This window comes from Eriocheir sinensis, chromosome 16, assembly GCF_024679095.1.
Source record: "Eriocheir sinensis breed Jianghai 21 chromosome 16, ASM2467909v1, whole genome shotgun sequence".
Taxonomy (NCBI): domain Eukaryota; kingdom Metazoa; phylum Arthropoda; class Malacostraca; order Decapoda; family Varunidae; genus Eriocheir; species Eriocheir sinensis.
The window spans coordinates 5,549,500-5,693,678 of record NC_066524.1 but is presented as its reverse complement, the minus strand read 5'-3'; the positions used below and the strand labels follow the sequence as shown (position 1 = coordinate 5,693,678).

Here is a 144,179-nt window from a genome sequence, read left to right as displayed (position 1 = left end):
ATGTTTAAGCAAAAGCACTTTCTTGCGAACTTCATTCAGGATAACATAGAAGCCCGCAAAAGTGCTACTTGCCCTATCAAGAAAACTGCAATCAAGTGTATTTCAAACAGCATTTTTGGTCGATACCTGATGAACGCGGCCAAATATAGTGAAGACATAGATATTGTCACCAACCGCGAAAAGTTTTTGAAGCTGGCCCGAAGTCCTTACTTTAAACGCGTTGTACCCTCAATGATGGTCATGTAGTAGTTCGCCATAAGAAATATTCACAGGCGAATCATCCAAACTACATTGGCTACTACGTCCTAGAGCTGTCCAAGCTGCGACTATATGATTTCTTTACAGTATCATGAAGGCTCATTACGGGATCGCGAAACTAGTGTATTGTGACACTGATTCCTTAATAACAGAAACTGAAACTCCTGATCTATTAACAGAGTACTCGCAGGAACCCTTTAAAAGCTATATAGACACAAGTAACTTTAGCTCCTCACATTCCTTGTACAACACAGACAACAAAGGCAAGCTCGATTTCTCAAGTCTGAAGTGAGGAAAGAACCATCTCAGAATTTGTAGGTGTAAGAACAAAGTGCTACTCCATCCCCATGGCAGACAGTGACCGGTTGAGTTCAGCTAAGAGCGTTCCAAAGCTCATAAAGAAAAAAATTGCTCATCAGCGATACAAAGACGTCCTATTCCAGAAGCAAACATTTACCTTTGGCTATCAGGGATTCACAGTGCGTCATGGACGAATGAGTACAGTAAAATATCCCAAGAGATCTGTAGTTCAGGACAAAAGACACTGCTTTAGCACCTTGGAGTTACGACCTTACGGTCATCCCGATAATTCTACAGGGTAGAGGAGGAGGAGGAAGAGAAGGAAGCTGTAATCATAATTTGACCAAATTCCAATAAATATTGAGTTTGTTTGACTTGTTTATATGTCCTTTATCAAAAATGAATGAAAAAACCATAATTGTCTTAAAATTTAATCTATTTGAGGTAACATGTAGACACAACGAGTCTATGTTTCTATCTGGCTCTTATAAAAAAAATCATAAAAGACTCGCGAAATGTGCTCGGCTGCGGCAGCAGCGTGTCCTGCGGCGACATCATGCGACGACAGGATGCGACAGGATTGCGCAGCACTGGGGCTAGTGGTGGTGACGAGTGAGGTCCTGTATGGAGCCAGACCACTGATTTAAGCGTGTTATACAAACCACGATAAAGGAACTAGAAAATTATTTATGCTGAGAATAGCTTCATGGAATGTAATACACTTCAATATGAAAAATCAATAAAGTCAATACTTACTTTTTATGAACACGTGTTAAATGTTTGATGTCATACGGGCATTATAAACTTGCTGTAAGCGAATCTCATCACGTGTTCATCATTCCTCGAATATTCGGTCTTGGAAAACTCCATACAATTTTTTTCAAGAGTTTCTCTTACACCCAAGTGTGAAACATTGTAGGCAAAGTACACGACATAAGCCCCGCACACATCGCTTCGCGTGCTTTGAAGTCGAAATGCATTTTTATATATCCTGAGCCCAGGGTAAGCAATATATTTAAAATAATCAGAGTATAATTTGAGGTCGAGAGCATAACTATCTAAGAACACTATCATGTCCGGTTCATAGTAGAGACAAATCCAGTGTCTCATTTCTCTTTTAGAATAACTTGGTAGCGTGCTGCCGCCCCGCCCCGCCCCGCCCCGAGCCCACGCAATCCGGTCGCATCCTGTCGTCGCATGATGTCGCCGCAGGGCCCGCTGCTGCCGCCGCCGCGCACATTTCGCGAGTCTTTTTTTTTTTTTTTTTATATATGAGCCAGATCGAAACATAGACGCGTTTTGTCTACATGTTTCCACAAATCGAATAAATTTTAAGACAATTATTGTTTTTTTCATTCATTTTTTGATAAAGGACATATAAACAAGTCAAACAAACTCAATATTTATTGGAATTTGGTCAAATTATGATTACAGCTTCCTTCTCTTCCTCCTCCTCCTCTACCCCTGTAGAATTATCGGGATGACCGTAAGGTCGTAACTCCAAGGTGCTAAAGCAGTGTCTTTTGTCCTGAACGACAGATATCCCTCTCTTGGGATATTTTACTGTACTCATTCGTCCATTACGCACTGTGAATCCCTGATAGCCAAAGGTAAATGTTTGCTTCTGGAATAGGACGTCTTTGTATCGCTGATGAGCAATTTTTTTTTTCTTTATGAGCTTTGGAACGCTCTTAGCTGAACTCAACCGGTCACTGTCTGCCATGGGGATGGAGTAGCACTTTGTTCTTACACCTACAAATTCTGAGATGGTTCTTTCCCTCACTTCAGACTTGAGAAACTGAGCTTGCCTTTGTTGTCTGTGTTGTACAAGGAATGTGAGGAGCTAAAGTTACTTGTGTCTATATAGCTTTTAAAGGGTTCCTGCGAGTACTCTGTTAATAGATCAGAGTTTCAGTTTCTGTTATTAAGGAATCAGTGTCACAATACACTAGTTTCGCCTGATCCCCGTAATGAGCCTTCATGATACTGTAAAAGAAATCATATAGTCGCAGCTTGGACAGCTCTAGGACGTAGTAGCCAATGTAGTTTGGATGATTCGCCTGTGAATATTTCTTATGGCGAACTACAACTACATGACCATCATTGAGGGGTACAACGCATTTAAAGTAAGGACTTCGGGCCAGCTTCAAAAACTTTTCGCGGTTGGTGACAATATCTATGTCTTCACTATATTTGGCCGCGTTCATCAGGTATCGACCAAAATGCTGTTTGAAATACACTTGATTGCAGTTTTCTTGATAGGGCAAGTAGCACTTTTGCGGGCTTCTATGTTATCCTGAATGAAGTCCGCAAGAAAGTGCTTTGCTTAAACATATAAATAGCATGCACTTTTTAACAACCCGGCCTAGTTGAATAGCAGTTTAAGGAGGGACAGAGCAAACAGTATTTTCTCCTGAGCAACATGTGTTCCAATCTGTTTTATGTTCTTACACGGTACTGGACGGTTTTCTTCTTCATACCATTCGTGTGCGGCTGACGATATATCTCTATTGATGATATTGTGTCTTCTGATGGTCAGTGGGAGGTCATCCGTTTTCTCAATGACTTCACGTGAGACAGCCTCAGTATTGCACAGAATGAGGTATCCAAAATCGCCATCGGTTGCTTGATTGACCTAGCCCCTCCCGCTCAAAACCAGTGCATTTCTGTCTCATCTAGTTTTCTCATATCTCCACATGGTAACTTCTCTTGCATTACAGTGGGATAAAGACTGTTGAAGTCAAGATATGAAAGGAAAGTGTTTCTATCATGTTTTGGATTAAACTGTGGGTTCGTGTAGATGTTATTGGTGCGTACAAAACGACGCACAACACTTGTGTAGCCCCCACGCACATTTGTTTGAATGCAATGATATATGTGTGTGGGCTACTAAGCATCTCTAATTCCTGCTGTGTTTTTAACAGAAAAGAGTCATAGGCAAATCCTGGCAGGCTAACATAATTTACAATATCCAACCTCCACTGGGTTTTCAAAATACCTCTCCACTCTAGGAAGACATCACATAGAAGGCCAACATCCACTTTTACATAAAGCAACAAATAGTCCATCAGGCTCTGACATCCAGCTACTTTCCAAACATTCTGAGCATGTTTATAATCACTTTCGGAAAGTTCTGCTTCTTGAAGCGAATTGAAAAAAATCTTCGCGGGATGGAAGACGTGTCTCAGAAAGTCGTTCCATCGAGTCCATATTATAGTCATAACAAAAAACCTGCTTTCCCTTGATCAATAATGGTAACGCAGGTGCTGGCACATCTTTCAACATCTGTTGTGTGCACATGGGCTCGTTCCCAGTGCTGATGAATTGGTTCGCTAAAGCCGCGAGTGAACCAGACATAAAGACATACGTGTCAATAAATCTCAAGTCATTTATGATGACTTCATGGTATTTCTGAACTGAATGTTTTGGTCTTAGTTTGATTTTCAAAGCCAGGTAGCGTTAATTCACGCGGGATTAACGTCATGTCGTAATCCGCATAATGTGCAATGAGAGTGCGCTGCAATTTGTGATTTTTTTCATTTGCAGGTTGCATCTATTACAATAAGCTTCAATGTAATTGTTTCCTGATTTTTCATGGTCATTATGTTTTACTCCTTTACCTTTTAAAACCCGTATTTACAGAGAAGACAGTGAGTTTGTTCATTGTGACGTGCCGTATCTTCATCGGTCATATTGATTTTATTGTAGCCTTTAGAAAATTTTAGCTTCTTCCAGGAGTGTGGGTTCAGCTAATGTAAGTTCGTTCTATATTCAAAACAGTGTGAGATCAGCTAATGTAAGTTCGTTCTATATTCAAAACAGTGTGAGTTCAGCTAATGTAAGTTCGTTCTATAATCAAAACAGTGTGAGTTCAGCTAATGTAAGTTCGTTCTATATACAAAACAGTGCGAACGAGGGAAGAAAATATTTTGGATTTGTTGTTAACTAATAAAGAGGACATAATAAGCAACATTGAGGTTGGGGGTTCATTAGGTAACAGTGATCATAAGGAAATTAAATTTAATATTAAATGGGAGGATAGAGTCAGCAGAAACAACACTTAATACCTGACTTCAGGAAGGCGGGCTTCGATGGTTTAAGAAAGTAACTGCAAAGGCTTAAGAGAGTAAGATCAGAAGTAGCTGAGAGCTTAAACCATAGGGTTCGTTATGTTGGGAGTATAGAACGTGTAAGAGTTCCTTTTTCCTGGAGTTCACCATTGGAATACGCGTTCATCTGGGAGACTCTCCAACAATGTTTGAGCGAAACTGTAGGGATTCAGGAGTATTTATACCCTAATCAACAAGAAGATATCCATAAGGACGTGAATATACGGCATATTTATATATATCTACAAACTGGTTTGCCTTCTCTTCCGAATATTTGTCTGCCCAGACAGTGAATTTGAGATAAATCTGACTTATTTAACCCTCGCGCACGATGACGCATTTCATGTCATCAAGGGTAAAAGGTTCTGGCGGACGATGACGCGAAACGCGCCATAAAAGTAAATAAAAAATTATTAAAAATTAAGTTTTCGATGAAAGTGCGTCAAATTTGCAGTTGTTGGGATAAGTTTCTTAATAGTAACATATGGCAATCTTTCTAAGGAACGTAGATGAGGAGCTCTGAGTGATTTTTATTTGTTAGGATACTCTGACGAGAGAATAACATTCAGTTTTCTCGGTGTAACTCGGGAACTAATAGACGTATGAGGAATTTGAAGATACCATAAGAATCCTCACTAAATTCCGCTTCGGAACATATATTCGGCTAAAAAAGTTGGCCCACAAAATTTTGAGCAAGCAGCAGATTTCTCAAGAATCAGAGGGGAATGGAACACACACACACACACACACACACACACACACACACACACACACACACACGATCCCTTTTTCACGGAAAAAAGTAAACTCGATGCGGCAACGTCTAAGGCCATATGACACCGAAGAGCAGGCAGAAAATATAAAGAAATGCAAGTTGAGAAAAGAAATAAGAAGAAATAAGTTAAGAAATGAAATATAAGACATTAATTAATGAGTGATTTTTATTTGTTATGCTACTCTGACGAGAGAAAAAAAAAATCAGTTTTCTCGGTGTAACTCGGGAACTAATAGACGTATGAGGAATTTGAAGATACCATAAGAATCCTCACTAAATTCCGCTTCGGAGCATATAATAGGCTAGAAAAGATGGCCCACAAAATTTCGAGCTAGCCGCAGATTTCTCAAGAATCGGAGGGGAATGGAACACACACACACACACACACGCACACACACACACATGATCCCTTTTTCACGGAAAAAGGTAAACTCGATGCGGCAACGTCTAAGGTCATATGACAACGAAGAGCAGGCAGAAAATATAAAGAAATGCAAGTTGAGAAAAGAAATAAGAAGAAATAAGTTAAGAAATGAAATATAAGACATTAATTAATGAGTGATTTTTATTTGTTATGCTACTCTGACGAGAGAAAAAAAAATTCAGTTTTCTCGGTGTAACTCGGGAACTAATAGACGTATGAGGAATTTGAAGATACCATAAGAATCCTCACTAAATTCCGCTTCGGAGCATATAATCGGCTAAAAAAGATGGCCCACAAAATTTCGAGCTAGCCGCAGATTTCTCAAGAATCGGAGGGGAATGGAACACACACACACACACACACACATGATCCCTTTTTCACGGAAAAAGGTAAACTCGATGCGGCAACGTCTAAGGTCATATGACACCGAAGAGCAGGCAGAAAATATAAAGAAATGCAAGTTGAGAAAAGAAATAAGAAGAAATAAGTTAAGAAATGAGATATAAGACATTAATTAATGAGTGTTTTTTATTGTTAGGCTACTCTGACGAGAGAAAAAAATTCAGTTTTCTCGGTGTAACTCGGGAACTAATAGACGTATGAGGAATTTGAAGATACCATAAGAATCCTCACTAAATTCCGCTTCGGAGCATATAATCGGCTAAAAAAGACGGCCCACAAAATTTCGAGCTAGCCGCAGATTTCTCAAGAATCGGAGGGGAATGGAACACACACACACACACACACACACACACACACACACACACATTACGATCCCTTTTCACGGAAAATGGTAAACTCGATGCGGCAACGTCTAAGGTCATATGACACCGAAGAGCAGGCAGAAAATATAAAGAAATGCAAGTTGAGAAAAGAAATAAGAAGAAATAAGTTAAGAAATGAGATATAAGACATTAATTAATGAGTGTTTTTTATTTGTTAAGCTACTCTGACGAGAGAAAAAAAAATCAGTTTTCTCGGTGTAACTCGGGAACTAATAGACGTATGAGGAATTTGAAGATACCATAAATCCTCACTAAATTCCGCTTCGGAGCATATAATCGGCTAAAAAAGATGGCCCACAAAATTTCGAGCTAGCCGCAGATTTCTCAAGAATCGGAGGGGAATGGAACACACACACACACACACACACACACACACACACACACATGATCCCTTTTTCACGGAAAAAGGTAAATTCGATCAGAAAAAAAAAAAAAGACTTGGTGCTGCAGTGTTTAGGGTTAGATGGCACCAAATAACCGGAGTAAAAAAAAATATATATAAGTTGAGGAAAGAAATAAGAAGAAACAAGTTGAGAAATGAGAAATAAGAAGATAATGATACAATACATCCAGCAAAAACTTAAATAATTTATCGAGTCTTACGTTCAATGGCGATTTTTTATTTTATTTTCGGACTTGCATTAGAGAGTAAATTCATATTTCAGCCTGGTCATTAACCTAATGTCCTTAACCTTTTCCGTGATTATAATCTCGTGGTCATTCGAGGGTCAAAGAAAGATCTTATCTTAACCCTTCAAGTATCCCTTCTCCCGTCACCCCCCCCCCCCTCCCTCCCTGCTGGGCACCCCTACTCCCGTCACCTTCTCGCTTCCGTACGCTAGTCCGAGAGGGGGTGAGGGGGGGGGTGAAAAGGTAAAAGAGATGGGTGTGGGGGGTGGGGGGGGGGCTTCGGGGGGGGTCCAGATACCCCCTCTTCCGTAACCCCCCCGCTGACCCCCCCAACCCCCACTTCCAGTCCCCCCCGCTGAGGCAACCCCCACTTCCGTACATTTGTTACTACTGAAATATAAGATAAAGAAGTTCAAGTATATTATTTTTAATTTATGAAAAAAGTGTACCCTTTTTTTTAAATATATTACAAAATATAAAAAACTAAAAAAACTCAAATTCTGGGATAAAAACATTATTAAAAATAGGTTGAATTTAAAGCTAAGTAAAGTGGAACTGCCTTTTGTTCCGATCTGAGAAGTAGATAGCTTATACGTAAGTATGTGGTTCAGTGGAGTGAGACTCTTACCTTATGGTACGGCAAGGATAAGTGAAAGGTCCAGGAGGCTGAAAAGTAGATCCTTGTTGCTCAGTCAGGTACAGGAAGTGAATAGAAAGAGCGCGCCCTTCAGGTCAGGCGGCTAGCTGGACGCGTACGCTGGGTTGGAGGGCGTCGTTGCATATCCTAACATATTACATCATGAGTATTACAGGGATACATACTTCCCACGATACAGAGAGGGAGGTCCTGGAGGAGTGAGTGCGTTTTTTGGGATGATACTTGACACGACGTAGGTGGGAGAAGCCTAAACCCGGTTTTATGAAAGAGCAGGAAGCAACTCTTATTAGTTCACAGTTGACAAGATATGGGGATATAGCACTTGGTTACTAACAAGGAGGAGAGGGGTAGAATTACTATTAATATTCGAAAGAAGGGGGGGGGGGTGAGAACGAAAGTGAAGCACGCCTTACCTTATACAGGATCAGAAAGTGACTGGCTCCAGTGGCTCGTCAGGGGCTGGTGGGAATTAACGACTAAAAAGACGCGTCTGAAAGCGCGATTGGGAGGGAGGGAGGAATGTTAAATTTTAAAGTCTTAAACAGCCGTTATGTAACAATGACTGGGGAGAGGGGGGGCTAGCAATTCAATGTATAACTTAATTGGTGACTAAAATTTTGATTAATATAAAATTGATTTACTCAAGTCAAAGGAGCAACGAGAGCGTAACAGTCTTCCCACGCTCGTACTCAACGGTTTGGAGGGGCAGAGAGGGGGGGGGGGTTACATTACTGATACGTATTTGTTTCTCTCGGGTTGCTCCTCCCTGATGTTAAAATATATGTTTTACTTTAATACAACTGACCTAATTTACTTGCATCACACAATGCCATAATCAGAATAATGCCATGATCAAAGGATCAGGCGGTGCGGTTGGACTAACCCGAAGACCCGGAGCTCTAAGGCGATGGGTGGTCGCCGGCCAAGAAATTTCCAGATTGATCGACGAATTTACCAACAATCATGAGCTTAAAAGATCATCAAGACACTGCTCATCATGATTAGAAACCTGGTGTGCAAGATACGTTCAGAAAGGAGGTCAGTGCCATGACGACAGTGCAGAGGAGGATGACTAAGATGATTCAGGGGTTGAAAAACTTGCCATACGAGGAAAGACTCAAACAGTTAAACTTGCAATCTCTAGAAAGGTGAAGTGTGCGTGGAGACATGATCGAGGTTTATAAATAGATGAAGGGCTTTAATAAGGGTTCCAGATTGATCGACGAATTTACCAACAATCATCAGCTCAAAAGATCATCAAGACACTGCTCATCATGATTAGAAACCTGGTGTGTAAGATACGTTCAGAAAGGAGGTCAGTGCCATGACGACAGTGCAGAGGAGGATGACTAAGATGATTCAGGGGTTGAAAAACTTGCCATACGAGGAAAGACTCAAACAGTTAAACTTGCACTCTCTAGAAAGGTGAAGTGTGCGTGGAGACATGATCGAGGTTTATAAATGGATGAAGGACTTTAATAAGGTTTTGTTGGTAAGAGAACCGGGTAGAACACGTAGTCATGGGTTTAAACTGAATAAATTCAGATTCAACAAGGACGTAGGCAAAAATTGGTTTACTAACAGAGTGGTGGATGAGTGGAATAGGCTTAGCAGTCATGTGGTGAATACCAATACAATTGTCACATTAAAAAATAGATTAGATAAATTCATGGACAGCTATATTAGGTGGGGTTAGATACACGGGAGCTTAGGTTCAAAGGAGCTGCCTTGTACAGGCCTACCGGCCTCTTGCAGACTCCTACGTTCTTTTGTTCTTATGTTCTTATGTAGGAATCTCTTCCTAGAAGATGTCATTGGGCTTTTGATCATCGATATGAAGGGGAACATGGATGCTGCTTTTGCACAAAGAGTAATGAATAATACAACTATTGGCGAAAGGCAGTAAAACACATTTGTAAAGAAATAGCATGAAAGTTCTAAAAATACCCAATACAGAACCAATACATAAAAAATTGCCCTTATTTATTTACCCTCCACCAAAAAACAAGTGCAAGCAAAAAACTGACATTGCTACTCTGAAAAATGACTATGATCTATTTTCTCATTTCTACATTATATGACAGACTTAAGATAGGGATCCAATTCAGTATTTCGCGCACAAGGACCAGGCAGCTGCACCCTCTTTGTTGTTCGCTTGAACAATCAGATTTTGCAACTAAGCAGACTTGTTGACATGATTAGAATCCGGCCATACAAATACCACACCAGAAGTTAGACTACTTGATGGAGGTGTAATTGCCAATGTTTTGAACCCCGGTACATGGAAAATATTCCAAGAATATGCATCTGCCATATTTCAATACTCAGTTTGCAAGTAGACAAACTTGATCTCGGATGGAATTTCTATCCTCCCCGTAGTCCCAAAGCAGCAATAAGACTGAAAAGGGGGAACAGGAACGAGAAAGAAAGTGATAGCCTCACCCTAAATGCCCAAGCAATGAAATACCTTCTCCCCTAACGAATACAAGGAAACTGAATTTTGGGGATTTTTCACCATTGCAGCTGTTGATGGTACCTTCGAAGTTGACAATGAACTGTATCCAATCATTGGATGCGATGTCAAGTGCATTTCGTTAGCCTGTGATATCACCAGTCTAGCCGCATGTACTTGGGAGGAAGCAGATACGCACCTTTCCCTACATGCTGCAAATGCGGCTCAAAAAGGCCAAAAATGTATTGCAGTGAGTACTGTAGATATCGATGCTGTCGTCATTGCCGCAGCCTGTTTTGAACATATCAGTGATGACGGAGTGGGTATTCTTACGGAAACGTGCGTAAGCCACTCCAACGATGTATATGAGGGAGGCGAGGGGTTGCTGCAAACCTATCAAAAAGACCCTTCACGTGTCCTTACTTTCCGTTTCCTTGCTGTCTTATCAACACCAGCATGCTCTCTAAAGCAAAATTATCTCACTTTCCACATCACACTACATACAGGCTATATACACATCACTTCGCAAAAGTGTTATAAAAAATCCATTATACCTGAAAAACGCACTGCCTCGGAGTCTTCGTCTAGGGAGGGGGACCACAAAGGCCCCAGATCGGACTTTGTTTTTGGTTTCAGGCATGAGAAGTGTCCTGATAGATCTTCGAACTGTTTCTTTATCAACTTCTGCAACATTCGTTAATTCAGTCAGTGCCAATAGTAGCATTAAAGTCACCCAAGATATTCAGTTTACCCGAAGAGGGCAATGATCTTACAGAGTCGAGTATATCGTAGAACACCTCTTTCTCACAGTTTCATACACCACAGTAGGAGCGTACACTCCTGTGCCTTAACCTTACCTCCTCGTATAGAGTATGCATCTCATGTGTGTGGGGACTCAACACCCACAGCTCTGCTACACAAAGTGGAGTCAAAGCTCTTCGCCTCATTAACTCCCCTCCTCTTACTAGCAGTCTTTTACGTCTTAAATTCCGCCGCCTTACCGCCTTGTTGCATCTATTTATATCTTCTACCGATACTTTCAAGCTGACTTCTTTTCTGAACCTGCCAACTGCATACTTCTCACCCCCCCCTAACCTCCTGCACACGACTTTCTGTTTTTAATCATCCCTATTCTATCAAAATATATCCCTTATGCAAGAGGAAGATCCGATTCTCGTCTAGCGTGCCTTTTTGTTGGTGTTTTTTTTTTTTTTTGCCTTGAGCTGCCCTAATAGCAGTAGAAAAAATACTACTACTACTACTACTACTACTACTACTACTACTACTACTACAAGTACTACTACTACAATAACAACAACAACTAATTCTGCTACTACTACAACTACTACAGCTACTACTGCTATTTATACTAATAATAATAATAATAAATATAATAATAATAATGATAATAATAATAATAATAATAATAATAATAATAATAATAATAATAATAATGATAATACCAAGACGCATAGCATTCGGAGTGCACACCTCCGCCAAAGATCGTCCTGAAAACCGGTATGGGCATCAACTGTGATCCTATACATCATTTTGTTTCGGAATTTGATGAAATTCTATTTTTTTAGAAACTTTGACCTTGGGCAAACTTTTCGAGGTCAAGGTCAAAGGTCAAGGTCAAGGCCATGCAAGGTGCATCATATGGAGTAATTTGTTTCGAAATTTGACGAAATTTTATATTTTTGGAAACTTTGACCTTGGGCGACCTTTTCGAGGTTAAGGTCAAAGGTCAAGGTCAAGGCCATGCAAGGTGCATCATATGGAAGCATTTGCTTCGAAATTTGCTGAACTTCTATTTTATTGGAATTTTTGACCTTGGGCGAACTTTTCGAGGTCAAGGTCAAAGGTCAAGGTCAAGGCCATCCAAGGTGCGTCTTTCCATGAGCTAAAATATTAACCAAGTCTGAAATCTCTACGTTGACGAGAACCGAAGTTATGGCCAAAACAGTGGCAACGAGGTCAGGCGCCACTAGATCGCAGCCAGACGCGGCAACACCGCTTCATCCCAACCCCGCTTCCCACCACGTCAGCATGGGTCAGGCAGCCCCCACCCCTAGACCCCCCGGCCCTCCCAGAGGAGACCTTGATGCACCCCAGGCATAGCGACGAGGATGCCACCCACGCCTCCACTTCCGACCTACCCGCCCGCCAGCCCCGGCCTCAAAAGAAGAAAAAAAAGGGTAACAGGTAGCACCGCCGCGAGTCACCCCAGGTCGACATGGAGCGGCCCACGGCTCAGCCACGAGCGCCACCGCCGGTGTCTCAGCCTGCGCCATTGAGCCCTGAGACGGCTCTGGATGGTACGCTCAGCGCGCTGCACCAGGAAACACTCTTCACTGACGACCCGGGTCTCGGCGAGGAGACGAACGCCTTGGTGCGCTGCATCATCGCCAGGATGGTGAAGGTCGTGAGGAGGCTCCTCAGCCGACCTGAACAAGCCCCAGCCTCTCAGGAGAACCTGGACGAGCTCCTCCTGGAGGAGGCGGTTGCCGCTGTCGCAGGCGACGGTCTGCGAACACACTCGGCACCCGGGGAGCGCCAGCACCGCCTCCCTCACCTAGCAGAACAGCCTGGTCAAGATGGAGAGCCCTTGTGAGACTGCCGCACCGACAACAGCTGCAGCGGCGCCCAGGCTCAGGGTGCTGCAGTGGAATGTGCAGGGCCTGCGCCCCAAACGCCATCAGGTGCTGCAGGCCATCGTTGAAGAGAGGCTTGACATCGTCCTCCTCCAGGAAACCCTAACGCCAGCTGACTTCCAGTGGAGGGTGGCGGGCTTCACGCTCCACTCCCTACCGGCCACAGCGGAAGGCTCCCGGGGCTGCCTGGCGCTGGTGAGGAGCGGGATACCACACCGCCGCATCCTTAACCCAGTGCAGTGCGGGGATGGAGTGGAGGTCCTGGCCCTGGAGTTGCATGTGGGAGGTCTTTTGGTCCACGCCTACAACACCTACAGGAGTCAGAGACACGAGCTTGAAGCCGGGGAGCTGCTCGGCCTGGCAGCGCATATAAGTCTCCTGGTGGCGGGGGACTTCAACGCCCACCATCCCGCGCTGCAGTCTGTGTCCTCCACCAACGCGACGGGTCGCCATCTGGCAGCAGTGCTGGAAGAGGTTCCGGAGGTCAGGCTGCTCAACACCGGCGAATCCACTCACGTCCGGGGAGGGCGGCTCGACCTCACCCTGGTGTCCAGCGACCTGGCGGCTGGCGCTACCTGACAGACGCACCCCACCCTCACCAGCGACCACTACGCTACACTCACCACCCTCGCTGTGGCCCCGCCTGTCCCGCCACGTCCCCAACCTAGGTGGAACACCAGAAGAGCGGAATGGGGCAGGTTTCAGAGGACACTCGACAGCTGGTGGGCCGAGTATGAGCCGCAGGGCGACCTACACCAGCAGGAACAGGACCTGACGGCAGCCATCCAGCAAGCAGCGGACGCAGCCATCCCCAGAACCAACCCGGGCCGCCGCCGCCGCCCGGACTGGTGGTTCTACACCGGGGAGGTGAGGGAACACAACCATAGAGTTAACTTACACCGAAAGCTGTAAAAGAAGAGACCGACCCCCTCCAACCTGAGGCTCCTGCAGGACGTGGTGAGTCGCGCGCGGGAGGTGTCTCAGCGGGCCATGGAGGACAAGTGGCTGGAGTGGTGCGCTACTTTCAGCCAGCACACCTCCCTGAGCCAGCTGTGGAGGACCGTCCGCACAGTTTCCGGTGCCGCCCCGTCGCGCTCTGCCGCCCACCCTCAACCAATCCAAGAAGCTGAGAGGCTGGTCGACGATTTCACTTCCCGTGGCGCCAGCACCCAGCTCCCTCCTCGCACACACCGCCTCCAGCAGCGGCTCAGGCCGTATTGCGAGGTGACGAGGGAGGCGTGCGAAACCGCCGACTTGACCGACCAGCCCTTCTCTCCCCAGGAGCTGGACAGGGCACAGAAAAGAGGGCGTGACACAGCGGCGGGGGCGGACGGCGTGGTGTACTCGATGCTGGCTCATGCCGGGCCAGCTGGGAGCGCCGCGCTACTGTCCTTGCTCAACGCATCCTGGCTGGCGGGGCGCCTCCCTCCCGCGTGGAAGGAGGCCGACATACAGCCCATCCCAAAGCCTAGGGAGCCCGGGAAGCTGAGACCCATCTCCCTCACCAGCTGCACCGCCAAGACCGCCGAGAGAATGGTGCTGTCTCGCCTGCAGTGGCGCGTGGGGAACCTCCATCCTCACGTGTTTGGCTACACGCGCAGGATGAGCACAGCAGACAGCATCATCACCCTCCTGACGCAGGCTAACCATCGCCCCACACTGGTAGTCTTCCTCGACCTGGAGAAGGCTTTTGAGCTGGCCAGCCCCGACGCCATCCTCATCGCCCTCGTGGAGAAGGGGGTGCGGGGAAGACTGCTCGCCTGGCTCCGGGACTACCTCCACCGCCACCGGGCTCGGGTCAGGTTCCAGGGCCACAAGTCCAGCTTCAGGGAGCTTGAGAACGGGACTCCACAGGGCGGCATCCTCAGCCCGTTCCTGTTCAACATCCTCATGGAGCAGCTGGTGGCACTGCCGTTCCGTGAGGGCACCGTGCTGCTGAGCTACGCTGACGACCTTGCTCTTGTTGTCACGGGACGGGGCAACAGGATGGACAAAGCTCAGCAGGCCCTGGACCTTATCACCGAGAAGTGCGAGGCACTCGGCCTCAAGATCTCGGCACAAAAGTCCCGGGCCATGGCAATCAGGGCAGCCACTCCAGCCGGTCAACTGCAGGCCCAGGGCATAGGGTTGGAGTGGGTCGACAGGTACCTGTACCTCGGAGTGTGGCTGGACTCACGACTGTCCTTCACCACCCAAGCCAGCTACGTGGGTGAGAGACTCCGCGCCAGGCTCAACGTCATGAGGGCGATGACGAGGCCTGGTGCGGGAGCCACATTCTCCGTCCTGCGCCTCTTTTATGTGCAGGCAGTACGGCCCCTGGTGGACTATTGCCCCCCTGTCCTCGTCTCCCTCTCCCACAGCCAGCAAAAGAAACTCGAGGTCGCGCAGAATTCCGCCCTGAGGGTCATGCTGGGGGCGCCGAGATGGTGCAGCGCGTGCGTGATGCAGAGCGAAGCCGGACTGGTGCCCCTCGCCTCCAGGGTGGAGTACGTCGTCGCCTGCAGCGTGGGCAGGAGACTAGGAGGGCGTGGCGCAGCGGAGACTGCGGACGGCCATGGCACAAGGCAGGGAGGTGCTCGGAAACAACCCGTGGCTCATCCACACCACCTCAGCCGTCCACGGACTCACCCGCACACTCGGCTGGTGGCGGGAGGCCGATGTCCCCGCTCCCTCCTTCCACCCCCCGCCCCCGTGGAAACCGTCCATCGGTCCCTTCACCGCCACGCCGATGCCAGCAAGCAAGGCCCTCTGCATCACCCAGGAGCTGCGGCAGCGCGCCCTTATATCCATGGCGCAGGTCACCGAGCCAGGCAGCGCCGTCTACTACACGGACGGCTCGGTAGACCCAGTGAGCGGCAGAACGGGCGCTGCTGCCATTACCGGAGAGACGAGGTTCTTGTGCAGGACGGCAGACCACTGCTCTACCCTCCAGACGGAGCTGGCCGCCCTCCTCCTCGCCCTGGAGCACGCCCAGGCCCGCCCGGAGTTGACCGCCGTCGTCATACACACAGACTCTCGGGCGGGGCTGGAAGCCCTGCAGCGTCCGCTCGTCACCGACAACGTGGGCCTCGTCACTTCCGTGCTTGGCAGCCTGCAGAGCCTCGCCGCGCAGGGGAAGTGCGTCAGGCTCCACTGGATCCCCAGCCACGTGGGGGTACGCGGGAACGAGGCTGCGGACGAGGCCGCCAAGAGGGCCGCTGCGGGCCCCACCATCACCAGGCGAGTGCCGCTCAGCCTGCAGCAGACCAAGGCTGAGGCGAGGCACGCTGCATCCTGGCAGGCGCATCAGAGCCACCGGGAGCTAGAGGGCTGGAAGAAGCAGGCGGCGTGGTACTCCATCGCCACCGGCTACCACCCCCTGGATGACGCCCAGCAGCATCCCAGGGCAGACGGGGTTCTGCTGCAGCGTGTCAGGCTGGGCTACAGCACCAGGGAGCAGCTCCAGGACGGTTTCCAGGGGCAGGAGTGTGCCCACTGCGGCAGACACAGCCGCCGCCCGCTGGTGCACTACCTGCTGTCGTGCCCGGCCACCGCGCGACTCAGGTCAGCCCCAGAGCCCGCCACCCAGCCTGCACCCGGCGGCCTGCTGAGCAGCCGGGAGGTCAAGGCTGCCCTCCTTGTCCAGCGCTCGCCAGTCGCCACCAGACCTGCTGCTCGAGGTGCTCAGGGCGGTACCTCCACCCCGATGAACCGTCACCCCTTCCTCGCACCCATAATGACGGGGCACACAGATGCGTCACCGCCACCACACCCACATGAGGCGCACCTGACCAAGCAAACACCGGCGGGCTGATGCCCGCTTTGTACACTTTTTATAACAAATATATATATATATATATATATATATATATATATATATATATATATATATATATATATATATATATATATATGTATTTGTGTATCTTTTGTACAATAAACCTTTAAACGAAAAAACGAAATCAACAGAGACACGCCAGTCCTCGTCGACGGACCGACTCGGTCGGCTAGATTTCGATCGCCGATAGAGTCGGTCTGTCGGCACCCTGCTACGGGCCGCCATTAGGCTAAGCCCGTGCTCCCCCGCGCAGGGAGGGAGCATTTTTACCCTCTTAACGGGCCGTCTTCGGACAAGGGCCCGTTCCCCTAGTGATACTTTAACAACAACAACAACAACAACAATGAAATCAACCTTGTCGGGTAAGGTTTTTTTTTTCTTTGCCTGTGACCAATTAGCAATTGAACACGACATTTTGGTCACTCGTGGTCGCGGCGGGAAGAAATATGCGGTATCAATACTTTACGCTGATGAAACATTGATACTTAGGAAGCTAGTTGACGTTGCATATCGTAGATGAAAGACTCGAGTAAACATTGACACGTTTCATATTTGTACAGCTTCAGTAGTTTCCGTGTAATTTGAAGTGATATATGAGACAACCTGCACCACTTGTATGTTGGTAAATGTGATAAATGAGATAACCTGCACCCCTTGTATGTCGGTAAACGAGATAACCTGCACCCCTTGTATGTCGGTAAATGTGATAAATGAGATAACCTGCACCCCTTGTATGTCGGTAAATGTGATAAATGAGATAACCTGCACCCCTTGTATGTCGGTAAATGTGATAAATGAGATAACCTGCACCCCTTGTATGTCGGTAAATGTGATAAATGAGATAACCTGCACCCCTTGTATGTCGGTAAATTTGATAAATGAGATAAATTACACCCCATGTATGTCAGTAAAATTGTGATAAATGAGATAATCTGCACCCCTTGTATGTCGGTAAATGTGATAAATGAGATAACCTACATCCCTTGTGTGTCGGTAAATGTAATAAATGAGATAACCTGCACCTCTTATATATCGGTAAATGTGATAAATGAGATAACCTGCACCCCTTGTATATTGGTAAATGTGATAAATGAGATAACCTCCACTCTCTTCCCATTGATGGTCATGTTTATCGGATTATATACTCTCCATTTAATAGTATCTGAATTATGGGGTCCATGTCATCCTTGAATTTGGCCCTTTTCCCATAAAAAAATGCCATGCTGTCTTGCCGCCATCTTGCCTGAACAAACTACAATATCAACACTGTTTGTAAGCATCTGGTTCCGCGCATGTGCATATCAGGATGGAATGTCTCACGATACGTGGATGGCAGACGACACCACACCGGGTGTAGAGGCAGAAGGGTTGGGGATTGATTGAACGGTACTTGGTGTTACGGGGGGTGGTGGGAGTCTGGGTGGAGGCATTTGTGCTCGTAGGGGATGGTTGAACGTTGTTTGCAGATCTCACAGCGTCTGTCTCACCACGTGCTGTCCCTGAGCCGTGTTGAGGGGTATTGGTGGCTGGTGAGAGTAGAGGGCGAGGCTTCTGTGAGACCCACCAGGCAATTGTCCCTTGATGTATGACGATGTGTAGTGCCACTCACGACCAGTGCTTATAACTTTGACAATGGCAGCAATAGACTTTGTGCTTAGATCCGCTGTATTGAATTTAATCGCTGTGAAGCTATCGAGGAAGTGGAGAATTGACACAACTTCTAATTAAGGTGTTAGCTCGGAGAAGTTTAGAATACTATTATCTGTTTTAGTTCTTTGCTCAGCCGTTTTCTCATTTTCATCAGTTCTCGTTGCCCAAGGCTCAGTAGGTCAGCGTCTCGCTTGGCGTCCTCGTCGCTGGAATGATGTGTGTGGGAAAAGGGGGAGGAGGTGGGTGGAAGCCTGGCTTCGATATGTAATGTGTATATTATAATGTACATGTGTATGTATGACTGTACGTGTGGCGACACCCGGTCGGTGTCGCACAACAGGATGTCTAACAACACGTCGTGCTTTTGGCCGTGGGAAGCTGTGATGAACTGACACTAGGATCAGCAAATGATGACTTTCATCAACAGTCATCAACCGGAACCCACACCCTTCCGGACGAACTACAAGCAAATAAAACGGGCGAACAACGCGGAGGAGGAAGTCAAGACGGGTGACGGGCAGGCCAGCGGTGCTCTGCCGCCCCGCGCCCTGCAGCGGTGTGGCTGTCTCTGATTTCGTGCGTCTCGCTCACGTAAACTGTAAACCTTATGTAGTACAACTGTTAATATAGTTAAAATACATTTGGTATTTGTATTAACCTGAGAGAGAGAACTAAAGTGAACTAAAGTGAACTTATAACGGCTACCACTCGGCCACACATCACTTAACTAAAAAGGCTATTGTGTTATCTCACCTTACTACAATCAACTTGTGAAAGCAGGCAACGGTATACCGGACCTCACGTGAGATAACAGTTCGCGCCTTAAACATTAAATATACAACTTAAAAAGTAAACACTTAAAAATCGCTAACAAAAATGGTGAACAGCGGTTTACGGACCTCTCCGAAGTGTTCTATAGGTGTTATCTCTAATATAACATAACATAAAATGCATGGTGGCTGGTGGCCGCCTCGTCGTTAACCACGTTAAAAAAAAGTAACGCTCAAAAGTTATTAACATAAATGATGTGCAGCGTGGTTACGAACTACTCCGAATTGTTATATCTCTCTCTCAAACGTAGCTTCAGTGACAGTGTGTGGGGGCAGTGAACGGTATCGGACACAGCAAGCATACGCTGACATCAGCGCGCGGCTTTCCCTGCCCCAGTGAGTCGAGTCAGCACACAGCCACACCCGAGCACACCCCGCCCCGTCCCGCACCTCCACACAGCCCGCGCGCCCCGCCTCTCACCTCCACACAACCAAGTTTCCTTGGAGGTGTCCAGGCATTTGTTTCTTCCAACGACACAACTCATCGTAGGTGCGCACTTATCTTCGCCAGGCAACTCGGACCTTTGAGGGTGACTGGTGGGCGTATATTGTCTGCCCGCCGCCTCTCCCATCACCGCTAGTACCAGACGGGGGACGGCAGACCCTGCCACCCCTGCAGCCCTGCCCTTGCCACCGGCGAGGCGAAGGACGCGAGCGTGCTGAGTAGTGGGGCATCAAGTTGCTGTCTTCGAGGTTTTTAACACATTATAGCTGACACTCATTGATACGGTTTCAGTAATTACACCACTTGTAACATTATTTCAAGTGAATTACTATTATTATGTTCACGTGTTTAGGCGTGTGGGGCCGTATCTAATCTATTAGATTTTTCAGCTGTTGATTTTTCTGGCGTGTGGATGTTTAATATTTTTCTTGAGTAACATGGTTACGCATTTTATGTATAATCATTCATTTTCTTTTCTCCTTTCTTTTGTGTGTTTTATTGCACAGTGGAGAAGTTATGTCTTGCTAAGCCTCACTCATTATTCTTTTTCCTCTTTTATTATGCATTTTAAAAGCATCGGGGAGGAGTGAGCACATACTTAGCGGTGAATGATTATTACTTTACTTATTTTTGCAGCAATATTTTTTTTTTCCATTTTACTCCTCATTTTACTAGTAACTCTTTTTAATGGCAGAGAAACCTGACCAGAGGACTATGAGGGGTGGGTAGAGATAAAGAACAGTGCCGTCAAGGATAACGGTAACTGTTCTCATGTAAGGAGTGTAGCAGTCTTCAAAGGGTGCTTGCTCCTCCTACGCTGCATGTGCAACCAAGAGGTATTTACTTACCTTACTAATCCCACAATGGCTTCTGCCTCTAATCACCCACTAACAGCAACAGCAGTTAGGCCTTTCGCAGGGTAGCAAGGGAGGCAGATTATTCGGCCAGGGACTTCTTGTTTCAAAGTGAGATTGTCATGGACATTTCATTCGTGTCAAATCCGGGAGATTAAACATCTCTCAGCCGCTCGAAGGTCAATCCCGGGAACGGGCGCAGGGCCCTCATAAACAGGAGCGCGTTCACTGGACGGAAGGATTATTTTTTTTTTTTTTACAGCAAAGGAGACAGCTCAAGGGCACAAAAAAGTAAACATTAATAAAAAAAAAGCCCGCTACTCGCTGCTCCTAAAAAGAATCCAAAGAGGTGGCCGAAAGATAAGTCAGTTTCGGGAGGAGAGGTGTCCTGATACCCTCCTCTTGAAAGAGTTCAAGTCGTAGGCAGGAGGAAACACAGATGAAGGAAGATTGTTCCAGAGTTTACCAGCGTGAGGGATGAAAGAGTGAAGAAGCTGGTTAACTCTTGCATAAGGGGTTTGGACAGTATAGGGATGAGCATGAGTAGAAAGTCGAGTGCAGCGGGGCCGCGGGAGGGGGGGAGGCATGCAGTTAGCAAGTTCAGAAGAGCAGTCAGCGTGGAAATATCGATAGAAGATAGAAAGAGAGGCAACATTGCGGCGGAATTTAAGAGGTAGAAGACTATCAGTATGAGGAGGAGAGCTGATGAGACGAAGAGCCTTTGCCTCCACTCTGTCCAGAAGAGCTGTGAGTGGAGCCCCCCCACACATGAGATGCATACTCCATACGAGGGCGGACAAGGCCCCTGTATATGGACAGCAACTGTGCAGGGGAGAAGAACTGGCGGAGACGGTACAGAACGCCCAGCCTCGAGGAAGCTGATTTAGTAAGAGATGAGATATGAAGTTTCCAGTTGAGATTTTGAGTTAAGGATAGACCGAGGATGTTTAGTGTTGAGGAAGGTGATAGCTGGGTGTTGTCAAAGAATAGGGGATAGTTGTTTGGAAGATTGTGTCGAGTGGATAGGTGGAGAAACTGTGTTTTTGAGGCGTTGAAGGACACCAGGTTCTTCTTGCCCCAATCGGAAATAATAGTAAGGTCTGAGGCTAAGCGTTCTGCAGCCTCCAGCCTTGAGTCGTTAAGTTCCTGAAGGGTGGGTCTTCTATTAAAAGAAGTTGAATAATGCAGAGTGGAATCATCGGCGTAGGAATGGATAGGACAGTTCGTTTTGGAAAGAAGATCATCAATGAACAACAGAAAAAGAGTGGGAGATAGGACAGAACCCTGTGGGACACCACTGTTAATAGATTTAGGGGAAGAACAGTGACCGTCTACCACGGCAGAAATAGAACGGTCAGAAAGGAAACTGGAGATAAAGGTACAGAGAGAAGGATAGAAACCGTAGGAGGGTAGTTTAGAAAGCAAAGATTTGTGCCAGACCCTATCAAAAGCTTTTGATATGTCCAGCGCAATAGCAAAAGTTTCACCGAAACGGCTAAGAGAGGATGCGTTTCGGTCACTTTTTCTTGAAACATTTGGGGAAGATGGGCAACACAGCCTCGTAAAGGGTATAAATTTTGCTGTGGACACTGTGCAAACCAGGCCTTTTTAATAGGCCAGTGGACGCCTATAGGCTATCTACTGATTTGATCTCGTGTTTTAAACAGGGAAACTAGACAGATGGAGAAACCATTTCTGTAGCTAATGCTAGATTATTACTAGAGTTCCTTGTGTACATGATTGTCCTTAAAGTTCCTCTTCGAAGGAGTGCAGTATCCCTTGACTACAGCCCCACTGGCAACCTACACGGTTTTATCAGCCAACTTTTATGGCATTTAAAATAATTTTGAGTCCTTTTTGAAGCTTCGTTTCCCGTCGACACGTTCGTCGGGGAGGGGGGCCTTCGCGACCCTCTGACCTAAACCTTTTTGGGTGTCACCAGCGGTAATCAAAAATTCCTTGGTGTGTTCTTTTACCCGTGGTTTAGGCAGAAATAGTCAGATAAATAGGTGGTTGGAAATTTGAGCTTTACGATTTTTTTTTCGCACAGAATGGTGCATAGTTATCGTCTCCAAAGACTAACGCCGGCTTGAGGTTCAGCCTGACGCTGCTTTGTGTATCTTTCCACCACACGACTATAACCTGCATCCTCGCATCTACTAATTTATGTTTGGTTCCTAAGCTTTTGCCTGCATCTTTTTCATGCGAGGGGGGAGTGCTTGAGTAATACTTTTCACTCTAACCCACTATTTTCTTTTATTGCTGAGTTGATGCAAGGCAGTCAGTCTTCTTAATTTAATTGGAGCCGTTATAACCGAGGGTGTAGACTAACATTGGGATAGGTACAATTTATCCTTGAACCTCATGTGCTTCTGCTTAAAACAGACTTTTTCTCTGCAATGACAGACTTAACTAAAGTTGAGCAGATGCTGTCCCTAACTTTTATTGTAACCAGCATGTGAATATCTGTAAGCTTTGGAAGTAAGCAGACAAGTCTTACTTACCCTTACTTGACATACCACTGTTACCCGTTACGGGAATTATTATTGGCGTCACAGATGTCAGTCATCCACGTTCGTTACGAGCGGAGGATAGGTGGTGGTTGTCTTTTTAATTTGATGTTTATTAATGCTGGAATTACTTTAATCAATTATGCTGGAATTGTATATTTCAGTGAGATTTGTTACAACAGTGATTTCACAACTTAGTGACAGGATTTTCTTTTATAGTACTGTAGACCTGAAAAACGGAGTATTAGGAGTTAGTGGTGCTGACTGCCGATGGTTCTAAGGTTCTCCAGACTTGTCCTTGTTATCACAATGTAACTATTGGGAGACTCTACGGATAACATTACCTCTTTTCTCACAACCTTATCTATTAAACATTAAATATACAACTTAAAAAGTAAACACTTAAAAATCGCTAACAGATACCATGGAATATATTATGAAATCGAACAATTAATTATTAAGGATTAAACATATAAATGGATCAGAAACTTGCCGAGCAACAGACAACAAAGAGTTGCGATTTTTTTTTAAGTTACCTCAGTCACTAGTCATTAGGAGTGTGCCTCAAGGATCAAATCATGGGCCAGTAATGTTTGTATTTTATATCAATGACATCGACATTGGGTTGAATAATTTCACCGTATACATAGATAATTGATCCATTGATAACTCAGTCCTCTCACATCAAGCCGGTGTAGAATTTCAGCTTGGTCTGATAGATGGGAAATTTGACTTTTATTTGATTTAGATAAGTGGCTGATTATTCAAGTTCAAATAAAAAAAAACAGATTCGATTATGAAATGCATCGTATTAAAATCAGTAGCGTACACAATGTTCAGAAAATGGGTATCATCGTCACGTCAAACCGTCTAGCAATGCATTGATGAATCGAATAAAGCACACACAATGTTGGGCTTCATTAAGGTGCACTTTTCACCTCACGTGGAATATGCGGTACAGTTCTGGTGTCCAACCATACGACGGACGTTTCTAAAAGTGTTCAACCCCAACCCCTTCTTCAACACTAAATATCCTCGGTCTATCCTTAACTCAAAATCTCAACTGGAAACTTCATATCTCCTCTCTTGCTAAATCAGCTTCCTCGAGGTTGGGCGTTCTGTATCGTCTCCGCCAGTTCTTCTCCCTTGCACAGTTGCTATCCATACAGGGGCCTTGTCCGCCCTCGTATGGGGTATGCATCTCACGTGTGGGGGGGCTCCACTCACACAGCTCTTCTGGACAGAGTGAAGCCTCAGGCTCTTCGTCTCATCAGCTCTCCTCCTCCTACTGATAGTCTTCTACCTCTTAAATTCCGTCGCGATGTTGCCTCTCTTTCTATCTTCTATCGCTATTTTCACGCTGACTGCTATTCTGAACTTGCTAACTGCATGCCTCCTCCCCTCCCGCGGCCCCGCTGCACACGACTTTCTAATCATGCTCATCCCTATACTGTCCATACCCCTTGTGCAAGAGTTAATCAGCATCATCACTCTTTCATCCCTCACGCTGGTTAACTCGGGAACAATCTTCCTTCATCTGTATTTCCTCCTGCCTACGACTTGAATTCTTTCAAGAGGAGGGTATCAGGACACCTCTCCTCCCGAAATTGACCTCTCTTTCGGCCACCTCTTTTGATTATTTTTATTCTTTTTAGGATCAGCGAGTAGCGGGCTTTTTTTTATTATTGTTTCCTTTTTTTGTGCCCTTGAGCTGTCTCCTTTGTTGTAAAAAAAAAAGTAAGGTTGACCGACGGGCGGCCCAAAATTCGTTCCATTCCGCGCATCCTCCCCTACCTCCTCGTGACGTAACACAGGGTATAAAAACAGTAGGGCTAGCCGGCAACTTCATCAGTCACACTCACACCATGATGTTCTCTCTCTCTCTCTCTCTCTCTCTCTCTCTCTGTGTGTACACACACACACACACACACACACACACACACCCACACATCACACAGAGAGAGAGAGAGAGAGAGAGAGAGAGAGAGAGAGAGAGAGAGAGAGAGAGAGACTTCCTCCTTTGAAAATAACCTAGTTACCGCTGAACTGTGAAAGAGAATGGGAGAGGAACCGCGCCTGAAAGAGAATGAGAGATCCCTTCTCGTAACGTCATCGACGGGCTGCACGTCGGTCGACCTTACTTATTTCGGTTTTGCTCAATCCATGGCAACCAATATGATATCTTCCTTGCGCAACGGTAATTAATGGCACAAAACTAGTATAATTGAATAAATTCTGACCACCAAACTTTTCTTTACCACGAGAATAAAATAAATTCCTACCTTAACTGATCCATTGCAAAATGATTAACCAACATTAAAAAAACTTCGATCACCACTTCATCTTAAACATATTATATTATCCTAATGCATCTTAATAATTGTCCTTAACAAGAAATAGCCATTTCATGTAGTTTCACTTCTGTTCATGGCCATATCACATAATCTGATTTCTCCTCCGCCGTGCATAGTCTGTGAATCATTAAATCTATTAATCAGGAAATATATAAAGGTAAACGAAAATTCGGAGGATATGCCATACCTGCGCGTAGCGGCGGTAGCCTACTGATCTCCGTCTCATTGGTTCTAAGCTTGTGGTGGAAGAGAACCCTTAACCCGACCCTAGGCCAGTGTAATCTCCAGGCTACCACACTTTACCTCCCAAAAGAAACGATGAACAGCTGGGTGGGCTGCACGCCGGGATTCGAACCCAGGCCCACCGATTCGTAGTTAGGGATGCTAACCACTGCCCCACGGAGGAGAATAACTGATGAAATACATGAATCTATGTTAATATATGCTCTCTCTCTCTCTCTCTCTCTCTCTCTCTCTCTCTCAAACACAAGTTAAAATTGTATTCGTCAGCTTGCAATTATTTTACCTCTGCACTGTCATGACTGTCGTTTATGGATATATTGCAACATAGTGTTGGTAATGTGCCATGGTTCTAATCATAAACTTAATGTATTAATGCCAGGAGCGAGTGGTGCTGCACATTGGTGGTGGTGGTTACTATAGTGGCTCTTGGTTGCAGTGAAGGCAGCCCCGCCACCGCCATCAAGTCTGATGTAGCTACCCGATCAACGCCTCGACTTATGCTTAATTTTTTTACTCAACTGAGGAAGGTGTACTTTCCTTTCTGCACCCTTATTTTCCTGCATGACGAGAGAGACAATCAGTATGAGATGGCGGAGTTGGTTGGTCTCATCCTGGAGCAGGTTGGCTTTACCTCTCACCTTGTCTTCACTCTGGACGAGAGCTTCCCGGATGTATTGCATCATGTGGATCTCAACACCATCACGCTGTGTCCCGTCTACATTAGCGTGTTGTGGGACGTTGATAAGCTCCTGCTTGTCCTGCGAGAACCTCTCTGGGACTGGGACAAATACCTCGCCTCCAGAATACACGTTGTCTTCAGTCTGGGCCCAAAGCGTCTCACGGCAGACACTTCGAAGGCAAGAGCCCATGTATAATCGTTATGAGAAAATGGGGAAATATGCTTGCAGACCAGGAACATAATTCAACAATTATTTTATGATTGTCTAAACATTTGTATGAGATCGATTATAACTGGACGATAATTATTCGGCATGGCATATGTTTATTGAGTATATGTAATTTATTGGATGCCAGTGGCTATTCTCGCCTTTCCTGACAGGAGGATGAACTCAGCATCTTCACTAACCTCCTGCTGGTACGAGCGGCTGGCGACACATCCCTCTCTGTCATGACCACCACACCATACCGGCCCCAACGTATGCGAGCGGTGCTAACCTGGCATGGTGGGGATTTAACTGAAGCTCCTAACCTCTTTCCGGATAAGCTGGCTGACTTTCGCGGCTACCAAATGCGGGTGGTCACCTTCCACTTCCCTCCGAGGATCTTCATGAAGGAAGGGGAGAAGGGATCAAAACCTATGTTGTACGGCGTGGATATTGAGGTGTGTATTATTATTGTTGTTGTTACTATTATTATTATTATTATTATTATTATTATTATTATTATTATTATTATTATTGTTCTTGTTGTTGTTGTTATTATCATTTTTATTTTAATCTTTGTGTGTGTGTGTGTGTGTGTGTGTGTGTGTGTGTGTGTGTGTGTGTAATTCACCACGGCCTGATCACGAGTTGGACTCGCTTTCGCCAGCAGGTACCCTCCTGACGAGAGCAAGTGCTCATTATCGTCGATCTCTGGGTACTGCCAAGACCTCACACACCACACACCCCATCCCCCTTGCTCAGTCAAGGGGGGACAGTAACCACTCATGGTCAACCGAAAGTATCCGCCGGAGCGGGGGTCGAACCGCCGCCTGTTTGGCCGTTAAGCCTCACGGCACAGCGCTCTACCGATTGAGCCACCGGTGTGTGTGTGTGTGTGTGTGTGTGTGTGTGTGTGTGTGTGTGTGTCATACGCGCAACATTCATGCCAAGTCTTTCTTTCCTCCAAACCTTTTTATGGCACGACATGGAACAGCCTTCGTTCACTGAATTTCCTTCCTCAAAGATACCTCAAGAACTAAATCTTATCATTTTTTTTTTTTTGACAATCTGTGCTTTGTGGGAATATTTTCTAGTTTTCTTTTTGTGTTGATTGGTCTCTTGTTCTGTAAAATAAAATATCTTATGAGCTGACCGGCCAAATTTTCGAGGATTTATATTTCATCTGCCTCATATCCATACCTTCAATTTATTATATCCAGCATCTGATATGTCTTGAGAATATCAATGGCTGCTGCTTTAAATGTTTAAGACCCAGGTCATATGACCGCGTGGATATACATTCAATTGAACTGCCATTTTTCTGATTTTTTTTTTAAAGCAAAAGATACGGCTCAAGGCAACAAAAAGAGTGCAGAGAAAAAAAAACCGCTACTCACCGCTCCCATAATAGACAAAAGTATAGAGTGGACAAAAAAAGAGGTCAATTTCGGGTGGAGAGATGTCTTGATACACTCTTCTTGAAGGCGGTCAAGTCATAGGCAGGAGGAAATGCGAACGAAGGAAGGCTGTTCCAAAGTTTACCAGTGTAAGTGATGAAATAGTGAAAATGCTGGTTAACTCTTGCATAAGGGGTTTGGACAGTATAGGGATGAGCTAGAGTAGAAAGTCGAGTGCAGCGGGGCCGTGGGAGGGGGGGGGGAGGCATGCAGTTAGCAAGTTCAGAAGAGCAGTCAGCATGAAAATGTCGAAAGAAGAAAGAGAGGCAACATGGCGGCGGAGTTTAAGAGGTAGAAGACTGTCAGTATGAGGAGGGGAGTTGATGAAACGAAGAGCCTTTGACTCTACTCTGTACAAGAGAGCTGTGTGAGTAGAGCAACCCCCCCCCCACACATGTGATGCATGCTCCATACGAGAGGGGACAAGGCCCCTGTATATTGACAGCATCCATCTGTGCGGGGAAGAAAAACTGGCGGAGACGATACATAACGCCCAACCTCGAGGAAGCTGATTTAGTGAGAGAGGAGATATGGAGTTTCCAGTTGAGATATTGAGTTAAGGATAGACCGAGGATGTTTAGTGTAGGAAAAGGTGACAGCTGAATGTTATTGAAGAATAGGGGATAGCTGTTTGGAAGATTGTGTCGAGTTGGTAGGTGAAAAAATTGAGTTTTTGAGGCGTTGAAGGACACCAGATTCTTTTTACACTAATCGGAAATGATAGTAAGGTCTGAGGCTAAGCGTTCTGCAGCCTCCAGCCTGGATCGTCTAACCTGTTGAGTTGGCCTGTTGAGTTTTATATGCAAAACGTTTACATGACGACTTTCGTCATCTTTATACATCCCATCGGCTCTGCCCACACTCTTGAGTGCGGACCGAGTTTCGGGGCACAGATCCCGATAAGGTAGAGGACAGTGAGGGAGGATGAGAAGCAGCGGCCCGCGCCACCTATTTGGCTTCATCGCCACGTACAGAGACGTGGGCAGGGACCCAACTAAAAGTCACCTTATGGCCACGCCTTTTGGCCAGAACAATCCAGCTAAAAATATCTAAAATAACAGGGTGGGTGCTTGTAAAAAAAAAATGTAAAGCTGTAACTGCAGCCTGTGAGCCTGAAAAAAATGGTAAAATGACACATGGGCATGTTAAAAATTACACTTCTTCTTTCTAAAAGAATAACAGAGCTCTGCCGTAAAAATAGATGCCGGGACAGGAAGGTTCCCAAACCGGGAAAACTCTGGATAGACAGTCCCAAATCCGACGTAAGCACTGGACTTAGAGTCGTCCGCAAATATTGGTATAGACGTGGCGTGACTAGAAAAATGAGAAAGAAATATCTGCCGAGCAGTTGTCTCTGACACAGCTGCCTTACTAAGAGGGAAGGACCGACAAAAATGTGTCGGAAAACTCCCATGGTGCGGTAGGAGGCAGATGAACTATAGCTGTTGGAAATTATGGCAATGAAAGGTTGTTGATGATGTCACGAGCACGTAATCCAGAGGGGAGAGGGCATGTTATTGTATAAGATGTCATATCTGAGGTCTGTGACAACTATAAAGGCGGGATTCTTGGGTTGGCGTTGTAGTCTTTACCAGTATTTTACTAGCAATCCTTCTTGATGCAAATCCAGTGGTGGTACTCCAGCATGTAGCAAAATGCTTGGAATCGGAGCCGATCTGAAGGCACCCATTGCCAGCCGTATCCTAGCATAATTGAATGCATCGAATGTGCGGGGGCGAGCATGTGTGGGGGATGAATATAATTCATAACCATATGACAGTCCTGACCCATTACGTGATTGGTAGAGGCGCAAAAGTATTGTACGGTCTGCGCCCCATGACGTGCATATATAAGTGGACACGAAAGAGATTTAGTGATGAACCTGACCCTACCACAATATTTTTTTTACAACAAAGGAGACAGCTCAAGGGCAAACAAAAAAGGAAACTATAATAAAAAAAAGCCCGCTACTCGCTGCTCCTAAAAAGAATTCAAAGAGGTGGCCGAAAGTTGGGTCAATTTCGGGAGGAGAGGTGTCCTGATACCCTCCCCTTGAAAGAGTTCAAGTCGTAGGCAGGAGGAAATACAGATGAAGGAAGATTGTTCAAGAGTTTGCCAGCGTGAGGGATGTAAGAGTGAAGATGCTGGTTAACTCTTGCATAAGAGATTTGGATAGCATAGGGATGAGCATGAGTAGAATATCGTGTGCAGCGTGGCCGCGGGAGGGGGGGAGTTATGCAGTTAGCAAGTTCAGAAGAGCAGTCAGCGTGAAAATAACGATAGAAGATAGAAAGAGAGGCAACATGGCGGCGGAATTTAAGAGGTAGAAGACTATCAGTAAGAGGAGGAGAGCTGATGAGACGAAGAGCCTTAGACTCCACTCCGTCCAGGAGCTGTGTGAGTGGAGCCCCCCCACACGTGAGAGGCATACTCCATACGAGGGCGGACAAGGCCCCAGTATATGGATAGCAACTGTGCGGGGGAGAAAAACTGGCGGAGACAAAACAGAACACCCAACCTCGAGGAAGCTGCTTTAGTGAGAGAGATATGAAGTTTCCAGTTAAGATTTTGAGTTAAGGATAGACCGAGAATGTTTAATGTTGAAGATGGTGACAGCTGAGTGTTGTCGAAGAATAGGGGATGGGTGTTTGGAAGATTGTGTCGAGTTGATAGGTGGAGAAATTGGGTTTTTGAGGCATTGAAGGACACAAGGTTCCTTTTACCCCAATCGGAAATGATAGTAAGGTCCGAGGTTAAGCGTTCTGTGTTGAAAGGGTCTTCTGTTGAAAGAAGTTGAATAATGCAGAATGGAATCATCAGCGTACGAGTGGATAGGACAGTTTGTTATGGAAGGAAGATCACTGATGAATAACAGGAAGAAAATGGGTGATAGAACAGAGCCATGTGGAACACCACTGTTGATAGGTTTAGGTGAAGAACAGTGTCCATCTACCACAGCAGAGATAGAACGGCTGGAAAGGAAACTGGAGATAAAGGAACATAAAGAGGGATAGAATCCGAAAGAGGGCAGTTTAGAAAGTAAAGACTTGTGCCAGACCCTATCGAAGGTTTTCGATATGTCTAGCGCAACTGAGAAAGTTTCACCGAAACGGCTAAGAGATGATGACCAAGAATCAGTTAAGAGAGCAAGAAGATCGCCAGTAGAACGCCCCTTGCGGAACCCATACTGGCGATCTGATAGAAGGTTGGAAGTGGAAAGGTGCTTTTGAATCTTCCGGTTAAGGATTGATTCAAAAGCTTTAGATAGACAGGAAAGTAAGGCTATAGGGGGGTGGTTTGAGGGATTGGAACGGGCACCCCTCTTAGGCACTGGCTATACGAAGGCGTACTTCTAGCAGGAAGGAAAGGTAGATGTTGATAGGCAGAGAAGGAAAAGTTTGACCAGGCAGGGTGTCAGAACGGAAGCACAGTTTTTAAGGACAAGAGGAGGCACTCCATCAGGTCCATAAGCCTTCTGAGAGTTGAAGCCAGAGAGGGCATAGAAAACATCACTCTTAAGATTCTTAATAACAGGCATGAAGGAGTCAGAGGGGGGATGAGTAGGAAGATACGTATATTCCGTATAAATACTTTATTAACAGACAGCTATTACTTGTTACATGTATTTATATGCTTATAAAAATGTAAATACAATGCATGTTATTCTTTCAATGTATTCTTCTGTCTTTAGCATTGTTGTATATCACTTACCTATTTTCTGAAGGGAATGCACGGATTTCGTGAATTCTGGAGAGGCGTGCCGATCACCAATTGCACTTTTGAGATGAAATGGACTACACGGTCAAAATACAAATCGAACCCGATGATCTTCAAGTACCTATTCGGTTCGTATCAGGTGCAAACCGATGCCTGCTATTATGATTCTTAAGAATGATGTTCTCTTTGACCTCTCCTCAGAAGGCTTATGGACCTGATGGAGTGCTTCCCATTGTCCTTAAAAACTGTGCTTCCGTTCTGACACCCTGCCTTGTCAAATTCCCTCGTCTCTGCCTTTCAACATTTACCTTTCCTTGCTGCTGGAAGTACGCCTTCATACAGCCTGTGCCTAAGAAGGGTGACCGCTCCAATGCCTCAAACTACCGTCCTATAGCTTTACTTTCCTGTCATTCTAAAGCTTTTGAATCAATCCTTATCCGGACGATTCCCAATCATCTATCCACTTCTGACCTTCTATCTGATCCCCAGTACGGGTTCCGCAAAGGGCGTTCTACTGATGATCTTGCTTTCTTAACTGACTCCCGGTCATCCTCTCTTAGCCGTTTTGGTGAAACTTTTGTTGTTGCCATTAACATTTCAAAAGACTTTAATAGAGTCTGGCTCACCCTCAGCTCTCGTGAACGTGAGACAGAACCCCATTGAATTGGACGTGGGCAGATGCCAAATTTTGTTGTTGCTTGTATACCTACCGGAAAAGAGACGATTAAGAAGAATACAGACAATATGTTGGTGAAAACATGGATAAGAAAAGGTAATCTGGGTATGTTCGATGCCATCCTGTAGGAATTAATGCCTCAGGACCCGGCAGGCTTCAAAAAACTAATCAGCATGGAAAGGGAAATGTTCCAGGGGTTATTGAGCCGAGTCGCACCACGTATCTTTTGCTATCCAAACTACCCTCCTACGGATTCTATCCCTCTCTCTCTGTACTCTCATCTCCAGTTTCCTATCCTGCCGTTCTATCTCTGCTGTGATAGACAGTCACTGTTCTTCCCCTAAACCTATCAACATTGGTGTCCCGCAGGGCTTTGTCCTATCCCCCACTCTCTTTCTGTTATTCACAGATGAATTTATTTCTAAAACATCTGTCCTATCCACTCGTACGCTGATAACTCTACTCGGCACTACTCAACATCTTTTGATAGAAGGCCCTCCCAACAGGAACTATATGATTCCTGATTGAAGGCCGCAGAGTGAATAACCTCAAACCTCACCATCATTTCTGATTTGGGCAGGAAGAATCGGTGCCCTACAACGCCTCAAAAAGTCAATTTCTCCACCTATCAACTCGGCACAATCTTCCAATCACCTGTCCCCTATTCCTCGATAACACTCAGCTGTCACCTTCTACAATAAACATCCTTGGCCTACACTGAACTCAAAATCTAAATTGGAAACTTCATATCTCTCTTATTGAATCATCTCCCGTGAGGTTAGGCATTTCGTATCGTTTTCACTATTTCTTCTTTCCCGCACAGATGCTTTCCATATACAGAAGCCTTGTCCGCCCTCGTATGGAGTATTTTTTTTTTTTTACAACAAAGGAGGCAGCTCAAGGGCACACAAAAAAAGAAAACAATAATAAAAAAAAAGCCCGCTACTCGCTGCTCCTAAAAAAGAAACAAAAGAGGTGGCCGAAAACAAGATCAAATACGGGAGGAGAGATGTCCTGATACCCTCCTCTTGAAAGAGTTCAAGTCGTAGGCAGGAGGAAATACAGATGAAGGATGATTGTTCCAGAGTTTAACAGCATGAGGGATGAAAGAGTGAAGATGTTGGTTAACTCTTGCATAATGGGTTTGGACAGTATAGGGATGAGCATGAGTAGAAAGTCGAGTGTAGCGGGGCCGCGGGAGGGGGGGAGGCATGCAGTTAGCAAGTTCAGAAGAGCAATCAGCGTGGAAATATCGATAGAAGACAGAAAGAGAGGCAACATTGCGGCGGAATTTAAGAGGTAGAAGACTATCAGTATGAGGAGGAGAGCTGATGAGACGAAGAGCCTTAGCCTCCACTCTGTCCAGAAGAGCTGTGTGAGTGGAGCCCCCCCCACACATGAGATGCATACTCCATACGAGGGCGGACAAGGCCCCTGTATATGGACAGCAACTATGCAGGGGAGAAGAACTGGCGGAGACGGTACAGAACGCCCAGCCTCGAGGAAGCTGATTTAGTAAGAGATGAGATATGAAGTTTCCAGTTGAGATTTTGAGTTAAGGATAGACCAAGGATGTTTAGTGTTGAGGAAGGTGATAGCTGGGTGTTGTCAAAGAATAGGGGATAGTTGTTTGGAAGATTGTGTCGAGTGGATAGGTGGAGAAACTGTGTTTTTGAGGCGTTGAAGGACACCAGGTTCCTCTTGCCCCAATCGGAAATAATAGTAAGGTTTGAGGCTAAGCGTTCTGCAGCCTCCAGCCTTGAGTCGTTAAGTTCCTGTAGGGTGGGTCTTCTATTAAAAGAAGTTGAGTAATGCAGAGTGGAATCATCGGCGTAGGAATGGATAGGACAGTTCGTTTTGGAAAGAAGATCATCAATGAACAACAGAAAAAGAGTGGGAGATAGGACAGAACCCTGTGGGACACCACTGTTATTAGATTTAGGGGAAGAACAGTGACCGTCTACCACGGCAGAAATAGAACGGTCACAAAGGAAACTGGAGATAAAGGTACAGAGAGAAGGATAGAAACCGTAGGAGGGTAGTTTGGAAAGCAAAGATTTGTGCCAGACCCTATCAAAAGCTTTTGATATGTCCAGCGCAATAGCAAAGGTTTCACCGAAACGGCTAAGAGAGGATGACCAAGAGTCAGTTAAGAAGGCTAGGAGATCACCAGTAGAATGCCCCTTGCGGAACCCATACTGGCGATCAGATAGAAGGTCAGAAGTGGAAAGGTGCTTTTGAATCTTCCGGTTAAGGATTGATTCAAAAGCTTTAGATAGACAAAAAAGTAAAGCTATAGGACGGTAGTTTGAGGGATTGGAGCGGTCACCCTTCTTAGGCACAGGCTGTATGAAGGCATACTTCCAACAAGAAGGAAAGGTAGATGTTGACAGGCAGAGGCGAAAGAGTTTGATCAGGCAGGGTGACAGCACGGAGGCACAGTTTTTAAGGACAATAGGAGGCACTCCATCAGGTCCATAAGCCTTCTGAGGATTGAGGCCAGAGAGGGCATAGAAAACATCATTTTGAAGAATCTTTATAACAGGCATAAAGGAGTCAGGGGGGGGATGAGTAGGAGGAATATGCCCAGAATCGTCCAGAGTGGAGTTTTTAGAAAAAGTTTGAGAGAAGAGTTCAGCCTTAGAGATAGATGTGACGGCAGTGTTGCCGTCAGGACTGAGGAGTGGAGGGAAAGATGAAGAAGTGAAGTTGGAGGAGATGTTTTTGGCTAGATGCCAGAAGTCACGGGAAGAGTTAGAGAAAGCAAGGTTTTGGCATTTTCTATTAATGAAAGAATTTTTGGTTAGTCTGAGAATAGATTTGGCACGATTTCGGGCAGAAATGTAAAGTTCATAATTAGCATTAGTTTGAAGGCTCTGGTACCTTTTGTGAGCTGCCTCTCTATCCTTGACAGCACGAGAACAAGCGTGATTAAACCAAGGCTTTTTAGCGTGAGGAGTAGAGAAAGAACGAGGAATGTATGCCTCCATTCCAGAGACAATCACCTCTGTGATGCGCTGAGCATACACAGAGGGGTCTCTATCTTGGAAGCAATAATCATTCCACGGGAAATCGGAAAAGTACATCCTCAGGTCGTCCCACCGAGCTGAAGCAAAATGCCAGAAGCATCGCCTCTTCGGTGGGTCCAGAGGGTGTACAGGAGCGATAGGACAGGATGCAGAAATAAGATTGTGATCGGAGGAGCCCAACGGAGAGAACAGTTTGACAGAATAAGCAGAAGGGTTTGAGGTAAAGAAGAGGTCTAGAATGTTGGGCCGGTCTCCAAGACGGCCGGGAATACGTGTAGGGTGTTGGACCAACTGCTCTAGGTCGTTGAGGATAGCAAAGTTGTAGGCTTGTTCACCAGGATGGTCAGTGAAAGAGGATGAAAGCCAAAGCTGGTGGTAAACATTGAAATCTCCTAGGATGGAGATTTCAGCGAAGGGAGAGTGGGTCAAGATGTGCTCCACTTTAGAATTCAAATAGTCAAAGAATTTTACATAGTTGGTAGAGTTAGGTGAGAGATAAACAGCACAGATGTATTTACTTTTTAGTAATAGAATGACAATGAAGTCTTAGCCAGATGGTAGAAAATTCAGAAGAGTCAAGGTTGTGGGCACGAGAGCAAGTGATGTCGTTGCGCACGTAGGCGCAACATCCAGCTTTGGATTGAAATTTAGGATAGAGATAGTAGGAGGGAACAGAGTAGAGATTGCTGTCAGTAGCTTCAGAAACCTGTGTTTCGGTAAGGAAGAGAAGGTGAGGTTTAGAGGAGGAGAGATGATGTTCCACAGAATGAAAATTAGAGCGAAGACCGCGAATGTTGCAGAAATTGAGAAGAAAGAGGTTCGAGGAGTTATCAAGACACCTCTCGGGTCGGCAGCCAGAAGGGGAGTCCTCCCTGGGGGAATTTGTGGTCCCCCCCCCAGGAGGGGACTCCGAGGCTTGATGTAGGTGCGCCATTTTGAAATTTTAATTTTGGGAAAAGGTGTATATGTTGTGTGAATGTAGTGTGGTGTGGATAAAGAGAGGATCTGTCCTTAGAGAGCACGCTGAACTACTCTCCGGTGTTGGTGAGACAATAGGGAAACGGTTAGTGAGGACATGGAAAGGGTCATTGGAGGGCTTCAGCTCCCTTCTCACCTCCCATATATACCTCACCGGGAGTGGCTTGCGCCCGTTCGGTAGGTGTCTTCCTACCTACTCCATGCATCTCATGTGTGGGGGGACTCCATACATACAGCTCAAAAAGAATGGAGCAAGGCACCTCTCAACCCGAAATTGACCTCTCTTTTGGCCACTCTACTTTTCTCTTACATAGGAGCAGCGATAGTGTGCTTTTTTTTTTACACTTTCTTTTTGTTGCCCTTGAGTTGCTTCCTTTACTGTAAAAAAAAAAGCTCCTCCAGATGTTTTTGATCATTCCTTTTTTTGACATCGCCATGCCTTTCCTCAGCTCTCGTGAACGAAGACTGAACCCCTTTAAATTGGACGTGAACAGATGCCAATTTTTTGTCGCTTGTATACCTCCTGGAAAAGAGACGATTAAAAAGAATACAGACGGTACGTGAGTGAGAACGTGAATGAGAAAAGGTCATCTGGGTATGTTCCATGCCCTCGTGTAGGAAGTATTGGCTCAGGACCTGGCAGGCTTCAAAAATCTTTTGCGCATGGACAGGGATATGTTCCAGGAGATATTGAACCGAGTCGCACCACGTATTGTTTTTATAAGGCCCGGCCGCCTAATCGCAGTAGCTGGACAGCCCCACTCCCCCCACTTCACAATACTCTTAGTCTGAGAATACAGACCAGTAAGCAGACCAATAAATAGTCCTTGCAGGAATCCCTCGGAATCAGAGGAGATCCCAGAGTGCCTAGCAGTGCACTGAATCAAACGCCTTCTTGAGATCGACATAGGCTGCAAGCATCCCCTGCCGATACTCACGTCGACGCTCCAGCAGTACGCTAGGATACGGTCAGTTGCTGACTTACCAGGCGTGAAACCCAGACTGTTCCGGTTTCTACATCTTCAGCAGCTGATACCGAATCTGCATCATCTGCATCAGCAATAAGTGGGCAAGCACCTTGCCTGGCACACTAAGTAGGGTAATACCACGGTTTTTGCTGCAGTCCTGACGGTCCCCTTTCCCTATCCAGATAGGGACGACCAATCCCCTCTTCCAGTCAGGAGGAATGTTACCAGATTGCAATACGGCAGACAAGACCGCATGTAACCCGCGGATCATGGCTACACCTTCACCTTTAAGTAGGTCCGCTCTGATGCTACATATACCAAGTGCCTTTCCACCCCTCAACTTTACCACAGCCTCTCTGACCTAGTCAAGATATGCAAGATCTTGCAAAATTCAGGAGGAGAGAGCTGTTGATGTTTTTAGTACAAAAACCATGGGGACCAACACATAGCTCGTAGCCAACTTTTTCAGTACCAGTAGTAACATTGAAGTCGACCAAGACAATGAGTTTGTCCCGAGGGAGGGCACTTGGCTAATACAGTTGAGTTTGGCGTAGAACATCTCCTTTTCTTCAGTTTCACACATCTCGGTATGAGCTTACACTGTAACACACTGTACACTGTACACTGTTTCACTCACCTTGGGCACACATTCACGGTCACGATTCTGATCATCCCTGATATTCTGCCGTCGGAAGAAAATTGCCGTGATAGGCGGTAAAATCGGGGATGGTCCAGGGCAAGGCGCCATGCATCACCGGTCGATTTTGATTACCACAGATACCGCCGACCACCGCCGGTCAGATTCGAAATGTTCAAAAATATAGTGCATGCTCCCGGTCAAAAAGTCTCAAAAAAAAAAAAAACTACTACTGACCGGCGATACACCTACGATTGGCGACATTCAATCACGGGCAATCCGCGGGCAGGCGGCAGAAGGCCGGCGGTGGCCTGAAGGAAAGCCGCGTTAATACTTATTTATGACCAGGAGATTAGCAATGTGTGATCTTTCCCGTGAATGCGGGAGTGAGCCGGGGTTGTGTCCTTCCTCCTTCGATTTTCAACACTTGTATGGATTGGGTACTAGGCAGAGTTGTGGACCAGTCATTGTGTAACATTTATTGGTAACACCAAGGTCACTGATCTTAGTTTTGCTGACGATGGAGTAGCCCTTGCGGATTCGCTGGAGGTTCTGGTGGTGGCTCTCGAGGCACTGCACGAGGAGGCGAAGCCCTTATGACTTCAGGTGTCCTTGCGAAAGACCGAGGTACAGGTGTTTGGAGGCTTGCTAGATGAAACGGTACAGTTTGTTCATGTGTGTAGCGAGAACTTTTAGATCTTGGAAAATTTCACATACCTTGGTACCTAGTTCATAACAACGGTTGGTCTCCCCAGAAAATCTTACGGCGAACTGGCTTGGCCCATAGTGTTAGGGAATCGCTCAGCACAAGTATATGACGTTGTCGATGCCTATATAGAAGAACAAAGATCCGGATCTCCATGTCACTTGTGCTCCCTGTCTTACTCTATGGCTGTAAGACATGGACACTAAATAGGGACTCGGAGAGGAGGACAGATGTCTTTAATAATAAGTGTCTACGCAGAATCACTGGGATATCACTGGAATGACTTTGTGTAAAACCGTCGACTACTCCGTGAGACTAATTCGACATACTTTACCCGCAGAGTCCGTCAACGCCAACTCCGGCTATACGGAAATGTGGCACGTTACCAAAGCCGATGCAGCTCATCGTTTTTTTTTCTGTAAGAGACAGTCTTGAGTGGAGGAGGCCAAGGGGACGTCCCGCCCACAGAGTTTGTAGATTAAGCAAGTAGACAGATCCTGCGAGGAGGTACTCAGAGTTGCAATACGATCGTATATATGCCCATAAGCTATTCAGATGGTACTTCCCCACATAGAGACTTGACCGAAATGATCCCCGGGTTTGGCGTCGTAGGGTGGGCCAGGCGACGCGCTCCACGGCGTATGTCCCCATTGATTGATAAATTAAATGCCTTATGAAGTTACTTCTGCTTTTTTTAGAAAATGATGACATAAAACACTTCACACACGCTTCAAAATCAGGCTAGAATGGTGTTTCTGTGGTCATACGCAACTCTTTGCCTGCGGCTGCTGCTGGGTGTTATCACGTGACACCTCAATCTCATGAGGCTACAGTTAAATGTTTATTGTAGCTTCTCTACGATCACTTTATTTTAAAGGAGCTTTCATAGTTTGATATTAATTTTAGTAATAACCAGTATTTTATCATTGTGAAGATATAGATGGAAACGTTAATGGTTCTTGTTCATAAGGAAGCGGCCTTCGGGCGAGAGAGGCCACCCAAATGATACCCCTGATCGTTCTAATAATGCTGACTGACCCTAAACTGGTCACTAATGTTGCCACCACACTATGATCTTCGTGCCCGAAGGCCTTATGGTTCGACTTGCAGTACGACCGTATATCTGACCATAAGCCATTCGGATGTCACTTCCCCGTCGAAGAGAAGTCATCTTGTCGCGGTGATTGGGCTTGAAGCGAGCTCGACGGCACCACCTACCCTGGTAATCTACCTGCATCGGTAGGGTTCGGTTTACATCGACCACGTCGACCAAGAGTTCCTCCTCCATCACCAGTAAATGAGGCGTATCGCTCAAGTCATATGCGCTAGCCCCTTTACCACCTAGGGCATGGCTAGTTCCTCCCCACGTGTATGCCGTTCGTGGTGATCCGCATAGCTGGGCACGATAACAGAAAATCTTATTCCCGATAACCGATAACTGACAATGGAAAACCTTATCGGTGATAACCGATATTCGTTAACTGGAGACACAAATATAGGCGATAACCGATAACCAATACCCGATATAAATCCACAATTTCGATACTAGCTAGCGTTAAATCCGATAGGCGAAAACGATACTATATTGATATTTCAAATTAAAAAACATAGATGAATTCAAATTTTCATTATCTGTATTTTAGAAAACTTACAAAACCTGAAAACCACACGTTGACACGTACCTTTGGACGGTAATACTAGAAACGCCTGAACCGGTGTTGTGTTATTTGGTGTCCCCACCGTCAAAAGCTGGCGCTTTTGTTTACAAACACTGGTCTCGTGAACTGCGCATGCTCAGACCAGCAAGTGTAGACCTGTACAGTCTCACAAAGCTTTTCCACCTTAATCAAGAGTTGCTGGAAGGCTAAATCAGACATACAGTACCACTACCACCATCCCCGCTGTTTCTAGAACGACACTCTGTACGAGTTGTATTTAAATGTACAGAGTGTCGTTATAGAAACAGCGAGGATGGTGGTACTATATGTCTGATTCAGCCTTCCAGCAACTACTCTTAATGTGATAAAAAGCTTTGTGGGACTGTCTAGGGTTACGCTTACTGGTCTCAACATGCGCAGGTCACGAGAGACCAGTGTTTGTAAACAAAAGCACCAGCTTTTGACGACGGGACACCAAATAACACAACACCGGGTGCCTTCAATACCATGGCATGCTCACAAACGAATATGGAATATGAAATTTGAGGCAGTAAATAATAATTTTGGGGGCAAAGGTAAATGATTTTTCTCTTTGATATATTGATTTTTGAGTGTAACATAAAAATATAACCTAGTGTTTTAATGTTGGTGATCTAAGTATGAAATCTCTTCACCGAAGATATTTCATACCCCGAAATTTTTTCATACAACACCGGGCGCCCGGGCCACGCATGCGCAGTAGGGAGGAGACAACGTTTTTTTTCTGGGAGGCGGAAAAAAGTAGCGATTATCGCTAGTTTGGTTACGAAAGTAACAAAGATACTGATATATATTTAAATATGTAGCGGATGGCCGATGACCCGATTCTGTTATCAGCGATAAAGTATCGCGATAACGCCCAGCTATGGTGATCCGCATACACCCCGCGCCCTTTCATCTGATAATTTGTCCACCGCGGGGCTAGGTAGTTCCCCTCAATGGGCAACACTTTTGGTAAGAATGTTTGGGCAATACGAGAGCTTCAGTATGGTTCCGCTGAATCAACTGGCTGGTCATATTTTAGCCAGGATCAAACGGTCACTGTCAGATGGGCAAGCGTAACGGTTCCGAGGCCACCGCTAAATGCCAGGCAGTGGCCGCGTAACTAATCTACTACGCTTGGAGGAATTGAGTGCGGTTTTGCTTCAACATTAAGGCTCCCCTCGCTGTACCCTGTGTGGGCCCCGTTCGGTGCAACTACTGTGGTGAGTCCCACCGCGCATCTTCCAAGGATTACGAGAACAAAAAAAAATCCAGAGATAAGTACATGCAGTGACATCTCAAGTAATGGACTTTTGATTTTGCGGCGCCCTTGTCATTAAGCCGCGAATTTTGGAAAATCAACCGCTTTGGTGCGAATCGCCATAACTCCCTTATTTCTGGGGCTACATAAATGTTGTTGGTATAAGTCGACGGCAAAATGAAAGGGCTATATTTTCTAATAAGCGACATGGCTCAAAAACCGACTCGTAAGGGTAAAAAATCGAATAAATTCGCAAAAAACGGCTCTGAACAAAAAATATTTATGAGATCCCATCCTTGAACCCCACTAATTTTTTTGAGAATTTAAAAAAACGTATGTAACAAATACTTTAGCCCTACCAATGGTCTTTCCAATATGATGCATAACATTTCCCTACTCCTAGTAGTTTCGTCGCGAAAGCTCGAAACGTAAACCCTTTTGAGAGCGATTTTGACGAACTCCAGACACTTTGACGTTTTTATCTAGTGTGGCATTGCTATTGCCTCTAGAAGGCTGTAAATTGGCATGTAGCCCCTCTTGGAAAGGTAGTTTGACCAGGTTGAAGGATGTTTTGATAGCTTGACTCCAAGGTTTCGTCGAGCCGTCACAAAATAGCCTGTTTTTCGGCCCTTTTGCCGCGGTTTGGACACGTCCTAGTTTTTTGCTTATAACTTTTTTTTTTTTTGTGCTTTCCATTTTTTTTTCTGATTATTAATCTGTATTAATAGAGCTTTCATTTGCTAACATGCACGCCTTCCTAGCTTCAGTAGATTTTGCTTGAGCTTGGCCAGAATTTGCGACGAAAATTCGCCGAATCTGACTCATTTCACGCGCCGCGACGAAAAACCTTCCTGACGTCACAAAAATTAATATATCTACATACAAATTAATATATGAACACTTCAATATGTTGAATATCTTGTATTAAAATAATTTTAAGATATCTATATAAAAAAATACTATTTTTATATAATCATTTCACTATATAAATCATCCTATATTAAGCGCGTTATTATACATATTATTTTTTTTGTGTGTGTTCAACTCTATTTCTTCCCATTTATGAATAATACATTTAATTTGCTTTCTTTTGATACCAAATAAATATATATATATATATATATATATATATATATATATATATATATATATATATATATATATATATATATATATATATATATATATATATATATATATATCGAATAAATTCGCAAAAAAAACACGACTGAAAAAAAAAATTGAGTTCCCAACCTTGAAACCCACTCATTTTTTTAAAAATTTCAAAAAGCCTATTTAACATATACTTTAGCCCTACAAATGTGCTTTCCAATATGATGCATAACATTTCTCTACTCCCAGTAGTTTCGTCGTAAAGCTCAAAACGTAAACCCTTTTGACAGCGATTTTGACGAACTCCAGACACTTTGTCGTTTTTGTCTAGTGTGGCATTGCCACTGCCTCTAGAAGTCTGTAATTTGGCATGTAGCCCCTCTTGGCACTACAGTTTGACCAGCTCGAAGAATGTTTTGATAGTTCGATTCCACGTTTTTCGTCGAGCCGTCACAAAATAGCCTGTTTTTCGGCCCATTTGCCGCGATTTGGATACGTCTTAGTTTTTTGCTTATAACTTTTTATTTATTTAGTGCTTTCCAATTTTTTCGGATTATTAATTTGTATTAATAGAGCTTTCATTTGCCACGAAGCACACCTTCCTAGCTTTAGTAGTTTTTGCTCGAGCTTGACCAGAATCCGCGACTAAAATTCGCCGAATCTGACTCATTTCACGCGCCGCGACGAAAAACCTTCCTGACGCCACAAAAATTAATATATCCGCATAAAAAGTCATATATGAACACTTCAATATGTTGACTATTTTATATAAAAAGTATTTTAAGATATCTATATAAAAAGTTACTATTTTTATATAATCATTTCACTATATAAATCAACCTATATTAAGCGCCTTATTATACATGTTATTTCTTATTTTATTTAGGATTCAACCCTATTTTTTCCCATTTATGAATAATACATTTTATTTCTTTTCTTTTTATACCAAATATATATATATATATATATATATATATATATATATATATATATATATATATATATATATATATATATATATTTTTTTTTTTACGTTGCTGCCTATTGCGCCGGTAGGCATCTTCCCGGTGGGGCCTGATGGTCGGCCCAAGGCTTCTTCCAGGTGGGGCCTGATGGTCGGCCCAGCCCGTTCTGGCGCAGGCAGTATTTATAGTATATATCTTGCATATATATATATATATATATATATATATATATATATATATATATATATATATATATATATATATATATATATATATATATGGTATCAAACGCAATCAAATTAAATGTATTATTCATAAATGGGCAGAAATAGGGTTGAAGACTAATTAAAATAAAAAATAAAATGTATAGTAAGGCGCTTAATATAGGTTGATTTATATAGTGAAATGATTATATAAAAATAGTAACTTTTCATATAGATATCTTAAAATGCTTTTAGTACAAAATAGTCAACATATTGAAGTGTTCATATATGACTTTATGCAAATATATTAATTTTGTGGCGTCAGGAAGGTTTTCGTCGCGGCGCGTGAAATGAGTCAGATCCGGCGAATTTCGTAAATATATATATATATATATATATATATATATATATATATATATATATATATATATATATATATATATATATATCTATATATATATATAAGGACTGCTTTGGTGGGAATCGCCATACCTCCCTTATTTATGCGGCTACAGAAATGTTGTTGGTATCAATCGGCGGAAAAATGAAAGGGCTATAATGTTTAATAAGCGCCTGGGATAAAAAAACGACTTGAAAGGGTAAAAAATCGAATAAATTCGCAAAAAAGACGACTCTGAAAAAAAAACCTATTTTTGAGTTCCCAACCTTGAAACCCACTCATTTTTTGAGAATTTCAAAATACTTATTTAACAAATACTTTAGCACTACCAATGTGCTTTCCAATATGATGCATATAATTTATCTACTCCCAGTAGTTTTGTCGTTAAAGCTCGAAACGTAAACCCTTTTGAGAGCGATTTTGACGAACTCCAGACACTTTGTCGTTTTTGTCTAGTGTGGCATTGTCATTGCCTCTAGAAGGCTGTAATTTGGCATGTAGCCCCTCTTGGCGATGTAGTTTGACCAGCTCGAAGTATTTTTTGATAGCTCGATTTCACGTTTTTCGTCGAGCCGTCAGAAAATAGCCTGTTTTTCGGTCATATATGAACACTTCAATATGTTGACTATTTTGTATTAAAAGAATTCTAAGATATCTATATAAAAAGTTACTATTTTATATAATCATTTCACTATATAAATCAACCTATATTAAGCGCCTTATTATACATGTTATTTCTTATTTTATTTAGTATTCAACCCTATTTCTTCCCATTTATAAATAATACATTTAATTTGCTTTCTTTTGATACCATATATATATATATATATATATATATATATATATATATATATATATATATATATATATATATATATATTTTTTTTTTTTACATCGTTGCCTGTTGCGCCGGTAGGCATCTTCCTGGTTGGGCATGATGGTCGGCCCAAGGCTTCTTCCAGGTGGGGCCTGATGGTCGGCCCAGCCCGTTCTGGCGCAGGCGAGTGTTTATAGTGGCGCCATCTTGCATTGGCTCATGCTGCCCCCCGAAACTCGTTCTTGAATTCGCTTGGACGGCTTCCTCTAGAGTCCGGGTTGATGGGTGGTCTTCAGGACAGCATGTGGGTAGTTTTAAGCCACTCGGCGGTGACTGAAAAATCCGAGTGGCAGTGTGGGGATTCGAACCCGCGTCGTCCATCACGCAGTGAATGTGGGCCCAGTACGCTACCAGTTCGGCCACCGCCAAAAGGAGCTACATGCCAAATTACAGCCTTCTAGAGGCAATGGCAATGCCACACTAGACAAAAACGACAAAGTGTCCGGAGTTCGTCAAAATCGATCTCAAAAGGGTTTACGTTTCGAGCTCTAACGACGAAACTACTGGGAGTAGAGAAATGTTATGGATCATATTGGAAAGCACATTGGTAGGGCTAAAGTATTTGTTAAATACGTTTTTTAAAATTCTCAAAAAATGAGTGGGATTCAAGGTTGGAAACTCAATAATAGTTTTTTTTTTTTTTTTTTTTTTTGCAGAGTAGTTTTTTTGCGAATTTATTCGATTTTTTTACCCTTTCGAGTCGGGGTTTTTTTTATCCCAGGCGCTTATTAAACATTATAGCCCTTTCATTTTGCCGCCGATTGATACCAAAAACATTTCTGTAGCCCCAGAAATAAGGGAGTTATGGCGATTCGCACCAAAGCAGTTGATTTTCCAAAATTCGCGGTTTAATGACAAGGCTGGGGCAAGTCTCCGGTCCATAGTGTAGGATTCACCAGAACCGAGCCCTTCCAAGTTCACCGTCGGTCAGCCAATAACAAAACTGCCTCTCCCCCTTCGCCCCAAGCTGTACACGCCCCGGCGCCATCCGTTGAAGGCCTCCCTGAGCTCCATAAGTAGATATACTCGCGCAACGAGGAGGACAATTCTCTTGCAAAATTACCAACTCCTGCACCCACCTCTGGGTCACTGGAGGCAAACTGAGTGTCGACTGCATCCTTTACCCATCGGGGAGGCGGTGGCTGAGTGGTTAGCGTGCCGGCGTCGAGTCCAGGAGGACGCGGGTTTAAGTCCAGCCCACTGCCACAGCTGTGATTTTTCAGTCATTGCCGAGTGGCCTAAGACTATTCACATGTTGTTCTGAAGACCATATATCAACTCGGGGTCTAGATTCTCTCCCCAAAGAAAGGCTTAAGGATGAGCTCCGGGGGGCAGCATGAGCCAAGCAAGATGGCGCCACTATTAACATTTGCCTGCGCCATAACGTACTGGCACCACAGTAAACGCTTGCCTGCGCCATAACGGGCTGGGACCGACAATCCAGGCCCGACCATTAAAGCTTACAGGAGGCATAGGCTGAAGCGTAAAAAAAAAAAAAAAATATTAATCAGCGGCTCCGACAGGGTCAGCCGGAGGTGCCAGGGCTAGCGGTGAGGCGCTTCCACCTCCTGCGACCTCAAGCTCTCGGACATTCCGCGCCGGATGCTTCTTCTATGTCTCCCTCCTCTGTCGCTTCGTCGGGGTCGCAGAAGGTTGGGGATAGCTGGGTGAGAAAATCGCCCCCAGGAGTAGTCTAGAGAAATGCCGACCTTGCCCGACTGGCTGCCCAGTTATCTCTAGCTACGCCATTGTCCTCTTCTCTTAGGTCATGTCTATAGTGCCGGTAGGCTTTCCTGAGGTCGTTAGTGGCCCAGGCGAATTTTGTCTATAGCGGCAGCCATGATGTTTGACTCTTCCTTAGCCAATACTGCAACTCGGTGATAGATAAAAATGGTCACCTTGCATCGGTGGGACTCAAAGGTAGGTCACCGGGTTCGCCTTCGCACGCTGACCACTCGGCCACCGTCTCCCAGAAGAAGAACCCAGCAGCACAACAACTTACCAAACGAATGCTGTTGGTGCAGGGAGGTCCCTATGCAGGGCGCATATATCCAAAGTGTTGTTAGTGATTTTAACATGGGCTCCTCACTCCTTCCTGATTCACCGGCTGGTTTTCATGCTCCTCCCACCTGCATGACGTCATCGGCCTCTCTCGCTTTCGCTTTCTCTCCTCTTTTCTCTCTCTCTCTCTCTCTCTCTCTCTCTCTCTCTCTCTCTCTCTCTCTCTCTCTCTCTCTCGGAAAATAAAGACAATTTCATAAACAGTGTGTGTGTGTGTGTGTGTGTGTGTGTGTGTGTGTGTGTGTGTGCAGGTCTAAAGTGAAGTGCGTTAGATATATAGGTTGTATATTTGAATTACTGAGGTTTTAATTCTGAGGCTTTTGTTGTAGATTAAGGTTTTCATCTACTTATATTATCTCGAGAATTTATGTATCTTATTTGATCTAGTTAACTATTCATTTTCATTTACCTATTTTATTTGTCTATTGAAGGTTTTATTTATTTATGTATATTTATATATTTATTTATTTACTTATTTAGAGAGAGAGAGAGAGAGAGAGAGAGAGAGAGAGAGAGAGAGAGAGAGGAGAGGAGAGAACTGAAGAGAAGAGGAGAAAGGAAGGAGAGGTACTGAGAAGAGCAAAGGTAAGGGCATAGGAAGGGAAGGGAGAGATAAGCGGGTAATAGGAAAGAGAATAAAGGAGATAAGGAGAAAGGGAAGGAAAATAGAAGTATTGAAGGGTGGATAGACACTGGTGAAGAGAAAACGAAGAAGGAAAAGAAGATAAAGAAGAGTAGAAAATAGTGTCATGATAGAGGAGAATGTTGGAACAAAAGAGAAGAGAGAGAGAGAGAGAGAGAGAGAGAGAGAGAGAGAGAGAGAGAGAGAGAGAGAGAGAGAGAGAGAGAGAGAGATGACATCATAGAGGTGGAAGGAGCATGATAACCAGCTAGTGAATCAGGGAGGAGTGAGGCGCGCGTGCCAAAATCACTAACAACACCTCGGAAAACTGCTTCCTTGTCTTGAAAAACAAAGCAAACTATAAATTCAAAATAATGCAATGGAAGTGTAAGTTGTGCCATAGACTTCACAACTAGTTGACGGGAAATCTCTTCAGTCTTGGCGCGCTGGCTTCGCGTAAGGGGCCGATTGTTATGGCGACTTTCACTGCGACAACTCAAACACACTCTGCGTTCTTACTTGGAAACAGGACGAAATCTTCAAGTTTTAGTGCATACAAGCAGGCAGGAGTGTCTCTAGAGTGATTTGGTCGAGGATTCAAGGTAACTTATATAAAATAGCACCATGCGTGCACTTTGAAAACGTTGTGTAAAAAATGGCAAATTTGCGTAACTTTAGGTTGAAATCTTTACGTAAAATGAATGATAACTGTAGGATAGTGAAGTCCACAGTTTTACGTATTAGGAAACAAGAAATGTACGTTTAGTTAGTGCCTACATGGCAACTCAGCTCAGTTCCCGCGTCGCCTAACTCGCCTTAGGCACGCAGTCAGCTGGGCACTAAAGGATTATCGCTGTCCTGCCTCTGTTTACTCTCCAAGTAAAGGACCTACAGTTATTCATCGTCTCTGTACCCTTCCCCACAACTGCAACTTTCGGCAAGCGCCGCACCATGTGCGGCGCCAACTGGACGAGCGTGCAGAACTTCATGGTGAGCAACAGGTTGGCCCAGCGCCTGCATTTGCTGAAGCTCGTCGGGTTCTTCCCCGGGGACGTGCAGGCCGACCTGGACCGGGCCAAGGCAGAGGAGAAGGAGGACGACGAGGTGATCTTGGCCCAGCTTGCCAGGGAGCTGGCCGACGACCAGCCGGACCCGCCGACGGACGAGTTGCTCCTCGCCGCGGTCGGCAACTACGCCGGCTACCTGGCCAGGAAGGTCCAGGCCAACTCCTCTGTGGCCGAGTGCTGCAAGGGAGCTTGCCCAGCAGGAGGAGATGAAGATTACCGTGGAGCTCGAGAGGGCGACCCGCCCTCTGTGATGTTCGACGCCCTGGTCGAGCTGGTCGACAGGGGCGAGCTGGAGACGGGCCGGGCGGTCCTGAAGCGGCCATCTCTCCCAATGGCCCACATGGCGTCCTTCGGGATGTCGCTGTGGGACCCCTGATGTGCAGGGAGGACAAGAAGGAGCGCAGGTTGAGGTTCCTCTCCCTTGCCATGCGCCACAGGGACGGGTTCAGGCACCTCCTGGAGTTCCTGGCGGCCTCAGACCCGACCTTGCAGGGGTACAGGTGCCAGGAGGGCACAACCTGGCCAACACCATCTTGCCGCACATCAGCAGGTCCCTCTTCAACTGTTTCGGTGCTAATTTCTCCAAGGACGTGACCTCAGAAGCGAGGAAGAACAAGGCCTTGAAGCAGCCGACCGGCAGGAAGAGGAGCAGGATCGAGGAGGGCAGGAAGGAGCCGGCGAGGAACAGGGACGTGTACAAGTCCAGGAAACTGACCGGGGCCCACAAGTCATAGGCCAAAAGGCTAAAGTGATTGTTCAGGGACGAGGGCCAGATAGCCGGCAAGACGTGCTGCGGCAATAGTGACATCGGAATTCAACCAAAATAAGTTGTGATTGTATATAGAAAAATGAATATTTTGCTTTTGTTGAGTAAAATTAAGATGTTTCTGCATGCGTTCCTCAAGTATTAAGTTTCTCATGTGAAAATTAAGTGATTTATTAGATGTTAAAACTTACGTAAAAATTGCACTAAATAAAAAAAAAATAAGTAGCTATTTCGGGCAAAACTTATAAGATATGCTAAATATTGCTATTGATTCTGAAAATATAAGTGATTATCTCTGCATTTGGTGATGTTTGTATCTAGCGTAAAATCTGAGGATTTTATAGCCTTTAAGTTTTGTTATACTTATATAAAAACAATTAATCGGGATTTTATTAGGGAACGACTTTGAATTTTGATACCGCTGCTCATGGAGACTCATATATGCCTAGGGAGGTGCCTGTTTTAGTTTCAGGTCGCTAGCTGCTTTGGTTTTGAAAATATTTAAATTTTAAATTTTTGAAAATCGGCCCCCTGCGAATCGGCCCCGCGCCCCGTTTCCCGTCAAGAGATTGTGAAGTCTATGGTTGTGCGCCAACTATAAAGGCCTCCAGTTACACCTATATGACTCCAATCCTTTTTGCATATTATTATTATTATTATTATTATTATTATTATTATTATTATTATTATTATTATTATTATAAGCTACCAAAGCCTCCCTTCAAGGTGCAGATACAAGTTGAACCACACAAAATACCAAAAGGTACTGGAGAAAAGCAAAGGCAACGAATAATTAAGAAACTGACAGTCAAAACCAAAAGGAGGAAAAATAAAATTGCCGTTTCAAAAAGACATTCACGCGAGACTTAAATGTAGAAATGTCTGCAGAAAGGACAATCTCATTATGCAACTGATTCCATAAACTTGTCAACGACGGAAGAAAACATCGTGAGAATTGTGTCGTACAAAAATTCGTAAGATTAAAAGCAAGATGGTTTTGACTAAGAGCAAACCTCGTGACCCGGGCAGGAGTAAAAGGATCAGGCAAAGCATTATGTAAGGGATGCCGATTATTCTTAAAAACTTTAAATAAAATGCTATGGGCACCAACTTGATGCCGATGATCAAGATCAAGAACAAGTGCCGGAGAAATATATTTAATTGAATCGATAGCTCTGTCAAGTAATTTTTAATGGCAATAGGCAGCAGACATCCAAACAGGAGCACAATACTTAAAGTGGGGCAAGATGAATCCATAAAAAGATTTAATTACAGTTGAGTCACAAGCAAATATTTTTAAACACTTACACAGTAAGCCTGTCTTCTGTGCAATAGTGGAAGACATGGAACGAATGTGCTTCTCAAATGTCAGTTTAGAATCAAGAGTGACTCCCAACAAATGAATACTAGAAACATCCTTAAGCAGTTTACCAAAAATATGCAAACAAGGATAAGGTGGATTCAAGGTACGGGAACTACTGATTGTAATGTAATGCGTTTTATTAGCATTAAACTTCATGCCCCAAAGTTGACATCAAGCGGTGATCATTGCCAAGTTCCTATTCAGAGATGCAGCAACTTCACCTCTTTTGCTAGGAGAGTGAACAGAGGAGTATAGAGTGGTATCATCAGCATATGAAATAAGCTTATTTTCGAGGTTAATGCCCAAGTCAGAAATAAACAAATTAAAATATAAAGGTCCAAGGACACTGCCCTGAGGAACACCTGAAACAACAGGCAGAGAAGTAGAGCAGGCACCAACAACAACCACACGCTGTAATCGATTAGCTAAAAATTCTTTAAAAATTCTGAGAAGACTTCCACCAATACCAAGGAGTTGTAGTTTATAAATTACAGCCCAATGGTTCACAACATCAAAAGCAGAAATAAAATCAATAGCAACAACTCGAGACCCATGCCCACGATCTAAAGAAGACTACAGGTCATGAGACAGAGTCAAGAGAGCGTCACATGTTCACAAACCCTTACGAAATCCGAACTGAGAATCAGGGAACTAATAGAATTTATCACAGTATATGGAAAGCCGTTTAGCCAAAAGCGGTACTCAGTAGGAAAAGCTGAAGCTGAGGCTCCCTTCGGGATGGGAGTGATGTTGGCCTTACGCCAACAAGAAGGAAAACTACCAGACTTCAGCAGTGACCTAAATACTACAGCAAGTTTTGGTGCTAAAAACATAAAAAATCTTCTTAAAGAATAGAGGAAAAAAAACATCTGGGTCCGTCCCACCATATATATCAAGATCTAGAAGGTACTTTTTCAATTCACTGGATCGAAAAGCAACTGAGCTAAGTTTTGGAAAGGGGAAACAAGTCAAAGGTAGTGAATATTCATCATCACACTGTTTGTTAATACACATATCAAAGTAAATTAGCCTTTCTTAAAGGATCAAAAAACATTCAACCATCAGACTTGCGTAATGGAGGCATGCTAGAATCGACACCAAACAAGGAGGATTTAAGAGAAGCCCACCATTTGTGTGGTTGAGTAGTTCCTGCAAGAACCTCCTGTATATGAGAATTTTAAGCAGCTTCAATTGCATTATAGATTCTCTGAGCATCAGCTTAAAGAGCAGCATAATTATCCCATAGCAAATGGCATCGATTCTGTCTCCATAGGTGATAATCAGCCTGCTTATCATCATAGGCCCGCTTACAGTCATCATTAAAACAAGGTTTATCTCTCATGCCAGATTTGATTATCTTAGATGGAACTCTTCTGCGTAAAATATCTAACAGACAAGTATTAATAACAGAAACTAAATATTATCAATTTCAGAACAAACATTGTCCCAATTGACTCGAGATTTAAGATAGACCTGACGGGAAATGGTGATATTAGGCACAGTGAAGTCTAAACAGATCTTACAGTGAATGGCATTATGGTCAGAAGTACCTATGGGAGCAAGGACAGAAGCCACTACAATACCAGAAATGTCAGTTACAGCCACATCCAGGCAGTTCCCAGAACTGTGTGTACGTCCATGAGTCAGCTGCTCACAACCAGACAGATTGGAGAAATTCAGTGCAGCAAGACCATTGCTATTGGTTGGAGATACAGAACCCAACCATTCTTGGTGATGTCCATTCAAGTCTTCAACATATATAAAAGATGCTTTGACATCACCTGACTGTATTGATGCCATAGTAGTTAAAAGGCAATCATACAAGTCACTATTAGCATAGGCTGAAAATATAATAATTATTGTATTTGCTACAGACTGACAAACTGCATCTCATGGCAGTGACATACATATTTAGTTAAGTGTTGTGCACTATAACCAGATATAATATACAAACCCATGCCACGAACACAAGGAAAGGAATCCCGTCTAATTAGAACAGGTTTATTTAAATTAGGAATAAAAAGCTTTGAAATATTTATAATGTTTGAAACAAGAGCTGCACAGAAAATAATGTCATGGTTGACAGCAGCCATTGTAAGATCCTTCAAATTCTTATGAAGCCCACGAATGTTGAAGTAAAGGACACGGCAACTTTTAGCAGGTTGTCGGCGTGGGCCAAGACTACTTTCAGTATCACTGGCAAACAGAATTAATAAAAAACAAGTTAAACTGATAGAAAAATCCCGTCAACAACAACAAAGACGTAAAAAGATAACAACAATAAAAGAAAACTGATTTAAAAACAAAACAACAATAGAAACGGAGACATTCTTCGCACCCCCAACCACTTAAAGTCTGCTCCGGACTAGTGGCCATTAGTAAAAGAATCATACATAAAAATGTTGACAAGATGATGGCAGAAAACAACAGGGTCCAGTCGCCATCATACATCTCAATGCCTTGTCAGCTCAGCATGAGATAGGCAGGACCCTGGGAACAGAAAGACTGGGAAGTGCCCTAAGATGAAGACGAGCAGTGTAGTTGGGGAATGAGAGGCACTTCACTGTAGCCCAACTACAAAACTCCACTCGCTGTGAATGGGAGAAAAAAAAAACAAGAATAAAGAGGGAAGAGTACCACCACAAAAGAAGAAGTAGAGGACAGAGCTATGGGAGGTAGAGGGCACTCACACCTCACTTAGATAGAATCCACCCACCACCAAAGAATCCACCCACCACCATGTTTACAAGAAAATATGTCAGGAACCTACGTTCATCCTCCCCTACGTGACTACGTGACTACTCTGCCTGCCACTCACCCTCAGATGTTGGTGATAATGTTTGTGAATATTAATGATGATACAAGTGTAACATGCAAGGTGTGAAATTTAAAAAATAATTGGGTTTAATTTATTGGCTTTATATTCATGCTTGTGGTGAGAACATTGATGTCCAAAATGTTCACATACCTGGCTAGCGTAATGCACAACAATTTTTGGGTCTTGCTAGCAAGTCATTCGACGGACTGGCCCGGCTCAAGTTGTGATGGACTCGCTCAACACGAGTATATAGCACTGTCGATAACTATGCGGGCGGTCAAAGATCCGATTGTTTCAGTCATTTGTGCTTCTTGTCTTGCTGTATGGGGGGAAACATGGACACAACAGTAACTTGTAAAGACATGTCGACTCCTTTGGTTGAGTGGTTAGCGTGACAGGGCCTCGTCTAGGACGACGAGGGGTTCGGGCCGAACCCGGTGCCACAAGCTGAGATTGTTCAGTCGTCAGTGAATGACCAAGACTACCCACATGCTGTCAAGAAGGCCACCTATCAACCCGGACTCTTGACTCTCTCTGAAAATAAGGTCATTACTGAGCTCCGGGGTGCAGCATGATCCAAACAAGATGGCGCCGCTATAAACACTTGCCTGCGCCACAACGGGCTGAGGCCGACCATCAGGCCCCACCAAGAAATCCTACCGGTGCCAAACGCGGAAACGTAAGAAAATAAGTGCCTTCGAAGGCTTATGAGATATCGTTGGAATTGTTTGTGCCTAGCACTTAATGAACCTAAATCGAGGCCTGTTACCAGCTTAGTCCGTGAACGCAAACTCCGGTGTTATTGGAAGTTGGTACGCTTCTGGACATCGATCCTGTTATATATATATATATAAATATATATATATATATATATATATATATATATATATATATATATATATATATATATATATATATATATATATATATATATATATATATATAACAAAGGAGGCAGCTCAAAAACAACAATGAAATTCGGTAATCACTGCTCATATAAAAGGAATTATAGAGTAATGCCCAAAGAAAGATCAATTTTGGATAAGTAAGAGGAAATACAGACGAAGGAAGGCTTTTCCAGAGTCTACCAGTGAAAGAGATGAGAGAATGATTATGTTAGTTAACTCTTGCAAAATTGAATTGGACAGTATAGGGATGAACTAGAGTAGAATGTCGAGTGCAGCGTGGCCGCGGGAGGGAGGAGGCATGCAGTTAGCAAGTTCATAAGAGCAGTCAGCAAGAAAATATCGATAGAAGACAGAAAGAGATGCAACACTGCGGCGGAATTTAAGAGATAGAAGACTGTCAGTAAATGGAGACTTGATGAGGCGAAGAGCCTTAGACCCTTCTTTGTCCAAGAGAGCTGCGTGAGTGGAGCACTCCTCTCCACATGAGATATACATACTCCATACGAGGGCTGACATTTCCCTAATATTTGGATAGCATCTGGGAGGAAGAAGCTGATTTACTTAGAGAGGAGATACGAGGTTTCCCGTTCAGATTTTGAGTTAAGGATTGACCGAGGATGTTCTATGTAGAAGAAGGTGACTGCTGAGTTATATCGAAGAACAAGATATGCTTGTTTGGAAGATTGTGTCGTGTTGACAGGTGATTTTTTTTTTTTTTTTTATTTATTTATTTATTTTTTTTTTAGGCGATAAAGGGCACCAAGTTTCTTTTATCCCATTCAGAAATGATAGCTAAGTTTGAGGTCAAGCGTTCTTCACCAGCAATTTAGAGTCTTGTAATTCTCGTTGGGAGGGTCTCCAGCTGAGAGAACTTGATTAATTCAGACTAGAGTCATCGACGTACGAGCGAGTAGGATTATTGTGGAAAGATCATGAATGAACAACAGAAATACAATGAGGTATGGGACAGAACCCTCCGGGACACCATTGTTGATATATATAGGTTTAAAGGAAGAACAATGACCGTCTACCACAGCAGAGATAGATCGGTCGGAAAGGAAATTGGTGATAAAAGTACAGAGAGGGATATAATCCGTAGAAGGGTAGTTTAGGAAACAAAGATCTGTGTTAGACTGTTAAAAGCCTTTAGCTGACAGCAGATATGCCATTAGGATTAAGGAGTGACGAAAACAGATGAAAAAGTAAAATTGTTAGATATTTTTGGCTAGGTGCCAGAAGTAACTGGAAGAATTAGAGCAAGGAAGGTTGTTGAATTTTCTAGTGATGAAAGGTTGTTTTGTTAATCGAAGCCTCTCTGTCATCTATAGCACGAGAACAAGCGTGAATGAACCAAAAGTTTTTAGCATGAGAAGTAAAAAATGTGCATGGAATGTGTGCCTCCATTTCAGAAACAATCATCTCACTAATGTGCCGGCCTCACAGAGGGGATCTCTGACGTGTAAGCAGTAATCATTTTACGGGAAATCAGAAAAGTACATACTTCGGTCGACCCATCGGGTTGAAGCGTAATGCCAGAAGCACCTCCGTTTCAATGGGTCCAAAAAATGTACAGGAGCCATAGGATAGAATGCGTAAATAAGGTTGTAATCGGAGGATCCCAACGAAGAGAACAGTTTGATAGAGTAAGCTAGCTGAAGGATGAGAAGTTAGGAAGGGGTCTAAAATGCTGGGCGTATCACCAAAGCGGTCGGATATACTTGTTGGTTGCTGAACCAACTGCTCTAGATCACTGAGGTAAGCAAAGTTGTAGGCTTGTTCACCACCAAAACTGGTGGTGAACATTGAAATCTTCTAGAATTGAGATTTCAGGGAAGGGACAGTCAGTGAAAATGTGCTCCACTCTAAGAGTTCAAATAGTCAGAGAATTTTACATAGCTGATAGAGTTAGGTGATAAATAAACAGCACAGACGTATTTAGTAGTATCACTTGGTGGCAAATTAGTCTAAGCCAGTCGGTGGATTTTTTTTAAGAATCAAGGTAGTGGGCACGAGAGCAAGTGATGTCGTTGCATACGCAAACGCAGAATCAAGCTTTCAATTGAAAATTAGGTTTCAGATGATAGAAGGGAACAGAGGAAATTGATGCCAGTAGCCACATAAACTTGTGTTTCAGTGAGGAACAGAAAGTGAGGTTTAGAGGAGCAGAGATGGTGTTCCGCAGAATGGATATTAAAGTGAAAACCGCGAATGTTGCATAAGGTTTTTTTACAGCAAGGGAGGCAGCTCAAGGGCAATAAAACAAAGAAACAACAGAAAAGCCCGCTAGGCGCTGCTTCAAGAAAAAAAAAGTTGATAGAGATAGATCAAGCCACCTCTCAGGTCTAAAGCCAAAAGTGGAGTGTGTGGAAAGTAAGATAATCTGTCTTTAGGGAGCATGCTGAACTACTCTCTGGTGTTGATGAGACAATAGTGAAGCGGGAAGGGAAAATACAGGAAGGACCTTTGATAGACTTGCAGCATCCCCTAACCTTCCCAGTATACCTCACCGGAAGTGGATTACAAAAGTTTCGGTAGGTATCTTTCTACCTACTCCCGGTGTGGTGTCATCTGTCATCCGGTATCCTAAGACATCCCATCCTTAATTTCGCATCGCGTAACCCAATCTTTACTATCACAGAGTAACTAAGTGAAGCTTTTAAGTGTAAAAAAGTACCAAGGAGGTTCTAAAAACCGGTGCAAAGCGGAACAGGTCACAAGAAGAAGTGATTGTTGATATCCTAGTTATATACATACATACGTCATCATTTGCTTTCATAATAATATAAATAAATTTGGGTGGGACAGATCCCGACAAGCAGTCGACAAAAGACACGGTACCGTGTCGAAATTCATGTATGTATTCAGGATGGGATGTTTCACGATCTTGGGATGTCTCATGACGCCACACCAGAAGTGTTGTTTATGTGCGAGACGACCCTGAGTGGAGGAGACCCAGGGGACGCCCACGTAACTCATGGTTGAGGTAAGATGATAAATCCTGCTAGGAATGGCTTTGAATAATGAAGGTAACTGCGCTCGGAGAGACAGTCGGGAGTAATGGCGGCGGGTGAGTGAAACGACACGCCCTCTGGCGTGTGCTTCCCGTTAGGTTTGTTCGAGAAGTGGCTTCCTCCCTCTGACAGTGGTGGGTCTCTTTTCCTGTGTTGTGTTTTTCCATGGTGGGGCAGGAAATGGATTGCTCGCTTTCTTTCGAAGAGATTTCTTGGGGTTACAGTACGATATAAATTATAAGATGAATAACTTAAGAAAATCGAGGCACAAAAAACTTGCTTTGCATTGGAGGAGGAAACCCATGTAATGGCCCGAGACGCGGATTTGGACTCTGAAAGTCTCAGGCATTGAGGTATCGATTAGCTTGACGGCTGGGTTAAAATTTTAAGCGGATTGTTAAAAGAAAATGACCGAATAGATGAATTTCCCATGTGCTTCGAGGAGCGGCTTTTTTCTCATCGCACTCGTTGTGACACTGTGATACCTGCTTCTGCATGTCTTGTCTCTGCAGGTGGTGAGAGCGTTGGAAAAGGCGCTTAATTTCAGCGTCGAGTTCCACCGACCTTCTGATGGGGAGATGTGGGGATGGGAGCAAGAGAACGGGTCATGGACGGGGCTGATGGGGGACCTGCAGCGACGAAAGGCTGACCTTGGCGTGGCAGACCTGTACATCATGGAGCAGTACTTCACCATCATAGACATGTCGGTGGGCACTGGTTTGCAAGCTTAAGTTGTGGTAGTATATCCTTATTTCCATGTTGAACTGTTTATTATCCTCTCTTCACTCCATACTGATTCATTGATATTCCTAAGATTTTGCACCTAGGAATGGTTGATAAATAAAACTTACTTGCTCATTAAAAAAAAAAAAAAAAAAAACGATAGTAAATAAATTAAAAAGTTTTGCCAAAAATGGTTTTAGATACACAATCAGATTGTACATTTTATTTCATTGTTTGATAAGGCTGAATAAAAAAAAAATATCATAAATGGCAAATCAATGGAATTTCATAGATAAAAGAAAAATCAAGACAGCCGAATGTAAAACTGCACGCAACCAGAAAACTTGCCGCAAACAGCGAAACATAGTAAGGTACACACACACACACACACACACACATATATATATATATATATATATATATATATATATATATATATATATATATATATATATATATATATATATATATATATATATATATATATATATATATATATATATATATATATATATATATATATATATATATATATATATATATATATATATATATATATATATATATATATATATATATATATATATATATAAGAGCGATGGACTAAGTCCATCGCTCAACGACCCTCCCGTGACCTTGCTTTCCGTCTCCTCTTTGTCTCTGTTACCATTATGCATGCTCTCTATAATCTTTTCACACCATCTTTTCACAACTGAATGCTCTTGACACATACACCGTTTCTTACTTTAATTTAAAACAACAACTACATTTTGGTGTGGAACCAGCCTCGAATGGAACCAGAACTGTCCTCAGCTACACAAGTGGTGACGACCCAAACAAGTGTCTTATTAGCATTAACTTTTCAGATACACGCCTGTCCTCGCTGGCCGATCGCTTTGGTCAGCGTCAGCAGAGAAAGTCAGTCTGTCGGACGACGGAACCGACAAAGGCCAATCGTTTCTCCGCGGAGGGACAAAATCTTTAAACAACAACAACAAAAACTCTTAATTACCTTTTGCAACATTCAGTGTGATTTCCATTCTGTTGGACAGTCTCTCCTTCAATAAACCTCACCCCTTACTAACCAAAACACAGGTTACTGATATTACTGACAAATTTTATCTGTCATAAACTTCCGTCCAAATCTGATTGCCATGTCTGTGCGGGATATGAAGGTACTTGCTCACGTGCCTTCAGTCTTGATTAATCAAAATCTGGTTAAGATTTCATTGTCCTTCTACAGTAATCTATGTGCGGTTTCTTTCTCATTTCATTCACGTCGCGACCTATTGCGCCGTTAGGCTTTTTTACTGGTGGGGCCTGATGGTCGGCCCAGCCCGTTGTGGCGCAAGCGAGTGTATTTAGTGACGCAATCTTGTTTCGGGTCATACTTCCCCCCGGAGCTCATCTTTGATCCTCTCTTTGGAGAGGTAATCTAGAATCCGGGTTGATAGGTGGTCTTCAGGGCAGCATGTGGGTAGTGTTAGACTACACGGCGGTGACTGAAAAATCCCAGATGTGTGGCAGCCAGGATTCGAACCCACGTCCCTCCTGGATCTCCCGGACGTGGCGCCGGCACGTTAACCCGAGCCCGTTTTGGCGCAGGCAATTGTTTATAGTGGCGCCATCTATTCTTGGCTCATGCTGCCCTCTGGAGCACATTCTTGATTTCTTTCGAACAGTTCCTCTAGAGTCCGGGTTGATAGGCGGTCTTCAGGGCAGCAAGTGGGTAGTCTTAGGCCACTCAATGGTGACTGAAAAATCCCAGGTGGTAGCGGCGGATTCGAACCCTCGTCATCCAGGACGCGGCGGAACGCGGGGCCGACACGCTAACGACTCAGTCACAACTTCACAGCCTCCTGGCTATTGCCTTAGGACAGGGGTTTCCAACCTGGGGTACATGTACCCCCAGTGGTACATTTGCTCTTTTCAGGGGGTACATTGGGTCCGAGAGAATAACCACTACTTTACAATACATGGTGTTGTAATCTGCATTCAAATTGCACAATGTCGTGTTATTTTTTGTTTTCAATTTCCTCATTTTATTAAGCAAAGCTGTTATTTAAATAATTATATCATCAGTCTACACATACAGGTTTCATTATAAAATAATATCAAAATATTACAATTTCATCGTTTTTTAATCCTAATTTTTTAGGGGCACACGGGAACCTATAAAAATGTCCAAGGGGTACAGAGGAACAAAAAGGTTGGGAACCCCTGCCTTATAGGAAGTTGGATAGCCAATGTAATAACCTGCCTGCTTATGTATATTCCGGTTAAGGATTGACTCAAAAGCTTTAGAAAGACAGGAAAATAAAACTATAGGGCGGTAGTTTGAGGGATTGGAGCTGTTACCTTTTCCAGGCACAGGCTGCATATAGATGTACTTCCAGCAGGAAGCACAGTTTTTAAGGACAATAGAGGGCACTCCATCATGGCCCATAAGCCTTTGAAACTTTAAGTATTCTAATAAACTATACTCTTCGTTGGTCTCCTCTTATCACAAACAATTTTCTGATTCTTCCGTACGCCTCCGTTGAGCAGTGGTACTCCTTCGTGGAGAAGTTGTTATCGTGCCTAGCTACGAACCCACGAACCCTGGTTCGAATCTTGAACAGGGCAGGGCAGTCGGCCTCAATCTTCAGAGGGCTTATGGGCCTGATGGAGTACCTCCCATTGTCCTTAAACACTGTGCTTCCGTGCTGACACCCTGCCTGGTCAAACTCTTTCGTCTCTGTCTTTCAACATCTACCTTTCCTTCCTGCTGCAAGTACGCCTTCATACAGCCTGTGCCTAAGAAGGGTGACCGTTCCAAACCTTCAAACTACCGTCCTATAGATTTACTTTCCTGTCTTTCTAATGTTCTTGAATCAATCCTTATCCGGAATGTTTATAAGCAGGCAGGTTATTACATAAGCTATCCAATTTCCTAAAACAAGAGCCATTCATAATTTTCATTGTTCCCTTTCTTTAATGGTAAATTCTGGAACCACCGTTTGGAAGAGAGTATGAAGACAAATAACGAGCCCAAACTGACCTTTGCCTTTCTACTGTGTATGATTGGAGCGAGTTACGAGCATTAACTAGGTATTTGTTTTGCCCTTGACCTCCATCCCATTTAGTATAAAGTAAGGAGATTTTGGGAAGCATCCGAACGGGTGCATGCATTATTCGTACCTAACACCGACCACGCACTACATGGTCCGTTTCCTTGCAGGTGGAATATGACATCGAGTACCTGTGCTTTGTGAACCCTGTGCCCGGGCCGCTGCCGCAGTGGATAGCCCTTAGTTTACCCTTCCCCGTGGAGACTTGGGCGGCCATCATACTCACCGTGGCCGCCGGGATGATCCTTTTTGCAGGTGTAGGCAAAGTGGGCGCCTTAGTTGAGCAGGGAGTGAAACATACGACCAACGACATGGAGGAAATCGATACTACGAATCAACCCACGGAAAGTCGCAGGTAATAGTCTAACGGTCGATTTATCAAGCGATGACTTTAGTAATAAATAACATATAACCTTACGTTGGCAAAAACTAAGACATAACCCTAATGCTTATATATAATATTTCAATCGATTTTTTTTTTTTTTTTTTTTTTTTTTTTACGACGGTCGTGTTTAGTTGCTGCTCTATTAGGCAGCAGTGCTTTGTATAATCAGATTACTGCACGTGCTGACGGCATTCTCCTTTCCCTGACCAACGCTCAAACATAAACCGGTATAAAGTACCCTACAGATGTCATTGTAACTATAGTGTTAATCGAAATAATTTAACTTAACATTTTATGTTGAATATCACGACATTGGCGCCATGGGTTTAACTTTCGAGGTATATAATCTTTCACGTCATTCGCGTCATGGTGCGCCAATAATTACTACACTAAAACAAAACCAACTCATAGAAGTTCGTTAAAGACGAACATTAAAATATATAAAATATATATCTTACATATCTTACTTGCCACATTCCTCAACCATTCTTCTACTTATTCCAGATCACTAAACCAAAAACCTTCTTCACTAAAGCGAAAACATAACAATTTCATCACTAATTCATTGTTGTTGCCAGTGCTACTGTTTTAGCAGGTGTGGTAATTGTTTTCCTTTACCAGGCAGAATCGTGCTCTGTGGGATGAACAGTGGTTTGCTGCAGTGTCCAACAGCTCTTTGCTATTGTTCGGCTGTGTGATGAACACCTCCTGGTGCCGCGTACCTCGTTCCCAGCACCTGCGACTCTTCATAGCAGTGTGGAGCCTCTCATTCGTTATCCTGGCCGTGGCGTACAGGGGGTCTCTAGTGTCCCATCTCACCGTGCCCAAGGAGCAACCCCCGTTGGACACTCACCGACAGCTGTTCGCGTCGGGAAAGGACGTGGGTAGCATCGGTTACACCCTCAAGAGGGTAATGGAAAAGAACGCTGACCCTTACGTGCGCCGCCTGGCAGAACGATACATACACGTGTCCTCCACTGACCAGGGCTTACAGTGGACAGTGCAAGGTGTGTGTGTGTGTGTGTGTGTGTGTGTGTGTGTGTGTAATTCACCACGGCCTGATCACCAGTTGGACTCGCTTTCACCAGCAGGTACCCTTCCGACACGAGCAAGTGCATGCTCATTAACGCATCGATCTCTGGGTACTGCCTGGACCTCACACACCACATACCCCTTGCTCAAAGGGAGACAGTAACCGCTCCTAATCAACGGAAAGAATCCAGCCTGAGCTGGGCTCGAACCGCCGCCTGTTTGGCCGTGAAGCCTTGCAGCACGGAGCGGAGTGTTTGTGTGTGTGTGTGTGTGTGTGTGTGAGAGAGAGAGAGAGAGAGAGAGAGAGAGAGAGAGAGAGAGAGAGAGAGAGAGAGATGGACACACACACACACACACACACACACACACACACACACACAATAATGGCGCCAATATAAACAATTGCCTGCGCCATGACGGGCTCGGGCCGACCATCAGGCCCCAATGTAATAGCCTACCGGTGCTATAGGCCAGATGTAAACACACACACACACACACACACACACACACGGAGAGAGAGAGAGAGAGAGAGAGAGAGAGAGAGAGAGAGAGAGAGAGAGAGAGAGAGAGAGAGAGAAATTCAATCCACACTTTGACTTTTTATTAATATTAATTTGAAGGAAGTGTTGGTCGAGCTTGTTTTTAATTAAAGGAGTCAATTGTGTTGCACTGGGCCACTGAGGGAGGGAGCTTAATTCCATTTTCGCGCTACAACGTTGGTGAGGAAAAATTTGGTGCAGTCTGAATTTACTTGTTTACACTTGTTTCGTGTCAGTTTTTCTTCTCAAAGTGTCATTGATTATAAACAATTTTGATTTGTCCACATTCGTAAAGCCACTAAGTATTTAAAAATATTCGATCAGTTTTCCTCGAAGGTAACGTTAAGGGTTGAGAGCCTCTCATCGGAAGTTTTTTTTGCGCAAGGAAGGGATCATTTTTATGGCTCGACGTTGAACACCTTCTAATTTGGCAATGTCCTTTTCATGATGGTAAGACCAAAACTGTACCGCATATTGCAAGTGGGGTCTGACTAAACTATTGTAAAGCGTGAGTATTACATTTTTATTTTTGAATAAAAAGTTATTTTTTTTTTTAAGCCCAGCATTATATTTGCTTTATTTGCTTCGTCGATGCATTGCTGCGAGAATTTGAGGTTTGACGCGACGTTAACACCCAGGTTTTTGACGCATTGAACGCTTTTGAGTTTAACGCCACGCCTTTCGTAATCGAACCTTTTATTTCTTGTTCCAACTTGAAAAACCGTACACTTATCTATACTATAAGGCATCTCCCATCTATCAGACCAAGATGAAATTTAATGCAAATAATCTTGGAGAGTTCGTCTGTCTGTCTGTCTTCGTCAGTCGTCTGCATATTTACTAATGAGATTAATGAGTCCAACGTCCACATCGTTGATGTAAAATTGTCAACAGCAGCGGGCCAAGAACCGAATCCTGAAGGACACCACTAGTGACAGTCTGACACCACTAGTAACAGTCTGACACTCAGAGTTAAGTTCGTTGATCACCATTCTTTGTTGTCTGCTGCTCAACAAATTTGCGATCCATTGGTGTGCTTGACCGCCAATGCCTAGTTTTTTTTTTTTTTTTTATATAAAGTAATTTATGGTGTGGAACTTTATCAAATGCTTTCTGGAATTCAAGATAGACTACGTCCACTGCTTTGGTTACGTCATAAACTGAGAAGAGGTCGTTATAAATGATCAGTAGATTTGGTAGGCAGGATCTCTTTTAACTGAAGCTATGTCGCGTGAATCTTTAATTAGTGAGTGGCTTTCAAGGTAACTCACAATTTTGTCTCTAATTATGCTCTCGAGTAAGTTACCTAGTACTGAAGTTAGACTAATTGGGCTGTAATAACCTTTTTCCTATCTTCTTCCTTAAAAAAAGGTGTTTCGTTAGCCTTTTTCCAATCCGAAGGGACGATGCCTTATCGCAAGGACATAATGAATACGATTGTCAGAGAGGAGAATATTTCACTCTTTGTTTCTTTAAGATAAAAAAAATTGTTTTCTAACATAATTAATTCATTAAATGTTACAAAAATTGATAAATGTACATTGCATAGTAGACATTGATAAAGATAAGTACATGTAAATGGATATTAGGTCATCGTTGTTCAAAATTCAGGGCATTAACTTCCGTTCCTTCGAACTCTTAGAATGCTCAGCGGTAGGGATGTCTCTCTTCAGAGTCCAATAGTAATTAGCCATCATGACTGCATCCCATCGTCCCTGATACCTGGTCTCCATCTCTTTCATGTCCTGATGGAATCATTCCCCCTGCTCGTCGCTCATTGATTCCAGATTCTCAGGAAACCGACCCATATGTGAGAATAAGTAATGTATTTTGATGCTCACGTAGCATCCGAGGTTTCTGAATACAGTCAGCATATTGGCGACCAGTTACGCGTAGTTCCTGACCTTCTTGTTGCCAATAAAGTTCTTCACGACAAGAACAAAAGCTTTCCACGCTTCCAGTTGCACTTAGTTCATTGAGTTTTCAAACTCTGGATCTCTGATGAGCTGAAGGAGTTGATTACCGTCAATGATGCCAGCTTTCAACTTCTCCATGGTCAATCCTGGAAAAGCGTGTCACGAGTAAGTGAAGCTGCCACCGTCCTTGTCCAGAGCTTTGGTGAACTGTTTGGTCAAGCCGAGCTTGTGGTGGGAAGAGTATCCTGTCTGTACACCAGAGGGTTGTTTATGACATTCCTTGCTCTGCAAGACACCAATTCCTCCCGTACAGGCCAGTCCTTCTTCGTGTAATGCTGAGCTTTGCCCCTACTATCCCACATGCACAGAAAGCACGGGTACTTGGTGAACCCGGACTGATGTCCCAACAAAATAAAAAATAAAATACCAGTTAGTCGAAAATTGGGGCATGTAAACTCTTCAGAATTCGTTTATTTAAAGAAATAAGAAAGAGTTTTGCCTCATATAAATAGAAAATAGCCGTACGTGTAATAAAATATAAAAAAAAGTAAAAAATATCATGTGGCAATAGCTAAAAAAAAAGTTGACCTGATTGAGCAAAACCAATGTGATTTTTGGATTCAGCACATCAAAATTGTCCAAAATCAGCTTAAAAAAAAAACTTCGACGATAAATTTGTTGTTGGCCAATGTCTTGGTCTAGTGCGTAATTTTTTGTCGAATTTTCTCAGTAACCATTTGATTCAGGTAGTTATCCTCTAAAACTCCAAGCATTCTATGTGACTCGCATTCTGTACCCGACAGTGTCGCTCAGTCAATATGAGGGAGATTAAAGTCCCCTAATATAAGTGAGTCGTTGTTATTAAGTGACTGCCTTAAAACGCTGTACATTTCAATATCATCTTCATGTGATTGACCCGGAGGCCTGTAGGTAACGGATATATTCAGATTATTTTTTACAATATTTACTCGCACCCACAGATGTTCAACGATACTGTCTCTTGGTGTTCTGTCAGTTGGCTGCAAATAACTTTTGACATAAAGGGTAACACCACCACCTCTACCGTTGACACGATCTTTTTTTAAGATTCTGTAGCCATTTATGTTGTATTCTGAACTTAAATCAATATTTGTGGTGTCAATAAATGTTTCGGTTATACCGTTTTAGCAATTATGTCAAAATTTTCTGATGAAACAAGACATCTCAATTCTTCAAACTTGTTTCTTAGGCTACTCGCAAAGTTTCTTTTCAGCAGTTCTACTGGCATACCATCGCTTCCAGGGCTTTTTCCATTTTTCATACTTTTGATGACTAGTTTAATTTCACCTGTTGTAATAATATAATTTTGTTCTATTTTGGGGACAACTGTTTCTTGTTTATCTTCTTGTCTCGCCACTTCTCTGGATTGAAAGGCTCTGAGAAACATTCCTTCCATCTTTCATCCACTTTCCTATCATCTGCCAGCAGTTTCCCTTCCTTATTTTTAATTGAATAAACTCCACTTTCTTCATTCCGTCTGTAACTTTTAGCTATACTGTATATAAGTTTCCTAGTCCCCAACATGTCCTCTTGTAGTTCATTTCCTAATCTCTCCTATGCGTCTCTCTCTCTGCTCCTGATTTTACTCTTTCGACTTCATATCTTGCTACTTCATATTCTATTCTATTTTCCGGGTTTCTTCTCTTCATCCACTTCTTAAAAGTAACGCTCTTTTTCCTAACAGCTTATATGACTTTTGTCCACCAAACTTTTTTTTCTCCTTTTTCCTCCACTGACTTCTATTAATTCAAGGACCTCTTTTGCTATTTGGTTAATTCTTTCTTTCATGTTCTGCCATTCTTGTTCCATATCTTCGGTTTCTTGGTGATCTGCTGGTCTAGCTTCAGCAACCATCTCATTATATCGTTGTGTGACCGAGTTCTTTCAGCATTTATACTTTTATTATTTATCTTACAAGCTTTGTCTGAGGCTTCACTGTTCTTATCATTTTTGCAAGTACCAAACGATGGTCAGAGTTTAGTGTTAACAGAAGGTTTGCTCTTCACATCTCTGAAGAATCGGATCTATCATTGACTTTTCAACATAATCTCCTCTGCCAAAATTTCACCTTTCCCAGCTCCATTTGTTGGTGTCTTTGTGCTTAAAGAATGTATTCATAATAGCCAGGCAATACCTCGTGCAGAACTCTATTAGCTTTTTACCTTCACTTTTTACGTTTCCAATTCCAAAAACACCAGACACTTTTTTTTTTGCTGTCTTCGATTGCTTCCCACATGAGCATTCGGGTGTCCCGAAATGGTCTTATCTACATTCTCCGTTCTCCGTTTGGGTAGGCGGTGGCTGAAGTGGTAGCGTGCTGGGCCCACATTCACCGCGTGATAGACGACACGAGTTCGAATCCCCACGCTACCACCTCGGATTTTTCAGTCACCGCCGAGTGGCTTAAAACTACCCACATGTTGTCCTGAAGACCACTCATCGACCCGGACTCTAGAGGAAACCGTCCAAGAATCAAGAACGAGTTCCGGGGAGCAGCATGAGGCAAGAGAAGATGGCGCCACTATAAACACTTGCCTGCCCCATGACGGGCTGGGGCCGAATACCATCCAGGCCCCTCAAGCAAGCCTACCGGCGCAATAGGCGGAGACGTAAAAAAAAATAATAATAAATAAATAAATCAAAGTGTCTTGCAGCTCTTAATAAAAATATTATTTTTCTTCTTGAGGTTTCCCTGGTGGGGTGCATATACTTGCACGGCAGGTGTAGGTAGAAATACACCTACTGAAACGGACGTAAGCAGTGGCGTACCCAGAAGGGGGGAGCATATATATATATATATATATATATATATATATATATATATATATATATATATATATATATATATATATATATATATATATATATATATATATATATATATATATATAGGAAGACACCTACCGAACGGGCGCAAGCCACTCCCGGCGAGGTACGTGTACGTATATATGGGAAGCGAGGAGGGTGCTGAAACCCTCCAATGACCCTTCCCATGTCCTCACTATCCGTTTCCCTATTGTCTCACCAACACCGGAGAGTAGTTCAGCATGCTCTCTAAAGACAGATCCTCTCTCTATCCACACCACACTACATTCACACAACATATACACCTTTTCCCAAAATTCAAAATTCAAAATGGCGAACCATAACCATGCCTCGGAGTCCACTCCTGGGAAAGGACCATAAATTCCCCCAGGGAGGACTCCCCATCTGGCTGCCGACTTGAGAGGTGTCTTGATAACTCCTCCAACCTCTTTCTTATCAATTTCTGCAACATTCGCGGTTTCCGTTCTAATTTTCATTCTGTGGAACACCATCTCTTCTCCTCTAAACCTCACCTTCTCTTCCTCACCGAAACACAGATTTCTGAGGCTTCTGACAGCAATCTCTACTCTGTTCCCTCCTACAATCTCTATCCTAAATTTCAATCCAAAGCTGGATGTTGCGTCTACGTGCGCAACGACATCACTTGCTCTCGTGCCCACGACCTTGACTCTTCAGAATTTTCCACCATCTGGCTAAGACTTCATTGTCATTCTATTACTAAATACATCTACGCTGTTTATCTCTCACCTAACTCTACTAACTATGTAAAATTATTTGACTATTTGAACTCTAAAGTAGAGCACATCTTGACCCTCTCTCCGTTCGCTGAAATCTCCATCTTGAGAGATTTTAATGCTCACCACCAGCTTTGGCTTTCATCATCTTTCACTGACCAGCCTGGTGAACAAGCCTACAACTTTGCTCTCCTCAACGATCTAGAGCAGTTGGTTCAGCACCCTACACGTATTCCCGACCGTCTTGGAGACAGGCTGGGCCTACCATCAGACCCCACCTGGAAGAAGCCTTGGGCAGACCATCAGGCCCCACCGGGAAGATGCCTACCGGCGCAATAGGCGGCAACGTAAAAAAAATAAAAAAAACTCCTTTATCCATAGCAAATGTCAACACCTTGCTCTCTATAATTCTTCCAGAGACTTCTGACACTTAGCCAAAAATATCTCCTCCAATTTCACTACTTCCTCTTTCCCGCCTCTTCTTAACCCAAACGGCTGCACTGCCGTCTCATCTATCTCTAAGGCTGAACTCATCACTCCAACTTTCTGTAACAACTCCACTCTGGACGATTCTGGCCATATTCCTCCTACTCATCCCCCCTCTGACTCGTACATGCCTGTTATTAAGATTCTTAAGAGTGATGTTTTCTATGGCCTCAACTCTCAGAAGGCTTATGGACCTGATGGAGTGCCTCCTATTGTCCTTTAAAAAATGTGCTTCCGTGCTGACACCCTGCCTGGTTAAACTCTTTCGCCTCTACATATCAACATCTACCTTTCCTTCCTGCTTGAAGAACGCCTTCGTACAGCCTGTGCCTAAGTGACTGTTCCAATCCCTGAAACTACCGCCCTATAGCTTTACTTTCCTGTCTATCTAAAGCTTTTGAATCAATCCTTAACCGGAAGATTCAAAAGCACCTTTCCACTTCTAACCCTCTATCTGATCGCCAGTATGTGTTCCGCAAGGGGCATTCTACTGGCGATCTTCTTGCTCTCTTAACTGATTTTTGGTCATCCTCTCTTAGCCGTTTCGGTGAAACTTTCTCAGATGCGCTAGACATATCGAAAGCCTTCGATGGAGTCTAACACAGGTCTGCTTTCTAAACTGCCCTCTTTCGGATTCTATCCTTCTCTCTGTTCCTTTATCTCCAGTTTCCGTTCTATCTCTGCTGACGAAGACGGTCACTGTTCTTCCCCTAAACTTATCAACAGTGGTGTTCCACATGGCTCTGTTCTATCACCCACTTTCTTCCTGTTATTCATCAGTGATCTTCTTTCCATAACAAACTATCCTATCCACTCATACCCTGATGACTCCACTCTGTAGCATTCAACTTCTTTCAACAGAAGACCCTCTCAACAGGAATTACATGACTCCAGGCTGGAGGCTGCAGAACGCTTAACCTCAGACCTTACTATCATTTCCGATTGGGGTAAAAGGAACATTGTGTCCTTCAATGCCTCAAAAACCCAATTTCTCCACCTATCAACTCGACACAATCTTCCAAACACCTATCCCCTATTCTTCGACAACACTCAGCTGTCACCATATTCAACACTAAATATCCTCGGTCTATCCTTAACTCAAAATCTTAACTGGAAACTTCACATCTCCTCTCTCACTAAATCAGCTTCCTCGAGGTTGGGCGTTCTGTATCGTCTCCGACAGTTCTTCTCCCCCGCACAGTTGCTATCCATATACAGGGGCCTTGTCCGCACTCGTATGGAGTATGGCTCTCACTTGTGGGGGGGGGCTCCACTCACACAGCTCTCTTGGACAGAGTGGAGTCTAAGGCTCTTCGTCTCATCAGCTCTCCTCCTCTTACTGATAGTCTTCTACCTCTTAATTTCCGCCGCCATGTTGCCTCTCTTTCTATCTTCTATCGTTATTTTCATGCTGACTGCTCTTCTGAACTTTGCTAACTGCATGCCTCCCCCCCTTCCGCGGCCCCGCTGCACGCGACTTTCTTCTCATGCTCATCCCTATACTATCCAAATCCCTTACGCACGAGTTAACCAGCATCTTCACTCTTTCATCCCTCACGATGGTAAATTCTGGAACAATCTTCCTTCATCTGTATTTCCTCCTGCTTACGACTTGAACTCTTTCAAGAGGAGGGTGTCAGGACACCTCTCCTCTCGAAATTAACCTCTCTTTTGAATCTTTTTAGGAGCAGTGAGTAGCGGGCTTTTTTTTTATTATTGTTTCCTTTTTTCGTGCGTCCTTGAGCTGTCTCCTTTGTTGTTATATATATATATATATATATATATATATATATATATATATATATATATATATATATATATATATATATATATATATATATATATATATTCTGATTTTTTCTTCGTCCAGAATTTTTGCTGGCGCAGGGATCCCATACAGCTTGGGGATTCGGGTTAGACCGTTAGGCTAAATTTATATTTTTTTATACATAGGCCTACATGCATTGATACAAACATATACATGCATTGCACATTTTAGAAGTTTGTTGGTAGCATATAAGTACAACGTAAATCTGGGGGATATAAATATTCTGAAAAGTACTAATTGTGTTACTTGAGCGAACATTGCTTTTAATCTTGTCCATTTCTGTAATTTGCACTGCAAAAATTTACCCTCAAAACATCACTACTTACTCTAGAGCTACATGTTCAGATAAAAATATATATTCATACGACAAATTGTGTTGTCATCGTTTACACAGGCTGCTGCTGTAATACTTATTTTTACAAGATGCATGGAATTGGGTCAGGTATTTTATGAATGTAAAATAAAAAGTAACTAGATGAATTATTTACCGTTAACAACAATACATTGAAACTGGTTTACCTCAAATTTAGGCGTCTTTTCTTAGGTGCAAATTCATCAAGGACTTCATCATGATCAAGATTTGTCATTATCATTGATCAAGATTTGTGTTATTGTGTTGTGTGTTTTAAACAATTTAAGGGCACTAAAGGATCGCTCATTGGTGGAAGTGCTGACAGAGGAGGTGAAAAAATCTGCAATAAAGTAGAAAGATTTGGATAAGTGTCCAATATTTTGCCACATGCCAATGTCTCAAGAACTTGCTTTGGCCTCTCATGAAATTCACGACGCTTCCAATAACTCTGCCACCGTAGATATTCAGCTTCAAATAGATCTGCATCACCATGAAATTTTCCATAAAATTCAACTGCCTCCTTCATTCACTTAAATCAGTATCAACTGAAAGAGATGGAACAAGATATCCCACAAAAGACTCCTTTGTGTTCAGATGCAAACCTTTCCCTGAGTTGTGTTCCCTGAGCTGTGTCAGCACGGAGTCCAAAAATGGGAGAAAAATAGCTCCTCGATAGTACTCCTGCGGAGTTGCTGCTGGAGGGTTAGCCTTATGTTTCTGACGACCACTGATTGTTCGAGGCTTCTGGATGCCTACTGATTCTTCACATATATATTTTCACTCATAACAAACATTATACCGTGCCATTAACTCAACACAAAACCAAAGGGGAAATAACTCGGTCACTCGGTGCCACTGAGCTCTAAACACACACACACACACACAGACACACACACACACACACACACACACACACACATTCGTAATCGTAACACTAATATTTATATTCCTATTATTTTCGTGTAAGAAATATTTATTTATTATCACTTTTTCTTTGCAAATGGGGGGGGGGGCATGGCCCCATCGCCCTTCCCCCTTGGTACGCCACTGGGCGTAAGCCACTCCTGGTGAGGATATACGGGATACGAGGAGGGCGCTGCAAGCCCACCAAAGACCCTTCCCGTGTCCTCACTTTCCATTTCCCTATTGTCTCATCAACAGCAAGAGTAGTTCAGCATGTTCTCTAGAGACAACTTCTCCTACTTTCCACACCACACTACATAAACACTAAACACACACACCACTTCCTCAAAATTATCAAATTTCATAATGGTGAACCAAATTCCTGCCTCTGATTCCCCGTCTGGGGGGAACCACAAAAATCCCCCCAGAGCGAACTCTCATTTTCTTTTTCGTCCTGAGAGGTGTCCTGATAACTCTCCGAACTTTCTTTTTATTAACTTCTGCAACATTCCCGGTCTTCGTTCTAATTTCCCTTCTGTGAAACACCATCTTTCCTCTAAACCTCATCTTCTCTTGATCACCAAAATCCAGGTCTTGGGGGCTAATGACAGTGATCTCTACTCTCTTTTCTACTACTATCTCCATCCTAACTATCATTCCAAAGCTGAATGTTGCGTCTACGTATGCAACGCCATCACTGCGCCATCTGGCTAAGACTTTAATATCACTCTATTACTAAGTACATATGTGCTGTTTATCTCTCACCAACTACCAATTATGTAAAATTCTTTGACAACTTGAACTCCAAAGAGGAGCACATCTTGACTCAATCTCCCTTCACTGAAATCTCCATCCTTGGAGATTTAAATGCTCACAACCAGCTTTGTATTTCATCCTTTTTCACTGACCAGCCTAGTAATCAAGCCTACAACGTTGCTCTCCTAAACGATCTAGAGCAGTTTGTTCAACACCCTACACGTATTCTCGTCCGTCTTGGAGACACGCCCAACATTTTCGACCTCTTCCTAACCTCTAATCCTTCAGCTTACTCTGTCAAACTGTTCTCTCCGTTGGGCTCCTCCAATCACAACCTTATTTCTGTATTCTGTCCTATCCCTCCTGTACAGACTCTGGACCCACCGAAGATGCGGTGCTTCTGGCATTTTGCTTTAGCTCGGTGAGACGACCTGAGGATGTAGTTTTCTGATTTCAGGTGGAATGAGTACTGGTTCCAGGACAGAGACCTCTCTGTGTGGCCCAGCGCATCACAGAGGTGATTGTCTCTGGAATGGAGGCAGATTCTGGACGATTCTGGGCATATTCCTCCTACTCATCCCCCTTCTAACTCCACTATGCCTGTTGTTAAGACTCTTGAGAATGATGTTTTCTATGCCCTCTCTGGCCTTTATCCTCATAAGGCTTATGGGCCTAATGGAGTGCCTCCTATTGTCCTTAAAAATTGTACTTCCGTGTTGACATGCTGCCTGGTCAAACTCTTTCGTCTCTGGCGCTCAACATCTACCTTTCCATCCTGCTGGAAGAACGCCTTCATACAGCCTGTGCCTAAGAAAAGTAACCGTTCCAATTCCTCAAACTACCGTCCTATAGCTTCACTTTCCTGTCTTTCTAAAGCTTTTGAATCAATCCTTAACCGGAAGATTCATCTGCATCTATCCGCTTCTGACCTTCTATCTGATCTTCACCATTGGTTCCGCCAGCTGCGTTCTATTGATGATCTTTTTTTTTTTTATGTCATGGTCTATTGCGCCGGTAGGCTTCTTCCCGGTGGATCCTGATGGTCGGTCCAAGGCTTCTTCCCGGTGGGGCCTGATGGTCGGCCCAGCCCGCTCTGGCGCAGGCGAGTGTTTATAGTGGCGCCATCTTGTATTGGCTCATGCTGCCCTCACGGAGCTCATCTTTAATCCTAGAATCTAGAGTCCGGGTTGATAGGTGGTCTTCTGGACAGCATGTGGGTAGTTTTAAGCCACTCGGCGGCGGCTAAAAATCCCAGCTTGGTGGCACCGGTCGGGGATTGAACTCACGTCCTCCTGAACGCGGGGCCGTCTCGCTATCCGTTCAGCCACCGCCTCCCCTAACTGCTTTCTTAACTGACGTTTGGTCATCCTCTCTTAGCAGTTTCGGTGAAACTTTCTCAGTTGCACTAAACATATCGAAAGCTTTTGATAGAGTCTGGCACAAGTCTTTGCTTTCTAAAATACCCTCCAACGGATTCCATCTCTTCCTTTGTACTTCTATCTCCAGTTTTCTTTCCGGCCGTTCTATTTTTGCTGTGGTAGGCGGTCACTGTTTTTCCCCTAAACCTATCAACAGTGGTATCCCAAAGGGCTCTGTCCCATTTCCCACTCTCTTTCTGATATTTATCAATGATTTTTCCACAACAAACTGTCCTATCCACCCGTACGCTGATGACTCTACTTTGCATTATTCAACCTCTTTCAACAGAAGACCCTGCCAAAGGAATTACGAGACTCCAGACTGGAGGCTGCAGAACGCTTAACCTCAGACCTTTCTATCATTTAAGATTGGGGCAAGAAGGAACCTGGTGTTCTTCAACGCCTCAGAAACACATTTTCTACACCTATCAACTCGACACAATTTTCCAAACACCTGTATATACTGACAGTCTTCTACCTCTTAAATTCCGTCCCCATGTTGTCTCTCTTTTTATCTTTTATCGATATTTTCACTCTGACTTCTTTTCTGAACTTGCTAACTGCATGACTCCCCCCTTCCCGCGGCCCCGCTGCACACGACTTTCTACTCAAGCTCATCCCAATACTGTCCAGATCCCTTATGCATGAGTTAACCAGCATCTACACTATCTCATCCCTCACGCTGGTAAACTTTGGAACAATTTTCCTTCATCTCCTGTCTATGATTTGAACTCTTTCAAGATGAGAGTATCGGGACACCTCTCCTCCCGAAATTGACCTATCTTTTGGACACTTATCTTAACTGTTTTTGTAGGAGCAGTGATTAGCAGGTTTTTTTTATTGTTTTCTTGTTTTTGCCCTGTTTCCTTTACTGTAAAAATAAATTTTAAAAAGTTCATCTTTACCTGTACTTCATTTAAAGTATCACACACAGTTTTCTCTCATTTACATAATGTATATTTGCTACCCGTTCTGCAGATTTTGGTGCAGAATGTCGATGTTTCAGCACACAACCAGTACAATCGTTTTGGGTCTTCTAATGTCATCACCTGTCCCCTTCTTCTACAATAATATTGTCTATTCTAAACTCAAAATCTTAATTAGAAACCTTATATCTCCTCTCTCGGTAAATCAGCTTTATCGAGGTTAGACGTTCTGTACCGTCTTCGACATGTTTTTCATATACAGGGACCTTGTCCACCCTCGCATGGAGTATGCATCTCATGGGGGGAGGGGGCGTTCTCCAAACACGCTCTTTTAAACAGATTGGAGTCAAAGGCTCTTCGTTTCATCAGATCCCCCCCGCTTACTAGCAGTTTTCTACCTCTTAAATTTCGCCGCAATTTTGCATTTCTTTCTATCTCCTATCGATTTTTTCATGTTGACTGCTCCTCTGAACTTGCTAACTACAAGATCCCCTCCCCCCCCCCCCAGTGGACCCGCTGCGCACGACTCTCTATTCTTGCTCATCTCAGTTCTACCCAAATTCCTTATGCAATAGTCAAACAGCATCTTCATTCTTCTATCCCTCTCGCTGGTAAAATCTGGAACAGCCTTCCGTCGTCTGCATTTCCTCCTACCTATGACTTGACCTCCTTCAAGAAGAGTGTATCAAGACACTTCTCCCCCGAAATAGACCTTTCTCATGCTTACGACTTGAACTCATTCAAGAGGAGAATATCGAGACACCTCTCCATCCGAAATTAACTTCTCTTCTGTCCAGTCGTTCTTTTTTTTTTATTCGGAACAGCGTCTGGCGACCTTTTTTGTTGCTTGTTTTTTTTTTGTATTGTTTTTGCCCTTGAGTGATCTCCCTTGCTGCAAAGAAAAAAAATCACCTCGTATTCTACGTCATTCCAAAGAATGTAAGTTTAAAGTGAGATGGGTCATATACTTCTGGCGGTGACATCCAACGTAATTCTATGGCTTAAGTAAACGATATGAAGTAAGACTAACAAATGAAGATAAACCATCACCCTGGAAAACTACGAACTAGTATAGGATAATAAGCAAAAATATATTAATTCCAATCTCTCTCTCTCTCTCTCTCTCTCTCTCTCTCTCTCTCTCTCTCTCTCTCTCTCTCTCTCTCTCTCTCTCTCTCTCTCTCTCTCTCTCTCAGATCAATTCTCATTCTTGGAGAGCCGTGGTTTTCTAGACTACACCATCGCAGTTCACTACACAGACCCCAAAGGGCGTGCCTCCTTGCATGTCATGAGGGAATACATTGCACCCTTCGGCATTGGGCTGGCCTACCCGAAGTTCGTGCCCTACATTCCCAAGTTCAACACGGTGATTCGCAGGCTGACCGAAGCGGGGTTGGCCAAGAAGTGGATGGCGGACATAATTCTTGATAGCAAGCGAGCCAAGCTGAATGCAGGGAGGCAGGTTTGTTTGTTTCTTTCTCTGTGTGTGTGTGTGTGTGTGTGTGTGTGTGTGTGTGTGTGTGTGTGTGTGTGTGTGTGTGTGTGTAAATAAATATATATATATATATATATATATAAATATATATATATATATATATATATATATATATATGTGTGTGTGTGTGTGTATATATATATATATATATATATATATATATATATATATATATATATATATATATATATATATATATATATATATATATATATATATATATATATATATATATATATATATATATATATATATATATATATATATATATATATATATATATATATATATATATATACAGTAAACCCTCGATATAACGGACTAATTGGGGGGGGGGACCTTAGTCCGTTAATGCCGAAAGTCCGTTATAAGAGGCGCAAATTTAAAAAAATAAGCACAATAATACCAACGAACCTAATATACGTAGGTATATATAAAAAAAAAATAATGTGTATATCGTTGTGTATACCGTTGCCTGCTTTCACAAGTTGATTGTAGTAGGTGAGATAACACAATAGCCTTTTAGTTGGTCGAGCGGTAGCCGTTATAAGTTCACTTTAGTTCTCTCTCACAGGGTCAATACAAATACAAAATGTATTTTATCTATATTAACATTTCTACACAAAGTTTACAGTTTAAGTGAGCGAGTCGCACGATTTGAGAGCCAGCCACACCAACATGCCCGGGGCGGCCGAGCACCACTCGCCCGCCCGCTACCCGCTGTCTTCTCTCGTCTTCTTCCCCCGTCTTCGCGTTGTTCGCTCCTTTTATTTGTTTGTAGTCCGTCCGAAAGGGTGGGGCTTCCGGTTGATGACTGGCGATGATTTTTCATCAGTTGCTGATTTAGTATCAGCCAAGCATGTGTTCCCACGGCCATCAGCTCTGACGTGTTCCATAACATCCTGTCAAAGACACTGAGCCTGTGCTTAGACACACAGTCACACACTCATATGTACATTATAATATATACACATTCCATCGCTCGATCCCCTAGAAGTCGCGACCTCGCGGCTCACCCCACCTTTACAAATTTATGTACCTACCCATGTTACAGTCGCCCAAAGTGTACTAGCTAAGCGTGGTCTTGTTACAGTTGCTTTAAAGATTATCACAGAAGTCAGAGCCCGCCTAACGATACAACATAGGGAAATGCCAATGATAATAATCATGGAAGTAACAAGAAATGGGTAATGTACATACAGGTTGAGGTAAATAGGGCTAGAGTCGTGGAAGTTGAGTACTATTCCGAGAAAACAAAATAATAGCTCGAAAAATTATTTACATGATACATCCTAGAAAAACTGAATTGACTAAACTGTCATTAGGATACATGGTAATGGAGCTATTTGGAATAGTAAAAAGAAAAAGGAACAATCCTTGAAGAAGATCTGCTACACACTGAACCTTCGAGTCACACCTTGACACAAAACTGTCGCAGAGAAACACTCATCCGTTGCGTGACAATTAATTGCCAGTGTCGTTACCCTCGGCACGCCTTTGAGACGGGAGGGGTTTACAACAATAGATAAGGTTGTGTGAAAAGAGATAATGTTATCAGTAGAGTCTCCTAATAGTTGCAATGTGGTAACAAGGACAAGTCTGGAGAACCTTAGAAGCATCAGCAGTCACCACCACTAACTCCTAATACTCCGTTTTTCAGGTCTACAGTACTATAAAAGAAAATCCTGTCACCAAGTTGTGAAATCACTGTTGTAACAAATCTCACTGAGATATATAATTCCAGCATAATTGATTAAAGTAATTCCAGCATTAATAAACATCAAATGAAAAAGACAAATTTCCACCTATCCCTCGATCGTGGCGCCAAAAATAATTCCCGTAACGAGTAACAGTGGTATGTCGAGCAAAGGGGTAAGCAAGATTTGTCTGCTTACTTCCAAAGCTTACAGGTATTCACATGGTGGTTACAATAAAAGTTAGGGACAGCATCTGCTCAAGTTTAGTTAAGTCTGTCTTTGCAGAGAAAAATGTCTGTTTCAAGCAGAAGCACATGGGTTCAAGGTTAAAAAGTACCTATCCCTATGTTAGTCTACACCCTCGGTTATTACGGCTCAAAAAAAAAAAAAAAAAAAAAACTTTAGAAGACTGGCTGCCTTGCATCAACTCAGCAATAAAAGAAAATAGTGGGTTAGAGCGAAAAGTATTACTGAAGCACTTCCCTCTCGCGTGAAAAAAAAAATGCAGGCAAAACCTCAGGAACCAAACATAAATTAGTAAATGCGAGGATGCAGGTTATAGCCGTGTTGTGGAAAGATACACAAAGCAGCGTCAGGCTGAACCTCAAGCCGGCGCTAGTCTTTGGAGGCGATCACTATGCACATTCTGTCTATTAAAAAAAAATGATCGTAAAGCTCAAATTTCCGTCCACCTATTTATCTGACTATTTTTGCCTAAACCACGGGTAAAAGAACACACCAAGGATTTTTTATTTCAATTACCGCTGGTGACACCCAAAAAGGTTTAGGTCAGAGGGTCGCGAAGGCCCCCCTCCCCGACGAACGTGTCGACGGCAAAAGAAGCTCCAAAAAGGACCCAAAATTACTTTAAGTGCCATAAAAGTTGGCTGATAAAACCGTGCAGGTTGTCAGTGGGGCTGTAGTCAAGGGATACTGCACTCCTTCGAAGAGGAACTTTAAGGACAATCATGTACACAAGAAACTCTAGTAATAATCCAGCATTAGCTACAGAAATGGTTTCTCCATCTGTCCAGTTTCCTTGTTTAAAACACGAGATCAAATCAGTAGATAGCCTGTAGGCATCCACTGGCCTGTTAAAAAGGCCACTCGTTTGCACAGTGTCCACAGCAAAATTGACACCCTTTACGAGGTTGTGTTGCCCATCTTCCCCAAATGTTTCAAGAATAGTGACCGAAACGCATCATAATCCTTTCGTTCTGTGAACGCGCTCCTGTTTATGAGGGCTGCGGCTCCCGTTCCCGGGACTGACCTTTGAGCGGCTGAAAGATATTTTATCTCCCGGATCTGACACGAATGAAATGTCCATGACTATCTCACCTTGAAACAAGAGGTCCCTGGCCGAATAATCTGCCTCCCTTACTACCTGAGAAAGGCCTAACTGCTGTTGCTGTTAGCGGGTGATTAGGAGCAGAAGCCATTGTAGGATTAGTAAGGTAAGTAAATACCTCTTGGTTGCTCATGCAGCGTAGAAGGAGAATGCACCCTTTGAAGACTGCTACACTCCTTACATGAGAACAGTTACCGTTATCCTTGACGGCACTCTCATTTCTCTCTACCCACCCCTCATAGTCCTCGGTGAGAGCTTGTAACTTCGGGTCAGGTTTCTCTGCCATTAAAAAGAGTTACTAGTTAAATGAGGAGTAAAATGGTAAAAGAAAAAATATATCGCTGCAAAAATAATTTAAATAATAATTATTCACCGCTAAGTATGTGCTCACTCCTCCCCGATGCTTCGAAAATGCATAAAAAATAGGAAAAAGAATAATGAGTGAGGCTTAGCAAGACAAAACTTCTCCACTGTGCAATAAAATACACAAAAGAAAGGAGAAAATAAATTGAATGACTATTCATAAAATGCGTAACAATGTTACTCAAGAAAAATATTAAACATCCAAACGCCAGAAAAATCAACAGCTGAAAAATCTAATCGATTAGATACGGCCCCTCACGCCTAAACACGTGAATATAATAATAGTAATTCACCTGAAATCATGTTACAAGTGGTGTAATTACTGAAACCGTATCAATGTAGTGTTAGCTAAAATGTGTTAAAAACCTCGAAGACAGCAACTCGATACCCCACCACTCAGCACCTGCGCGTCCTTCGCCTCGCCGGTGGCTGGGGCAGGGCTGCAGGGGTGGCAGGGTCTGCCGTCCCCCGCCTGGTAGTGGTGGTGGGAAGGGCGGCGGGCAGAGTATGTACTCCCATCACAGTCACCCCTCCTGTCACAAAGTTGTCTAGCAAAGAAAAGTGCGCACCTACAACAGGCTGGGTCGTAGGTACACGATGGGGTGTCTCGAACGGTAAAATGGTAGAGAGACCCCACAGCGGAGAATATAGGATGTGTGGAGTTGCGGGGCGGGGCCCCGCTGGGGGTGTGGCTGGGTGCTGACTTGACGCTCACGGGGCAGGAAGGTCGCGCGCTGCGTCAGCAGGACACTATAGTCTGTTCGGAGTATGAAGTCAGTTCAAGGTGTGGCAGATTCCAGAATTCCCATGAGTGCAGCGCTGCCAGTTCGACCGCCAATTATCAGATTAGCACTCTCTCCCGGCCTACCCACCCACAACCCACCTGTTTATCTCTCTCCCTCTCCCTCTCTCTCCCTCTCGACCCGGGGGAGGGACCTAGGGGGACACACCGACCACCACCACCACCACCACCACCACCACTACCAACACCACAACGTGGCAACATGGGAAAAAATCGCTGCCACATGTCATAGAATTTATACAAATCCTTGTTATAATCCTAAACATCGACACTCATTGTACTATGTAGCTTCCTTTACTACATACAGAATGTATAAAATATCCCTTTCAAATAGCACATGGATGGGAAATAAGAGAGAGACGCATGTACAAAGGCTGATTTGGCGTCATGGGTAGAGGTAAACGACGATACCAGCTCCACCCTGAACCGACTTCATGCTCCGAACAGACTATAGCTACACGCTTCACTGTCTCTGCCCTCACACACTGTCACTGAAGTTACGTATGAGAGAGAGATGTAACAATTCGGAGTAGTTCGTAACCACGCTGTTCACCACTTATGTTAGTAGTTTTTATGTTAACGTTTTTAAGTGTTTTTGCTTTTTAACGTGATTAGTATTAAGTGTTAAGTTTAAGGCGCGAACTGCTATCTCTCGTCAGGTCCGGTGTACCGTTGCCTGCTTTCACAAGTTGATTGTAGTAGGTGAGATAACACAATAGCCTTTTAGTTGGCCGAGCGGTAGCCGTTATAAGTTCACTTTAGTTCTCTCTCTCACAGGGTCAATACAAATACAAAATGTATTTTAACTATATTAACAGTTCTACACAAAGTTTACAGTTTAAGTGAGCGAGTCGCACGATTTGAGAGCCAGCCACACCAACATGCCCGGGGCGGCCGAGCACCACTCGCCCGCCCGCTACCCGCTGTCTTCTCTCGTTTTCTTCCCCCGTCTTCGCATTGTTCGCTCCATTTATTTGCTTGTAGTCCGTCCGGAAGGGTGGGGCTTCCGGTTGATGACTGGCGATGATTTGTCACCAGTTGCTGATTTAGTATCAGCCAAGCATGTGTTCCCATGGCCATCAGCTCTGACGTGTTCTATAACATCCTGGCAAAGGCACTGAGCCTGTGCTTAGACACACAGTCACACACTCGTATGTACATTATAATATATACACATTACAAGTCTGGAGTCTTGTAATTCCTGTTGAGAGGGTCTTCTGTTGAAAGAAGTTGAATAATGCAGAGTGGAGTCGTCAGCGTATGAGTGGATAGGACAGTTTGTTACTGAAAGATCATTGATGAATAACAGAAAGAGAGTGGGTGATAGAACAGAGCACTGTGGAACACCATTGTTGATAGGTTTAGGGGAAGAACAGTGACCGTCTACCACAGCGGAGATAGAACGGCCGGAAAGGAAACTGGAGATAAAGGAACAGAGAGAAGGATAGAATCTGAAATAGGGCAGTTTAGAAAGCAAAGACCTGTGCCAGACTCTATCGAAAGCTTTCGATATGCCTAGCGCAACTGAGAAGGTTTCACCGAAACGGCTAATAGAGGATGACCAAGAGTCAGTTAAGAGAGCAAGAAGATCGCCAGTAGAACGCCCCTTGCGGAAGCCATACTGGCGATCAGATGGAAGGTAAGAAGTGGAAAGGTGCTTTTGAATCTTCTGGTTAAGGATTGATTCAAAAGCTTTAGATAAACAGGAAAGTAAACCTATAGGGAGGAAGTTTGAGGAATTGGAACGATCACCCTTCTTAGGCACAGGCTGTATGAAGGCGTACTTCCAGCAAGAAGGAAAGGTAGATGTTGATAGGCAGAGACGAAAGAGTTTGACCAGGCAGGGTGTCAGCACGGAAGCACAGTTTTTAAGAACAATAGAAGGCACTCCATCAGGTCCATAAGCCTTCTGAGAGTTGAGGCCAGAGAGGGCATAAAAAACATCGTTCTTAAGAATCTTAATAACAGGCATAAAGAAGTCAAAGGGGGGATGTGTAGGAGGAATATGCCCAGAATCGTCCAGAGTGGAGTTTTTACAGAAAGTTTGAGAGAAGAGTTCAGCCTTAGAGATAGATGAGACGGCGGTGCTGCCGTCAGGGTTAAGGAGAGGTGGGAAAGATGAAGATAGTAAATTTTAGGAGATATTTTTGGCTAGGTACCAGATTTCCCGGGAAGGATTAGAAAAAGCAAGGTTTTGACATTTCTTATTGATGAAAGAGCTTTTGGCAAGTCGAAGAAAAGATTTGGCATGATTCCGGGCAGAAATATATAGATCATGGTTAGCAGGAGTGCGAAAGCTCTGGTGCCTTTTGTGAGCTGCCTCTCTATCTTTGATGGCACGAGAACAAGCGTGATTAAACCAAGGCTTTTTAGCATGAAGAGTAGAGAAAGTACGTGGAATGTGTGCCTTCATTCCGGAGACAATCACCTCTGTGATGCGCTGGGCACACACAGAGGGGTCTCTCTGCTGGAAGCAGTAATCATTCCATGGGAAATCGGAAAAGTACATCCTCAGGTCATCCCACCGAGCTGAAGCAAAATGCCAGAAGCATCGCCTCTTCGGTGGGCCCAGAGGGTGTACAGGAGCGATAGGACAGGCTACAGAAATAGGGCTATGATCGGAGGAGCCCAACGGAGAGAACAGTATGACTGAGTAAGTAGAAGGGTTATAGGTAAAGAAGAGGTGTAGTATGCTGGGCCTGTCTCCAAGACGGTCGGGAATACGTGTAGGGTGCTCAATCAACTGCTCTAAATCGCTGAGGAGAGCAAAGTTGTAGGCTTGTTCACCAGGCTGGTCAGTGAAAGGTAGCACCGCACAGGGCCAGGACAGTCGTCATCGTGGTCATCCATACCACAGGACACTCTTTTTTTGCAAGGCCGTTTGTCAAGCACCGACAGGTCTGGGTGACGTGACCATACGCTTGACAATGAAAGCACCTTCTGGGGTTGCGGATATAAAGCTTCACATTAAGATTTAGCCACGCCAGCGTGACAGGCTTGGGCAGTACTTATCGGTTGAAGATAATAAACAAGGTTAGTGTAGGTGTGAGAATTCCGTCTGCTATTCGTTGAACACGTCGCACGGAAGCCATATCGTAGTTTATTAGTTCTTTCACCACTTTCTTCTGAGTAGCGGAGAAGGTCCCGTGAAAATGTGGATCATGGTGGTATGGGGGGAGTATGAAACTGAGATAAGAGCGCGGAGCTTTGAGCTCTCCTCAGGTGACGATACTTGAACCAACGAGCTCCCGTCCCCTTGTGTCATGATCTTGGGTTAACGGCCACAAGCCTTGACCAGAGAACGGTGTGCTTCAAAGATATCGAGGCCATTTATAGAGCAGCCATCCACAGACTTAACAACAATGTACTTCTCAAATGAAACAGGCTCATATAATGCCAGGCATAACTTCTATTTGGGAGACTGACGAGCCCCCAGATTTACATGAACTCTTCCGTGGACATTTTAGTCGCACGGGCTTGTCTTGGGCAGACCCTCTAGGCCCAGTCTAGGGCCCCCCTTTCCCAACCCTGGGCCCGTATCCTCACGAGCTATTAACTTTTAATCTTAAAGTTACTATCAAAGTTAATAGTTTCAATTTATTAAGAGTAATAGCTATCCTCGTCAACTTTGAGTGTAAGTATTAGCAAATCCTGTCTACTATTATCTTCTTCTTTATGGCGGGCTCGTTGTTAAGGACGCCTCCGTGCAAAACGTAAACATCCGACATGAATTAAGTAAATATTTCAAAAGGAAAATAAAGAAAACATGTATAAATGTACGACAAAAACATAATAAATGGCAAACAAGAAAATATTGAGTTTTGTGGCAGATAGAAGCAGCCTCAAAGGCTGCTTTTACTTCGTCACTCGTCAATACCCTTATCTCCCCTCCTGCGTCACAACTTGCTCTGCTGAGATTACCGCACCATGACCACGTCATCTGCCCCAATGAGCACATCTACGGGCCGGAGAACCAGCGCAGAAAAGGAATAAGTTTGATTGGTCGCCAGATGAAACGGTCTTCTTACATCAAATTCATGAAAAAACACGTATAATCAGAGAGTGTTATGGGAAGAGCATCACCCCTGAGGATAAGAAGAGAGCGTGGACTGAAGTGGTAGAACCCGTAACAAGGTTAGTAATCACATATTCATGGTTCAATTAGCTTACAAACTAACCTAACCTAATCAATTGGGTATTTTTTGCATAATAACACAACCACTGACCTTCCAAACAGAACATACCTTTTCATTCTGTATCTGAATAGTTTCAGTATTACCATTTCTGCCACAACCCCCTCTCCCTCAACAACCTAACATAACTAAACCTAACCATGCCAAACCTGCCCCGTCCTACCGAACACATCCTAACTTAACATGCCAAGTTTGTTGGGGGGGAAGAGGGGGTTGGTATAGATAGTTAAGGCATATTTGCCCTTTTTTTATTCTTTCTTTATTTTTATTTTTTTATTGGGCGGGGGTGGGGGGGGTGGGGGGATGCTAGGCATGCCAGACTATGGACACTTTACAAGTACTTTATGTCAAGACTGTATGGGAATAGGTAGGTTTCGTGAGAATGGTAAAGTAAGATTAAAATAGTATATTTATAGCATTGGTCAAACAGATTATAGTGATATAATGTTAGATTGGAATGTACTCAAGATAATGGAATTAAGGTTAACGCTTTAATTTTTTTTGTTACATATTCACATATTCATGATTCAAGTAACTTGCAAACTAACCTAACCTCGTCAAATGGGTATTTTTGTATACAAACACAACCACAGAGTTTCCAAACAGAACATACTTTTTCCTACTGCTCCACGTGAATAGCATCATCATGACCATTTCTGCTGCAACCCCCACTCCCTCAACAATCTAGCATAACTAAACCAACTCCTGCTAAACCTGTCCTACCTAACACATCCTAACCTAACATGGTAGATCCCCAAGTTTGTTAGGGTGGAAAGGGGGTTAGTATAAGAGAGTCAAGTCATGTTTACCTGTTATTTTATTTATTCTTTATTTAGATTTTTTTTTTTTTTGGGGGGGGGGGGTTGGGCATGCCAGGCTCTCAACACTTTTACAAGTATTTTATGTTAAGACTATATCGGAATAGGTAGATTTGATGAGAATGGTAAAGTAAGATTGAAATATTATTTTGATAGCAAAAGTTCTCAAAAGAATGGAATTAAGATTAATGCTTTGAATTTTTTGTATAGCTGTATTGTGTAATATCATCCTACTTAGAGAAAAGCATTTTAGAAAAGTAGGTAATGAAAAGTAGTATTTATGGCCATGTTCATAACAACTAAAAAGTTAATGTCTTATGATGCATGTAAATAAAATACCGGTACTGATTTAGCTTTCCTTCACAGCATGTATTAAATGTTATTGGAGAAGGTATGGGAAATAAATAGCATGCCATAGTGAAACGATTAAGAAACTTGCTTAACATTTGTACCCTGACAGTGCCTTCCCTGGGAGTGGACCCCGTACGCAGGATGATTGTGAGAGGCGTTGGTACAACGTACAACAAAAGTCAAAGCCTCGCATTGCCAAGTGCAAGAATGAGCAGCGGCAGACTGGTAATTTTTTTTTAGTTGTTATGTCTTTAAATGTAAAACTTATATTAGTTAGTTTTTTACGTGCTCACAGAATGCAGCTATACTGGCCACAATGCCTTTATTTCAGCTTAAAGTTAATAAGTTCATAGCAGTGAACTGCATATTTGATATAGAATTTTTTTTTTATGTTCATCTATCAATGACTATCAATCTATCTAAATACCTTGGTTATCTTCCCCCAATGAAGGGTGGTAGCCAAGACAGGCACACACTCACTCACACATTCACACTCATGTACACTACTCTCTCAGCTGCACAGCCCCTGAGGGAGTAAAAAAGGCCCTCACTGCCCTCACTGTATGGGGGATTAGCTGCACAGTTCAGACAGGGAACTTCCACACCAAGGAATCACAGCATACACTGGTTTACCCCTGCCCCTTCATAACAATGACATTTCCCCCAGCACCTGAGTGCCCCACATGTGTGGCACCACAGATACACAGGCGCCTACCTAACTATGACATTAACTGTGGTAGATAAACTGGTGTATGACATCATAGGCTGCTAGTCTCATGTATTTGAAGGAGTACCAGAGCCATTCAGCATTGACACAGCTGCTGATGTGCTAGGGATAGGATAGCAGCACCAGCAGCAGCAGTCAAAAAGCAGTGAAATATTGACTGGCCTGTATGTTTTTGGCAAAAACTTTTATATTCTCATTAAAACAATTCATTAATCACTCTTAAATTCATATTCTTTGTAGATACACACTTTATCAGTCAATTATTTTACAACCAATAACAAATAGTGGAATATTTCTGTTAATAAGTAATATTTCACCTTTAAGACCCTTTTTCTTCAACTACGTACCTATTTAACCCATCCGTTACGATTGGCATGGATTTGGCTTTCACTGGTAGCCTGGTAACATAATAGTCCCAGGTCTTTCTCTGCCTCTGCGGTGGATAGTGGAGTGTTTCCCATGTGTATTGGTATGCTGGATATCCCCTCCCAAGGTGTAGGACTACATTTTCTTCACTGAATTGTAGCAGCCACTTTTTGTTCCATTTCTGTAGTTTGGTGATGTTTTCTTGTAGGAAATCCGCAGTTAAGGGGTTAAGTTACATGCATTAATCATGACTAATATATGACGCTTTTTTTCAGCCCCGCTGCTGTATTGCTAGAGACCATCCCAGCACATTCTTCATTACTTGTGGAAAATATACCATCAGCTGCTCCGGCAACAGCCACTGCTTCAACATCTGCTGGCCCTATGACACCAGCCACTGCTTCATCATCTGCTGGCCCAATGACACCTGCCACTGCAAGGGATGACAATGAAGCTGCTCCACCACAGTCACCACCTACTTCATCGGAGTTAAGAGATGCCTTTCATAGGGCAGCAGTATAATTTTTTGATGCTGGGGCTGAATATTACTGCCTCAAGAATATGATTTTGTCACTTTTTTTCATTAGTGAGGAGGTTAGGGTGGAAGGGGTGAAAAAAAATATCTGCTGTTTTTCGACTGAAATGGTTAGCAAATTCATTCAAAGCACAAAATTTACCAGAAAAAAATTGTGTGCCATTGTGAGTGGGTTCACTTGAGATTGGACTCCAATACGCCTCCGTGGTCTAGTGGTCAGCATGCCTGGCTTCTACGCGGGCCCGGGTTCGAATCCCTGCCCGGGCAGTCGGCGTGCAGCTCACCCAGCTGATCATCCTCCCTCTCGGGCTGGTCGATAAATGACTACTTGGGGAGACCTGTGGAAACTGTGATAACCCGGATGTCACACTGGCCCTGTGTCCCGGGGTAATGGGCTCCCTCCCACCACAGGCTCAAGGGCCAATGTTACGGAGATGAGCACCGAGGCCACGCGCTGCAACAGCGTATGCCCCAACTTTACCTTTACCTTTATTGGCTCGACTGACAGACGTAGCTTTGTATGTCGAAGGTCACTGGTTCAATCCCCACAGCCAGCACTCTCTAACTTGGATTTTTCTGAGTTCCCTTGAGCCTAGATTAATTTCTCGGTGTTAAATGAGGAGATTTGCACCGGCACCCAGTCGTGGGTATTACAAGATACGTTGTTACAATCAGGGGCGTCATTTGGACTTCAAAAGTGGGAGGGACATTAGGGCAGAGTTTTATATATATATATATATATATATATATATATATATATATATATATATATATATATATATATATATATATATATATATATTTAAGATAGCATTGAGTAATCTTAGGTCACTTGGTAAAGTGTTCACCTAAGTCCGACCCAAGCTGACAACATAAACCTAAGCGTGTTTGCAAGCTGAGTGCTTAGAATATTGGCATGATAATAAAAGATGCTGAAAACTGGATTCCACTACTTTATTTAATATATGAGTAATTATATACTGAATTTGTAATGGAGCCAAGATAAAAAAGCTATGTTTTTCAGTGGTCATACCATGATCTAATGAAAATAAATAGGTTGACATATATAATTCATTACTACGTATTTTGTTATGACGACTATTGCACATTAATACTATAGCTTTGAATCCAATGATGAATATCTTCAAGCAAGACACAAATAGCAACAGATTGGTCACCAATTCACTCAGTAAACACAATACTCCAGAAAAGTATACACTGAATTCACAATAAAGTTGTTTTTCCACTTGGAACTTTGTAAACAGAAACCAAGTAACCTCGTTTTACTTCAGTCATAAGTCATGATGTACGCGATGTGGTCACCTTGACCTTTCGTTCCTCCTCCCTCAAACACGTCACTAACGAGCTTTCTTACCACCATTATCTCAATACGAATAACCGGCAGGAGTAATTTGTTTTCTAGATTTCAAAGCAACAATTATTATAAATCATATTTTAAATTTTATTTCAATGCAATTTTAATGTCATCTTTTTCATTTGCATGTGTGTACCTTTCTGCTCCAAATAAAAGTTTTTTTTCCCATGTTTCATTTTCCTTAACACAAATATTTCACATTTTAATCAATAACAAAGGCATCAAACACTAATTGTATGTTCAAGCTATGTAAGTTTTTTTTTTTCTGTTCACATAAACTGCTTCGTTTTCCTTTGGTGCCATTATTTTCACATGGGTGCAGTCTATCACTCCCACAACACCGGCAAGTTGGTAAAATTCTGCTTGCTTTTCACGGATCTCCACCCTATCAAGGGGAGACTGGATAAGCCTCCCGACTACCTACGGGTCACTGAGGGCGGCCAGAGTTTCCGCAATCACCCTGTGTACACTACTCTGGCTTACCCCAAACTCATCACTTGAACACTGCAGCATTTTTCCTGTAGCCAAGTATCTTTAATTCAAAATCACTTTCAACCCCGGGGTGGGGGAATGCTCCCCTTGAACTGGATCTTGTAGCTCTCTTCTCACCAAATCAGTCACATATTCCATTCCTGCACGGTCTAATATGTATCTCTTGACAAGTTCACCATCGTTATACAGTTCTAAAGAGTCCTATCGAACTCTAAATTGCGGAGGCGGGCTGGGCGGGGAAGTAGTAGTAGTAGTAGTAGTCGGTGGGGAGTTTTGCCTTTGTAACGGCACTCCTTGATGTGTCTCTACTGTCTGGGTCTATTGTTTTCCTTTTTCTTTCATTCTTTTTTCTTGTATTGTCCAAAACTTGTGTACTGTTGCTTTTGTTTCTTCGGTGTGTTCAATTTCAAATAAAAAAATTTCCGGTGGTGTCGTCCTCTTCTTCCACGTAAGGCTGCTGCAGCCTCACACACTTTTTTCTTTCCTCTGCATAGACCGTGCACCAGAGCAGGAAGTGTCGCAGGTCTTCGTTTTCCGCTTCGCACATGTCGCATTTGGTTTCCTCTTGTCCGGCGGCCATGTTGATATGGGTCTGGGTCTGGGATTCACTATTAACTTTACTATTAAGTGTTTAGAAGTCCTCGCCAGCACTCCCAAGTTAATACCGAAGTTAATAGTAGATATTAGGCTAATAGTTGGTGAGGATACAATTTGAGAGTGAAGTTAATACCAAAGTCGAAAGTTAATACCAAGTTTAGTATTAATAGTTGACGAGGATACGGGCCCTGGAGTCGCGACCCCAAGTGGGGTCGCCAAGCGTTTTTCCTGGGGTCGCCAAGAACTCAAAATATCAAACATAGTGTTATTATATAATAGTAACATTTATACAACTAAACTAGTGGGGTCGCGGTCATGTCTAGAGGTGTATGAATTAGGTCGCCTGAAAAAAAAGTTGGGAACCACTGCTCTAGGGGGTATTCTGAGCATCGATGTAATGAATTTTTTTCTCTCTCTCTCTCTCTCTCTCTCTCTCTCTCTCTCTCTCTCTCTCTCTCTCTCTCTCTCTCTCTCTCTCTCTCTCTCTCTCTTCCCTAGGGACCGGGAACTTTGAAGCCAGACACCACCTTTACCACGACAAACAATGTGCGGCCACTCACCCTCGACGATCTGCAGGGAGGGTATGCGCTCCTCGCCATGGGATACGCCTTTGCTGGGTTAACCTTCGTGCTAGAGAGGTGCCGAGCGACAGTCTGGACAAGCATTTCATAACGCTTCATTCTTTTTATTGTTTACTGGAAAATTGGCAAGACATTAACTTATGTAAAATAAAGAACTATTTGCCTTGTTCGTTTTATTTTTAGGAACATTGGGGATATATCAAAACAAAACACAAAACTGTTAAAACGTGTAATGTATATAAAGGACGAAGAGAGGAGTAGCTGACTTCGGAAAACGATATTTTCAGTTAGCAAGTGAAATGAAGAATGATACAATGAATGCAAAAAGAATTATGATGTCAGGATATAAAGGCAAGTTCAGGAGGACCCTAAAGGTTTATTCTGACTATACAGAACAAAAGACAGGGATAGTACTGGGTCATATAGATCATTTAGATTACAGGATGGGAGGACACTCGACAATAATGACATAACCACAGCACTGGAGGACTAAAGGCACTTCCCGTTTTACGCGAATTTATAATACGCAAATTTGGTGTGCGCGATGTTAAAAAGTCAGCAGGGTTTTTTTTTTTCATTGCAGCATTAAATGAGTACTTCTTATCAGTATTTACAAATGACGACACGTCGCCTTTACCTGAAGCCGCCCAAGTATTCACGGGAAGGTAAGAAGAAATATTATGTGATGTCAAAATAACTTGGTAACAAACTAAAGAAACTAAGTCACACGGCTCAGATGACATTTTCCCGCGTGTTCTCAAGGAAACTTGGGACATAATTTCCGGGTCACTGGCCAGCATCTTTAGGAAGTCTCTTCACACTGGCGTAGTTCCGTCATTGTGGAAAAAGGCCAATGTTTTGACAATTAATAAGAAAGGTAATAAATCAGTAATGTCTAATTAACGCCTAATCACTTTAAAGTCTGTCAAAATATAATTGCTCGAATCTATTGAAGCTGAATAATCCGTAACCATCCAGAGAAATAAAGCCGTATCGATGGCTCCCAGCATTCACTAAGAGTAAGTCAGGTTTTACTAATCTTTTGTCATTTTACAAAAAAAGTGTACGAAGCAGCAGATAAGGACGATAATGATGATAATATTTGTCTTAATTTTAGTAAAGCATTCGACAAAGTGCCTCACCAAAGACTCCTTACTAGAATAAAGGCCCACGGGAGAGAGTTCAACAACAAGTCTGTGGTCGCCCGTTATAAATTAAAGAACTCAGCACAACGGAAAGCCCTACATTTCTGGAGGATCATCCAACGAGTACTAACAAGAATATGATCGGTCTCCTTTGCCACCGTTGTTATACCCAAGATCAACAGAATATACCAGGATCGGGGTGTATCACTGTGCTCTCAAATATCTTCCCAGGCAAGGTGACGTCACGTACAGTCGAGAGAATTACTTGGGCGTGCTGTATCTCAGCGCCGTAAGCCACTTCCAAGTAGGATTGGGAGCTGCCTTGCGAGAAAACAGCGTTGTCAATCTTCCGTGTCGATTAGATGTCCGCTATCTCATTAAATTAACTTAAATTACACTTTTTATGCATAATTATAGAAGTATAAATATAAACAATTCAAATTTAATGAATGTACTTCGTTGATTTTTTTTTTTTTAAAGGAATATGTGCATGTATTTTGTTCCCGTCCGGATTTTTAACGACACTACAGTGTAAACAAAAGCCACCCTAAACACAGGGGAAGAACACCTCACGCTGACACCTCACCTTACGGGGGGAACCCTAGACTGTCACAGCCCTTCAACACTCACCACCTCACGCTGACAGGGCTTTACTAAGGCGAGTGGGGTAGTGGGGCGGATATGTGAAAGAGGCGTGAACTTCCGGAAAGAAGCATGAAAATTTGTCTTTGGAAGTTTTCGGGTATGCTGATTTCAAAAATTGCGGGAACCACGACGCCACAAAACACGTTTTCGTCCATAAAATTGACCTAAGTGCCCTGATTTCAATAATCTTGATGTCTATACCTATGTTTTTGAGGTCAAGGAATCCAATAAAACAAATATCAAGACATATAACATTCTCTTTCATATTTTTTTAAATGGTCTTAATTCTAATCGAACCGATGTATGATGTAGGATGTAGGATGTACATATCGTGCCAAGCTCGAGACAGTGATAGGGATGCCTTTTTCATGCATGAAAATCATGCCTGGCCTCCATCATTGTCATCAAATGGCATCATGTACCAATCAACGAAATCTGACTTGATGGAATGTTTGGAATCGTTGGTACTAAAACCTGAGTCTGCACCAAATGTTGATGTTAAAATTGTTGATGGTGCTGCCCTTGTTCACACACTTGATCCAAGGAAGTCAAAGGAAGCTGTAAAAACTTTCCAGAACTATTAACAGCTGGTGTTCTTGCCCTATTTAGAACGCACGCTACAGGACGTTGCCCGTTTAGATGTTGTTTGGGATGTCTATAAAGAAGACAGCCTTAAGTCACAAACACGACAGAATCGTGGAACTGGTAGCCATATCCGAGTGGCCAACAACACTAAAATTCCTCCTAATTGGAAGAACTTCCTTCAGTGTGATGCAAACAAAGAGCGCCTGTTCCAAATTCTTGTCAATGCTGCATAATAGTATCAATCCCCCCAGGGAAAACAAGTTAGCTCAACAAAGGAGAGAGCGCTGTTTGATCTTCCTCTGCTGACCTCTCAGACTTGTCCTGCACTCATAAAGAAGCGGACACAGAGTTCCTGTTTCATGCTTCCCATGCGTTTCATAAAGGATTAACCAAACTGATGATAAATGCTGCTGATACGGATGTGGTGGTTCTCGCAATTGCTGTATCAAGTATCTTAAAAGATTGCGAAATATGGGTAGCATTCGGTCATGGTTCTAAACTACGACACATTCCCTGTCGTCTGATTTCAGCTGAACTAAGCAATGATGCATCATGGGGTCTTCTGTTTATGCACGCGATATCAGCATGTGATACTGCTTCTGAATTTTTCGAAATAAGAAAGAAAACAGCTTGGGATGTATGGCGCAGTATGCCTCAGCTCACATACATTTATGCATTTATCTCGTGTTCCAATTCCCATATATGGACCAAATAAAAAGATAGGTTGTCCTTTTGTACCAGAGAACATCTGAGCATAGTCATGTGAATAAAGCCAGAAAACACTTGGTCACTGACAACCGTAAGATGGAAAACATTCATCCAACGTTGAATGCCCTGGAACAGCATGTGAAAAGGGTTGTTTACCAGGCAGGACATATCTGGGGACAGACAATTACAGGCAAGCCAAACGTTCCTTCACCCGAATTATGGGGGTGGAAGAGAGTGAAGGATGATTCCCCATGGACTCCATGCTGGACCACTCTTCCAGAGGCAGCCAAAGGTTGTTAAGAACTGTTAAAATGCGGGTGCGAAAAGGAATGTACTGAACGATGCAAGTGTGTTAAATCAAATCTGCCATGTACACAGCTGTGCTTTTGCTCAGGATAATGCAATAGAGAGTTTTAACCCTTAAAGCGCGGGTGTCGACAATAGTCGACAAGGCATTTTTTGACTTAGCGCGCCGTCAAGTTTATTTTGTTTATGCTGAAGTAGGGTAAGCATGTCGTTTTCTTTCAAACAATACCCAACCAACTCTTAACTAATTATTGGTCAGTGGATGACTTGTGTAAGCTTTGAAATGATGTCCGCTAGACATCCCACCTCTTCTCACCTTTCAGTGAATTCCATCCACAAACTTGGGGCCCTTTGACCTCAATACCCATCAAGGGCATCAAGAAGGCCTAGAAGTTAAGTTATTTTGGGGTGTGGTTCACATAAACTATAAAAGTTATGCCTCTTATTACTAAATCATAGAAGGGAAGTCCACTCGGGGTGGAAAACTGTCTATAAAATGTGTTCTCAGTGATCCTACTTCAATATTCTACCAAAGGTCGTATAGTCTTCAACTTAACGTCAATAAACAGTTAAGGGTATGTACTTTACAATGGTACTTCATTCAGTTACGTGAGTTAAGTAGAAGTGAAGGTATGAAAGGTTGAAGTGAGGTATGTTTTTGCCTGAATATGCCCGCGTGGGAGGACAGGCACGCAAAATAAGCCCGCGCTTTGAGGGTTAAATGTTAAAAAGACAGGAACTCTTATTACAAATATACAATTCGATAATGTTTTGAAGGTGACACATACTTTGCCAAACAATTGGCACCTTTTCCATCACAATCTATGACTTTAAGTTCAGGGATGGTTGTTCAAACAACGTTAAGCCCTAGCGCAGTGTTAACTCCTGAGTTTTAAGCCCTGCACTGGAACAAGAACGCAATAGGTTTTTGAATTTCTGAAGTTACATTCACCATTTGTGTCTCCTTTTGCACACTCTGTGCGAATATCAATGTTCTCGACTGAAAGATGGCGGAATTCTGGTTAGGCATTGTTAGTGATAACGCCACATTAAATGTAACGTTGTTTGAACAACCAGCCCCAGCTGATATACGCAAAAACTAAGTACATGATTGAATATACTCAACACTCGTGGATGCAACTAGAGCTATTTAACAATTCTGATGATGATTTTTGTATATGGTTGAAGCTTTTTTTAGTTTTAATAGGTTTTCCTTAACAATAACGGTAATCAGTATGCCGTTATGCAACAAATTGACGTTTCTGACCACTATGTAACATTTTTACAATCAAGATGTACATTATAAGTCTTGATATGTGTTCTACTGGATTCCTTGACCTCAAAAACATAGGTATAGACATCAAGATTATTGAATTCGGGGCACTTAGGGCAATTTTATGGACGACAATGTGTTTTGTGGCGGCCATTTTGGATTTCTCAATTTTTGACGGGAACGGTTGGAGTTACGTCGTGGTTCCCACAATTTTGGAAATCAGCATACCCAAAAAACCCTTAGGACAAATTTTCATGCTTTTTTCCGGAAGTGCACAACTCGACCAAAATATGTTGCAGAGGGTCAGAGACAGCATATCCCTTACCAAGCACGTAGGAAGGAAAATAACGACCCCAAATGGATGACCCGCAGACTCAAGCATGAGATTGGCTTGAAGAGAGGAATTTATAGGAAAATAAAAAACGGAGAAACCCACCTCAGGGGTAGGTATGTTGAGCTAGCCAGGTCGGTGAGAGAAGATATGAGTCAAATGCTGAATGACTATTTCCTCTCAGTTTTCACGCAGGAAAATCTAACAACCATTCCGGAGGGAGTTCAGGTATATGAGGGCGGAGAGAACGAGAAGTTGCTTCGGAGGTGCTGCTGAAAGAGTGCAAGGAGGTCCTCAGTGGCCCGCTTACCGACATCTTTAAGATGTCGGTAAATTCGGGGTATGTGCCCAATCAATGGAAAATAGCTAATGTGACGCCGATTTTAAAAAAGGGAGACAAGTCAGCCACCTCAAATTATCGCCCAATTACCTTAACATCAGTTCTAGGAGTCAATTATTGCCGGGAGCATTCGGGACCATCTAGAAAAGCATAATTTAATTCATGATTCACAGCATGGATTCACAAAGGGTAGGTCTTGCCTTACTAACCTGTTGTCCTTCTACACTAAAGTAATCGAGGCGGTTGACTGAGATGAAAACTATGACATATTGTATCTAGATTTCAGTAAAACGTTCGACAAAGTTCCCCATCACCGGCTATTACTAAAATTACAGGGTCACGGCATAGATGGGAAAGTTTTGAACTGGATCAGGGCGTGGCTTAGTGGTAGGAAGCAGAGAGCGCAAATAAATGGTAAAAAATCTGAATGGGGCAGTGTTACGAGTGGAGTCCCACAAGGGTCGGTGCTGGGTCCTCTGCTTTTTTATTATTTACATCAATGACTTGGACACAGGAATTAGTAGTGATGTCAGCAAGTTCGCAGATGATACCAAGATCGGTAGAGTAATCCAATCAGACAGGGACGCTAGCGTTCTCCAGGATGAGCTTGACAGACTATATGATTGGGGGGGGAAGTGGCAGATGGAATTCAATGTCGGGAAGTGTAGCATTCTGAGTGTAGGAAGGAATAACCCCTCACACAATTACTCCTTAAATGGCACTCCTCTAAGCAGGTCTGGGCGCGAGACAGACTTAGGAGTCCTAGTGAGCGCTGACCTCCGTCCTAGGGCTCAATGCATTCAGGCTAAAAATCGGGCAAACAGAGTACTTGGTTTCATCTCAAGGAGCGTAAGCAATAGGAGCGTTGAAGTCATCTTCAAACTTTACTTAGCACTAGTTAGACCTCATCTCGATAATACAGTTCAGTTCTGGTCCCCCTACTATAGAATGGATATCAAGATGTTAGAATCTGTACAGAGGAGGATGACGAAGATGATTCAGGGGGTGAGAAACTTGCCTTATGAAGACAGGCTGAAGCAGTTAAATTTACACTCTCTAGGAAGGCGAAGGTTGCGAGGAGACTTGATCGAAGTCTATAAATGGATGAAGGGCTTTAATAAAGGGGATGTCAATAAGATTTTGCTAGTAAAAGTCAGGTAGGACGCGTAGCAATGGTTTTAAATTAGACAAATTCAGATTTAACAAAGACATAGGCAAGAATTGGTTCACCAATAGAGTGGTGGACGAATGGAACAGGCTTGGGAGCCATGTTGTGGGTGCCAATACCGTAGATACAGTCAAGAAGAGGTTAAATAAAGCCATGGATGGTGAGGTAAGGTGGGGTTGAGTGTATAGGAGCTGCCTTGTATAGGCCGACCGGCCTCTTGCAGACTCCTTACGTTCTTATGTTCTTATGTTCTTATAACTGCATATCACTTTTACCACATATCTATCCTGCTGATCCTCCTCGTCAAGTATGACATTACGCAGCTCACAGATGTTGTGCAGTACGCCACACGTCGTTTTCACCTTGCAAACGTTTAGGGGGTTGAGCCTCACATCTTACAGAACATGGAACTGCCGTGGGGCCTGTTGGTCGGCCCCAGCCAGTTCGTGATGCAGGCAAGTTTTTAAAGAGGCGTCATCTTGTTTGGCTCATGTTGCCCCCTGAAATTCATCTTTGCTCCACTGTGGAGTTTCACTAAAGTCTGGATTGATAGGTGGCCTTCAAGACACTGTGACAACACGCTGACCACTCAGCCACTACCTCCATGGTTGTCTTGCGTTGAACTGAAAATATAAATAAATTGAGATATCAGTTAAATTGCTAGTAATGCACCGATGTTTCAGTAACAAAAGTAAATTAGTGTATGTAGTGTTGTGTATTCTAATCTTTGCAACAAGAGAATGTAACTTACAAGTTTTGTTATAGTATCGCTTTCTTTATAATGATAACAATGCTTGAGTGCTACAAAAAAATTACAGAGTTAGTGATATTAACCCTATATTGCATACATTTTCATTTTAAAGTACAAAAAAAATTAAAGGGATAATTATTGAATATGCTTAAAGTAAAGGTAAAGTTGGGGGCATACGCTGTAGCAGCGCGTGGCATCGGTGCTCATCTCCGTAACATTGGCCCTTGAACCTGTGGTGGGAGGGAGCCCATTACTCCGGGACACCGGGCCAGTGTGACATCCGAGTTACCACAGTTTACCTTCCCCAGGTTTGCCCAGGTACCCATTCATCGACCAGCCCGAGAGAGAAGATGAACAGCTGGGTGAGCTGCACGCCGACTGCCCGTGCCGGGATTCGAACCCAGGCCCGCGGAGTAGAAGCCTGGCACGCTGACCACTAGACCACGGAGGCGAATATACATAGGATGTAAATAAACGTTATTTACCGTGTTATTGACTTTCAGTTTTTCTTTATAAAGTTACAGGTACGTTGCTTCAGGGCAACATTGTGCAAAAGATAATAAAAAGCACGTGATGTGGTTATAATTTTTGTTTTCCTTTTGAAGGAATTAACTCACCTAAACAACATAGTGGCACTTCTTTATCACATTTTCTCTAATAAGAAAAATAATCTTCAGTCTGAAGACCGAAACATGCACTTCTATATTACCAAATAAATTTAATATATTTTCAGTTTTCATTGATAATATTTTCATTGTGATAAGTATCAAATATGTATATACCCTTCCTGTACACTGTTTTTAATCTGTTTGTTAAGCATTATAATTTCAAGTATATTGTTTCAAGTGAACACTGCCTAAATCATAAAAATGGTGTGTTATATTGCTATAAAAACACCTTCCTTCAGAGGATATCATCTTACTATTTTTGGCGAAGACCCCCAAAATGACTCAAAATAATCTTCACAACAGGCAAAACATTTGTGTCACTGAATAGTTTCCTCAGAGCTCAAAGTTATATTCATTCCGACAGTAACAGATGTCTTTCCACATTGTAAAGTTTCTTTGGAACACAAAATTATATTCATTGCAAACCAAAAGACTAACAATCCTTCGCCACTAAGTACACATACACTTTTCTTTACATACAACAAGCAGTTTCTCAATATCATGTTCATTTGGAGTGAAAAAAATCTTGAACTATTAATAAATCATCATGTGAAACTATTTTCATGCAATGTACAACATTTTTATTGGTGACATGCAATATAGAAGATTCTTATCGGTGAAATTTCATGAAGCAGTTAGATTTGGGTGTAAAACACAAATTTATTTTGCATTTGCAACAGTACACTTTACATATTCCAGAACACCCTGGATTCTTGTACCTTCCTTTTTTCTCTCCAAATTCCTAGAAAATGTCCACACCTGTCAGTTTTTATTGGTATAGCTGGTATTGGTACTGTTGGACCCTTCTTAGCGTTCGCCTTTTAGAGTTTATCAACATCAGTTGATGACCTTCTCCTTTTCATTCCTTCTACCTTTCCTTTTAGCAGTAAACAATCTGTTACTTCAAGTTTGAATTTCAAAAGAGGAAGTTTATCTTTTCTAGGGGCACCACTCTTATCATAATCTCTATTATACAAAGCATCATGTCTAGAAAATGCCAAAGCAGTTTGTGGTACCACTTTTTTGACCTCAAACAAATTATATATAATGCCATGAGGGAGTCAACGAGATCGACCCCACCCATGAATTTATAATAGATCATAACAATTGAGGGACATGTTACGTCTTTGTTTTCCTTTGCCTTAGAGTCCCTCCTTTTGATAGCGCTTTGTGGCTCAACTGCAGCAAAATTGCTGAGAAGTGTAACCCCTCTATAGTCATACTATTTGACTGCTCTTAGCTCTACGTCATCCATTTCCGTTACTTGAATGACACTTGTACCCCGTCCTGACTTCTTCAAAATTGCATCAGAGGGCATTTCGCAGCCAGGAACACGATTCAACCTGACTGTCCCAAGTGAGCCAAAGCCAAGTTTTCAGTGTTGTTTGAAGAAGAGGGCTGTTGAACAAGCTATCAAAGTATTCCTTATGCCACACCCCTTTTGTAATTGGCTGATGGAGGTCTAGTACAATGTTACCAGAAGCTTTCAAATCAGGTTGGCCCGGGACAGGGCTTATGCTTCTTGTGTAAACCTTGAAGTTGTAAACCAAACCATCGATCCCTGATAGAACAAAAAATTTGTATCCCCACTTCATAGGTTTTATTGGATTATAGGTTTTTATTCCTGAGTTTCCTTTGAAGGGGACAATTTGCTCATCAACTGAAAGTTTTTCAGCAAGAGGGGTGCTTGAAACTTTTGTTTGGATTATATCAATTACAGGTCTAATCTTATATAATTTGTCTGTGCAATTATCAGGGATACTCTGATTATCATTACAATGAAGTCTTTTCTTTATGAATTCAAATATCTGGAGAGGCATAGCACCTGCTATTTTGGAGAACCTTAGGTATGAACTCCAGTAAAGTCTAGCTCTTGAAAGTTTGACAGTGCTCATAATGTATAATATGCCAATGAACAGTTCCAACTCGTTCATAATCATGCCTAGTGGTTTGTTAGGATCCTTTTGAACTGCATATCTATTAGACTCTTCAACAAGTACATTTTTTTTAGATTACAGTCAACTAATTACTCATAATACTCTATAGGGCTTCTTACGTTACCGTCGCCAGCATAAACTTGGCCTACAAACTCTTTCTCCAAAGATTCTACCTCTTCTGGTCTTTTAGTCTTCCAAATATTTCTTCTGCCCACATTCTTTCTTCTAACAGTGGTTCTAGGGACATTCTCATATACCTCTACTGGTCTTTTCTTCTTCCATACATTTTTTTTCTGCATACATTCTTTCCTCTGGCAGGGGTTTCTGGGGCATCCTCATCTTCATTTTCTTCACTATCTGTACCATCATCGCTATCTAGGCCTTGCAAATCCTTTTCAATGTCTTATTCATCACTTTCACTCTACACATTTTCATCTTCAGACTGTTCTGGTATACATAGTTCAGGTCGCATGTGAAAGAACACTGAAGGTGCAAAAGGTAAGAAGTTTCCATGAAAACTACTTGCATAATTAATCTTCAAGACACAGAGTAATGAACATATTTTGAATATTCAATATATGCACACAGAAGCCTAATATTTTATCAGAGTTCATATGGATTATTGTTATTTAAATATACAATAACAGTCATTATTACAGACGTCAACATGTGGTAGTCCAAGTGTATAATGTTGCCTCAAAGACACAAGCATACAATTATCCCAGTTCATAATATTGGTTCTAGCTAGGCACATGCATACCATGACCCTTCGCCTTCAAAATAAGTGTATAATGTTGCAATAAGGACACAAGCATATTGCAAACCAGATGCATAATGTTGCTTCAAAGACACAAGCATACCTCGACTCAATGCACGGCCATTTAAATTGCAGACTCCGGAAAAGTGTATAATGTTGCCTCAAGGACACAAGCGTACAGCGACCCACGTGTACAGTGTAGCTTCCAGGACACAAGCCTAGTACAAAATATGTGACCGTGTACTTTTTCTTATATTTCATAAAAAAAAAAAAAAACTAACAACACCACTGACATGTATTATCCTTATTCTATACTGTGATTTTTGTAAAAGCTTGATTCTGTATAATATTTACCACCAAAACATAGTTCTAACAAATTTTCAGCAAAAAGTGCATAATGTTGCATTAAAGACACAAACACATATTGACCTAAAGCATGACCATGTAGCTTCAGACTTTGCTAATGCTTATCACATAGTGATAATAAATGATTATTCCATGCACTGTGATTTTTGGGAAAACATACCTGTGCATATGAGGAACTGACAATCCTGATTTGTCAGCCAAAGTCCGCAGAGCCGGAACGTATTCACACTCCCGCCAGTAGCTCAGACTCAGTGTTGCCAGATGGGATTGATGAATTCCCAGTAGATTTTACTAAAAAAAATCAGTAGATTGGCAAAGCTCTCCGGTAGATTTTCTTTAATATAGTTCTTATGGCACTTGGTAAAAAAAAATATATATATATATATATATATATATATATATATATATATATATATATATATATATATATATATATATATATGTGTGTGTGTGTGTGTGTGTGTGTGTGTGTGTGTGTGTGACTTCTGTGGGTGTATTTAGATCACCTAAACGTTAGGTACATTTACGTTAGGTAAAATGTATTTCATATTATTTACCAAAGGCATATCTAATTCAAATAATGTATATTAATCTCATCTCTTCTTTGGTTACAAAGTTATTTTTTTATATTAAACGTTTATTGTTGTAAAAGAATATACAACTATAGACCTAAAACTTGCTGGCTATTCCGCAAACAATTTCTAGCTTTAATCTCTTCCGGTACTCAAATTACAAAGATACCAAAACAGGAACACTTTGATCTAGTTCCAATGCATAAAAGAAATGGATTAAACTTTGCCAAGCATGAAAACTGAAAAGTAGTATCTGAAAGAAATGAACAAAAATTACATTCCAAAGGTCCCAAAATGTAAATAAATAGCATTAAATTTTAAGTATTAAACATACATTGAAGCCACAAACAGTATGCAATCATTTGATTCCAGAGCGGGGATGCAGAAAACAATTTGCACGTTATGGGTGCCAAGATACGGTCGCCCCACTCTGCAGATTATTTTTTAAACACCATAGGAAGTCCACAACTCCTCGACCTTTCTCCAATAAATGGACATCCACTTATTGGCGAAATTTCGAGGAGTTTTAGACTTCCTTTGGTGTTTAAAAAAAAAAAAATGCAAGGTGAGGCGGCCGGATTCTGCCAGCCTTAACGTGCAATTTGCTTTCTGCATCCCCCCCAGAATAATTAGTTAGGAAGCAAAACATTTAATCCTCATCACTGGCACCATCATCTTCCGTGGCTTTATGATCAATACAAGATTTTTTGTACATATCACTATTCAACCCTTGTCTTAGTCCTTCTGTTATTTTAAAACTATGACAATTGGCATTAGATAGAAGTCTCTTAGTGTGTAGCAAACCAGTAAGTGTTCTTGTGGAGAGTCTATTTCTCAGTGTAGTCTTCATGCGGTTTATGGCTGAAAACGTTCTTTCAACGCTAGCACTTGAGTGAGGCAAACAGAGCAACCTCAGCATGAAGGAAGCTAAATGTGGATACATTGGACTTCCATCTCCTAGTTTTACGTTTTGTACTCTTACCCAAAACTCAGTTACGCTTGCGTCACTCCTAGTACACAGTATGTCACTGTTCCTTAACAGCCGCCATTCTGAATCCATAGCTTGAACTGCCTGACTGGGAACAAGGCTTGGAAATGAGCTCATTAAAGCAGCAAGTGAATCCACTGACTTACTTCTTACCACGTCAGGATCTAATACTTCCAGATGCTGGAAAGTATCTTCTGCAAATGGAAACCTTTTGCATATTTGAGTTGCTGCTTCTACAAGAAATACTTGACATCTTTGCCGAAATGTTTGCACATCTGGAGGGGGGAGGTTTTGCCCTTGATGGAGTGTCATGGCTACCTTAGCTCCCAGATAGATTGAGGAGAGGTCTTTGAAATTACTAGGATCCTTAAATTCTATACTGCTTAGTGGAGTTTTTCTCAGGTAATCATCTTTAAGATAGCAATCAAGCAAGGATCTAAAGGCCTGCAACACTGATTTATATAGCTTGTGAATTTGTGGACTCTGTGATTGCATTTGCAGGTTAAGAGTGTTGAATATTGGGAGAACAAAATCCAGAAATTCCAAATACATCTTTGTAAAAGGGTTATTTAGCCTTTGTAGTATGGTGCCACTTGCAACGAGTCTGTCATTGAGAACAGCTCCAGTAAAGTATAGCTTGAGAGCATCCCATTGCTCAAGCAGCCTGGACACTACCATATGTAGGGATAACCATCGAGTTTGATTCGGATGGAGCAATTTGTGAGGTTTAGCATTAACAAAAGACTGAAATTCTTTTAGGTCACCAATGCGCTTTGGACTGCAACTGAAGTATGAGAACACATCACGAGCCAAATCTTCCACATCTTTAGGTAAAGTTGCACATGCATATGAAGCACAAAGCGCAAAGGAGTGGCAAATACATTTCATCACAAATAACCCTGGTATATCCTTTTTTAGTAATGTTGAGAGAGAGTTGCGAGCTCCAAGCATGGAATTTGCCCCATCAGCACCAAAGCCAATCATATTTTCTTTATAGGGGATATGATTGCAGGCAAAAAAGTTTTCGACAGACTCATACAGTGTCTTTGCAGTTGCATCATGTAGAGGAATCAGACCTAAAAAACAATCAGTCACTTTGTCTTCAATCATAGTCCTGACAACCATACACAGATGCTTTACAGATGACAAATCAGTGCTTTCATCAACAATCAGTGAAAATTTTGAATCCTGAAGTTTTCTAATCAATATATCAGAGCTTACCTCACCTGTCACATGGTTTATAATTGATGTTAGCTTTGTGCGTCCACACTTGATCTGTTTTGCAATATTTGAATCAGGACATATGGCCTGAATGAGTGCTGGCATGTGCTCCACAGTTCTAATTGGCAAATCATGCTCACACACAAATGCAGCCAGTCTAATCTCACCATCCCGAACAGCTTTGTCAATTTTTGTTTTAGCGCTAACCAGAGGCATGTCTAGTACGGAGGGTAATTTGGCCTTACTACACATATCTTGGTGCTTTTAGTAGTGGAATGCCTCTTTACCTCCATTTTACCTGCGCTAACATTTATGTGAACATGACATGCATCACAGAAAGCAAATGTTTGTCCCTTTGAACTTGCTTTAAGCCATCCCTTGAATTCTGGTTCAGATTCCCATTCATGGTGATATTTCTGAGCATATTTTATCTTTTTCTTTGGAGTTTCACCTACTTTGCTGAAGGTAGATGCAGTAGGCCTACCTGCTGCTGACTGATCACGTCTCCCTCGCGACTCAACGTTTTTGTCCTTCGACCCATCCATTTTTTCTGCATGCTCCCAATCAGAAGGTTCCATACTTGATATACCTCAATTGCAGTCTGGTCTTGTGTCCGACTCCTACAAAAGATATTCTGGTTAATACGTAGGCCTAGTTTACTTTCTGTGCCTGACTTTTGTTTTCAATATTATTTTTCTTCTTTTTCCGCTGGCGATGTTTTTATTTCCTCTATAAGGCAAAATATCAAATAACAGTACCGTACACAGCTGGACGCGGTCGTTAGGTTAGGTGAGGTCAGATAGGGTTGGGTTAGGTTAGGTAGAGGGGTTCGAGAGGCGAAAAGCCCCCCTCTCCCGTTAGGCGTTGGTTTTAGCATTGAGTATTGTACATGAGACAAGGTGGGATTACCAAGGGTTGGTTAAGTTAAGTTTGATTAGGTTAAGTAGAGGGAGGGCGAATCCCACCTCGATATATAAAGGGGGGTACAGGCCGAAGCCCTCCCAATAAGTTTCAGCAGGTTGCCACAGAAAATTACGCCATTTGAAGGAACTTTCTTGAAACGGGATTTTCGCCGTAGCTTTTTCTTATCTTGCCAAATATGGTGTATTTAAAAACCCCGCATTCCCCCACGTCCCCAGGTTTGTAGGCTTTGGAAAGGGAAATAGGAAAAGTGGTGTGCGTAAACTACATACGGTATTTTCCGATATTCTAGTCCTGTCGAACAAAGTACTGCACAGATGCACAAATAGTAATACACATATAGATAAGACGTAGAGATGCCCAAATGTTGAAGCTATGACACGAGGACATTTAAATTATGAACGTCACACGAAGGTATACACTATTAAACTCACTTCAGAAAAAGCTGCAGCCCGAAGATTCCATACTTTGACACGCCGCGGCCTCGCAGTTTGGTCTGATGTGTTCGATACCTACAAAAAGAGATACAGGCAGGTGCACAAACGGTAGCTACACTCGTAAACTAATACACACCACCCATCTCCCTTCACAAACGATGCAGCCCGCTAATATGTGAGGCCCTTTTTAAATAAATTAACACAAATTTGAACTTCTAAACAGCATGGATATATTATCTAAAGACTTACAGGTGCGTGGGTGTAAGCTTAGGTGTTTGAGACCAGTACGGAGGCTGCAGCCTACAGAGTACAGGCACTTGAAACATATATATGTATACTTAGTTACTGACTAGGGCCGAGCCAGTGACGCCACTCACGCCAGTCTCGTTTGTTGTTGTCCGTCAGCTGAGTGCCGATACACGAACAAGACACGTACGTTCGTCGTCCGGTTAGCCACCGTCTCCCACCCGACCCCATATCTCTCTCTGGTTTGCCCCCCCAAAATATATATATATATATATATATATATATATATATATATATATATATATATATATATATATATATATATATATATATATATATATATAATAACAATAAAAATAACAAATAAATAAATAAATAAAACCTCTCTCTCTCTCTCTCTCTCTCTCTCATGAAACTGAATATCGGTAGGTTTCTCGGTAGGTTTTATCGAAAATCCAGTAGATTTGACCTTATTTTCGAAATCGGTCGGTAGATCGGTAAATCCATCAAATATCCAGTAGATCTACCGATTTATCGGTAGATCTGGCAACAATGAGCTCAGTGCGCACTGAGCTGAGTGGGCGCAGAGTGACAGTACTGATAATATGATGTATCATAGAAAATGGATCAGCGAAGAAAACTCAGACGGAAGCTCAAATAATAATAATAATAATAATAATAATAATAATAATAATAATAATAATAATAATAATAATAATAATAAGTTTATTTCGCCCAGCGGCATATATGAAAAACAGGACAAGAAAACGAACGAGATCGAACGAGATACATAATGCTTAAATAATTGGGGGGCCCCACCATTGCCGTCTCGATATACATAGTCTCTATATCGATACGGCAATGGCTCACACAGCTCTTCTGGACAGAGTGGAGTCTAAGGCTCTTCGTCTCATCAGCTCTCCTCCTCTTATTGATAGTCCTCTATCTCATAAATTCCGCCGCCATGTTGCCTCTCTTTCTATCTTCTATCGATATTTTCATGCTGACTGCTCTTCTGAACTTGCTAACTGCATGCCTCCCCCCTCCCGCGGCCCCGCTGCACACGACTTTCTAATCAAGCTCATCCCTATACTGTCCAAACCCATTATGCAAGAGTTAACCAGCATCTCCATTCTTTCCCTTAACTGGTAAACTCTGGAACAGCTTTCCTTCGTCTGTATTTCCTCTTACCTATGACTTGAGCTCTTTCAAGAAGAGTGTATCAAGACACCTCTCCACCCGAAATTGACCCCTCTTTTGGCTACTCTTACTTTTGTCTATTATGGGAACGGCGAGTAGCGGGCATTTTTTTGGGGGGGGCATTATTTTTGTTGCCCTTGAGCCGTCTCCTTTGATATAAAAAAATGACATCTTATAATTATATATGCATGTGCACGGCACACTTATGCACAATCTACACGAACAGAAGGCCCAGCCACTCCCGCCGCATAGATCCACATGCATAGGCCGAGCTGTCGGGACCCAGAAAACGAACAAACAGAGGAATGACCATAACAGCACAGGCGTAAACATCTGACAGGACAAACACTAACAAGGAGGGTAAAAGATATACAACAGTGTTAACATCTGATAGGACAAACACTAACAAGGAAGGTAAAGGATACAAATACCCAGACCCAGATACAAAAAAAAGATACCCAGTAGGCGGGGTCAGAAAGTGTGGATGACCATTCAGAAAACTCTAAACATATGACGTGCGGTGTGACATGCTATAAGCGAATAACTGAACAGAGAAGTCAATGTTGGAGTGTCTTAAGAGTGAATCACGAATAGCAGGAGAAGTAAATAATACAACATAACGAGCGAACCAATGGTTGTTGACAGGAAGTATTGGCTACTGGTTATGTAGAAAATTAAGGCGTGTCAAGGATGTAGTTCCGCCTCAGGCAAAGAAAAATGTGACCTAGAAATCAGTGGTATGAGCAGACCGAGCCTTGCTCTCGCTTCAAGCAGAGCTGCTCACTCACTCAGCTGAGAATGGCTGTTGTGATCTTAATCGTGAGTAAAAATACGAGAATCTAAGGGAAACTGACTGTATTGTCCTGGAGATTATAATGTAGGAGATGTGTAGTAGGACTGTGAGTGGGGCAGGATTGTGTTTATTTTATTGCGATGTAAAGCAAAGGTAAAACCACTGGGTGTGGTATAATTTGGTGCTTCCGTGAATTGTAGTAGATTATACTATAGGAATGTGTTATTAGGATTTGTGAGGAGAGTACATAATGATTGTGATGTAAGCAGAGAGATACAAACCACTGCTTGTGGAATGACGAGTGTTATTATTATTGGCAACAATTGAGCACATATTGTAGTATTATGTTTAAGACATGTCGTTTGTCATATGTTGTATCCATTGCTGAATATGCCAGTGTTATGATCGTCTGAGCATAGAATATTGCATAAGGCAATTACTTTAATTTAATTTTAAATAAATGTATATTTTCTTTTTCCCTTGTTTATCCCCGAACACTAATCTCCAATAACAACTTAAAGCCGGATCACGCTACCAGGGATACGAGACGGTGAGATCATTTATGGAGTAATTAATGAGTGATAAAAGAGTTGTTTTAATACAAGTTAATGCAAATAAAATAAAATATAAAGACTAAATACAAGAAAAGGAGGGTTCAAAAGAGTTCTGTTTGACGGAGGTGATGATGGAGTTCCCAGATTGTTCCACTCTACTCCTCATACTGTACGCGGCGTGGCGACGCAGCACAGCCAGACAGATCATCCCGTGCCCGGTGAAGGCCAGGAATGAGCTAGTCTATCTAGGAAGCCCCAGAAGCCGCTTGAGAATGTCGTTATGACAGACCCTAAGACGGTTCCTGGAGGCAGCCTTATACAGCAACCACAGCGAGTTGCAGTGGAGAGAGTAGCAGTGGCTCCTGAATAACTCTAACTTCACCTCCGTGCTGCAGAAGGAGAATTTCCTCAGCAACGTGTTGCCGATGACTGTGAGCTTGGTGGTCTGTTTCTTGATGTCATCATCATCGGTCCTTTCCCTGTTGATGACATGGCCCAGGTATGTGAATCTATCCACTTAGCTAAACTGATGTCTGGTAGTCCACCCTGGAGTGTGGCGGCGGCACTACAATGCACTCCGTCTTGGTGGTGTTGTAGACAATATCGTGCGTGGCAGCATACGCCTGACATACTCCAATGAGGTCCTGCAGAGCCTCCACTGTGGACGCCATCAGTACCATGTCATCAGCAAAACTCAGCGAGTTGATCCACTTATCATGTAAGTGGCAGCCTGTGCTTGTGTCACGCAGAGCGGCAGTGAGATCATATGTAGACGTTGTACAGATAGGGAGACAGGATCCCTCCCTGGCGAATACCATTGCTGTCTTAAATGGCAGCGAAGTGGAAGCCCCCCATTTTACAGCAAATTCCTGGTTAGTGTGCCAGTACATTAGGAGCTTTACAATGTACCCAGGAGTTCCCCTTACAAGCAATTTATTAAACAGCTTCCAGTAGTTCACTCTGTCAAAGGCATTGCTGGCGTCAAGGAAGCAAAGGTTGACAGGTGAGCCCCTGGAGGTGTAGTACTCAATGATATTCTTCAACGTCCACACACACATATCAGTGCCGTGCTCTTTCTCGTAACTAAACTGATTGTCCAGCGTGTTCAGGTTGGTCTCTAGGCGGTGCAGCACTGCCTTCTCAATCACTTTTGACAAGGCAGTCGCAATGGCAATGGGCCTATAGTTGCTAGAGAGAGCAGGGTTTTCAACCTAGCTCTTTACCAATGGAACTATTTGCACTGCCATGACCTGAGAGGGTATGTTCTATAAATACAGTAATGGCACTTATGAATACATTTTTATTTTTGTTGGGAATGTATCACTTTTTCTCATATGTATGACTACATTATATGAAAAGTTGCTTGAGTGTTTTATATTTTGGTTTCCTATACCCACACATTTCAACTCTTTTTTTCATGTGTTCCTGCATTGTGCCTTGTTTTTTAATGTTATGAAATAATCTAAAAAATGGCACTATGGACTAAAACAATTTTTCATTACCTGCTGTAAGCTGCTTGATGCCCTTCCTGTGGTCTTGAATATGGAGTCCACAGCCAGTGTCTTGAAGCATGAGCCCTGTCACCGAGGATAGAACATACAGGGGGAATGAGGTTCTTCTCAAACATTGCCAACAGTCCACTCTCAACATTCTTAGTCACCATGCCCCGCAGCTTGTACTGAGCATCCAAGAACACCTCCACATGGACGCAGTTGGAGTTTTTCGGCCCACATGCACTGCGTCATACTCTTGTGGTGCTATTATTCTTACGGGAAAAACAGCGATTTCAGCAGACTGTTGTGATTTTCTGCTGCTCCTGTCACTCCTCTGAGTTGAACTATAAGTATGTCAATCACAGGGCTCTGTCCTGTCACCCACTCTCTTCCTGTTATTCATCAATGATCTTTCCATAACAAACTGTCCTATCCACCCATACGCTGATGACTCCACTCTGCATTATTCAACTTCTTTCAACAGAAAACCCTCTCAACAGGAATTACATGACTCCAGACTGGAGGCTGCAGAACGCTTAACTTCAGACCTTGCTATCATTTCCGATTGGGGTGAAAGAAATCTTGTGTCCTTCAATGCCTCAAAAACCCAATTTATCCAACTATCAACTCGACACAATCTTCCAAACACCTATCCCGTATTCTTCGACAACACTCAGCTGTCACCTTCTTCAACACTAAACATCCTTGGTCTATCCTTAACTCAAAATCTTAACTGGAAACTTCACATCTCCTCTCTCACTAAATCAGCTTCCTCGAGGTTGGGCGTTCTGTATCGTCTCCGCCAGTTCTTCTCCCCTGCACAGTTGCTATTCATATACAAGGGCCTTGTCCGCCCTCGTATGGAGTATGCATCTCACGTGTGGGGGGGCTCCACTCACACAGGCCTCTTGGACAGAGTGGAGTCTAAGGCTCTTCGTCTCATCAGCTCTCCTCCTCTTACTGATAGTCTTCTACCTCTTAAATTCCCCCGCCATGTTGCCTCTCTTTCTTTTCTTCTATCGATATTTTCACGCTGACTGCTCTTCTGAACTTGCTAACTTCATGCCTCCTCCCCTCCCGCGGCCTCGCCGCACATGACTTTCTACTCAAGCTCATCCCTTTACTGTCCAAATCCCTTACGCACGAGTTAACCAGCATTTTCACTCTTTCATCCCTCACGCGGGTAAAATCTGGAACAATCTTCCTTCATCTGTATTTCCTCCTGCCTACGACTTGAACTCTTTCAAGAGGAGGCTATCGGGACAACTCTCCTCCCGAAATTGACCTATCTTTCGGCCACTCCCCTGAACTCTTCTCAGGATCAGTGAGTAGTGGGCTTTTTTCCTTTATTGTTCCCTTTTTTTTTGCCCTTGAACTGTCTCCTTTGCTGTAAAAACAAAAAATCCAGTCACGAGCAACAGACACGCCTCTTCCACAGTGACCGGTTGGAAAAGTTGCCTCCTTCTAGATTCTTAGGTGAAATATCTTTATTTTTTTTTCATTTTTGTTTTGTTTTAACATTTAATTTTTCTTCATACTTTAAATCTGATAAATCTACCATCGAAAAGGTCCTACGCTCATCAAAACCTTTTTTTTTTACATCAAAGGACACGGCTCAAGGGCAACAAAAAAGGTACAAAAAAAGCCCGCTACTCGCCGCTCCCATAAAAGATAAAAATAAATAGTAGCCAAATGAGAGGTCAATTTCAGGTGGAGAGGTGTCTTGATACACTCTTCTTGAAAGAGGTCAAGTCATAGGCAGGAGGAAATACAGACGAATGAAGGCTGTTCCAGAGTTTACCAGTGAAGGGGATGGAAGAATAGAGGTGCTGGCTAACTCTTGTATAAGGGGTTTGGACAGTATAGGGATGAGCATGAGTAGAAAGTCGTGTGCAGCGGGGCCGCGGGAGGGGGGGGGAGGAATGCAGTTAGCAAGTTCAGAAGAGCAGTCAGCATGAAAATATCGATAGAAGATAGAAAGAGAGGCAACATGGCGGCGGAATTTAAGAGGTAAAAGACTATCAGTAAGAGAAGGAAAGCTGATGAGACGAGGAGCCTTAGACTCACTCTGTCCAGGAGAGCTGTGTGAGTGGAGCCCCCCAACACGTGAGATGCATATAAATGGAAAGCATCTGTGCGGAGAAGAACTGGCGAAGACGGTACAGAACACCCAGCCTCGAGGAAGCTGATTTAATAAGAGGAGAGATATGAAGTTTCCAGTTGAGATTTTGAGTTAAGGATAGACCGAGGATGTTTAGTGTTGAAGAAGTTCCTAGCTGGGTGTTGTCGAAGAATAGGGGATAGGTGTTTGGAAGATTGTGTCAAGTGGATAGGTGGAAAAACTGTGTTTTTGAGGCATTGAAGGACACCAGGTTCTTGCCCCAATCGGAAATAATAGTACTGTCTGAGGCTAAGCGTTCTGCAGCCTCCAGCCTGAAATCGTTTAGTTCCTGTTGGGTGGGTCTTCTATTAAAAGAAGTTGAGTAATGCAGAGTGGAGTCATCGGCATAAGAATGGATAGGACCGTTCGTTTTGGAAAGAATATCATTAAGGGGACGATCCGCCAGTTTTTTTATATTTTTATATATAGCCCTAGGGTCTTGATTTCGATGTATATTATGAAGAATGATACCCTGATCATCATACCACAACAATCGAATGAATCATAATTTTTTTTTGTATTGCTTTTTTCGTGTTTTTTTTCAAAAAAAAAAGAAATAGATCTCTTCCGTCATTTGTGCACCGTTCTTTTTCTTTTGGTTTTGTAGTTTTTTACAACAAAGGAGACAGCTTGTTCTTTACACACAAAATACTTTATAGCCTTTTTAACAAAGTCATAAAAAAATGTTAATTTTATTTCATTTAGTCGCAAAAAATATATGAGAAAATTTGCCGTCCAGAATGTATTTTACAATAAAGAAATGAAAATGATATTTTTTGAACCACTTTGTTCTATAACTTGTCTAGCTCCTAACCCAAAAGTTGTATAGTAGTCGCGCTAAAACTAAAGGAGGAGATCCGTTTTATGTGTATATTACTCTAGTTTTGAGAAAACGCTGATTAAAGATTTTATTTTTATTTTCGTGTCATAGTGCAATCAAAAACAATATTATGTCCCAGACCTGTTATTTTTTTATTCCTCAGGGTTCATTAATCACATATTAATGCATTTATCTAATGATGGGACTCCTGGCTCCCCCTTTCAAAGGTATTAACTACTCTAAGCCGAGGGTATCGCGACGCGCCAAGTCATTCATTGTTGCCTAGTTTGATCTTCCAAACTCACCTGGTCTATACTCATTGCTTACAGTGTCATCTGCTTTTCTTTTTCTTTTGCCTTTGGTTGGAGTGGTAGTTCTTTGCTTTCCGCGTCTCAACCCTTTTCTATATTGATGTTTGTTCCCAACATGCTTGTCAGTGGATGACACTTGCAATGGCCAAAATTGTGTTCTATCACTGTCACTTGAGTGGCAATTTCACTCTAAAGTGTCCTGCATATTTGATTTCCATGCATTTCAACCATATTTTTGAATGAAACGATTGGTTTGGTGGTGGTGTTATAGTAGGATATCAATGTATTATTATCATTATTATTTAGTATCGCCACGAATTAGGCATACAATTGTCAATGGAAAAAACCCACGACAGATAGATCACGCCACCTTAGAGGAATGTCGTCCGTCAGTGTTTACCGTCTCAGTTTGTATACAAAGCATTTCATCAAGCTTGAAAGTCACCTTGACGTACGTGACCAATTGTAACAATTATTTTCCAACCTGTAACTCGTCACTCCTTCACGAGAATCCGACTGACACACAACGGCAGTCGCTCTCGCTCCGACGCTCCTTGTACATAGAGGCTAACAATATATTCGCCTTAAGGAAGCTGAAGTCTTAATCAACGCTCTTTAAACGCCCCCCAGTACCCCGTTACATTTGGTTGGCAGCGGTCCCCACCGCGCCTGTGCCTTCGCTACCTCGTTCTCCTCCAAGCTCCAAGCCACGAGAACTCACCAACAAACTATGGGGACAGGCGTAGAAGGAAGGAAGGAGTCACAAGCCAGCCGTCCGCGGCAACTCACCAGGCGCCAGCTACAAGCTCTCTACAGGCGTCAGCTACAAGCTCTATACAGGCGTCAAGCCTCGAGCCACCAACAGGCCTTCGCAGCCGAAAGCGAGGGCCACAATCTACAAGCCGCCCAACCCGCTACAAGCCAGCCCTGCTACAAGCACTCCACGTCCTCCGCCCGCAGGAAGAGGCACGCCCCACTGGCCTTGGAACAACCCACATGCCCCTCGCACCACAGCGGGCGGCAACACCGCCACTGCCGGGAGCATCGGCCTAAACCTCTTCCGGCAAACAGTCAGCCGGGGCACCCGCGGACATCTCCCGGTGACTGCAAGCAGTTATCACTACCGTTCCTGCAAGGCGTCTTCTCAAGAGGTTACACACCCAAGTCGCCTTATCTGCCACCGCGGCCCATCTCTCAATATAACAAGAACGCCGCAGCCGTCCTACGTCTGGCAGCAGTGTTCCGGCACCAGCCCACTACCAGTCAAATCGCTGCGTCAGCAGTTTCCAGCAGCCATTACGAGTCTCCCGATGTCCGCCCTTCCCTCATCTCTCACCGCCGCTGCTGCCGCGGCCGAGGTCTTCCGACGCGATTCCAACGACTGCACGTACCCCAGGGCGTCGCCACCCTTCGCCCTCTCCACTGCATCAGCTGATTAATCTTGGTATTGTGGATATTCCCTTCTGGTCAAAATATGCCGGCTCAGCTTATTCCAGTTTTCTTTCGAGCAGAGGCACGACCTTTTTATTTCTGTGTTCCTAACACTGTTAATCAGTCATAATTGTGAGCGTAACGTTCATTCGCATACGATATTGATCCTTTCTTATTGTCTGCTAGCGGTAAAACTGTGATTTCCCTGATCAAAGTTCGTCTTCCTCAGTGTGCCCTGGCTCCGTTTTCTCTTCGCCGCTCGAGAGAAAACAAGCGCCTTAAAGGCATACTCCCTTAATTTCTCCCACCCAAAATACCGCAGTGTTTATAGAATTATTTTTTTCTTATACCCATAACATTATGACATTCCATTATAACCTTAACTTCTATTACGTCTAACAGGCACCTTGCTAGCCATCCTTCTTGTTTTTAGGGGTACTGCGCAAACTATTAATTCATACATGTTACGTTTATTGGTTAATATTTACAGCTATCAAAATATGCTCCTATATTGTAACTGATTTACACCATAGTATGAACAAAGACACTCTCGCTAAACTCGGCGACACCTTTAAACAGTTTGCTCGTCCTTCAAGTGAGGAGGAATTGGAGCATGGTGCAGGCACCGATGATCTTAATATTGTAAATTTACGTTCGGGTACTACATACTCATCACTCCCAAGGGAAAGAGCCCCTTCACCTCCGGGTTCGTCTGAATGCTTAACCCCCACTCAGCCGATCGAAATGCCTGACGATCCACCTCCCCCCCTCCTGCCGGGGCCCCACCCCACTTACCCCCTCCCCCGATTCGGGTCATTCCAACTCACGCCAGTATACGGCAGTTCTCTGGCGGCGAGACCGATTTTTCGGCGAGACAGTTCCTAGATCTTTGTGAGTCTGCCATCGTAAATTCCTCCATTACGGAAGATCATGATAAAATCGCTTTCATTCGGTCCCGGTTACTTCCAGGCTCTCGGGCACTAAATTTGATGCAGTCCTCAGTGTTCGCTTCGGGGGACATTGGAGTAAACTATGAGGTTTTTAAAATGAATTTCATAAAAATCTTCGGGGGCGGGAGTAAACCAAGCATCGTTAGACAGATGGCACACACGGTTGAGTCCCTCCAAAAAAATTCCTCAACAAAGCCGATTTGGGACGCCATGATTGAGGCAAATCAGCTGGCGGTTGACTGTGTCAAAAGCCTAGAAGACGCGCAGTGGCTTCCAGGGGGCTGTATGCAAAAGCACCAGGTGAAGACAGCCTTCGAGTTGTTTTTTTACTTATTTCTTATTTCAGAGAAGAACCGCCGTTCTGCCCTTCCTTTGGCCTTCAAACCAAGCGGGAAGTTGGTTGACTTCGTCTCAGAGTTAGAAGTCAAGGTTCAAGAACACCCTCACCATCACCCCCTCGCAACAGCCGCAGCATTGCAGGCACAAAGTAAGGCATCTCTCACCTGTAGTTCTTGCAAACAATCAGGACATTCTGAACATTCTTGCTTCGCGAAACGTAGGGTATCAACACACTCAAGAGAGGGCTCTGATAGGAGATCAGGAGGTTACAGGGGCGGGCATCATTCATCACACAGGAACCCTAGGCCAAACCATCAGCGGAAGGGTACCTTTTGCCTTGTCCACGGGTATTGTTTTCATGATTCAGACAGTTGTTCTGCAATACAAAAGGCCAAGGAGGAACAGAAGTACAAGTCCTCGGCGGACAGTAAACCACACTCCTCCTCTTCTCAGAATAAAAAGACATGACTTCGTGACAGCCCCAAGGCGTACATCCAAGTGTCCCTTAAGGACGATACTAATTGGGAGCAACTTGACTCCGTCATTGCCGCTTTGGGACGGACAAGCATAATTGCCCTCCCTTGCAAGGTGGGCAAAATTTCACTCACCTTAGCGGTAGACACAGGTGCGACAGTCAATGTCATCTCAGACTCCGCTTACAGGTCACTGACACGACAAGCGAGAGGGGAAAATTGGCCGCTCCAAGAGAACGACCTGAATGTGTTAGGCGTGACGGGCACCACTTTGGGAATCCTTGGGCGAGTACCACTAACAGTCAGCTTACATGAAAAAGTATGTCCCTTTCGAGATTTCTTTTATGTATCTAGCAAGTTTGCCTTACCTGTGGATGGGATCTTAGGATTAATCGCCATGAAAGACCTGCCCATAACCATAAACTCTGAAAGCAACGCGATCGTGTATCAAGGACGACGCATACAGGGGATGGTAAATCCATCGCCTATGTCACCTGTAATCCCGCCCTCAGAGGGGGAAAATGACCAACCCACCACAGACTCAGGGTCTACCACCGCCCATGTGTCGCCTCTTACGGTCAAACCACACGAAAACATTACAGACTTGTGGCGGACAGTAACGGCAGTCGTAGAGGGTCCTCAAATAGTTCCGGATCGTGCTGCAAAACTTGTTAAAATCCGGTTACCTAACGCCCCTCCAACGGGTAGTGATGTGTGTATCGACGGAGCACCTCACATACACCGGGTGACGGTGGAAGTGACTCTCGCGACAGTCAAGGAGGGAGGTATTGCAGAGGCATTGGTAATAAACACATCTGGATCCCCTGTATCCTTAAAACACGGTGTTAGATTATGCCAGTGTCTAGTGTATGGGAGAAATGTCGCCCCGGAACCAGCTGAATACCTTTCAGCCCATGTCTCAGGCATAACCTCGGCGTGTCAGGCTTCTCCCGAACAAGACACAACTAATTTAGAGGCATTCCTAAAAGTTGCACACTATTCCGAAATTAGGCCAACCTTAGTCCAGCTACTGGAACATTATAGGGGGGCGCTTGCTCTACCAGGCGAGCCGCTTGGAGTTACGCAGTGTGCTGAACACCACATTAAGTTAAAACCCAATACCAATCCTGTATATATCAATGCGTACAAGCTCCCCCACAGTCAGAGGGAGATTGTGCAGCAACTTATCTCTGAAATGTTAGAACAAGGTGTCATCAAAGAATCGAATTCCCCGTGGAATTCACCCTTGTTTCTGGTTCCAAAGAAAGACGGTTCTTATCGTCCTGTGATCGATTTCCGGCGTGTGAACAACGCGACCGTGGATGATCATTTTCCGCTTCCCGTTCTTAGAGGTCTTCTGATGTGTCTCGGTAGAGGAAATAAAGTCTTTACGAGCCTTGATCTGGTCAGTGGCTACTGGCAACTGCCCATGGCCCCCGAGTCACGTGAAATAACGGCTTTCAGCACGCCTCATGGCCACTATGAGTGGATGAGGATGCCGTTCGGGCTCAAAGGAGCTCCCTTGACCTTCCAAAGGACAATGAACAGTATTTTTGGTGACTTGCTGGGCAACTCTGTCTATGTGTATTTAGACGACATCATCATAGCAAGTAAAGACGTGCATGCACACATGGAAACACTAAAAGCAGTCCTACACAGACTTCAAGAGGTCGGATTATAGCTCAAAATCACCAAATGTGAATTTTTAAAGCCTCGGATCAAGTTCTTGGGGCATGTCGTGGACGAATTCGGCATCCACACAGTGGACGACTAAATAAAAGCTATTGCCGAGTTCCCTCAGCCAACGTCTGCGGACAAGGTACGGTCTTTCTTGGGCGTCGCAGGTTATTACAGGCCTTTCATAAAGGACTTAGCAGCACGCGCGAGTCCCCTAACCCACCTATTAAAGAAAGACGTACCATTTCAGTGGCTCCCAGCTCAACAATCGAGCTTTGAGGATTTAAAGAAAGCGCTTACACAGGCTCCGGTCCTTGTCTTTCCGGATTTCAAGGACCCCTTTCAGCTTTGTACCGACGCTTCGGCTAGTGGACTAGGAGCCGCTCTTATGCAAACAGATAAGTCCGGCAAAAAGCATGTAATAGCGCTCGCCAGTCGAGTACTAACAGCTCCGGAAAAGAACTATTCTGTTACCCACCTAGAGGCTCTTGCCATTGTGTGGGCTCTGAAGCATTTTCGAGACATAGTGATGGGGTACAAAATTGTGGTGTATACGGACCACGCGGCCATAACTGATCTTTTCAAGGGAAAAAACCTACAAGGTCGTCTGGCAAGATAGTTCTTAACTATCCAAGCATACAATCCGGGGATAAAATATATCACCGGGAAAACAAATGTGGTCGTGAGGTCACTAGTGTAATTTCGTTGGAATTTTTGGGGGATTTTGTAAACTATACATTTTTGGAATGCTTACAAGTCAAGGAATCTCATAAACAATGTTGCCAAAATTAATTAGGTCACCTTGGCGGCCATCTTGGATGTTGAAAATGGCCGACTTCTGAAATGCAATTTTCAATTGAGAGACTTCAGCACAGCTAAGTTTGGCTATTTTTTTCTTTAATTTGCTTTGTCATAATATAAATGTAGTCTTTAGATATGATTTAAAACATGAAGTAGCAGAAATTACCATTTTTAGGCATTTTATTAAGGAACATTATGGTAATAAATGTGTTACAAAACCGAAAACTACTTGTTCCATGTTGGCATTATTTTTCATAACCTACATACAATGTGAAACTAGAAACACATCAGCACCATACATTCTAAAGTGTTAAATATTATTTACATACAATTTGTGACACTAAGTGATAGTATTACAGTAGTCTAATCAGAGGTAAGCACCAGGTGTTTCCACGCAACAATTGCAATTTCAAGTAGCAGCAGAAGTATGCAAGGTAATACATTTAAGCATTGAGTGATCATAGAAAGAATTAAAGAAACAGCAGCTAAAACTGCCACAATTAATCTGTATTATTGTCTTTAGGCAATATATATCATGGTCTCTCAATCATCGTCTGTATCATCATCATCGTCACTCTCCGAGTCAATGAGATTAGATGAAACATCCTTTGAATCTTGGTCATTTTGGCAGTCACTTGTGCACTGACATATTTCAGTGCAAGGAAGGTTCACTGCAGCACAAGAGCACCTTTTAATTGAGCAGTTTGTCTTGCAAAGACATCTTACCATTTCCAGAATGGCTTCTGGTGCTGGCAGAAGTTCTGTTGTAAGCGGTTGCAGTTGTCCATCCTTGGTTCTGCAATATCCGTTACCCAAAGGCTCTGGTAGGCTCTGTTGGGCAACAGAAGCTTGACCCCACACTCTGGCTTGTATCTTTGCTCGCAGTATATGTTGTTTAAGTGCACCAATGGTAAGTGGCAGCTTTTCACTGTCTGCCATATTCTTGCAGAAAAGGTACCACCGGAGATCTGGGATGTTCGTGATGTCCGACTTCTTCGGCTTGTAAGCATGACAGACAAATTTCTCCAGGATAGAAATCTGTTCTTCTGTGACTTCATCTGGTTCAGAGAGCTGTTGCAGAGCTTTCCAGATCTCCTCTGGTGCCTGAAGGAAAATGTTCAGCCATGTCACTTTACCGATTCCAGAAAACCGGCTGGTGTTGTCAGTACCAGTAAATGCATGGAACGCTGGAAGAGCTTTAGCACGGGATGCACCCAAAAATGTCCACATAGAACCTATCTGCAGTACTCCAGATTTCATGGTAATTGATGTGCTGTTCAGGAGAATATCATAATGTCCTATCAGAAGGACAAGCACATCTGTGTCAGGTGAAAAAACCATGAGTTCCGTGTTGGGTGAACTGCGGCGTGACGCAAGGACTGCTTGATGGATGAGCAGTGTGTCTGCTTCTTCATGATTGTTGTCTTCACACTCCATCCTTATGTTGGCTTTGGTCCTTCCTATAAAGAAATACAAACACAACACACTGTAAGTGTTTTGTTGAAAATAGTTAAATATATTAGATATTGTATGCTAAAAATAACAAGCTTTATTGTAAGTTCATTTACCTGCTGCGGACACAATGACCACCTTCGGGAGCTCGCAGCATATTCGATGATCTTGTCAGCTAGGTACTCCGTAAGGTGTTTCTTCGTCTTGTAGTGTGAAAGGAACTTGTTCATTGTAATGTTCTTGATATTTGTTTCATCTTTGATCTGGTACTCAACTGGAAGCTGACCCAGGTTTCTTCTTTCTCTGGTTCGTTGTTTCAGAGACTCAGGCTTGTAGGTGTCAAATACTACGAGTATTTCATCGTAGTCACATGCAAGACCCATCACTCTGTCGTAGTACCACCTGCTAAGATCTCCTACGGTCTCCATAGTTGGTGGTTTCTTCGTAAGGTTATGGAGAATCACCATGCCATCCACAAGAGCAATCCTGTGATGATGCTTCTGGCTGGTGCCTGACTCTTGTTCTGCTCCTGCTGCTTCTAGGTTCTCTGTTTCGGCATTCTCCTCAACAAGCTTCTCAAGTCGGTGTATTAGCTTTGATTTGTCAGTGCATGGAAGAATTTCTCCATCGCTGGCAAAAAGTGCTCTTGGCACCTGAGTGAACTCATAGGTACCGATTGCTTTCTTTTGATCAATGTCTCGTGATCTTGACAGGACAAGCAGGCGTCTGTACAGGTCTTTGGTTTCTTTGAGCTCTATACTTGTGTTTTGAAGTTTGATGATTGACTTTTTGTTATTTGAGGTGAAGGTCTTTAACTTCTCTTTCTTCACAGTGGCCCACAGACGGACATCACCATTTATTCTATCTGCAACGAAGTCCTCGTACAGCTTCTGCCCAATTGAGTCTGCATGTAGGATGTCGTGAACATGTTCCTGTGGTATGCATCCACCAGTAATTATGTTGTATAGTTGATCGCCTTCACCTCTGACTGGGTTCCCATGACTCAGTATTGTAGCCTTGATGCTATCAACAGCGGCGTGGTCCCTTTGTATGCTGCTTTGTGTGACCCCAGGATGTTCAGTTCTGGTGGTGTCCGTTGTGTTGAACTGGTCTTTGAACTTAATTGAGAGGCAAGACAGTTCTGCAGCAGCCATGAAGAATCTCTGCCTTGCATTAGCATTGTTTGAGATTCCAGTCAACCCAGAGTGAACCTTCATTTGTCTGTTGATGTGTTCACAGGCATGGTCAGCACCTACAGATACAAATGGAATTGCACTCCTGGTGACAGACACATTGCCACTGGCAAGTTCCGACCAGGTGTTGGGGTGGTTTGTCTTGAGATCTTTCATGTCCGCAATATAGCGTGGCCAAAGTCTCTTGTACTTGATGCGGTCGAAGGCAAAGAATAACTTGCTCAGTGACTCTGCAGCTTCCAGGTGCAACTCCCAATCAGCATTTCGAGAAGCCGCAATGAAGTGAAGGATGGCCTCTACTCTGCAGAGGTAGTTGGTGATGAAGGCGAACATGACATTTTTGCACTTGGTTTTCTTCCATGTCTCGAATGCTTGTTCAAAGGATTCTTTGGCCATGATATCCTGCAGTGAACTATTTGCTTGTTTGACAGATTCTTCTTTGACTGACTTGTCCTTGTGGCAACATGCTGATGTGACCTGTTCTGTTGCCTGGTCAAATGTAGCCTTGAGCTGTGGGTATTCGTTGAAGAATTCCTCAAGGATTAATTCATAGAAGGCAATGTAGGTGTAGATATGAGCTGTCAGGCAGCGTTTGTAGTGTGAGCAACTCAGAATCTGCCTTGTTGTTGCAGTACCATACAGGCCAGCCTCGATCCAAGCATCATCAATCCCTGAATTTTCAATTGAAGATCCCAAAGCTCTCAAAGCAGCCATGACAGCATGGAGCTCTCCCAGTCTTGGTACTGTTGACTTCTTCAGATCTGGTCGAGCATCCAACAATTGTACCACTTTTTCGTAGAGTGCCATGTCAAAGGTGATGACAGTCGGGTGATCATCTCCTACTGTAAACTTCCTGATTGCATTTGCTTGTTTCAGCACAGTGAGGAGGGTTGACCATTCATGGGCCACTTCAGGCATGAGGGGCAGAGCTCCAATTTGCGTCAGTGGCAGGCTGTTTGATGTCAGAGAATTGTATCCGGCCCAACAAGGAATTTTACAAGGTCCTCCTGCTAACCTTGATAATACACAGGCAATGATCCAGGACATCTGCTTCCTTTGATGTACAGTGTTGATTCCTTCCTCGTTTACCACAAACTCTTTCTCTCTCTTGTTTTGCACTGGCTTGGGCTTTTCGCAGTGTTCAATTTGTAAATGGTATGGCTGAACTGTTTGGCTACTAGTATGCTTGATACTGAGTGATGGAGCAAGTGTCTCTCCAAGTGCATCACGTTTTTGATAGACCGCAACTATGGTACCATGTGTAGTACACTTGCCATCTGGGGTGTCCTCGGAGAAGTCAATGTTGTCTGCTGCTAAGAACACAAACGAACCTTTCTTGAGGAAGGGAGGTATATAGAGACCCCCAAAATTCTTGGTGTTTTCCACAACAGCATTGGCCAGGGCAGTCTCCAGTTGTAGTGTGCGTCCATGAGACACGCACAATCCTTGCCTGTTGAGCAGCTCCAACAACTTTTTACTCCTGGTGTCACTGTGAAGTGAAAGCGCTAGTCCGACCACTTGGGGATTCTCTTTTGTTCGGTGCTGCCTAAAGGTGCCTGACCCTGAAGGCTTGTACTGGACCTGCCTGTCTGTCTTCAACCCAAACATCATGTTTTGGCTCATAGTTAGTGCTAACCGGTCTGTGATCCCTGTTCTTGCTTCAGTTGCTAGATGTTCCACAGGCCCAGTCAGAACCCATCTCATCAGGCTGTACAATTCAGCTGGGACACATGTTGTATCACTTGATACCGGGATGTCATCATTATCTGTGACACTTTCCTTGTTGAAGTAGACAATACTCTGGCGAATGATCTGGGCTGCCTTGAAGACTGTTTTCATATTGTCCATGCTGCCAGCATCTATTATCATTGAATGAACATTATCTTCTTGACAGGCTGTTGGGTTGTATAGCACTGCTGATTTCCTACGATCTTTTTGCAGTACTGATGTCACAGCTGGGAGTTCAGTCAGAATATATTCTTTTAACCATTTTCGACTGAAGGTGGGGCAATGCTGTGCCATGACATCCCCAAGCATGTTCTTGTACACTGTCTCTACGTCTCCCATTGAGATTACAGCCTTTTGTCGTGTCTTCACTTCAACCAAGTTTGTTATTTCAACCATGCTTGCTGCTTGAAGTGGGTGGACGTATGGACCACTTCGGTCTGACACTTCTCTTAAGGAATGAAACACGTTGCTTCTCCAGCATCCTTTGTGGTATTGAACATCAATTGCATGTGCATCTGTAGGGGAGATAGAAGTATTCAGTCTTGTTACCAGGGCTGGATTCCCAGACTTCTCCACAGCTGACCTTAGTTGTTTCCCTGTCTCTGACGTACAAACCCTGAAGATCTGCTCTCCTGTGTCTTCTTGGCAGAAAAAGCACAAATCCTTCTCCAGGGGAGCTGTCTTGGATCTTGTGAACTTGGCCGGCCGCTCAGATGGCTGTTCAATCTCTTCACTCTTTCTTTTTCTCCCACGCTTCTTGGTGGCTGAAGCCGCACTCACAGCTTGTTCATTGCGTTCCCTGGCCCTCTCGATCCGACTCCTGTTTGTTGCCTCCTGATAACAGCTTCGGTGCCATATTGCACCCTGCTCACTCAATATATCTCTGGTAACATCTTTGAGTCTTCGCTCGATTTCCACATACTGTCCATCATTGCAAGTGGCTCTTTCTCTGACTGCATTCAAGCATGTCACATAAGAACCTAGTCGTGGTTTTAGTACCAAAGGACCTTCTTTTTTGTCACCACGTTGACAAAGAATACACAGTCTCCAGTTAATTGGATCCCCCATCCTTTACTTCTTCACATGGCTTGCTCAGAAGAGGCACAGTGTTCATTGCAGCTCAAATTAGACCTGTAAAGAAAAAAAAAATCAAAGTTGTCTTTTTTGGTCATATTTCATCATAATCAGTACAGTTAAAACAAAATTAATAAGTAAATAAGAGAAAAATAAGATTTTGTGGTCGCCATATTAGAAATCCAAAATGGCCGCCAAAATGACCTCGAAAATTCTGGCAACACTGGTTTTTGCATTCTTTGTAATGTTAGCTTTCTAAAAATGTATAGTTTATAAAATCCCAAAAAAAATCCAACGAACTTATCTCAGAACATATCAGACCTCACTATGAGCTACACACTGCTCAGCGAGACCACCCGGTGTGGAAGAGGTTAATTTACGCCCTAGAGTCGGGAGACGAAACAAACCTTCCTGAATTGCCAGTTCCTTTTCACAATTCTTGCTATCAGAGGACAACCTCCTTTGTAGGTCATGGCCAACCAAACCTGACCTATAGAGCAACTGGTCATCCCAGACAAATACGTCCCCGTGACGCTTAAGCTGGTCCATGACACACCCATTGCGGGTCACCCAGGAAGAGACAAGACGCTATCTGTCACCAGACGAAAATTCTACTGGCCCACATTACGGGTTGATGTAGAAAAACATGTCGCACATTGCGTCGTTTGTGCTAAGCACAAGGGGTCCGTAAAAGGGCCAGCACCTATGTTGCAATACCCAATACCAGAGGCGCCTTGGGATGTTGTTAATATAGACTTATTACAGCTCCCCCAGAGCCAACATGGTTCGCGCTACTTATTGGTGTGCGTCGACCAGTTCTCTAGGTTTCTAGTTCTAGCGCCTCTCAAGGACAAGACAGCCACACGCGTGGCCCATGCCCTCGTGACTCACGTGTTGTGTCCACATTCGTCTCCTCGAATTCTTTTGAGTGACAATGGCACCGAGTATAGAAACTCAGTATTGAGCGAAATATGCGCTCAGTTTATCACGCAATCCTTCATCACAGCTTACCACCCAGCTGCTAATGGGTTGGCGGAGAGGGCTAATAGGAAAATCTTACAGGTCCTCAGGCCTATCGTGAACGATCTCCACGATAACTGGGAGGATTGGCTATCCCATATAGCCGCTTCCATAAATACGTCGGTAAACGACTCTACGGGGAAGTCTCCCTACTACATCTTATATGGGGTGGAGAAACGTTTTCCGTACGACCTCCTAACAATCCCACAACAACCTCTCTACAACATTGATAGGTACGCACAACAGCAGATGCATATGTGTTCCAAGATACACTCAGAGGTTAGGTGTACGTTAAAAGCTACGAAGGTTGAAATGATGTCAAAACAACACAAACAGGCCGTCCCGGTGGAATTAAAAGAGGGTGACACAGTCATGATTAAGCAAGCGGAAAGGAGCTCGAAACTGGGGGCTAAATTTGTGGGTCCTTACCGAGTTGTTCGGAATGTCAGGGGAAATCGGTTCGAGGTTCTCGAGTCGAATAGTGGAGTCAGTCTAGAAGTTCACAGTGATCGTCTGAAAGTAACTCCCTCACCTTTGGACCTTGATATTGGTAATTCCCCCTCAGAGTCAAATATTCAACAAGATAATCCCAACACCCATAGCTATAACTTGAGACCACGGGTTTAAATACTTCATTCCCACCACCTTCAGATCATGATGTTGCGTTTTCTCATCATCTTGTTGTCCCTCGGCTCCCTGCTTGCAACGACACCCATCCACCTGAAGCCTGGCGCCCTCACGGCACACATAGGAGAGGTCTTCCTCATAGAAGATGTGCTCCTCGTAAAATATCCGTATACTTCCTTGACCAACACCACAGACACAATCAGGATAGTCTCAGAAAAACTACTCGGCATGGCAGACGCCATATAGGCTACCAAGACTAGGGAATCAAAGGCACCTTCTAGTACCAACTCTGAATCTTTTTCAACTACTGGAGGATAGGATTCTGTTCTTGCGGGGAAAAGTTGATGAGGTAGACATGGATTATAGTTTTCACTCAGTTCACTCTCGGGTAAAGAGGGGGTTGCTCAACATCGTTGGGTCCGCCTCAAAGTTCCTCTTCGGTACGGCAACCGACGAGGACGTACGCGATTTGCGGGACCACTTCGCTCATGTACTTTCCTTTGCTGCCCGAAATCGCAGGGTGATCAACGCCAATTGTAGAAAACTTGCGCGGTTGCATACTCACATTGAGGAACTGCTAGAGCAAACAAATAAGATGGTAAAGGTTATCAACATAGTTGTCAAACAGATCGACCAGGTGAATCAGTTTCTCCTCCTAGATCAGGCCTTGCATGTATTGGAAAACGTCATTCACTCTGTCGCAACGGCAAATCAGCAGGTTATTAGCAACATGGTTGATGCAGCGCACGGTAGAGTCACACCTGCCTTGTTCCCTCTACACGATTTGAGAACGACTGTCCATATCGGGTATCAAAATTATAGCCTAACACCTTTATTCAACCCAGACATGAGTCAATATTTTTACCCCTTGATTAAGTCCAACCTCACCCCCGATGCCATAATCATTCATGTTCCATTTCAGACGGCGGACGTGTTTGAGGCACACGAAATTGTCCCGTTCCCTTTTTCAGCAAAGGACAGTGTGTTAGCCCTGGACACGTCCCGTCTCTTGTTCTAATCGCGAAGGATTTCGCTCTGTATTCAACGGGTAGCTACTCACTCTTGCAATATTGCAAGGAGACGGTCTTCGGCGATTCTATTGCTCTGCGTCTCTCTTTGCCTTCCTACCAGTTCGGGGAGGGGTATGCGAGATCGCCCTCACCCGCGTGAACGCGTCTGACGCTCTTTCCCTGTGCCCTTACAAGCAGCTACCACCAACACCTGTTTTCCATAAGAACTTTCAGGGTCTGCATTATTTCTATTTCCCTCAGTCCTTCTATGTATCAGTCATTTGCCCGGAGGGTAGCACTTATCAACGGGTTACTGGTCACTATGCCATAGCGAAATCATGCTATATCCGCTCCACTAACATAAAAACGTACCCGTCCCGGATCCGTCTGGTTTTCACGGCCAATATTTCCCATCGAGTGTTTCCTCTACGGTCTCTCGATAACATTCACTTCTCCAGCATCTCTTATGTGACTAATTCCCTTAATTCATTGTCTTTCGCAAACAAAACAGAGTTTGCGGAAACCCTGGAGGAAACGCTGCCTGAATACTTGCATCTCCCCTACTTGTACCCTGGATTTTTTGTAGCAATGTTTCTGATGTTCGTCAGTCTCGTCGTCATGTGCTACCTTATTAGGAGGAACTCTGTCCTGCACGACTATTTGGTCGTGCAGACACGGCGACTGGATGCAGGGAGGCCACTGGCAAGGTAGTTTTTCCTTTTCTCAAGCAAGTCAGATGACAGAAACCTGGCATTCCCCTGCTCCTATACTTAACATTGTACTATGTTTCACTACTGTATGTTTCACTACTGTATTTTTTTTAGGAGCTAGATGAACGTTTCATTGTCTGTAACTATGCCAGTTGATAGCTTCTTATACATGTGTCCTTATATTTATCTTTTGAGAGATTTCTTACGTTTCATGTCACACACGTTGTGTTTTACCTCTCCCTATTTATATTATAACTACACATATGTTCTTACATAGCCAGTGTTTTAATGTAATTGTATCATAGGCAGTCTGCTTAACAAACTCCCACTATGTATGTTAATGGTAACTAGACTGCTATTTAGATTTTTGTATATCGCGAGGTCGCGATCACTGGTAGGTGACCGAGCAGTGTTATAGTAGGATATCAATGTATTATTATTATTATTATTATTATTATTATTTGGTATCACCACGAATTAGGCATACAACTGTCAATGGAAAAAACCCACAACAGATAGATCACGCCACCTTATAGGAATGTCGTCCGTCAGTGTTTACCGTCTCAGTTTGTATACAAAGCATTTCATCAAGCTTGAAAGTCACCTTGACGTACGTGACCAATTGTAACAATTATTTTCCAACCTGTAACTCGTCACTCCTTCACGAGAGTCCGACTAACACACAACGGCAGTCGCTCTCGCTCCTACGCTCCTTGTACATAGAGGCTAACAATATATTCGCCTTAAGGAAGCTGAAGTCTTAATCAACGCCCTTTAAACGCCCCCCGGTACCCCGTTACATCATCCTCTTCAAAGAAATAAAGAAATAGGACCCAATGTTATAGTGTCGTCTGAAATAATTGATCCAATTGCCAACGAGGATACGTTTGATCAGAGAGGGACATTGTATGTGCTTGACGATATTTTCATTGATGCTGTAAAGAACAAAATTGTGGTTGATGCTTTTACTCGCGGACGGCACAACAATATTTCATGCATATTTATCACTCAAAATCTATATATGGGTGGAAAGCATGCAAGGAATATTAGCCTGAACTGTTCTCATTTCCTCTTGTTAAGACAGCGCGATTTATCTCAAATTCACACTCTGGGCAGACAAATATTCGGAAAAGAGAAGGCAAACCAGTTTGTAGATATATATAAATATGCTGTATATTCACGTCCTTATGGATATCTTCTTGTTGATTTGGGTATAAATACTCCTGAATCCCTACAGTTTCGCTCAAACATCGTTGGAGAACCCCCAGGTGAACGCGTATTCCAATGGTGAACTCCAGGAAGAAGGAACTCTTACACGCTCTATACTCCCAACATAACGAACCCTATGGTTTAAGCTCTCAGGCGAAATTATGGGAGAAAGCAAAAAGTATAAATCCGGCAATAACACGTGATGACGTATTCAACTTTTTGAGAAGCAATAAAACATATACATTGCATAAGCTACAGACTAAAAAAATTCCGCGGCAAAAGATAATATCCTCAAAACCCAAAGTAATAATGGATGCCGATTTAGCAGACGTGAGACATATAAGAAAGAAAAATAATAACATAGGCTACTTGTTAGTGTTGTGCTGGAAGCTTCCCCCGGCGACCATAGGCCTCTAGAAGGCTCCCGGGGAAACGAGCAAAGGGGCGGGGAGCAAGGCGAGCCGTCCGCGCCCCGCGGGGCGCGGCCAGGCGCCAGGCGGGAAGTGTTGCCAACTCGCACATATTTTTCCTACATGTTCTTGTATGATCTAAAATATACTGTAACATTCTAGACTGTACAGTTCTGGATATATATAGGAAAAGAGGGCGAGAGAGGCCCAGTCCCAGTCATAGTAAGCTAGTGGTAAGTGAAGAGTCAGAGTGAAGTGTACTACTAAGGAAGAATATTAAACTACAGAAGCTGTGCAAAGTGTTTACATATCTCCCTCCCACGGAGTCTCCTGACGGCGACACGGAACCCAAGTAACACGTCCGGCATAACACTGGTGTCAGGAGTGTAGCCATTTGTTTTTTCGCCATGGAGACTCGTTCCCAAGCTGCCCAGAGGGACGACATGTTGACTGAACTTTTGGAAGCCTTGAGACTACAGGGGGAGAAACAAGAAAGAGCACAGCAACAACAAGAAAGAGCACAGCAACAACAAGAAAGAGCACTCCAGGAACTCAAAGAACAACAAGAAAGAACACTCCAAGAACTCAAAGAACAACAAGAAAGAGCACAGCAACAACAAGAAGGAACATTCCAAGAACTCAAAGAACAGCTAGAAGATCGCTTCACAAGTTTACAGCTACAGCTAAAAGCAGTACAAGATGGAAGTGAATCAGTGCGAAGAGAAATGACTGATGTGACCACGAACTTGGGACAACGCCTGATAGAAGTGGAGACAGAACACACAAATCTTCAACAAGAGATGGAGGTGGTACGAGAAACGACACACAAAGAAATATTAGAAGTGCAGGGAAAGGTGAACCGTACAGAACAGGCAGTTTGTGATGTAAGTGACAGAGTGAAGGCCCTTGAAGATTGCTTGGCTGGAAACGGACAGCCAGTGCCTCCAGGGGCTAGTTGTACCCAAGATGCTTCTCCTACGCAAGTCCGGAGTAGTTTGAGCCCTGCTTCGCCTGAGTTTATCCCCGCAAGAAGTTCCGCCAGCCCCATGAGTCTGCTGGGTTCGCCTGTTAGAAAGAAGCCTCAGGAGTTTGATGGCAAGGTCTCCTGGGAGGCTTACCGCACTCAGTTTGAGCTGTTGGCAGCTCGGAACGGATGGGATGACCAAGAGTGCGCGGTGCAGCTGGCCACTAGCCTGAAAGGAGCGGCGCTGGAGGTCCTAGCTCAGCTCGATAATGCGACAAAGGGCAGCTACAGCGGGCTGGCACAGGCGCTGGAGCAACGATATGGGACCAAACACCAGAACGAGCTCTTCAGGGTTAGGTTCAGAACCCGCAACAGGAGGCGCGGCGAGTCTCTTCAGGAACTCGCTCAGGACCTTGAGAGCATGGCACACAAGGCATACCCAGGTGCCACCCCTGACCTGCTGACGGTTTTGCTGCGTGATCAATTCATCGATGCCCTGGACAGCCCTCAGCTGAAGATACAAGTGAACCAAGCTAAGCCAACATCAATGCAGGAAGCTCTGGCACGTGCCATGGAGTTTGAGTCCTTTGTTAGGTCTAGCTTGTCAAGCTTCAGGGACGACTCGACTTCTGGCTTTAGGGCACGAAAGGGCGCTGTCAGCGACACAGACAGGTTCCAAGGAACATGCTGGTACTGCGAGAAGGTTGGGCACAAGGAGAACGAATGTTATAAGAGGAAGAAGGAATATGAAGGTGGCGCTAAGAAGAAGCCCAGAGAAGGACCCAAGTGCTGGAGCTGTGGAGAAAAGGGGCACTGGAAGAATGAGTGTCGGAAAAATGTGCCCCCGGCGAGGGACCACCACTCGGACGAGGGAAGAAGGAGAACTGGTTCACGGGGGCAACGACCAGTCGGTCCTGTACATGCCCCGAAGATATCAGTGTGCAGGAGAACCACCATGACAAGCTGCCAAGTGGAACAGACAGCGGAAGTGCCATGGGAAGACTTGGGAAAACTGCAGCGGGAGGACCGAGATTTGAGACCAATTATGGAGTGGCTGAGTCAATCGTCAACGCGACCTGGGTGGGAAGTAATCTCGAGAGAAAGCCCTACCACCAAGAATTACTGGACTCAGTGGGACACTCTTCGGATGGACAACGGGGTGTTGCAGCGACGCTGGGTCTCTCATGATGGTCTTGACCACTACTGGTCCACGGTGCTACCTGTGAAGTCACGGGAAGGCGTCTTGAAAGAAATGCACGACAGCATCACCAGCGGACACCTTGGGGTAAAGAAGACACTGAGTCGCCTGCGCCAAAGGTTCTATTGGGTTGGCATGAGGAAGGACGTGGAAGAATGGTGTCACGCGTGTGAGGTGTGCTGTGCAAAGAAGGGCCCCAAGAAGCGTCACCGTGCCCCATTGCAACTATACCAGGTTGGAGCCCCCATGGAACGGGTGGCAGTGGATATAGCAGGACCCTTGCCTCTGACGACGAACGGAAATAGATACATCTGCGTCACAATGGATTATTTCACCAAGTGGCCGGAATCCTACGCCATCCCTGACCAGGAAGCCACTACCATCGCCAAGGTTTTGGTGGAGGAATTCTTCTGTCGCTTCGGTGTGCCTAACGAGCTCCATTCCGACCAGGGAAGGAATTTTGAGTCAACAGTCCTTGCTGAGTGCTGCAAGCTTCTGGGTATCAAAAAGACCCGGACCACCCCTCTGCACCCACAGTCAGATGGAATGGTGGAGAGGTTTAATTGGACGTTCGGCCAGGAGTTGGCCAAGCAGTGCAACAATGATCAGTCTTCATGGGATCAGAAGCTGCCTGCGCTCCTCATGGCCTACAGGTCTGCCGCCCACGAGACTACGGGGTATTCACCGGCAAAGCTGATGTTTGGACGTGAGCTGCGATTGCCGGTGGACCTACTGACAGGAAGGCCTCCTGGGGAAAGCCTTCCAAGGGACGCCTCCAGTTTTGCCCGTCAACTAGAGGAACGGCTGGAAGAGGTGCACCATCAAGTCCGTGGTGCCTTGAAGTTCTCCGGGGAGGCCATGAAGCGCGGTTACAATATGAGGGCAAGCCACGTTGACTTCAAGGAAGGAGACCAAGTCTGGCTTTACAACCCGCAGAGGAAGAAAGGACAGTCTCCGAAGTTACAGCGCCCCTGGGAAGGCCCTTATACTGTGCTAGAACGCCTCTCCGACGTGACTTACCGAATCCGGAGAACGGAAAGGACCAAGCCGAAAGTTGTCCACGTCAACCGCCTATGGAGGTACCACGGTCCGGGAAACTACACCTGGAACAACTACAGACACCCAGCAACCGACGAAAACGCAAGGGACGTCCAGGACCGAGGGGACGTCGACGACGACATAGGCCTTCTGGACCTTTCAGCTGAGGGAGAGAACCTCCCGGCTTCGGCAGATGTTCCAGGGACACCCCAAGAAGCGGACGACGACGAGGCGCACCAGGAGACAGACGCGCAGGAGGCAACGAACAGAAGACAGAGACAACGCAGGCGTCCACAGCGATACGACGATTATTATGTTTTTGATTAATTCTCTTATGTTTGTACATAGTTAAGTGTGTGATCGGGACGATCACAATAATATTATTAAGAGGGGGAAATAGTGTTGTGCTGGAAGCTTCCCCCGGCGACCATAGGCCTCTAGAAGGCTCCCGGGGAAACGAGCAAAGGGGCGGGGAGCAAGGCGAGCCGTCCGCGCCCCGCGGGGCGCGGCCAGGCGCCAGGAGGGAAGTGTTGCCAACTCGCACATATTTTTGCTACATGTTCTTGTATGATCTAAAATATACTGTAACATTCTAGACTGTACAGTTCTGGATATATATAGGAAAAGAGGGCGAGAGAGGCCCAGTCCCAGTCATAGTAAGCTAGTGGTAAGTGAAGAGTCAGAGTGAAGTGTACTACTAAGGAAGAATATTAAACTACAGAAGCTGTGCAAAGTGTTTACATATCTCCCTCCCACGGAGTCTCCTGACGGCGACACGGAACCCAAGTAACACGTCCGGCATAACATTAGTATGCATAGACGTGTTTTCTAGATATATGCAATTTGTCCCGTGTCGGAATAAAGACGCAAATACTATGCTCGTGGCCTTTAAACAAGTGGTGGAAAATAAAGATTCTGAAGGCTTACGAAGATTAAACACCGACTTGGGCACAGAATTCTGGAATCGAAACGTAAGAAACTATTTATGTTTCCGGGGCATTAAGCTGTACAGTGTGTAATCAAGTGAGATCAAAGCAGCCTTGGCAGAGCGGGCCATTCGTACACTGAAAGCACGCATCTGCAAGTTCATCACGTCTCAGAATTCTTCAAGATATATAGATCAGCTGCAAAACATGGTCAATGCCTACAACCGCTCGCCCCATTCTGGACTGAAGAACAAATAAACTCCCATTGATATTCATAACTTAAAAGACCCATCTGCAATCAAACGGCAATTCCACGCGATGTATAAAAACCCGAAGCAACCAGCGTCTTCCAGTGGAACGCCAGCACTCCTCGGGCGAGCAGCCGGGTGGCCCTTCTACGGAGGCGAGGTGGACCCGTGGGGTCATCCTCGCTTAGGGCCACCCTTCCGTGGTCAAGTCGACCAGTCGGCTGCTCGCACGTGTCAGCTACGGGTGTCTGCTGGGCGCCTGCCCAGAGAGCCCGTGCCTCCGTCGCTGCTCGCCGGCTCATACTCGTGGCTGTGGCGGCGGCGGAGGCTTCCCCACACCCGCCGCACGCCAGCGGCGGGTTCCCCCCTGCGACGGGCCGTCGCACAGACAAAGGCCCGTTCCCCCTTTTTAGGGGGTAAACCCAAAGAAGAAAGAAGAAGCGTCTTCCATCAGTCCTCGACTGGCAGTTGGGGAAATAGTTCGCCTTGTTGGAAGTGCTCGTTCCTCTGTATTCCATAAAGGATACACGCAGCAAAATACTCACGAGCTCTTTCGCATAAAATCAATTAAAAACAAGAATCGCCCAAGAACTTATCTCTTAGAAGATTTGTCTGGAGAACCAATACAGGGGATATTCTACGCGCCAGAGCTCGTCTTAAGGCTCTGCCTGAGTCATACGATATTGAAATACTGCGTTCACGAAAAATTAAAGGAAAAAAACAGTATTTTGTATCGTGGTTGGGATACCCTACTTCATTCAACAGCTGGATTGACGCTAATGATATTGTAGAAAATGCGTAAAAAGACACCACTCCTCAGTGCACACAAAAATTTTGTCTTACTTTTGAAGAAATTAAAAGTAAAAGATAGAAACCGTGCTATTAAGCAAGCAGCTCGAGAACAATTGAACTGTATATCTGAGATATTTTCCAATTTGTTAAAGAAGCACCTTACTCTCAATAACAAAATTATCAAGAAATTACGTAACTATCGGGAAGACATACGTGCCATAGCTAGAAAGAAAACTCCTCTCCATAAGAAAAGACTTATATTGACATCGAGACGGGGTGGTAATATATTAGCTGCTATATTACCTATTGCCGCTTCCTTGATCGGAAAATTATTTGATAATGCGCACGTATTATCTTGTTCCCGAGTCTACCGCTGAGCGTGTTTTAACGGGTATTAAGCCTAAATGCGCCAACTCCACGAGTCCGGGGGTCAACGGTCAATCGTGTTTCAACCCGCAGTCGACACATCCCGATCACATGCCGGTCTCTGAACATGTGCCAACAAGCAGCAGCGGTCCTGTCGTGTCGTCCCATGGTGCAAGACCAAGCACTCCTACAAGATTGAACCCGTCATCTCGCTCTGTAAGAAAGAAAACTTACAAAAAAAAGAAAATATCGCGATCTGGTGTATACAAAACCACAAAACTACCACCCGTGCAACTTAGAGTCACAGGGATTAGGGAGAACAAGATTTCCTCCAATCCTGAAATAAGTAATTTAATACCTCTATGTTAAAAGTATCGACGTGCCATACGTCAATATGATGCTAGAACGAATAAAAGACAATCCCATCGTAAAATGGGATAGCCGAGGCAACCTATTGTCTTCTGTTCGATCCTCCAATATCCTGTAGGCCTACATGTTGAATTTACTCTCTAATGCAAGTCAAAAACCAACGATTGCTGACATTGCTGATATAAAACACATCATTGACGCCACGGGTGTATTACCTAGCGAAATGAAAAATACGCGCGTGGGGCAAAAGATTCAGGGATCTGGTTTCACCAAAAAAACATCGTTGGCAACTTACAGATGGGTTCCATATTAAATCCGCTTTTCCAATGTGCTAGTGCAGTCCTACATTGTGATTCAAGAAAGAAACAGAATCATGGACGTTGTAGATACAGAGCCGCGTTGAACGCGTGGCTTATACAGAGGGAGCGGCGACGTCATGGAGAGAGAAATGCCGAAGGCGAGGACGAACACGCTCGGACACGGTGGTGCCCCGAGCGGGCTTCTAAAGGCGGTGTCACACTAGTACTTTTTCCGTCAACTTTTTCCGTCGTTTTTCTGAAAATCGTCGATATCTTGGCTGCAGCCTGTCACACACAAACTGTGTTTCGTCTGAACCTTTCCGTCGGCACAGACCAAGGAATGTAAACAAACATGGAGTCCACGCTGCGGCAAAGATACGCTGCTCTGAACCTAATACTGTGTATTGTGAGACTTAGACGAGCTAAACAAGCCAAAAAGCGTGCATGGATGCGCTCATGGTTGGCTCGTCGGGAAAGAGAAAGTGTGTACCACAGGCTGTTAAAAGAGCTGAGTTTAGAGGATCATGAGACTCTGAAGAATTGGATCAGGTTGGACAAAAGCCAGTACCACAGACTTCTGGAGTTAGTGACACCTCTTATTGCCAGAAATGACACCAGGATGAGGAAGGCTGTCACTGCAGGAGAGCGTTTGAGACAGGTTGAAGCCACGCGGAAAGTCTCGGTCTTGGTCTTGGAAATGTAAACAAAGGCGGAAATTTGCAGGCGGAAACGATCCTGATCGTCTGACAAATTCATGCGATAAGTTCATGCGGAACGATGAAAAATCGACGGAAATCGCATTAATCGACGGAAAAAGTGCTAGTGTGACACCGCCTTAAGAGAGAGTAGATGGGACGATGGTTCAGTGGAACGCCAGCACTCCTCGGGCGAGCAGCCGGGTGGCCCTTCTACGGAGGCGGGGTGGACCCGTGGGGTCATCCTCGCTTAGGGCCACCCCTCCGTGGTCAAGTCGACCAGTCGGCTGCTCGCACGAGTATCGCTACGGGTGTCTGCTGGGTGCCTGCCCAGAGAGCCCGTGCCTCCGTCGCTGCTCGCCGGCTTTTACCCGTGGCTATGGTGGCGGCGGAGGCTTCCCTACACCCGCCGCACGCCAGCGGCGGGTTCCTCCCTGCGACGGGCCGTCGCATAGACAAAGGCCCGTTCCCCCTTTTTAGGGGGTAAATCCTAAAAGAAGAAGAAGACGATGGTTCACTATTCGTCCCTCGCCATCAGCTGAAGCGGTACTATTCATCACTCACCAGTATACCAGAGGACACCATGTCGGACGCCTGCGTGTTCAAATACAAAAACGGTTCTCCTGGCGATGACATCTACCGCAACAACAAGACCATCATCGTTTCTTCCCTCAACTGCAGTTCCTGCTACGAAAAGAGGGGGTTTACTGGACGCCTACATGGATTATACCCGCACAGTAATCTCTACCACGAAAGAAGCCCGATCTATCAACTGAACAGATGTCGGTGGGAAGACCGTGCTATTCCCGGTAGTCTGCATATTCGCTATCCTCCGAGTGAAAATCTTCCTTATGTGGCGTGTATCCTAACCCAATATGCTCCTGGCCGCGAACTGGAAAATAACCCTATAAACCAAGGATATCTTCAGACGTCAAGAGATCAAAATTTCATTCGTGGGGTAAAGGAAGACAGTTATGATAACCGTCTCCGCTGGTTTAAAGACTCCATCACAAAACTGGTAGAATGGGTGATTAAAAGCAACATTACAAGTGTCGTCTTCCCCTACAATATTGCAAGCGCTGGAATTCTTTACGTGTTGTGGAAAGCTGACTACCAACCGCATCTTCAAGAGGATGCGGCTGAACTCCAACTGCATAGTATATCGTGCGTCATCCTGGACAGATGGTGGACCTGCGATGAGCCTGAAACTAAATTAACTCTATCTGTGTCTCCCGAGCGAAACAGGAAGAGAAAACTGGTGGATAGAGAGGACGACGCTGTGGCTGACGAATGGAAAAGAAAACGGGGCGGTGCTGTAGTCGACGTGGATCCTAAATAACTATAGCTCCAGACAATTTCCCAATAATTATGTACATCACTAAATGTAAAATATGTCAATAAATAACAATGTAATGATGTTTAGTATGATTTATCTTCAATATGTAATTGGCATCTCGTCATGTCTACCTCTGTATAATGAAATAATTATAATATATTTGCTAGTGTCTTGCTTGCTCTAAATGGAGTCACATCATATATATGTTACCAGCATTGCGGATGGGGAAATTTACCCCAATTCCAGCACTAGCTTTACTAATAATATGCAAACTCTAACATTAGACAAGGACGTGGAATATGAAGTCGGTCTACTGAACGTGTTGCTTCCCCGTCGGTATTACATTGTTAAACCGGGTGAACCAGAGTGTAGTATACATCTTGAATGTGGTATAAGACCAACGCCAGATTCAGAAGCTATTGAAAGACGCACACTGTCAGAGGCTATTAATGCTAATATCTTGTATAATGACACTGGGTATTTGCTGATGTGTGTTAACGGTATAATAACGACATTGATAAAGGAGATGGTCGATGAATACAACTACCATTTACTAGCGTATTCTAGAGAGGTTCTTGCATTTAGCTCAACAAATGATCATTTAACTTTGTTCTACTACAATGCTTATCATCCACTAGTTGTATTTATTAAGGTTTCCTTTGATACGCGACTGGTCCAGGCTCTCGGTTTTGTCCCCAACTTCGGTTATGCTGTGTTTTCTTCCTTGGGTACACATGAAGAACAAAAAAAAAACTGTTCTTGTTCCGCTACATGGTCATGCCCCTCTGTTGAGAAATGGTGACGTACAGTGTGTTCTCATTTACACTGACCTTGTCAATCCCTCTAGGTATGCAGGGAAAAATGTAAATATTCTTGATGCCTTTTCGCTCTCCGGAGGTCTAACAAAAGGCGTGCATCCAACTATATATAAGTCCCTTAAATCCAAAGTAATTGATTCGATTTCTATTAAACTCACAGATCAAAAAGGTCGTCCTATGCATTTCGAAGAAGGATACCCTGTTACATGTTTACTTCATATCCGATCGCGTTGAATCTTTGAGTACATTTTGCTGTATTAATAGGAATGTTGTCCATTTGAAAAGACAGCCTCCTCGCCGCCACCATGCGGGTTACATTCATCCCTCCTTTCGTAGCAGAATATCATACCCTGTTTTCGAATGGCAAACAGATATCATCCCGAGGGAGTGGTATTGATGATATAGTCACACTTTCTTATGAACCAAGCTATCACAGAGGCGGGGGTTTATTCTCGGTTTTAGCAGGACTCGCTAAAAGAGCTTTCCCTTTCCTAGTGAAAAATGTCATTGTGCCTTCAGCTCGAACATTTGGAAACAATGTTCTAGATGATATTTCACAGGGAAGCAACTTGAAAAGCTCTATAAAAAAGCATGGAATTAATTCCTTAAATCAAGCTGCAATGAAATTGACTAGAGGAAGCGGGAAAAAGAAAGTCAAGCGAGTCGGGAGGAAAAGGTGTTATAAAAAGGACATCTTTACCGAGTTGTAATCATTGTTGAACTAAGAGCAGAATGGCGACCATCACCAGCGCGGTTGGTGTCGGGGACCCGCGTTCTTCCCTGGGCAATATGCCGCCGGTGTCAGTGAATTGTTTCCCCGCCCCAACAAAATCAGATTATTGGAAACAACGATTGCCTCCCGTTATGATGCTGATGCTTTACCTAGTAACCTTGGATTCAATATGAAATTATCCGATAGATATATAGAATTTCTCATTCCTGGAACACTTGGCAGTTTTATTGATTTGGGAAATTGGTGTTGCACACCTCTTTACGCTTAACTAAGCCAGAAAATACTACTCCTCTCGATGACGCTCAACATGTTGAATTCACAAATAATACCGCGCACAGCCTATTCAAATCAGTGCAATGTTTTTTGGGAGATGTAGCTGTTGACAATAATGTACTTTATTGGTACACGTCATACGTTAAAATGCTGAATACTTTGTCGCCCAACAAATTGAATACAATTGGAGCCAATGCTAATATTACCATCCCAGAGAACGGTTTTATTTCCAAAGTAACAGCAGAATACTTTGACAATGCCAACGCGCAACACAAGACCATTATGAAGCGGGTTAAGACTCACGGTATACAACTCTGTACCCCACTTCTTCTGAATATACGTTCTTTAGACAGTTACTTGCTCGATGGTATTTCGGTTAGACTCCGAATGGAACTATCTAGTAATGCATGGCTGCAAAATTCTCCAACTGGCGATAACATTCGTCTGCATATAGATTCAGCCAAGCTGCTTTATACGCGACTGTTTCCTTATCCTAATGCACTTCATGCTTTGAACCCGTCTCTCGCCACAGGGAATCTTTTAAAATCGACATTTACCAAAACCCTCTTGAAAACCTATGTGCTAGCCAAAGACCAAACCTCAGGAACGTATGATCAACCGTGGGGTAATGTTATTCCGGAAAAAACTCTCGCTTATTATAACGAGCATGGAAGCTCATTCTGGCGACTATACGCTAAATCCGTTGTATTTGAGCCATGGCGATATAAGTCAAATAAGCTTAAGTGTTAATGGTAGAACCGTGTATAATATTCCTAGTAAATTCCCTCATGACTATGCTGAGCTCTACCATCGTACTTTGGATGCACTTGGTTTTCACAAAGACCATTTAATCGGAAAGGATATTTTCGGCAAGGGGGCAATGATTTGCACATTTGATTTGCGTGCTGAAAACTTGAATGATAATTTGCCCGTTGAAATGAATGGGGGGCTTAGATTTAGCTTGAATCTAAGCAAGGGAGAAAACGGGAACCGTCTGTTGATACTGTTTGGCGAAACAGTGGGTAAAATAACAGTTAATTCTGAAAGACGGCTGCAGTGTGATGTGCGCGCTTGAAGCGGCTGTGGGATGAACAACATAGACATTGAAAGAGGATTGAGGGGACACATAGGAAAGCAAGCTTTGTTTTTAGGCGTGTTATTGGCAGACGAGGTAAACTCTATACCTCGATATAGAAAACCTATAGTGTGCATCGTCAATACGCTACCAAGTTATTCTAAAAGAGAAATGGGACACTGGATTTGTCTCTACTATGAACCGGGCATGGTAGTGTTCCTAGATAGTTATGCTCTCGATTCAAAATTATACTCTGATCATTTTAAATATATTGATTACCCCGGGCTCAGTATGTATAAAAATGCATTTCGACTTCAAAGCACGCGAAGCGATGTGTGCGGGGCTTATGCCATGTACTTTGCTTACAATGTTTCACACTTGGGTCTAAGAGAAACTCTTGAAAAAATATGTATGGAGTTTTCCAAGACCGAATATTCGAGGAATGATGAACACGTGATGAGACTCGCTTACAGCAAGTTTATAATGCCCATATGTCATCAAACATTTAACACGTGTTCATAAGAAGTAAGTATTGACTTTATTGATTTTTTTTCATATTGAACTGTATTACATTCCATGAAGCTATTCTAAGCATAAATAATTTTCTAGTTCCTGTATCGGGGGGGCGGGGGTTGTATACCATGCTTAAATCAGAGGTCTGGCTCCACTCACAGGTCCTCACTCGTCACCGCCACTACCCCGTGCTGCCCCCGCCCCGCCCCGCCCCGCCCCGGGCCCCGCCCCGGGCCCCGCGCAATCCTGTCGCATCCTGTCGTCGCAGCGCCCGCTGCCTCCGCCACCGCCGCCGCCTTATTTGGCGGGCAGTCTTTTATGTATGAGCCGGATCGAAACATAAAAGCGTTTTATTCATATGTTTCCACAAATCGAATAAATTTTAAGACAATTATTGTGTTTTTTTTTTCATCCGTTTCTTTTTTTGATAAAGGACATATAAACAAGTCAAACAAACGCAATGTTTATTGGAATTTGGTCAAATTATGATTCCAGATTCATCATGTGCAATTTTATAATATCATAGGCTCCAACATTAGTCCTATATACAGAATATATTTACATATATTTTATATTTAACATAAAAATAGCAGGCAAATTCTTACACTATAAACAGTATATACAACATTCACACCAGTCCTTATCTTATAAACAACTACAATTTATTCTGAAAAGTCTGTATCTTCTAGCATATATTCAAGGGGGGATGATGAGACCATTTGATTTATTTCTTCCTGTTCCGCGTCTAGCATTAACATGTCATCATCCGTCTCTACCCGTTTTATCAAGGGAAAATATTGCTCGGCCAGCACATCCCGTTCTCCCCACAACTCATAGGTTTCTTCTTCTAGTTCTCCCATTTCACCGATCTCTTGCCCACCCATTACCTCGGCTAGCCTCGCTTTTGTTATGCCTCTTTCATCGCCTTCCTCCAAATGTTCTTCGTCTGACAGTGTCATGATCTGGGCTACCTCCTCCTCCTTATCTTCCTCCTCTATCCCTATAGAATTATCGGGATGACCGTAAGATCGTGACTCCAAGGTGCTAATGTAGTATCTTTTGTCCTCAACTACAGATATCCCTCTCTTGGGATATTTTACTGTACTCATTCGTCCATTGCGCACTGTGAATCCCTTATAGTCAAAGGTAAATGTTTGCTTCTGGAATAGGGCGTCTTTGTATCGCTGATGAGCAAATTTCTTCTTTATGAACTTTGGGACGCCCTTAGCTGAACTCAACCGGTCACCGTCTGCCAAGAGGATGGAGTAGCACTTTGGTTTTACACCTACAAATTCTGAGATGGTTCTTTCCCCCACTTCAGATTCGAGAAATCCAAGCTTTCCTTTGTTGTCTGTGCTGTACAAGGAATGTGAGGGGCTAAAGTTATTTGTGTCTATATAGCTTTTGAAGGGTTCCTGCGAGTACTGTGTTAATAGATCAAGAGTTTCAATTTCTGTTATTATGGAATCAGTGTCACAAGACACTAGTTTCGCCCGATCTCCGTAATGAGCCTTCAACACATTGTAATAGAAATCATATAGTAGCTTGGACAGCTCTAGGATGTAGTAGCCAATGTAGTTTCCTATGGCGAGTTACAACTACATGGCCATCATTGAAAGGTACAACGCGTTTAAAGTAAGGACTTCGGGCCAGCTTCAAAAACTTTTCGCGGTTGGTGGCAATATCTATGTCTTCACTATATTTGGCCGCGTTCATCAGGAATCTACCAAAAATGCTGTTTGAAATACACTTGATTTCATTTTACTTGATAGGGCAAGTAGCACTTTTGCAGGCTTCTATGTTATCGTGAATGAAGTCCGCAAGAAAGTGCTTTTGCTTAAACGTATAAATAGCATGCACTTTTTTAACAACCCGGCCTAGTTGAATAAGTAGTTTAAGGAGGGGCAGAGCAAACAGCATTTTCTCCTGAGCAGCATGTTTTCCAATCAGTTTTATGTTCTCACACGGTGCTGGACGGTTTTCTTCTTCATACCATTTGCGTGTGACTGACGATATATCTCTGTTGGTGATATTGTGTCTTCTGATGATCAGTGGGAGGTCATCCGTTTTCTCAACGACTTCACGTGAGACAGCTTTTATCGTATCGC

At 43.6% G+C, this 144,179-nt stretch overlaps 1 protein-coding gene across 1 annotated transcript; it reads left to right on the top strand.

The window, feature by feature from the left end:
- The first annotated feature begins 26,784 nt into the window (after nucleotides 1-26,784).
- LOC126999211 (ionotropic receptor 21a-like) lies at nucleotides 26,785-92,657 on the top strand. Its single transcript, XM_050861539.1, has 6 exons — nucleotides 26,785-27,090; nucleotides 58,427-58,621; nucleotides 61,858-62,102; nucleotides 62,754-63,139; nucleotides 77,084-77,349; nucleotides 91,545-92,657. Exons 1-6 carry the CDS (start codon nucleotides 26,878-26,880, stop codon nucleotides 91,716-91,718), a joined length of 1,479 nt encoding a protein of 492 aa, XP_050717496.1. The 5' UTR covers nucleotides 26,785-26,877; the 3' UTR covers nucleotides 91,719-92,657.
- Nucleotides 92,658-144,179: the final 51,522 nt, after the last annotated feature.

Coding starts and splice junctions, on each gene's coding strand:
- LOC126999211 (XM_050861539.1), top strand. CDS start 26,878: ATGACCACCACACCATACCGGCCCCAACGTATGCGAGCGGTGCTAACC. Junction 27,091..58,426: donor TGTACGGCGTGGATATTGAG/GTGTGTATTATT, acceptor TTGTCTCTGCAG/GTGGTGAGAGCGTTGGAAAA. Junction 77,350..91,544: donor AGCTGAATGCAGGGAGGCAG/GTTTGTTTGTTT, acceptor TCTCTTCCCTAG/GGACCGGGAACTTTGAAGCC.